Here is a 128,071-nt window from a genome sequence, read left to right as displayed (position 1 = left end):
AAATGTTAACTTTTTTTTTTTTTGCTGTATACGGGCCTCTCACTGCCATGGCCTCTCCTGTTGCGGAGCACAGGCCCCGGATGCACAGGCTCAGCGGCCATGGCTCACGGGCCCAGCTGCTCTGCGGCATGTGGGATCTTCCCGGACCGGGGCACGAACCCGTGTTCCCTGCATCGGCAGGCGGACTCTCAACCACTGCGCCACCGGGGAAGCCCGGAAATGTTAACTTTAATCCATAAGAGCTTAAAACAATTATTTTAATTGAGGTATAGTTCAGACACCATAAAATTCACCATTGTAAAGTATACAATTTAGTGTTTTTTTTAGTACAGTCACAAGGTTGTACAACTGTCACCATTATCTTTTTTTTTTTTTTTTTTTTTTTTTTTTGGTGGTACGCGGGCCTCTCACTGTTGTGGCCTCTCCCGTTGCGGAGCACAGGCTCCGGACGCGCAGGCTCAGCGGCCATGGCTCACGGGCCTAGCCGCTCTGCGGCATGTGGGATCTTCCCGGACTGGGGCACGAACCCGTGTCCCCTGCATCGGCAGGCGGACTCCCAACCACTGCGCCACCAGGGAAGCCCCTGTCACCATTATCTTTTCCGAACATTTTCATCATCCCAAAAAGAAGCCCCGTGCCTGTTAGTAGTCATTCCCCGTTCTCTGGCCTGGCACTGGCAGTTACTCATCTACTTTCTATCTCTGTGGATTTGCCTATCGTGGACATTTCATATAAATGGGAAAGCTCACTTTTGAAAGTCATGCTTAACTGTACAAATGAAGACTTTTATGGCAAAGTAAATTTAACCAAGAAGACAGACAATATTTTGTTTTCCATTGTTTTTAAAAGCCAGCTTAGAAATTTTATGGAGTGTGATATTCAGACTTGATGACAATTGCAGGGGGTCGGAAAGCTCTGTAGTTAGCTGGGACCCTTAGAGAAGTTTCATTTGTATGCAACACTAAACTCTTTTGCCCCAAGTTGTAAAGTTTTGGTTTTCTTTCTTGAAGTTGAGATAAACTCAGTTGTTAGTTGATTTTATATAAATAATTTGTAAATGCTATTTCAGAATTAATAACAAATGATTTTATTATCTCCTTAAGCACATCATTGTTTACCCAGTTGTGTTAGTTTTCTATCACCACCATATGACACATCACCCCAGAACTTAGCCACTTAAAACAGCGCCTATGTATTTTCTCACAGTTTCTGTGGGTCTGGAATCTGGGCGTGGCTGAGCCAAGTCCTCCAGCTCAGGGTCTGTCACGAGGCTGAGGTCAAGGTGTTGGCCGGGTGCCCCCCGGGGGGAGGACCTGCTTCTCAGCTCACTCGTGTGGTTCTGGACAGGAGGCAGTTCCTCGCAGCCTGTTGGACTAAGGGTCTTAGTTTCTCACGGTTGTCCTCAGGCAGCTGTCCTCAACAAAGAAAGCAAGTGAGGAAAGCCAAAGGCAGGTTCCAGCAGGCCAGAAGTCACCATCTTTTATAACTTAATCTTGAAAGTGACATCTCCTCACTTCTGCTGTATTCTCTTTACTAGATGCAAGTCACTAGTTCCTGGCCACACTCAAGGGAGGGGGCGGGGGTTACACCAGGGAGTGAGTAGGACCAGTAGTGGATCCCCAGCACCGTCTCACAAGGCTGCCTGTCTCACGTGTCAGCTGGGAACTGGGTCCTGCACTCCCGTGTCGCTCATTCTCCCAGGCTCGGGCTCCCTTTGCCCCTGATGGATCTGCAAAACTAGGCGGCAGAGGTTAAATAGCCTCTGTTAATGCCGCTGAGTACCTCCACCCAAGGCAGCTGTAGCCTCTCATCTCCACTGCTAGGATTCCTGGTAACTTGTCAAAAGGGAAATGAAACGGAGTGAGGTAAGTGGGTCAGAAACACAACTTCTGGGCTGCCTCCCTCCCATTGCTATGTGTGATGGTATTCACGTTAAGTTCTGTACTCACATTTTGTGTTTTGAGGGTTTGGTTTTGTTTTTTACTCAGTTTTTGTGCCTATAAATAGTGTTGACCTTGGTGAGCTCTTTATTTGACTGGTAACAGTAAGCTCATCTTTTAAATTTGCATCATTATTTGAGTTTAAAATGGAATATGATGAAATAAAGAGTTTAATTTTTATGCTCATCTTATGGACTCTGTCAAATAATCTATCTTCATGCCTCTAGGTAAGTAAAAGTCTTCGCTTTGTCTCACATGGGTGTGTGTGTGTGTAAATATGGGTGTGCCGCTCTTTTGCTACAAATTTCATACGGTGTGTATGGAAATTTGGCTTAGCCCTTGCGCAGCCTTTACTGAGTCACAGATGTTTCTCTCTGTGTGAAGAGGTTCCCCTCCCACGCCCTATTTTCTTCCCATACCCAAAGGCTTGGAAACCTCAGAACCTAGGCTTTGGCTCTTTATCCCGAGGGTTTCTTTCCTCTGGGAGTTTTGGCTGGTTGGTTGGTTGTTGATTTAATACAGAAAAATCCCTTGGAAATTTTTAAGTTCTCAGAATACAGAAAAGTTGCCAATGAAACAGAAAAAAAAGTGTTGGTGAGGATATAGAGAAATTGGAATCCTTGGGAGGTAGGAAGATAAAATGGTGCAGCCTTTATGGAAAAAAAAAGCTAACACTAGAATCACCGTATGATCCATCAATTCCATGTTTGGGTGTGTACCCCAAAGAATGAAAGCAGGGACTTGAAGAGAGATTTGTACAATCTTGCTGGTAGCAGCATTATTCACAACGGCCCAAGTGTCCATCAGTGGATGAATGGGTAAACAAGGTGTGGTCCATACATACAATAGTATCCTGCATGCTATTTAATGGGGGCAGAGCCGCCGCACGCTTAGCACGCGGCAGTTAACGCGAGACCCTGAGTGCGAGACCAGGGTTAGAGGTCCCGCTCAGTCAGCCTCGTTGGGGTCCTCGAGCGGAGAGTATAATGAGAGCTGATGGAGGCCTTCTCCCTGGGGCCCTCCGGCCTTGGGATGGGCGGGTGAGGTGGGGGCCTGAGGACGGGCTGAGGGCTGTGTCCCACAGAGCTCCAGAGCCCTCCCCTCGGCTGCCTGCTGGCTGGGACCAGGCCTTGAAGCAGCAGCGAACCTCTCCCCATCCCTCCCTCGGCAACCTGATGGCGGCGGCAGTCTCCATGGGTCACAGACCATGGAGGCCTCAGCACCTGGAGTATGTGGACATTGCCATTAAGGTAACAGCTTCAGGGAATTCCCTGGTGGTCCAGTGGTTAGGACTTGGCGCTTTCACTGCAGTGGCCCAGGTTGGATCTCTGGTTGGGGAACTGAGATCCCGCAAGCCGCACCAGAAAAAAAAAAAGGTAACAGCTTCAACCAGCTTCAGTCTCTCAGTTCAAGTTTCAAAAATTGGTCCAGCTTAGATCCGTTGTCTCCCGCTAGGAGGTGGCCAGAGGTCAGGGTTCAGTTGCAAGGACACTGCACATCATTACTTCAGGTCCACTTCTGTGGCTGGGGCTATTCTCAAGGGCAATTGTTTGTGACCTGGGACTTCACCTGATGGGTATTTGCTACAACATGTATTCCTATCGATCCTATACAACGGATCCCCTCCAGTTTAAATGAGAAGCCTGAGTCCGGCTGGTCCTGGGCCCCTGGCTCCCTCAGTGATGACGGCTGGGCAGGGTCTGGGGACCTGGTCCCGAGGGCACTACCAGATTTGCCTTCTCAGCCGGGCCTGGGCACTGGCGGGAGGACCCAGACTGGGGTGCTGGACGAACGCTCCCAAGCAGGGTGACCGGCCTGTGCAGGGACCCCCTACTTTTAGCCAGGGCCTGGATCTCAGAGGGTGAAAGTTGAGCCTTGGGACCTTGCCCTTTCTCTTCAGAACAGAGAATAACATTTGTTTTGGTGGAGGGTTACAGGAACCTGTGATCTGACCATGCCCTGGCCTCAGGAACAAAGGATCTGACACCAAGAAGTCTGCAACAACTAACCACGCCCCTCCCTCACCTTTCCTGTAAAAGGGCTTTGCTGAAAGCTTTTTGGGAGTTGGGGTGGTGGTTTTCTTTGTTTGTTTGTTTTTGCCCGCCCCACACGGCTTGCAGCATCTTAGTTCCTTGACCAGGGATCCAACCTGGGCCACCGCAGTGAAAGCGCCGAGTCCTAACCACTGGACTGCCAGGGAACTCCCAAGTTGGGAGTGTTTTAAGGCATGATTCACCCGTCTCCTTTCTCTGCTCCAAACTCCAGCGTTTTGGTATTGTTTGGCCGGACTTGGTTCGATAACACTACAACATGGATGAGCCTTGAGGACATTATGCTAAGTGAAATCAGCCCGTCACAAAAGGACAAATACTGTATGATTTCACTTATGTGAGATCCCTAGAAGAGCCAAACTCATAGAGACAGAAAGTAGAATGGTGGTTGCCAGGGCCTGGGGGGCTGGGGGGAAACAGAGGTATTGTTTAGTGGGAGTAGAGTGTCAGTTTTGGAGGATGAAAGTTCTGGAGATGGTGGTGATGGTCGCACAACAATGTAAACGTACTTAATGCCACTGAACCGTACACTTAAAAATGGTTAAGGTGGTAAATTTTATGGATAAAATTTTCATGTATTTTACCACTTAAAAATAACAATAAAATTTTGTGGCGCTGCATGGTATGTCTCAGGGGACCCCAGGACTTCTCCTAAATTGAAAGATTTGCTAGCAGGAATCAGGGTACTCCCAGCTAGGGTTCACTACAGTGACATGGTGAGGATATACAACCAGGTCATCAGGGACAAAGACCCGGGGGAGTCTAGAGGAATCCAGGTGCAAGGCTACCCTATGCTCCCTCCCTTCCCTGAGGGGTCACCTGGAGCTTCCTCTTCCCCCAGCACTGAAGATGCAGCAGCACGTGTGGGATGTTTCTATCCAGGAAAGCCCACTAAAGACACAGCACCCAAGGGTTTTACAGGGGCTGGTGGCAGGCACCCTCTGCCTGGCATTTACCAAGATTCGAGACTTGCATAGAGAAAGCAGGCAATTATTCAGCACAAACCGCATTTTTTTGCACAGTCTAGACACAGTGAGATACTCTTGCCCGTTAACTGTTGGCTAGAACCGATGATCAACCCTGCCTGCTGTATTTACCCTTTCATGCACAAGGCCAAGGCAGTGTTAAAGGAGCATCTTACAAACAAGGTTAGAATATTTCTTCTGCATCACCAATGACACAGAGAATCCTATAGAGGGAGAGGCCTTGAAGTGAACTAGCCCTGGGTTTATCGTTGTCAGGCTTTTCCTTCAGGGCCACAATCCTTGGAACTGTTCTGGCTTGTTCTTGTGAGCTAGATGTATGTGACTTTCACAGATGGGAATCTCCAGTTTCGCGCATTCTGAGGCTTCCCTGGGGTGCTTTGTATCAGGGAATCTTAGAATTGTTCTCAAGGATGATGGTATTTCCGAAACCCCTGTTGTTAGGTGTGACTCCTGTACCAGTGTCAAAGACCAGGATAGCAAGTGATTCTAGAAACTGTCATTGCTGTTCTTGGAACGAATTTTATGAAATTTTAGGTGAATTAAGTCATCTAAATAGAATATGTGTATATCCTTGTTTTCTCAAATTGAGAGACTAATTGAAAGCAAACATTCTTTACAATATGGCCTAAGTGTCCACTTCTGTTACTTTTTTTAAAAATAAATACTTAATTATTTGGTTGCTCTGGATCTTACTTGTGGCAGGAGGGCTCCTTAGTCGTGGCATGTGAACTCTTTAGTTGTGGCATGCATGTAGGATCTAGTTCCCTGACCAGGGATTGAACCTGGGCCTCCTGCGTGGGGAGCGTGGAGTCTTAACCACTGCGCCACCAGGGAAGTCCCCCACTTCTGTTACTTCTGGTCTTTCAAGAAAATAGAAGTCTTGGGAAGACTGGATCAAATTCCAGCCATATAAGGGGATAAATGTGATACTGTGAGCCTTTGTTTTATAATCAGCAGTGAAATTATTATGAATATGGATTATGGCTATTGATTAGGAGACAGATTTGATAAAGAAAAGCTGGAGAGGGCCTGGAGAAAAGGAAACCCTCCTACACTGTTGGTGGGAGTGTTAATTCGTGCAGCCACTATGGAGAACAGGATGGAGTTTCCTTAAAAAAAACTAAAAATAGAGTTGCTGTATGATCCAGCAATCCCACTCCTGGGCATATATCTGGAGAAAACTTTAATTCGAAAAGATTACATGCACCCCAGTGTTCATAGCCGCACTACTTACTACAGCTAAGACACGGAAGCAACCTAAATGTCCATCAACAGATGACTGGGTAAAGAAGATATGGTATATATACATATAAATACACACACACACACACACACACACACACACACACACACACACAGTGGATTACTACTCAGCCATAAAAAAGAATGAAATAAAGCCATTTGCAGCAACATAGATGGACCTAGAGATTATCATACTAAGTGAAGTAAGTCAGAGAAAGGCAAATACCATATGATATCACTTATATGTGGAATCTAAAATATGACACAAAGGACTTCCCTGGTGGCGCAGTGGTTAAGAATCCGCCTGCCAATGCAGGGGACAAGGGTTCGAGCCCTCGTCTGGGAAGATCCCACATGCCGCGGAGCAGCAAAGCCCGTGTGCCGCAATTCCTGAGCCTATACTCTAGAGCCCACAAGCCACAACTACTGAGCCCACGAGCCACAACTACTGAAGCCCGTGTGCCTAGAGCCCGTGCTCTGCAACAAGAGAAGCCACCGCAATGAGAAGCCCACGCACGACAATAAAGAGTAACCCCCGCTCGCTGCAACTAGAGAAAGCCCGCGTGCAACAACGAAGACCCAACGCAGCCAAAAATAATTAAAAAAAATATATATATATGACACAAGTGAACTTATTTACAAACCAGAAACAGACTCACAGACATAGAAAACAAATTTATGGTTACCAAAGGGGAAAGGGGGTGAGGGAGGGATAAATTAGGAGTTTGGGATTAGCAGATACAAATTACTATATATAAAATAGATAAACATGGGAATTCCCTGGTGGTCCAGTGGTTAGGACTTGGCAGTTTCACTGCAGGGGACCAGGTTCGATCCCTGGCTGGGGAACCAAGATCCTGCAAGCTGCACCAGCCAAAAAAAAAAAAAAGATTAACAACAAGGTCCTACTGTATAGCATAGGGAACTATATGCAATATCTTGTAATAAACCACAATGGAAAAGAATATAAAAAAGAATTATATATGTATAACTGAATCACTTTGCTGTACACCAGAAACTAACATAACATTGTAGGGACTTCCCTTGTGGCGCAGTGGTTAAGAATCCACCTGCCAATGCAGGGGACACGGGTTTGAGCCCTGGTCTGGGAAGATCCCACATGTCTTGGAGCACCCGTGCGCCACAACTACTGAGCCTACGCTTTAGAGCCCGTGAGCTACAACTACTGAGCCCATGTGCCACAACTACTGAAGCCCACGCACCTAGAGCCCGTGCTCTGCAACAAGAGAAGCCACCACAATGAGAAGCCCACGCACCACAATGAAGACTAGACCCTGCTCGCCGCAACTAGAGAAAGCCCGTGCGCAGCAATGAAGACCCAATGCAGCCAAAACTAAATAAATTAAAAAAAAAAAAACAAAAAAATACATTGTAAATCAACTATACTTCAAAAAATTTTAATTAAAAAAAGATAATTAGATTTGAAAAGTTAATGTCTCATTAAAATGTAATGTCTCATTACATAATTAGTCAAAATGTCTTATTAACATAACTACTTTGGCTTGTTTGGTTGGCTTCTTTTGGTTTGGTTTCCAGCAAGTAAAACACAGTTAAACAACTTATAACTCATACTTCTTAAGAAAAGAATTGTCTATATTTTCTTAAGAAATGAAAAAAAATAATAAAAAATTAAAAAAAATTATAAAAAAGAAATAAGGAAATGTCCGTGGAAATAGTCTGACTCTTGAAATTTTGTGTGATTTATTTTTTTGTTTGTTTCTTTAGAAACTTTTTATTTTATTGAATTTTTTAAAAGCAGACTTTTTTTGGCCATGCCACATGGCTTGTGGGATCTTAGTTCCCCAACCAGGGATTGAACCTGAACCCTCAGCAGTGAAAGTGCCTAGTCCTAACCACTGGACCACCAGGGAATTCCCAAGTCTTTCATTTTGTACAGCTCCTCAGACCTCCTTTCTATCTGCTAGATTGGATGCTGCCTGATTCGAATCGATGTTTGCCCAAACGTTTAAAAATTTTAATATGCCTTAGTTTACCTTTTAACAGGATGTACACAGTTTATCCATTCACCAGTTGAAGGACATCTTGGTTGCTTCCGGGTTTTGACAATTATGAATAAAGGTGCTATAAACATCTGTGTGCAAGGTTTTGTGTGGACATAAGTTTCATCTCCCTCGGATAATTACCAAAGAGCACAATTGCTGCATCGTATGGTAAGAGTATGCTTAGTTTTGCAAGAAGCTGCCAAACCATCTTCCACAGCAGCCCTGCCATTTGCCTTCCCGCCAGCAATGAATGAGAGAGCTCCTCTTCTTCACATCCTAGCCAGCATTTGGTGTCGTCAGTGTTCCAGATTCGGGTCATTTTAATAGGTGTGTATTGGTATCTCATTGTTTTAAGTTATGTCAACAAAAAATTAGTCAATCTAAGAAAGAAAATGGAAAATTTTATTTAAGCCAAATTTGAAGATTTTATAAAACCCGGGAAGAGCATCTCAGAAAGCTCTGAGAAAAATTGCCTGTTAGAAGTCAAGGCACAGGTATATGAGTTTTTTGAGACAAGACAGCTGTACATTTAATGACGTATTGTTGACAGTTTACACAATCCAGATCTGAGCGTCATCATGGCGGTGGGTCATGTGGCCTCTTACAAGATAAAGACGGAATGTTATCTTTTAAGGAATTGCCTTGTTGATGCTAGGAGAATGCTGCTCTTTTTTTTTTTTTATCGAGCAGGTATTTCTGCTGCTGGGGGAGGTTTGCTCGATGCCTAATGCAGATACACAATGCAAAGTAGTGGGGAGAGAGGAGGCCCAAGGGCAGAGGAAATTTTTTGTGTTTAAATTTTTCTTGTCTTGCCATAAAATATAAATTTTATTTCACAGTTGCATTTCCTTGATGACATATGATGTGGAGTATCTTTTTATGTGCTTATTTGCCATCTGTATACCTTCATTGGTGAGGTGTCTATTAAATTCCTTATTCTTTTTATATTTTGGATAACAGTCCTTTATCAGATGTACCTTTTGCAAATATTTTCTCCCAGCCCATGGCTTATCTTGTCACTCTCTTGAGTGTGATTTCTTTTTGTTGATCCATAACATACTAAATTTTAATTACTAAGTACATTACGAAGTATATTTTTGTTAATCTGGTAAGCCAAGAAACTACGTTTCACAGTGGCTTTCAAACTTGAGACTATTTTCAACTTTGTGTACAAATGGTCTGAATATGCCATCAGCTCTTCCCTGGTGCATCTGGTTGTGACTGTTGGTTTTCTGAACTGCTATTAAATCTGGAAGGTTTGATGTTTTTATCGCGAGTAGTTCTGCCCTAATTCTGTGTGAACTGAGATGGGTAATTTAAAGGAAAACCTGATTGCCATTTTAGAGACGTCACATCCAAAAGAGGCTCATTTGGGCATTTCTTTTTTGACTTCATTTCAATTCATTGGTCTTCCTTTTTTCTTTTCTTACTTAAAACATTGTCAGATATTCCCAGTTCTTCAGTCTTCTTTGTTTATATTCTAAGCCTGTTTGACTTCTTTTTAAAATTGGTTTCATTCTATTTCACATTTTAAAAGGGATCTTTTGGGATAACTGTCACGTGAACTGAAAAGCAGAGTCTTTGGATGACTCATCTCACAGACACTGGGAGGGAAAAAGCAGATTTTTTTTTTTTTCCCTCTAATTTTGTGTGGTTACAACCATTCAAATAAGAGAGGAGCCAGTAAATCTTTTCAGTCAGTGTGTTGTGCTGGGTAAGGGGACTGTCGGATAAATGCTGCTGACAGAGAGAGCCACGCTGGGGGTCTGGGCTGGGTCTCCTGCAAGTGGGTCTGCTCCTGCAGCTGGTTGCACCTATAACCATGCTGTGTGTGCCCGACTCTGCAGGAAATGATTTGTTTTGTGTCCAGAACTTTATTTATCTTTTAAATTCATTCATTCATTCATTTTTGGCTGCATTGGGTCTTCGTTGCTGCGTGTGGGCTTTCTCTAGTTGCAGCGAGCGGGGGCTACTCTTCATTGTGGTGTGTGGACTTCTCATTGCGGTGGCTTCTCGTTGTGGAGCACGGGCTCTAGGCCGCAGGCTTCAGTAACTGTGGCGTGCGGGCTTCAGTAGTTGTGGCTCGCGGGCTCTAGAGCGCAGGCTCAGTAGTTGTGGCACACGGGCTTAGTTGCTCCGCGGCATGTGGGATCTTCCAGGACCAGGGCTCGAACCTGTGTCCCCTGCATTGGCAGGCAGATTCTTAACCACTGCGCCACCAGGGAAACCCCTGAGCTATTGTTTCATGACTGCTTTTCCTTTATTCCTGCATTTCCTCACTTCCCTAATTAGTAGATGCTTGAATCTGCTCTTTGGAACTCCGGAAAGGCCCAGGAGACTAAAGTCTTTTTCTACAAATAAGAAACGGGGGACACAGAAAGGCCTTTGTACCCAGAAGGGCCCTGCAGGGTCCCGCTCCATTTCACTTTGACTTAGTGTTGACTGAAAAAAAAATGTACAACCTAAAAGTTGAGAATTATGTTTTATTTGGTGGACTTTCTCAGGTCTTAAGCCTGGGATGCAGCCTCTCAGATAGAACTGAGGGATGGTTCTGAAGAGGTCAGGGAGGAGCCAGGATACAGAGGAGTTTTTGCAAAAAAACGCAGGTAGTCAGAACATCAAAAGATTACTGTTAATTAAGAAAACCAGATGTCTCAAGTTAATGAATTTAGCACTTTTCTCTGTCTGGGAAGATGCAAGAGTCTGGGGCTTACTGCAACTTTTCCTTTGATGTGCACCTTAACTATCTGGGCCAGTATCCTGTTTATCTCCATCCTGAGTTCCCCTGAGTTCTCCATCCTGAGTTCCCCTCAGTTCCCCTGTGCCATGGGATGTCTGCCGTGGCTGATGGCTTGATGGCCACGCTCTTTGTCCATTTTTTTTGGCCTGTCCCATAATTTTGCAGGATAAGGTAGATTGTGTTTGGTATACAGTCAGTTTTCCTTCCTGAGAGATCAGCTCTATCATCTTACTCCTTTCTGGATCTGTGTAATCATTGAAACTAGCAAAAAAGTGAAGAGCCCAATACAGGGCATGATTATTATTATTATTTTTTCTATATCTTTATGTATTTATTTTATTTTTTGGCTGTGTTGGGTCTACGTTGCTGCATGCGGGCTTTCTCTAGTTGCAGCGAGCGGGGGCTACTCTTCGTTGCGGTGCGTGGGCTTCTCCTTGCGGTGGTTTCTCTTGTTGTGGAGCACGGGCTGTAGGCGCGCAGGCTTCAGTAGTTGTAGCACGCAGGCTCAGTAGTTGTGGCTCGCGGGCTCTAGAGCGCAGGCTCAGTAGTTGTGATGCATGGACTTAGTTGCTCCGCGGCATGTGGGATCTTCCTGGACCAGGGCTCGAACCCGTGTCCCCTGCATTGGTAGGCAGATTCTTAACCACTGCACCACCAGGGAAGCCCTATATTTCTTATTATATCACAACCAGTATAGATCTGAGCTACATGGTGACCCTTGGGAAGTAGGTAGCAAGTAAATAATTATTGCTCTGTTATGATTCTGAAAATATGAAAACATAATAGATTCAGACAGGCAGCCCTGAGATCTTAAGGTTTGGACATGGAAGGAACCTCAGAGAATACTTAAAACCTAGAACACAGATACAGAATATAATAAAAGTCTTCATCATTTCCAATTAGAGCACACAACCACACCTCTGTGTCCTAAATTTTGGTATAAACTTATCCCACCTCAAACCTGTCTGTCCAAAGCTTAAAAATCACCAAAATCTTCCTCCATGAATTTTCTTGCTTTCCTTCTTGCTTTTCTAGCCACTCTTGTAGCCTTAAGTTTTGTTTTCTCTTTTTAATAAATATCTGGCTAAAAGGCTTTTCTTGGAGTCAACGCGCTGAGGTAATATCCTTAAGAGAGGTAAAAAGTTCAAAAGCTGGCTTATGTGTCCAGTAAGAAATCACTGATTCTGGCAAAGAGAGGGAAGAATTGCCTTAATAATGCCATAAACGCCATAAATGGTCTTTACGAAATTCTCTCCAATTAAACAGCCTTCTCCTCTGTGCTGTGGTCTTTGAATTGGCCAGGTCACTCCTCTGTGGGTAATAGCCAGCTCGCAATGGATTGTTGCTGCTAGTAATCTTTTTTTTTTAAGAAAGAAAATCACACACATAATAACCTGTTTGAAAAAGCCGCTTACTGGGACATCATGATTTGTTTTCTGGCTGCAGAACAATGAATGCGGTGCACAGCTGTCTGTACGCTTCCCCGAATGCTACCGGACTGATTGGCTGCAGTGAAAGAACCTGAGACGTGTTCTATGCATCAGAGCAGAAGGTACTCATACTTAGAATCTCCTGCATTTGTACGTGTATAAATACCATCCCCACCTCAAATGTATGACAGGATGATGGGTATGGTCATGCTCTGCGACGACCAGTGAGAATTATGAGTTTAAATTTAGTGGTGAGCAAGCATAAATAAGGAAATATTGCCTCTTCCAATATTAAATACCTTCCATATTCGTGAAAGTTAACCTCAAAAGGAAGAGAATTAAACTACTCAGGTGAAAATGACAGGAAGACATTGTTCTAGGAAGACACTGAAACTGACTCAAGAAGAAATAGGAAACCTGGAAAGACCTATAACAAATAAAAAATTTAATTAGTAATTTAAAATCTTCCCTCCCCCCACAAACAAATCCAGGCCCAAATGGCTTCACTGGTGAATTTTATCAAATATTTAAAGAAGAAATAATACTTATCCTTCACAAATTCTTTCAGAAAATAGAGAAGGAGAGAAACACTTTCCAACTCATTCCATGAGGCCAGTATGACTCTGATACCAAAGTTAAAGACATCACAGAAAAGAAAACCACAGTCAACATAGAGGCCAAAATATTAGGAAACTGAATCCAGAGAAAACGGACGTATAAAAAGGATGGTACACCGTGACCCAGCAGGATTTATCCCAGGAATGCAAGATCAGTTTTGTCATCCAAAAACTTATGCAGGAGGTTGCAAATAAGAAAAGAGTTTAGGGCTTCCCCGGTGGCGCAGTGGTTGAGAGTCCACCTGCTGATGCAGGGGACACGGGTTCGTGCCCCAGTCCGGGAAGATCCCACATGCCGTGGAGCGGCTGGGCCGTGTGCCACAACTACTGAGCCTGCTCTCTAGAGCCCGCGAGCCACAACTACTGAGCCTGCGTGCTGCAACTACTGAAGCCCATTAGCCTAGAGTCCGTGCTCCGCAACAAGAGAAGCCACCACAATGAGAAGCCCGTGCACTGCAGCAAAGAGTAGCCCCTGCTCACCACAACTAGAGAAAGCCCACACGCAGCAATGAAGGCCCAAAAATAAAATAAATAAATTTATTTAAAAAAAAAAGAATTGCAGTTCGGGAGACACACATTCGGGTAATCCGGAAAGAGTGTTCCAGGGAACAGAAGGAATCAGGGACTTATGAAGACAAAAAGCCATGAAGTTGTTAAAGGTTGCCTGGCGAGAACTGCGATTCACTCTGACCGAGTCAGAAAATATTTGTCCTTAAGGAATCACAAGTTGTTTCAGGGTAGGGGTCTAATTAGTAGATATGCTGTCATGAGTTATTTTAGGGTAAGTGTCCGATAAGTATTTTGAGTTTCTGGCAGGCATTCTGGATGACTCCATCAGGTCAAAGGTTACATTCCATCCAGCCTGAGACGTGCATAAGTCACACTTCCTTAATAGTCTCCAGGCTCCATTTAAGAGTGCTCTCTTAGCAATACCAACTGAATTTTGATTCCCCTTTCACGGTTTAACATCCAAAAATCAATTAATATAATTGTGTCATTTTCCAGCACCAGTTATTCTTCAACACCCACTGGTTGTCCTACAAGTAAATTCAATTCTGACACTAATTACCCAGAGTTAGCCCAGACCCCTTAATTTGAAGCCTGTCTCACAAGACAGCCCTCAGTTCTGTTGCCACAGCCACAAATCTTGGCTCTCCCCAAGGCTCTGGCACTTCTGACTGGCTGACCACAAATTCAGGGGCTCCCACATTCCTCCTTCAGATTTGATAATTCTCTAGAACAGCTCACAGAATCAGAAAAGCACTATACATACTTTAGCAGCTTTATTATAAAGGATGCAACTCAGGAACAGCCGAATGGAAGAGATGCACGGGCAAGGTGGGCTGGGGCACAGAGCTTCCATGTCCCATCTGAATATGCCACTCTCCCAGCACATTGAGGTGTTCACTGCCATGGAAGCTATCTGAACCCTGTTCAAGAGTTTTTATCAAGATTTAGTTATGTAGGACTTCCTTCGTGGTGCAGTGGTTAAGAATCCGCCTGCCAATGCAGGGGACACGGGTTCGAGCCCGGGTCCGGGAAGATCCCACATGCCGCGGAGCAACTAAGCCCGCGAGCCACAACTACTGAGCCCACGTGCCACAACTACTGAAGCCCGCGTGCCTAGAGCCTGTGTGCCACAAGAGAAGCCACTGCAATGAGAAGCCTGCACACAGTGATGAAGAACAGCCCCCGCTCGCCGCAACTAGAAACAGCCTGCGCGCAGCAACGAAGACCCAACGCAGCCAAAAATAAATAAATAAATAAATTTATTAAAAAAAAAAAAGAGTTATGTAAGCGTAGTTGATCAAATCACTGGCATTAGTGAGTGATTCAATGTCCAGTTCCTCACCCCTCCCGGAGCGGGGGCTGAAGTTCTAACTGTCTAATTACATGCTTGGTTCCTCTGGCAACCAGCCCCCATCCTGAAGCTATTTAGGGGCCCCAAGAATCACCTCATTAGCGTAAACTCAGGTAGGGTCCAAAGGGACTCATTAAGAATAAAGACACTCCTAGCGCTCAGGAAATTCCAAGGATTTTAGGAGCTCTGTGCCAGGAATCCAGGACAAAGACCAGGTGTGTGTGTGTGTATATATGTGTGTATATATATATATATATATATTTTTATTATACTGCAGTAATGCATCATATTAATAGAATAAAGGACAAAGCTACATGATCACTCACGTCACAGAAAAAGCCCCTGACAAAATCCAACACCATTCATGATTGAAAACAAACAGCATTCCCTGGTGGTCCAGTGGTTAGGACTCTCTGCTTTCACTGCAGGGGCCTCGGGTTCGATCCCTGGTCGGGGAACTAAGATCCCGCAAGCCAAGTGGTAAGGCAAAAAAAAAAAGAAAAAATAAACAAACAAAAATATAAACACCTCTCATTAAAGTAGGAACAGAGAACTTCTTCAACGTAACAGGAGCATCTATGGAAAAGCCCACAGCTAACGTGCTTAGTGGTGAAAAAATGAATGTTCTTTCCCTCAGATCAGGAGCAAAAGAAAGGCAAAACGTACACTTTCGCCACTTCTGTAGTAAGACAAAAAAAAAAAAGTCATCCAGATTGATAAAAAATAAAACTGTCAATCACAGATGACATGATCTTGTATGTAAATAATCCCAAGAATATACACACACAAACCTACTAGAACTAACAGGTTAAGCAAAGTGGCAAGACACAAGCTCAACATACAGAAATCAATTGTATTTCTATATACTAGTACTGAGCAATCTGCAAATAAAATTAATACAATTCCATTCACAATAGCATCAAAAGGAATAAAATAGTAATAGATTTAACCAAAAAATGCAATTTTTGTTTGCTGGAAAGTACAAAGCGTTGCTGAGAGAAATTAAAGTTCTAAATAAATGGAGGGAAGTTCCATGGTCATGGACTGGAAGACTCAGTATTGTCAAGGTGGCAATTCTCACCTCATTGATTATAAAATCAATGCAATCTCTAACAAAATCCCAGCTGGATTTTTTTTGTGTGTGGGGACAGGTTGACTTTAAAATCTATAGGGAGGGCTTCCCTGGTGGCGCAGTGGTTGAGAGTCCGCCTGCCAATGCAGGGGACACGGGTTCGTACCCCAGTCCGGGAAGATCCCACATGCCGTGGAGCGGCTGGGCCCGTGAGCCATGGCCGCTGAGCCTGCGCGTCCGGAGCCTGTGCTCTGCAACGGGAGAGGCCACAGAGGCCCGCGTACCGAAAAAAAAAAAAAAAAAAGGAGGTCCTGGTAAGGAATATGGAACTAATAAGCTACCACCAACCAGAAGGATTCGGGAAAGGTCAAAAGGAGAGAGGAGTTGCCAGTCCGTATGTCCTGCCAACCTCCCAGAATCCTCACTGGAATCCATCTTGGCTGAGTGATGCACGTGCCACCAGGAAGGACCCTGAGTCAGACTATGGGCCAAGCAAGATGATTGGCCAGAGACAACCCGGAAACTAACTTCATTACCATAAAACCCGAGACTGCGAGCCACGTGGCAGAGCAGTTCTCCTGGGTTCCCTTACCCTCCTGCTCTCCGCCCAGGCGCCCCTTCCCAATAAAGTCTCTTGCTTTGTCAGCACGTGTGTCTCCTCGCACAATTCATTTCCGAGTGTTAGACAAGAACCCACTCTCGGGCCCTGGAAGGGGTCCCCCTTCCTGCAACACTTGGATTAACTAGAATTCTCCAAACTGAATTAAGAGCATATGGCATCTTTTTTCTTTGATCCAGTCTAAGAGAATTTAGTTAGTGCATCGGAGCAGCTTGTGCAAGCATTGCTTTATCGGGACATAGGGAATGTGTCCCATTGTGCAGCCTGGGTTTATTGAAGTTCCAGTAGTGTTTGGGATATTTATTACCAGGTGAGGAGAGTGGGTTAGGAAGATCTCAGAAGCCTCTAGGAGGGAGTAAATTGTTTAAATATCCCATGTGCCTCTGAAATTGAAGCACAGGTCTGAGATGCTAAGTGGGTAAAGTGGGCCTGTGGGTCCCAGCTCTTGCTGACTCCATCTCATTTGTCTCTCTCTCCAATATTATGCTCCTCCGTACAGATTTCTCACCACTTGTCTCTCTGTGTTACTGGAAACGTCATGGTATCCACAGTAAAGCCAATTTAAACGCAGTAGAGTCTGCAAGCATTAACACTTATGCTCGAAAACGGAGAAAATGATAGAGCCTGCTGCAGGAAGGTCTCATCGCACTGTTCACCAGTGCCACCGGGGGTGAAGAGATTAAAAATGGCCTGGAGGGCGGCAGAGTGACTTTCATTCCATGCAAAGAAAAACGAGATTAAAAATATTTCAACGTGGGCTTCCGTGGTGGCGCAGTGGTTGAGCCTGCCGATGCAGGGGACACGGGTTCGTGCCCCGGTCTGGGAAGATCCCACATGCCGCGGAGCGGCTGGGCCCGTGAGCCATGGCCGCTGATCCTGCGCGTCCGGAGCCTGTGCTCCGCAACGGGAGAGGCCACAACAGTGAGAGGCCCGCGTACCGCAAAAAAAAAAAAAAAAAAAAAAAAAAAAAAATTCAAGTCAATAAAGTACCTTCAAGTGCCTGCAGTGGACAAATAAACCAGAGTCACAGGTGTTGGGAAAAATCACAGAATGGAACAGGGTCTGTGCAACGTGGAGGACTTCAGTGACCGGCCATTTGTGAGGTGGGAGTCATAGGGATTCACTGTCTTCCGGTTGGGGGAGGAGGGAGTGCCTCGGAGTCGCTGGGGGCCTCGGCCCTGTGTGTCCCTGTCACCATGGTTTCCAGTCTCCTGGGTGATCTGAAAGCATGTCTTTTTTATTCTGCCTATTTCCCTCTCTTGTGGCCCAGCTTGCTCTCGACCTTACCCTTTTTTAGATTTCTAGAGTGGGTTTCTTAGCCCTGACCCCCCCCCACTTTTTTTTTTTTCTGGTACGCGGGCCTCTCAGTGTTGTGGCCTCTCCCGCTGCGGAGCACAGGCTCTGGACACGCAGACTCAGCGTCCATGGCTCACGGGCCCAGCCGCTCCGCGGCATGTGGGATCCTCCCGGACCGGGGCACGAACCCGCATCCCCTGCATCGGCAGGCGGACTCTCAATCACTGCGCCACCAGGGAAGCCCGCCCTGACCCCTTTGACATTTGGGCCCTGTCATTTCTCTCGTGGGGTGTCCTGTGCATGACACAATGTTGAGCTTCCGTGGCCTCTACCCCCTGGATGCCCGCAGCACTCCCCTCCACCAGTTGTGACAACCAAAAATATCTCCAGGACTTCCCTGGCGGTCCAGTGGTTAAGACTCCGAGCTTCCACTGCAGGGGGTGAAGGTTCGATCCCTGGTCAGGGAACTAAGATCCCCCATGCCATCCTGTGCGGGGCAGCCAAAACAAACAACAAAAAAAATCTCCAAACATTGCCACATGTCCCCGAGGGGGCAGAATCGTCCCCACTCACTCCTGTAGAGAATCTCTATTCTAGGAGGTGGCAACACTTAGCTGAGTCTGAAGACTTCTGAGGCATTGAAAGGGACTGCCTTCTCAGAATGGGTCAAATCGCCCTCTTGGAGTAAAATCAGCGCCATATAAATGACCACTTAATGGTGTGGTTGATGCGGTAGACAGAATAATGGCCGCTCAAAGACGTCCCCATCCTAATCCCCCGAATCTGTGAAAATGTCACCTCGCACAGCAAAAGGGATTCTGCAGCTGTAATGAAGTTAAGGATCTTGAGAGGGGAGATATTCCCCGATGCTCTGTGTAGCTCCCGTGTAATCACAGGGTCCTTGTGAGCGGGAGGCAGGAGGGTCAGAGACAGGGAAGGAGAGGTGATGTCAGAAGCAGAGGTGGGAAAGAGATTAAAGACGCTGGCCTTGAAGGTGCAGGAAGGGGCCATGAGCCAACACATGCCTCTAGAAACTGGAAAAGGCAAGGAAATGGACTCTCCCCAGAGCCTCCAGGAGGAACCAGCCCCGTTACTGACACGGGTCCTTGGACTCTTTAATCAATAGAAACTGATAAGAAACCTGACAAGGAATTCAGGCAAAGCTTTACTGGGACTTGTGCAGCCCCGAGAGAGTGAAAACAAGTAACAGGTGCCCTTGCGTGCTCAGCGGGTGGGGGTGAGCTGCTCCCTTAAATGGGGGGAGGGCAGGAGTGGATCGGTGGGTCGGGCTGGAGGGGGGCTTAGGTGGCCTGCCCACCCCCTTGGTGGTGCCGTGTGCAGGGGTCATGCACAGGATCCTGCTTTTGCTCCCGGCACCTCAGAAATGGCGGTGGGTTTGTGGCCTTTTTGTATCTTTTTTTTTTTAAATAAATAAATTAATTTATTTATTTATTTTTATTTTTGGCTGCGTTGGGTCTTCGTTGCTGCGCGCGGGCTTTCTCTAGTTGCGGCGAGCGGGGGCTACTCTTTATTGTGGTGCGTAGGCTTCTCATTACAGTGGCCTCTGCTGTTACGGAGCACAGGCTGTAGGTGCTTGGGCCTCAGCAGCCGTGGCACGCGGGCTCAGCAGCTGTGGCTCGTGGGCTGAGAGCGCAGGCTCAGTAGTTGTGGCGCACGGGTCCAGTCGCTCCGCAGCATGTGGGATCTTCCCGGAACAGGGCCCAAACCCTCGTCCCCTGCATTGGCAGGCTGACTCCCAACCACTGCGCCACCAGGGAAGTCCCAACCTTTTTGTATCTTATTGTTCCTAATTGCCTCAACTGCACATGCACCGCAGTTGTTTTTAGCCCCTTGTCGTTTCTTTGTATTCTGTTGTTGTGGAGACGTTTGTTCAGGTGTAAGCAATGCAGCAAAGGGTCTCGGGTCCCAGCCTGTCTCAGCCCTGTTGACACGCAATGAGACCCGTTTCGGAATTCTGACCTCCAGGGCTGTAAAATAATAAATGTATGGTGTTTGAAGGGACTAAGAAATGAGCGCAGTGGCATTGGTTGTTCTTCCTCAGTTAGACAAGGCTCCAGAGAGGGGGAGCAGTGCCTGGTTTCCTGCACTCCCACAGGACAGTGCTGTTTGCTGGCGAGGGGAAGTTGGAAGCAGTGTCTGCCATAAACTTTGCGATGAGGTTAAGTCCTCCTCTTTCCTGCGGGGGCTCACGGGAACTGATGGCCTGGGCATTGAGGCAACCTCTAACCCATCAGCTGGGATGATTGCCTGCTGGAAGTCAAGCTGGGAAGTAGTGCAGACCCGGCCTGGACCCGGGAAGTCCGTCTTGAACCCTCATCTCTCCGTGGCACCTCAGTCACGCACATCCATCAGCCAGCGTCCCACTGGGAGCCCCGCGGACCTCTCTTCTTGAGAGTTAGCACCCAGGGGGTGTCTGTGAAATGCAGATTGAACAGTGCAAATTTGGGGGTCTTTTTCCCATTTACCGTGGGAGTCGGGTTGTGCAAAAACTGACTGATTTCATAAATTCATTGTTTCATTTAGAAATTTTTTAAAAGGTTTTTTAATAGACCTAATTTTGTAGAGCAGTTTTAGTTGACAGCAAAATTGAGTGGAAAGTACAGAGATTTCCCATATACCCTCTGCCTCTTCATACGTACAACCTTCCTCACTGTCAGCATCCCCACCAAAGTGGGACATTTGTTACAATTAACGAACCGACGCTGACATGTCATTATCCCCCAAAGTCCACGGTTTACAGCAGGGCTCACTCTTGGTGGTGTACCTCCTGTGGATTTGGACAAATGTACCGTGGCATGTGTCCACCACTACAGTAACACACAGAGCAGTTTTGCGGTTTTCCTTTTTTCTTTTTTTTTTTGGTTTGTTTTCTTTGCGGTACGCGGGCCTGTCACTGCTGTGGCCTCTCCCGTTGCGGAGCACAGGCTCCGGACGCGCAGGCTCAGCGGCCACGGCTCACGGGCCCAGCCGCTCTGCGGCATGTGGGATCCTCCCGGACCGGGGCACGAACCCGTGTCCCCTGCATCGGCAGGCGGACTCCCAACCACTGCTCCACCAGGGAAGCCCCGGTTTTCCTTTTAATGCAGATTGCAGACCATGGGAAATACTTTGCGTGTCAGGGTCAGCTTGCTCGGTAGATACTCGGTGTAATTCCCCTGTAGCTTCACCCGGCACTTATAACTTTGGCCAGTTATCTGTTAAACGTATATTGTTTGTTATGAGGAAGAGCAGGTGAGAGGGTGCAGCCAGGTCAGTGTAAAATCCTCCCAACTGCATGGAGAATGTTTAAGTCATGCTCACTTAGTGAGATACATTCAGCAAGTACCAAGCACCCAGTACCATACATTAGGGAGCAAAAGCCACAGAGCTTGGTCCTCCTAGAGTTGCCAGCCTACACAGGGTTGTTTAGGGAGCTTGGCAAATCTGTTAACTACAGATGAGGAATAAGACAGGATTTGCCCAGATAATACAACAGAACTTTCTTAGGAAAGGATGGAGTTGGCGTGTAGGTCCTAGCAGGCCCTCCAACAAGCCAGTCCAGGCAAAGCTTCAGATGCCAGACCACGGGGTGAATGACCCCTCCCGAACTTCCTTCTGTCCTCCTGGGATTTTTGCTCACTCCTATGGGTGGATGAGGAAGTTGACAAATGAGAAACCCAGGTTCTGGTCCCTGCTGTGGGTCTTTAGGCTGGCCATGGGCTCCCTCAAATTGAGTTCGCTTATCTGAAAAGAAAGGTTTGGACATGACGGCCTCTGGGATTTCTATTAGCCAGGACAGACTGATTCTCACGTGGATGGGGGCCCTGCTAGACCAGGTCCACCTCTGTTCGTTTCCATGTCCTGGTCGGTCAAATACCACCAATCCTTAGCTAGAGCTTCAGATGAGTTCCAAATGCTTGGGCAGAAGTTTCAGCCACGGCCCTGTGGCCCTCTAGTCCTGCACTGCTTGTCAGATCAAGAAGTTCCAGCTGGAATGCACCTCTTTCTAGCCAGGGGGTGAGTAGGAATTACTGTGCTGGTTTTGGAGTCTTGCAGGAAAGAAACGTCCAAGAAATCGGGCTCTGTCCTCTTGCGCCCTGCAGAGGGCGTCCTGCTCTTGCGGTTGGCCTGCATGCATCCTGTAGGTCGTTGCCTCATTTTCGTGTGGCTGAGGCCCAGGGCTGGGATGGAAGAGGAATGGAACTGACATAGTAACATCCGATGCAATTTAAACCTGGACTCGGCCCCTCAAACGAAACTTCTGCTGCACTGTTCTGACTTCCACACTTGTGCCTTTCTCCTCTGGCTGACGTGGAGACGTCTGTCCTTGTCCCGTGGCCTACATTCTCACGGTCCTATTTAAACCCCCGAGTTCATAAATTGTCCCTATCTTTCATTTCCTCTTTGAAAGACACTGAGAACTCAATTTGTGGAAAATGAGGTCCACTCCTCCTGGACCTTGTACGTTATGTTTTTAGGCAAAACCACTTTACAGATATTACTCTTTTGAAAGTGGTTTTGCCTAAAAACATAACTTACAAGGCCCAGGAGGACTGATTCATTTGGTTCCCGTTGCCCTTTACTTAAGAAGAAAACACAAACAGGAAAACTGTGAAGTAACAGTTAAAACCAATGTATAAATTCATTTCTAACCAAGCTCTAGAATTCCTGGAAAGTACTCTGCGCTTCCACTGCAGGGGGCATGGGTTCGATCCCTGGTGGGGGAACTAAGATCCTGCATGCCATGTGACATGGCCCAAAAAAAAAAGAAAGTACCGTAGAATATATATATATATATTATATATATATATTTTATATATATATATAGCCTTAGAGCCATTTAATACCGCTGCAGGTTGCCATGAGGAGGGTAGGGGCCGAATGGTGGCACAGAGGAGGGGCCCTAACCCGTTGTCACGGGACTTCCTTACTGCGGAGCAATTACAGCTGTGGGGGAGAGGAGGGCGGACGCAGTGCCGTTTCCCATCCCTCTGTGCTCTCTGTGGTCCCCTGTGTCTTCCTCCGTGAGCACAGTATGGAACTCTTAGGCTGGCTCCAGGGGTCATATGTCCCTCCCTCCCACATCCAGGGGACACCTGTCATAGCGTCCCTCAACACTTGCTGTCAGAAACACACAGCTGCTGTCTAACATCTGCTGCCCTTACCGGGACTTAGATGAATTTCCCTGTTTTTTTGTTCAGGATGAGCTAGTTACCCTTCCGTAGTGGGTTAAATAGTGTCCCCACCAAAAGATATACCTGTCCATATCCTAAGCCCTGGGGGCTGTGAATGTGACCTTACTTGGAAATAGAGTCTTTGCAGATGTGATTAAGGTGAGGATCTCGAGATCTTCCTGGATTTGGGATGGGCACTGAATCTGATGGCTGGTGTCCTGATAAGAGAAAGGAGAGGCGGAATGGAGGCTCACAGAAGGAAAGGTGATGGGAAGACGGAGGCGGAGACTGGAGTGTTAACAGCTGCAAACCAAGGACACCAAGGAGTGCAAGAAACTCCCAGAAACTAGGAGACAGGCCTGGGAGAGCTCCTCCCTCAGAGGCTCCGAAGGAACCAACTCTGCCAATACCTTCATTTCAGACTTCCAGCCTCCAGAACTGGGAGAGAAGAAATTTCTGTCGTTTTAAACCCTGCGGTTTAGGGTAACTCATTACGGCGGCCCCAGGAGATCAATACACCTCCTCCCCAAGCCCTGACCATTTCAACAAGGGTGTGTGACGGCTGCCTCTTATTTTTTAATTAATTAACTAATTAATTAATGAGGTTGTGCTGGGTCTTTAGTTGTGGCAGGCGGGCTCCTTAGTTGCGGCTGCCTCTCATTTTTGATTCTCGGTTAAACCATCCCGTGTTTTTGAATAATTTACATTTCAGGACTTCTCTTCTGGGCCCCTCTGCCTTGGGCCGTGGTAAACCTCATGGGTACAGTCTCCTCCCCGACTTCAGCCAGCTTTCCCACCAGGTTTGCTCTGCTGACCACCAGTGGGGCCGACTGGGTGCCTTTTCTCTCACCTTCACTTGGGCGGGCTGCTTATGCACTGAGGCCCAGTGACATGTCATTAGCTGAAAAGAGTCTCAGAAGGCTAATGATGTTTTCTCCTGCTTTGTCCTCTCTTCTCTGTTGATTTCCTGAAAATAGACTACCTATTTTAAAAATTTTATTTATTTATTTATTTATTTATTTTTTTTGCGGTACGCGGGCCTCTCACTGTTGTGGCCTCTCCCGTTGCGGAGCACAGGCTCCAGACGCGCAGGCTCAGCGGCCATGGCTCACGGGCCCAGCCGCTCCGCGGCATGTGGGATCCTCCCGGACCGGGGCACGAACCCGTGTCCCCTGCATCGGCAGGGGGACTCCCAACCACTGAGCCACCAGGGAAGCCCTATTTTATTTATTTTTATTTTGGGCTGCATTGGGTCTTCGTTGCTGCACGTGGGCTTTCTCTAGTTGCGGCAAGTGGGGGCTGCTCTTTGTTGCGGTGTGTGGGCTCCTCATTGCGGTGGCTTCTCTTGTTGCGGAGCATGGGCTCTAGGCGCGTAGGCTTCAGTAGTTGTGGCACGTGGGTTCAGTAGTTGTGGCTCGCGAGCTTTAGAACGCAGGCTCAGTAGTTGTGGCACATGGGCTTAGTTGCTCCGTGGCATGTGGGATCTTCCTGAACCAGGGCTCGAATCCGTGTGCCCTGCATTGGCAGGCGGATTCTTGACCACTGCGCCACCAGGGAAGTCCCTGTGAGTCTGTTTCTTTTTTGTTATATTCACTAGTTTGTTGTATTTTTAGATTCCATATATAAATGAGATCATACAGTATTTGTGTTTCTCTGTCTGACTTATTTCACTTACCATAATATCCTCCAAGTCCATCCACGTTGTTGCAAATGGCAACATTTCATTCCCCTTTGTGGCTGAGTCGTATTCCATTGTGTGTAGGTATAAGACGACACAAGTTTATCTGCTCACTGCTCTGGAAGACAGACATCAAAATCAAGGTGTCAGCAGAGCATGCTCCCTCCGGAGCCTCTAGGGAAAGGTCCTTCCTCACCTCCTCCAGCTTCTGGAGGCTCCAGGTGCTTCTTGGCTTGTGGCCACATCACTCAATCTCTGCCTCCCAAATCTCCCTCTGCCTTTCTCTCTCTCTTTCTCTCTCTTTTTTTTTTTTTTTTGGCTGCACTGCAGGCTAGTGGGACCTTAGTTCCCTGACCAGGGATTGAACCCACACCCTTGGCAGTGAAAGCGCGGAGTCCTAACCGCTGCACCACCAGGGAATTCCCCTGCCTTTCCCTTATAAGGACAGGTGTCATTGGATTTAAGCCCAACCTGATAATTCAGGATAATCTTATCATGAGACCCCTGGTTTAATGACATCTGCATAGAGTCTTTTTCCAAATAAGGTCACTCACACAGGATCCGGGAAGTGGACAAATATTTTGGGGGGGCCACCGTTCGGAGAGTGAGTGTGCTTTGGGGTGCAGCTGCAGCTGTGTTTCTGAGCTGTCCTTCCCCCCCAGGACTCTCTGAAAGGTGGACTGTCTGACGGCCTCTGTCTCACATCTTCAGGCTCTCCCTCCACCCCCAGCACATTTTCCTCACCTTGTAAACCACTCCCAGTCTTGAACACAAAACAAACTGAAGACCCTTCTTCTTAAGACCACTGTCCCTGGAACTCCATTCATCCCATTTTTCCTCCGCTCCCGGATGGCCCATAAAGACAGTCCATGTTCCAGGTCTCACACCGTGGGCCTCCCTCTGGGCTCTGCACATTCTGAATCTGGGCCTGCCTCCGGAGGGGCTCCTGTGACCATGACCGTGGCTGCTGGATGGAGCCCGTGGGATCCTCCATCTCTTTACCACGTTTCCTGGGTTGGAGCCTTACCCTCCCGCTGGCTCTGTAACAGCTCCCAGCTGGGGACACGTGGGCCAGCCAGGGGTCTGTGCCAGTGGAGAGTGGGTCTCAGCTCAACCCCTCACTAGCTGCCTGTTGAATTTGAGCGAGGCACCTCTGCTCTGGGCCTTGGGGGCTCAGCTGGCCGTGGAGGCCATCGGATGGTGGAGGTTGAACAGGACCAGTTGGCAGGCGCGCTGTGACTTCCGCGGCTATAGGGGCTCCTCCAGGGGAAGGTGATGAGGGCTTCCCTTCTCTCCCAACTCTGCTCCGAGGGTGAGACAACGGGGTGGGGGATGAGGCCCAGGGTCTCTGAAGCCCTGGGACGTCTTGCTCAGCGCAGCCTCGTCCTTTCAGTACGGCTGAGGTTTCTTCCTGGGAATCTCCGTCAGCAACTGGAAGGGCCCGGCTGGCAAGCGCTGGGGAACGAGGCTCCACACCTGCTGTCTCCTGGCTGGAGAAAGGGTGCAGCTCTGCCGATGAAATTCTACGTGGATTAATTAAAATGGGGGAAAGCATTTCATCGTTGGATCTTGTTACGGAGGTACCAGAGCCTCTGTTTTGGTGGTGGTGGTGGGGAACGTGCTCCAAGCCTAGGTTTTTTTTTGTTTTTTTTGGCCAGGCTGCGCGGCTTTCGGGATCTTACTTCCCTGCCAGGGATCGAACCCGGGCCCCGGGCATTGGAAGCTCAGAGTCCTAACCACTGGACCACCAGGGAAGTCCCAGCCTGGGGGTTTATGGTAGGGGAGAAGCTGGTTGCCTGCCTCACTAGAGGTGTGGTGTTAATCCTTAACGCCAGAAGGGCAGTGCCTTCATGGGGGAAGTCTGCAGGGGAAGCTTTAGAAAGATCCCCCCATGCACAGTGGGCAGCCTCACATTCCTTTCTTTTTTTTTTCCAAAGACGGCAGTCCTCCAGGGCAGCTTCCCCCAGAGAGGGCAAGAAAGGAGCAGGCAAGACAGAAGCCACAGAATTTGTGTAACCTAAAGTTGGACATCCCATCGCTTTTGTGTTTTCTACTTGTTAGAAGCAGGTCCTTCGGTCCAGCCCACGCTCCAGCAAAGAAGATTCCACAGGGACACAGAGGTGAGGATCATGGGGCCATCGTGGGAGCTGCCTACCAGTTCACAGCCTATGGGAACGAATATGTGTCAGGGGAGTGTGACTTTGGTTCCGTGGGAGCTATTAACACCCACAGATTTATAGGTCAGGAGCATGCTCTTCCTGGCTATCTGGAAGAGAGAGACCCACTCGGTGGCCCATTAATTTATTTGACTTTATCATATTGTACACTTTGCAAACCACTTTGCTTCTGTCTGTGATAGAAGTTAAAATCCAGTTAAAATCCGCAAATTACAGATGTGTATAAGAGCAGGTAGCTGCACGTATAAGAAAATGCCAGGGACTTCCCTGGTGGTCCAGTGGTTAAGACTCTGAGCTCACAACGCAAGGGGCCCGGGTTCAATCCCTATTCGGGGAACTAGATCCCACATGCTGCAACTAAGACCCGGTGCGGCCAAATAAATAAGTAAATAAATATTAAAGAAAAGAAAAAGAAAATGCCAGCTCTCAAATGTCAGCATGAAAAGTTGTTTGTCAACAGTTGTAGGTTTGCAGATTGGGGCTCTGCCTGAAAAATGGGCAGGGGGAGACTCCATCCTCTAGGGGAGCTCGGCCAGACCCACGTTGATGCTGCCACCGGATCGTGCTTACCCTGGAGAAATCAAGGTCCTAGACAGTGGTTTCTCTCCATTGCCACTTGTGGTGGAAATGACTCGGCAAGGCTCAGCTCTGGCTAGAGGGGACCACCCCACCGAATGGGCCAGGCCAGCTCCTTAGGCCACTGGGCAGAGAACTGGGGGAGGGTGAGCAGGAATCAGGACACTCTCTTCCTTTCCTGAACAAGGACATATTTTAAAGCAGCTTAGAATCCTAGGAAATTACAGGGCACGTGGTCCCATTCCGTTCAACTAAAGGGGGCCCTGGAATGACTACTTTTGATCGGGAACTTCGGCCAGGTCCTACTTCTGCTTTTTTATCTCTTCCTCCTCCCAAGATCTACTGCCCTTTGTGGGGAGCCCCGCTCCGCCTGGCTCTTCCGGGCGTGTGATGTATTAGCAAGTGCATGGATGTGGGACAGGACAGACCCTTCAGGACCCTGGCCTCACGACTTCCCAGCTGTCAGACCTCAGTTTTCCCGTCTATAAAGTGGGGATAATACCACCTACTTCGTAAGGTGGTATGAGGATTAAATCATCTATGCAAGAGGTTGGCAGAATTACAGACGTATCACAGTCACGTGAGGCATTGGGCGTCTCCTCTCTCCTCCCGTCCCCCACGACAAAACAAGAAAACCAGAGCTTTTCTTCTGACATGGAATGCTGACTGTTTATGTGGGCTTGCTGTGGAGGGGCATTCCTTTTGTGCGGCGAGTGTGGGGAGTGGAAGAATGTGTATGTGTTGGCGAGGTTGGGAGGGTAGCTCACAGAGATGGAAAGGACAGAGTGCTGCTCTGATTCGCATTTCATTCCAGGAGTGTCTCCTCGTAAGTGATGATGCTATAGGGATGCAGGGCATTGAGGAAGCCCCCTCCCTGCTGGCGGCCCCAAGCAGCCTCCCTGGTCCCTTGTGGGGGGACAGTGGCGAAGGAGCCTTACAGAGTGTTACGGACTGAACATCCCTGTCCCCAAACTCACAGGTTGAAGCTGCAGTCCCCAGTGTGATGATAATGGGAGAGGGGGGCCTTTGGGAGGTAATTAGGGTTAGATGACGTCACGTAGATGGAGTCCTCATGATGGGATTGGTGCTCTTACAGGCAGAGACATCAGAGCTCGCTCTCTCCACCATGTGAAGACACAGCAAGAAGGCGGCTGTCTACAAGCCAGGAAGGGAGCTCTCACCAGACCCCGACCATGCTGGCACCCTGATCTTGGACTTCCAGCCTCCAGGTCTGTGAGAATATAAATTTCTGTTCTTTTTTTTTTTTTTTTTTGCAGTACGCGGGCCTCTCACTGTTGTGGCCTCTCCCGTTGCGGAGCACAGGCTCCGGACGCGCAGGCTCAGCGGCCATGGCTCACGGGCCCAGCCGCTCCGCGGCGTGTGGGATCTTCCCGGACCGGGGCACGAACCCGTGTCCCCTGCATCGGCAGGCGGACTCTCAACCACTGCGCCACCAGGGAAGCCCTAAATTTCTGTTCTTTAAGCCCCCACGTCTATGGCGTTTTGTTATGGCAGCTGACGAGAGAGCCTTCCAAACTGCCCCTCTGGAAGCTTCTGCCTTGCCCGGTGGCAGCTCAGTGTAGTTACAGGATGTCATCTGTTGGAGGCTGGGACCCTTGGATGGATGAGAATGCATCCTTCTTAGCAGGAGGTTGCTTGTCATTCAGCAGAGGTCAGGGGTGAAGGACAGTATCTGATTGGGTCTAGTCCCTCACCTTTGGTGGCGTCTCATGATTGAGAGAAAGGCGCAAAGGTCGATTCTGAGCCAGGGCAAGGCTGAATAGCAGTCTTTGGGCAGCGATTGGACTATGTTCTTCCAACGGCCACCTGCAAGTTCTGTTCCTGCAGAGAACTTGAGAGCCCCTTGAGGGCTCAGTCAGGGAGGACAGCCACCCATCTTGGATGGAAGAGAAGTCCTCCCCAGCCTGGGGGGCTGCCCTCATCACTGATCCCTGTGGATTCAGCAAAGACCCCCAGAGAGTGGTCTCTCTGTCCAGCCCCTGTCATCCAGGGCCTCAGCCTGCTGAGCCCTGGGGGACATCGCTCCCCACCTCTACACGGCCACATCAGCTCTGCACCTCCCCCAGAGATGTTCCCTTTGTTGCTAAATTTATTTTTGCCTTGTCTGTGCCCAATTATGCTTATTTTCTTCCACCGCTTGCCTCTGAGCAGGGGCGGAGAAGGGAACGAAAAAGGGAAACTGATTTGCTCTCATTGTGTACACCGAATGCACATTTTCTTTGTGAGATTTAAACGTCTGGGAGTCTGAGCTTTGAAAGTTTGTCTTAAATGGTCTAATTGCTTGGTCTCAATCCTGGCTTGGCGTCTTGCATTTGGCACTTCCTGGATTTGAATCTGGAGAGACAGTGGGGGGGCGAGGCCGGGGGGTTGCCTAACTGATGGATATTTTTAGCACATCAAAGTTTGCTTTTCTGGGTCAATTCTATCCTGTCTCATCACCACCTTCCAATCTTGTCACTTCCCATTGCCTCTAGGACCTGGTACGAGGCCACCCCCGTGCTGCTGAATTAGCTACAGGATCAATGACACAAGCCTGACAGCGTCCCCAGAGAACCCAGGGGCGCCACCCAGCCCTGTGCCCAGGGAAGGGGGTGCACGTTTATCGAGCTCCTGTTTGTACCAGAGACTAGGGACCAGGGGCTTCATTTAAGTCACCCATTCTCAAAGTGGGGTCCTCACAAAGCTCCAGGAATTTTTCTTTGCACAAGCTGACCAAATGCAGAAACAGACATGAGAATCCAGCTGCCTTCGGGTACGCCAGACCTTAAAGAGGTCTGCACTATTGTAAAACGATGCCTTTCTTTGCGCAGAAATTGTGTTGTTTTGGAAACTGGAGTTTTTTTCATTAAAAAATGTTATTTATGCTAACATGTCATTGCTTTTTTTTTCTTGACCACGCTGCACGGTTTGCAGGATCCTAGTTCCCTGACCAGGGATTGAACGCAGGTCCCCTGCAGTGAAAGCAGAGTCCCAACCACTGGACCACCAGGGAATTCCCTATTATTGCCTTTTTTTTGGTTGCCCCTCCTCACATGCGGGGATCTTAGTTCCCTGACCAGGGATTGAACCTGCAGCCCCTGCATTGGAAACACGGAGTCTTTTTTTTTTTTTTTTAATAAATTTATTTATTTATTTTTTTGGCTGTGTTGGGTCTTTGTTGCTATGCGTGGGCTTTCTCTAACTGGGGTAAGCGGGGGCTACTCTTCATTGCGGTGTGCGGGCTTCTCATTGCGGTGGCTTCTCTTGTTGCAGAGCACGGGCTCTAGGCGTGCAGGCTTCAGTAGTTGTGGCACATGGGCTCAGTAGTTGTGGCTCGCAGGCGTGGGCTAAGTAGTTGCAGCTCGTGGGCTCTAGAGCACAGGCTCAGTAGTTGTGGCGCACGGGCTTAGTTACTCTGCGGGATGTGGGATCTTCTTGGACCAGGGCTGGAACCCGTATGCCGTGCATTTCAGGCGGATTCTTAACCACTGAGACACCAGGGAAGCCCCTGGAAGCACGGAGTCTTAACCACTGGACTACCAGGAAAGTCCCCACCCTATTGCTATTTTTTAAGTGAGTTGATAGATTAAAATTGAGATTTCTCAGTTTTAATGTCTAATATTATAAATATTGATCAACCATGCATGTAAACAAAAGTTCTCTGGGATTTTCAGTAATTTTTAAGAGGGTAAAGGAATTCTGGGACTAAAAAATTGGAAACCACTGACGTAAGTAGCATCATTTAATTCTCCAACCACTCTTAAGGGAAGCAGTGTTATCCCCATTTCACAGATGGAGAAGTTAAGCCTCTGACAAGTTATTTACCCAAGGTTTCACAGTAAAGTGGCTGAATTAGGATTGGAAGAAAATACTTCATTTAAAACAATAGTTAATACATACTAACCGAAAAAAAAAACTGGAAGATAAAAAAATTTAACCCATCATAAGTCTGCCGTTCAATATTTTGGAATATTTCCTTTGTCCCCAAACTTTTTTAAAAAAATAAATTTATTTATTTTTTTAAAATTCATTTTTGGCTGCATTGGGTCTTCATTGTGGTGTGCGGGCTTTCTCTAGTTGCAGCTAGTGGGGGGCCACTTTTTGTTGACGTGTGCAGGCTTCTCATTGCAATGGCTTCTCTTGTTGCGGAGCACGGTCTCTAGGCGTGTGGGCTTCAGTAGTTGTGGCTCACGGGCTCTAGAGCGCAGGCTCAGTAGTTGTGGCGCATGGGCTTAGTTGCTCCGCGGCATGTGGGATCTTCCCGGACCAGGGATCGAACCCGTGTCCCCTGCATTGGCAGGCGAATTCTTAATCACTGCGCCACTGGGGAAGCCCCTGTCCCCAAACTTAATTTACATAATTTGGATCGTTACCATCAGTGCAGGATTTGAACCCAGAGGTGGGTCATAGCGACGAGCTGAGATTGTGTCTCTTGGAGGCAGTGGCGGGCAGCTGCTCTGAGGAGGTGGCTTCTGCCTTTGTTTCCTCCTGTTTTGAGAGTGTCTAGGGAATTCCCTGGCGGTCCAGTGCTTAGGACTCAGTGCTTTCACTGTTGAGGGCCTGGGTTCAATCCCTGGTCGGGGAACTAAGATTCCCACAAGCTGTGCAGCAAGGCCAAAAAAAAAAAATAAAATAAAAAAATAAATAGAGTGTCCAGGAATAGGTCCTGTAGACTGTATGTTACAGACTGAATTGTGTCCCTTCAACCCCAGAGCCTCAGGCTCTGTGTGACTGTGTTTGGAGACAGGGCCTTTAGGAGGTGATTAAGTTAAAACGAGGCCATTAGGATGGGCCCAGATCCAGTGTGACTGTGCCCTCACAGGAAGAGGAAGTGTGGACACGGAGAGACGCCAGGGATGTGTGTGCTCGGGGGAGACCCTGTGAGGACCAGCAAGAAGGCAGCATGTGTAGCCAAGGAGAGAGGCCTCAGGAGAGACCAGACACCTGACACCTCGACCTTGGACTTTCAGCCTCCAGAACTGTGAGGAAACCCATTTCTGTTGTTTCAGCCCACCGTCTGCGGTACTTTGTTGTGGCAGCCTGAGCAAACTAACACACGGTGTCTTATTCTCTCTTTGGGAACAGGAGCACGAGTGGGGTGGGGCCTTCAGACGACCCAGGCTGTTTCCCACGAGGGGGATCTGCAGGGTGAGGGGAATGAACCCACGAGAAGCAGCAGAGACTGGGCCTGTGAGCCCCTCCCAGGCCCGGCATCCTGGGGCCCCGCTTGGCCTGCCTCAGGCTGGGGCCGCCACCTTCACCCCAAGCTCACGGGGTGGGGAAGCAGCTCAGACCCTTCCTGGCACAGACGTCTGCTTCCGTGGATCGGACCCTGCGGAAAGGACCCCGCTGGCCCGGACCCACCGAAGAAGAGCTCAGGCCTGGCCTTGGAGGTGGGCCAGCGCCAGTGAAACCTGTACCGAGAAGAAGCAGCAAGACAGCAAAGTGCCGCTCAGCACACCATCCAGGGAGTCAGCCCAGAGGTGGGACAGGGCGCCCCCTCCCCTTGCTGACTCCCGGCCTGCGCTCTGTCCTCTGGGCTCCACGTCTCAGGGACACCCTGGAGAAGGTGCAGCCAGGCAGCTCCGTGAGTGGCCGCCGAGCATTACCAGTGGTGCCCAGGCCTGAAAGCCCCGTCCCTCCTCCTTAATGAGGACATGGACCTGAGCATCCTTCCCGCCTCCTGGTATCACCCTTGAGCTTGTTGCCAAATCTGGCTCCCTGTGCACCTATGCCGAATAACAATACGGAGACAGAGAATTGGAAGATAAGAAATAGAGAGGCTTTTTATTTTCTTTGCCAGGCAAAGGGAAGACACGGTAGGCTAACACCTCAAGAACTGTGCCCCCTCCTTGGGGAACTGGAGAAGATTTTATATGTGGGGCTCGCAGTCTGGGGCATGTGATAAAGGATCAAAAGTAGTGAAGGTCTTGCATTTCTTTTCTTCTGTAAATTCATGGCCAAAGCTGGCATCAGGTGGCTCATCAACCGGGTCTGGTGTTCCTGAAGTTATCGGCCTGTGACCTTCTTTCTGAAACGATGAGTGCCACAAGGGAGTGTAGGGGGAGAGAGGTGCCAGGTGCAAAGGGTAATTTGTATGGAGTCAGAGAGCAATCAGCTTTGTGAAGGACAAGTCTAGCTACAAGTGTTTCTTAGTAGTAACAACTAAAGAATAACCAAGATTGCTTAACTCTTTCAGGCCTGTTTATGCTGTTTCCTCAGCCTATTCATCGTTTCCTTATTTTTCCTGGTTATCAGGAGAGGAAAAAACCTCATTTCTTTTTTTTTTTTTTGCGTTGGGTTTTTGTTGCTGCGTGCAGCCTATCTCTAGTTGCGGTGAGCAGGGTCTACTTTTTGTTGCGGTGCGCGGGCTTCTCATTGCGGTGGCTTCTCGTTGTGGAGCACGGGCTCTAGGCATGCGGGTTTCAGTAGCTGTGGCACACGGGCTTAGTTGCTCCGCAGCATGTGGGATTTTCCTGGACCAGGGCTTGAACCCATGTCCCCTGCATTGGCAGGGGGATTCTTAACCACTGCGCCACCAGGGAAGTCCCCATATAGTTTTTCTTTATCCTTCATCTGTCGATAGACACTTAGGTTGTTTCCATACCTTGGCTATTGCAAATAAGGCTGCAAGGGACATGGAAGTACAGATAATTCCTCAAGACAGTGACTTCGTTTCCTTCATGTATATACCCAAAAGTGGAATTGCTGGATCATATGGTAATCACATGGAAATTTTTAGTTTTTTAAGGAACCTCCATACTGTTTCCCATAGTGGCTGCACCTGCTTACATTCCCACCAACAGTGCACAAAAACTCTCTTTCTCCACATCCTCACCAACACTATCTCTTGCCTTTTTTTTTTTTTGTGGTACGCAGGCCTCTCACTGTTGTGGCCTCTCCCATTGCGGAGCACAGGCTCCGGACGCGCAGGCTCAGCAGCCATGGCTCACGGGCCCAGCCGCTCCGCGGCACGTGGGATCTTCCCGGACCGGGGCACGAACCCATGTCCCCTGCATTAGCAGGCGGACTCTCAACCACTGCGCCACCAGGGAAGCCCTCTCTTGCCTTTGTGATGCTAGACATTCTAACAGGTGTGAGGTGATATCTCATTGTGGTTTTGTTTTTCATTTCCCTGATGATTAGTGATGTTGAGCTTCTTTTCATGTACCTCTTGGCCATTTGTATGTCTTCTTTGGGAAAATGTCTATTTAGGTCCTTTGCCCATTTTTAAATTGGGTTATTTGGGGTTGTTTTTTTTTTGCTATTTTTAAAAATATTTATTTATTTATTTAGGCTGTGCCGGGTCTTAGTTGCAGCACACAGCATCTTAGTTGCAGCATGTTGGATCTAGTTCCCTGACAAGAGACCGAACCCTGGCCCCCTGCATTGCGAGTGCAGAGTTTTAGCCACTGGACCACCAGGGAAGTCCCTTTTTTAGCTATTAAGTTGTATGCATTTCTTGGTTTTTTTTGGTTATTAACTCCTTATTGGATACAGGGTTTGTAAACATGTTCTCCCAACTCATAGGTTGCCTTTTCATGCTATTTTAAAAAATATTTATTGATTTATTTGATGGTTGATGGTTTCCTTTGCTGCGTAGAAGCTTTCCTTTTTCTTTACGTAGAAGCTTTTTAGATTAATGTCACCCCACTGTTCACTTTCTCTTCCATCCCTTTTGCAGCATGCCATTTCTACAAGGTTGTCAGAGTATCAATCAGTGTCCGGTCAGGGCAGGAGCAGCCAAGCTTGGCTCCTGTTTCCTTGAATGTGGCTGTCCTGAGTCATCTGTTCTGTGATGAGAGAAACAGGAGGAGCGCTGGTGTGGAGCTGATGGATGGCTTCCAACACCCTCAGGCCAAGGCGCTTGCTGGGACTCTGAGTCATACTGTTGCCACTGCTCTGCTCCCTGTGTCCCAGTCATGCCTGCCGGCCACTCTCATTGTTGGAGACCTTCTGAAGGTCACTGCCAAATCCTGATGCCCTAACTGCATTGTGGGTCAAGGTGAGAAGCGAGGTGAGTCTTCCCCTTGGACAGTGCACGGCCCAGTAGACCCCCTCAGGAGGAATCATGGGTGCCTAAATGTATTACGGGGAGGAAGGATGGGGGATGGATGTGGAAACAAGTCACCAGGAAGACCTCCCTTGGGACAGATTGGAATCTACAGCCCTGGAAAAGGGTGTGACATGAGCTGGGAAGGCCTGGAGAGGGTGGGTGTGGTCAGAGCCCCAAGGCCTGGAGCTGCCCAGTTTACTACAGGCAAGGAGCAGGATTTCTGCCCTGGGCCCCCCCCTATCCTAACCATTCTGGGTGGCCCATCACCAGCAGACTTTGGTCGTGCCTGTCTCCTGGGATGTTGGGCAGTTCTCTGAGGGTTTGACTCCCTGCAACGCCTATCCGGGATCCCATTCAGCACTGCAACCCTCACCCAGGCCAGCCCCTTCCCGTCTTCCATGACTGTTATGCTGAAGGGGTTCTAAGTTTTCAGATTACTTGTAGCCAAGGTAACCCATCAATATAGCACAAACTGATTCCTGTTTTGAATGGAGACAGTTTTCATTGGATTTCCACTTAGTCCCCGTCTTTCTCTTTGGTTCCCCTGTGTCTGGGGTTCCCGAGGCTGCTGCCACATTTGGTGATTCACTAGGACTCACAGGTCTCAGCATAGAGTTGTACCTACGACTAAGGTATATTACAGCGAAAGGACACACAGTAGGATCACCAAGGGAAAAAGATGCAGGCGGAGTCAGGAGAAATCTGTCTAGGACAAAACTGAAAAATGTCACCATCTGAGTTCGTTGAGCTCCCCCCTTTCCACCTGAGGGCAAGTCTAAGATTGGGCGGGCCACACCTGTGGGACAGGTGCCGACAGGTGGGACTGAGTACAGCTCAGGAGCAGGGCAGGATACTCTGAGACATCTGAAACATCTCAACGTGTTCCTGGAAAGTCACACAAAATACCTCTGACTTCCATGAAGTGAGAGAGTGGGACCAGGAGGGGGCGCACTTCTAGCCCCCCATCTCCCCACACCCCTCCACCCTCACCCTCTACAACCCACCCCACCCCGGCCCCCCAGCCGCCCTGGGCAGAAGCAAGAAGGAACAGGCTGAGGAGATGGGGCCCCGTGGAGAGGTGGAGGCCTGGCCTCACAGGGGGTGGGAGGAAGTGTGTGCTCTCTGGGGTCCTGTGAGAGATTTCATGCAGGGGTGACAAGTCCCTTTTTCCCCAGTGTCACCTCACTGGGCCACAGCTTTCTCGGATATTCCAAAGAAGACTTAATTCATTATCATCTTAAAGATGGATTTATTAAAAAAAAAAAAGCCCTCGGAGAACTGCTGGGATTTGGGATGACTGATGGCTTTATTAGCTTGCCTCAATTTTATATTTATGGAATTAAACCAGCAGCCAAGGGGCACTTAATTAAGATTCTTTCTCATCAGTTGGAGAAGAAAAGATGGTGGGGAGACAGGGCTTGTGACCCATATTCTAGGAGAAAAGTTTTAAGTACTTGCAATAACACGCTGGAGACCTTCGGTAGGGGGGCTTGGTGGGTCACAGGCCGGGAACAAGGGCTGTCTTCACGCTGGGAACCCAGGGGCCTGGTCCTGGTCCTTCACTTCTTAAGCATTTGCCAGTCAGAGCAGCATTTATTTGGTGTCTGGTCCACAGCGCCCTCTGTGCTGTGTCTGCAGATATACAAGAGCACAGAGCAACCAGGGAGCTCGGGCTTGGAGACAGAATCTGGGTTCCAATCTCGGTTCTCCCCCTTACTAACTGTGTACTTGTGGGCAAGTTATTTCATTTATTAAAAATCGAGATATAATTCGCATAAAATTCACCCCTTTTGAGTGTACAATTCAGTGGTTTAGTATATTCATAAGACTGTGCAAATATCACCACTATCCAGTCTTACATATTTTCATCACCCCAGAAAGAAACCCCCTACCCATAAGCAGCCACTCCCATTCCCCTCCCCCAAGCCCATAGTAATCAGTAATCTACTTTCCATCTCTATAGATTTGCCTGTTCTGTACTTTTCTGATGAATGGGATAATACAATATGTGACTGGCTTGTTTTACTTAGCATAATGTTCTCAAGGTCCATCCATGTTGTAGTGTGTCAGAACTTCCTTCCTTTTCAAGGCTGAATAACGTTCCATTGTATGGATGGACCACATTTTATTTTTTCCTTCTTCTGTTAGTGGACATGTGGGATGCTTCCGCCTTTTGGCAGTTGTGAATAACACTGCTCTTGAGACCCTGCTTTCAATTCTTTGGGGTATATACCCAGAGGTGGAATTGCTGGATCATATGGTGATTCTATTTTAATTTTTTGAGGATCATTCCTTCTTAAGGCTGAATTGATAGCATTCCATCATACAGACACACGACAGTTCATGCATTCATCCATCAGTGAGCAGCCTGGGTTTTTTACACTCTTTGGCTATTCTGAATCATGCTGCTGTGGACGTTTGTGTACTGGCTTGTGTGTGGCTGTGTGCTCTCGTTTCTCTTGGGAACTGACCTAGGAATGAAATTACTCCATCCTTTGAGTCTCAGTGTTTGTTCGTGAAATAGTAGCTGCGACCTTGCGGGCTTAGTGTAAATTGATGAGACGCGTACCTGGTGCAAGGTGGGTGCTCAAGAAATGGAAGCTAATAATAACAATGATTTTATCTTTCTCTGTGCCTGAATCTAGTCCTTGAGGAGCTTATAATTTAGTAGGAAAATAAGACAGACAAAAATCAGCACTTACTAGGTATCAGGCCCCGTGAGAAGTCCTTAGGTGCAATCCTCACTCTTTATTTATTTACTTAACCATTTAAAAAATTGAAGTATAGATAACTTACACTGTTGTGTTCATTTCAAGGTTATGGCAAAGATTCAGTTATACATACACACATACTGGGCTGGCCAAAAGTTCATTCGGGTTTTCAGTAGGATCATATATATATATTCTTTTTCAGATTCTTTTCTGTTATAGGTTATTACAAGATATTCGGTATATTTCCCTGTGCTATACAGGGAAATATAGTAATCCTTACTTTATCCTTACTTTAATACTTACTTAATCCTTACTTTAAATAAGTAAATCCTTACTTTAGAGATGAGGAAACCGAGGCTCTGACAGTAATTTGCCCAATTAAGGCAGGGATGCGGTGGCAGGATTGGAGCACAGGCCCCTGTAACTCCAGACTCCTGCAGTGAGTGAGGCAGTGGCTTGTAGGATCTTAGTTCCCCAACCAGGGATCGAACCCGGGCCACTGAAGGGAAAGAGCTGAGTCCTAACCACTGGACCACCAGGGACTTCCCAGAATGAGGCAGCTTCGATCTGGGCAGACACTGCTGCCCTTCAGGTGCACAGGTGAGCATGCAGGGCAGGGGCCAGGCCATGCCCTGGGGGCTATGTGTATATACACCCCAAAAAGCCAGGAATAGCACAGGGAGGCTGACCTTGGGGGTGATACTCAGAGTGAATGGGGATTTGCACAAAGGAAACAGATTTGGTGACAGTGGAAAGCAGGGAAGGTTTGGGGCAGTAACTCTTTGGACGGCGTGGGAGTGAATACTTCATGGGGGGGGCTTGCGGAGTAGAAGTGGGGTGCAGAAGGGAAAGTGAGAAATGGCCCCAGCTGACGACAGGTCAGGCTGGGCTTAGAAACTGGGCTGCTTAGAACCAGCCCTTCGACTTTTCCCTGCCCAAACTTCTCTACTGGATGTAGCTTGTGTCAGATACTGTCCAGGACATTTGGGGCACATTGGTAAACAAGAGATAAAAATCCTTCTCCTAGCTGGGGGAGTGCATCTTCACCCGCCCTCATCTGCCTCCTCCTCAAACCTCTCAAGGGACCTAGAAGGGATCACGGCTCTCCACAACAAGCTGGGGCGTGGGAAGCAGAGGCAGAGTGGGATTGATGAAGGGGGAAGGGACCGCTTTCCACACCTGCCGGGTGTTGGGAGGTCCTTGCCTCTCAGTAGGGGACGGTCCCACATGGGGTTGGATGCCAGGAGATCTTGCTAAAAAGGGACAGATTCCAAGGTGGTCTGAGACACAGCCCAGCGAAACTTGAAATCCTGCATCACCCTTGCCTGAATGGAAACCAGAGAGGGGAGCCTTTGGGCAGTTGCTCTTTTGAGATGATCCAGGGGTATTCGGGGAGAAGAAGGGGGAAACCGAGGCAGCTGGTGGCTTCCCGTGTCCACCAGCAGCTCTTGGAGGGAGGGAGCTTTCCTCCTGGGGGCTGAACTCTTTGGAGGATGCCTGCTCATGCCTGCCCCCCAGGACCCCTGGACCAGAGTTTTGAACACAATGAGTGACATAGGTTCTGAGGTCTGCTGGGCTTGAGATTGGAGGCTGGATCTGCAGTGACCCCTTGAGCAAGATACTTCACCTCTCCGAACCTCTGTTTCCTCATCTGTGAAGTGGAGATATGAGCTTGTGTGTGGGGAGCATCAGCCTTTGCAGTGCCTGGCAGTGGTGGCTCTAAAAGACGGTATGTCAGCTTTCTATTACTGCTGTAACAAGTAACCACACACGTAGTGACTTAAAACCACACAAATGTACCAATCATTTTGCTGTTCTGGAGATCAGGAGTCCAAAATGCATCTCATGGGGCTAAAGTCAAGGTGACAGCAGGGCTGTTTTCTTCCTGGAGGCTCTGGGGAGAATCAGCTTCCGGAGCCCACCTGCATTCCTTGGCTTGTGGCCTCTTTCTCCATCTTCAAAGTCAGAGGTGGCCGGTCGAGTCTTTTTCACGCTGCTTCCCTCTTCCGTATTTAAGGACTTTTGTGATTACATTAGGCCAACCCAGATAATCCAGGATGATCTCCCTATTTTAAGGTCAGCAGATTTACAACCTTAATTCCACTTGCAGCCTTACTCTCCTTTTGCAACGTTACGTAACATATTCACAGATTATGGGGATTGGAACATGGTCGTCTTTGGGAGACCACGATTCTGCTCACCCCAGATGGCTGCTCCCGTACTCCTGCAGTGACCTGTGATGCAACTGGGGAAACTGTCCAGAAAGAAAGGGGTCTTTTAAAAAAAATTTTGGTTATTATAATTTTTGGGGCGTGCCACGTGGCATGCAGGATCTTAGTTCCCTGACCAGGGATCGAACCCGTGCCCCCTGCCTTGGGAGCACGGAGTCTTAATCACTGGACCACCAGGGGAGTCCTGGGGGTCATGTTTTTCAAGATGCCCTGCTAAAGAAAATTTAAATAAAATAGCCATATAGCTGTGGTGACATACTTAGAATCCCTGAGTCATTTCTGGGCACCTGGTAGGTGCTCAATAACATGTTAAATGAAGAGCTTGCCCTTGTCTCCGGCGCTGGGATGGGGTCCACTTGGGAGGGTCCCCTGTCTAGTCTGTCCTGGGCTTCCCTGCCCGTCCACACACACGCACAGACACAGACACAGACACAGCCGCTAACTTCCCTGTTGAACAGGGAAGTACGATGGCTGTGTTCCCTGCTCTCACAAGCTGTGCGGCAGAATGGCCTTCTGTCATAAATAAAAATAAACCCCAGACACTGCTTTTCAATCGGAAGATTAGGCTAAATGTGAAACAGAAAGCATGAAAGATGAATTGGAGCGGTAGCTCTCCCGCTTCTCAGCTGCCAGGCCCGGCTCTAGGCTGCGTGCGGCTCTTGTTCCCGCCCAGAGAGGCGGCTGATGATTTGCGCGCAGTGTCAGTGAACGCTGTTATGACATTATTAATGCTCTGCTCTCCGGCAAAGGACAATGGCCTGTTGCCTCTTAATGTGCTGTCTGCTGCGGCGGTCGGAGCACATTAAATGGGGATTTCAAACACCGTAAACCACATGTTTCTTTCTCTCCTCTTCCCACCCCAGGCCGCTGTGAGCTCCAGAAGCAACCTTGAAGCCTTGGGCAGGTGGGTGTGTAGTCAAAGCTGTGATGCCCCAGGAGACTCCAGGGGGGCCCTCAAGGGGGCAGGGAGGTCCCCAGGGAGCCCCTAGAACCACTAGGAGTCTTGACCTTCCTGGGGGCAGCACTGTGTCTTTGCTGCGGCGAGGGGGACCTGGCCTCAGGGAAGCTGGACTTGCTGGGTGGGCAGGGCTGGTGGGCTCCCTGCTCTGCCCTTGGGTGACATCTGCAGGAGGACCCAGATGGCAGACCTCCAATGGATTTTATCGGTCTTGCACAATGTTCTAAAAATATTGAGTCTGCATTTTAAAATTGTGTGACCACACGTGAGAAGCCCAGGTTTCTGACTCCCTTGAAATAACTGGGTCCAGAGTCACACAAAGCAATGGCGGCACGTCCCCTCAGGGACCTCCAGTCTTTGGCGTTCTCTGATCACTCCAGCCCCTTTCTACCAGGTCCCTGAAGTAGGTTGAACAGTGCCCGCCCCCCCCCCCCCCCCCATTCATGTCCATCTGGAACCTGAGAACATAACCTTATTTGGAAACAAAGTCTTTGCGGATGTAATTAGTTAAGATGAGGTCATTCGGGATTAGTGTGAACCCGAATCCAATGACTGGGGTCCTTATAAGAAGAGGAGAGGACACAGAGAGACACACACAGAGAAGCTCACACGGAGACAGGGGCAGAGACCGGAGAGATGCAGTTATAGGCCGAGGATGCCAAGGAGTGCTGGGCCCCGCCTGAAGCCAGCAGAGGAGCACGTGACAGTCTCCCTCAGGGCTTCTAGAAGGAACTGACTCTACCAGCACCTTGATTTAGGACTTCTGGCTTCCAGAACTGTGAGAGAATAAATTTCTTTTTCTTTTTTTGCCATACTGCACAGCATACCAGATCTTAGCTCCCCAACCAGTGATTGATCCCAGGCCCCCTGCAGTGGAAGCACCGAGTCCTAACCACTGGACCGCCGGGAAGTCCCGATAATACATTTCTATGGTTTGAAGCCCCCCAGTCTGTGGCCGCTTGTTACAGCATACCTAGGAGACTAATATAACTCCCCTCCCTTCTTCTTCTTTTTTTTTTTTTATGCGGTATGCGGGCCTCTCACTGTTGTGCCTCTCCCGTTGCGGAGCACAGGCTCTGGACGCGCAGGCTCAGCGGCCATGGCTCGCGGGCCCAGCCGCTCCGCGGCATGTGGGATCTTCCCGGACCGGGGCACGAACCCGCGTCCCCTGCATCGTCAGGCGGACTCTCAACCACTGCGCCACCAGGGAAGCCCACCCCTCCCTTCTTTGCATGGCCCACCATCTAGGTATTTTGAGTACGACACCCCCGAACAGTAGTACATCACCCACTTTCCCCCAATTCCTTCCCTGGAGTCCTGCTCCCCTTTCGGACAGAGACCCTCCCCTGCCTGGCCAGGGCCTCTTGCTGGTGCTGAGCTCCTCCTGACCCCTCTAGCCAGACCATCGGGTCATGCAGAGGGCAGCGGGAGAGAGCCAGGAAGTGCCACGGTTAGAGCACCCGGACCGATGCAGGGTCTGCACCTGACCCCCCACGTTGGGCTAGCTTGTGGTTCTGTTCATAGCCTCAAAAGAGTAAAACAGTAGAAAGGGGAGGGTTTTGGAATCTGGTGTGAGCCGGCATCCTGGGTCCTTGGATGTGCCCCCCAGCAGAAGTGTCCCCTACTCTCCTCTCATTTGTTTCGGGTCACTCTGCTGCTTATCTGAAGGCTGTGGGTATGCATCTAGAACGTGGGTGTTTCTCCAATGGTTCTCCACCCTGGCCAGCTATGTGGGCATAACCTGTGGCATTAAAAAACAAATGTGACATTGTAAAGCAATTATACTCCAATAAAGATGTTAAAAAACAAAACGAAACAAAACCACCCCCCCCAAAAAAAACCCCCAAATGTGCTGGGAATTCCCTGGCGGTCCAGTGGTTAGGACTCTGTGCTTTCACTGCCGAGGGCCCGGGTTCAATCCCTGGTCGGGGAACTAAGATTCTATAAGCCGTACAACATGGCCAAAAAAAAATGCCCAGGGCCCATCTTAGGTACCGAATCAAAATAAGGACTGCATTCTGCAGGTGATTCTGCTGTGAGTCAGGGCTGAGAACCACTGGCCTATAAGCCAGGGTCTTAGTTTGGGTTCCCCAGAAATAGATTCTGAGACAAGCGTTCAAGTGCCAGTAGTTTATTTGGGAGGTGGCCTCAGGAACATGGATGGAGGAGTGGGGGATGAGGCAGGGAAGGAAGGAAGCCAACATGGGGTACATGACCGAGCCGGTTACCGCTGTGGGCAGAGGGAGCTCAGGGAACTCTGGGAACCGAGCAGCCCACCTGAGGGAGAGGGAGCCCTTGAGGGCTGCTTCCAGGGCATGAAGTCCCTGATACTTCTATCTTGCCCCTGCATGTTCGAGCATATTCTCACAGCCAGGAAAAAAGCCTCAGGCAGCGTTACATGTATCCTCCGTGGTCTGTCTTCTGGCATGTAGAGCTGGATGCCCGGTGGGTAGGACGAGGCGCCGGCAGCAGCTGCTACAGGTAGACAATAACAAGAAAAGTATAACCACCTGCTGCGAGGGCTCCGAGGTGCTCGGCAATTCACGACTGGCAATTCACAAGTTTTCCCCTAATGTCTGCAGCACAGCGGAGAGCAAGCAGGGCCACGTACACTGAATTTCGCCACAGACAAGAGGCCGACAAAGGGGAAATGGGCTCCGAAAGGAAGAGGCAGCAGGGTGGTCTGGTTCAGCGTCTTTCGCTGTCTGCCCCAAGCCTCCCTGCCTGGCTCGAGCCTGCAATGGGGTACCCTCTCCCACCTTCTGAAATCTGGCTTCCGGCCGAGAGGAGAACACCTCCCCAGATGAGCCACACCTTGGGGGGGACCCCCATCTTCTCCCCTCCCTTTTGGCCTAAATGCCAACCAGGAGCAAATGTGACCCCCTGAACTTACGGGAGAGGTGCACACAATGGGAAGGGGCATTTCATGCCCGAGTGTAGATGGGGCTTTTGCCCTGACATCCGGGGCTTCAGTTATTGCCTGAGTGTGTAGCAGATGTAGGTGCCCAGGGACAAGTGGGACCCCAGGAAAGACCACCCCCCCCACCCTCAGAGATCTCCTTGGCCAGCCTGCCGTGATGCCCAAATTTCGCGTCACCATTTGTCACTCTTCGGCACAAAGGCCTGGTCAGCGTGTCCTTGTTCAATGTAAATTGGCTACCTAGCAGGGGTTAACATATTAATCTGCCAACACCCATTCATCATTGGTTTTCATATCAGCGGAGAGCAAGGCGATGAGGTAATGGAACGTGGGACAGGTGAATTTTGATGAGGAACGAGCAGGAAAAACTGAACAAGAGTCACAGCTGGTGAGAAATGGCTCAGAAGGGGCTGGGAATTGGGCTAGGCGGGCAGCAAAGGGGCTGGGGGCCGGGGGCCTTGTTGGACCAGGCAGGGACTGGATGGACCAGAATAAAGGTTTTGTCTTGTGGAAAGACCCTCAGGGTCATCCATGTCATTTTACATGTGGCCTGAGGCCTTGGGCTCTTCCCAGCCTGGGTCTTCCGTCTGTGCCTGGCCAAGCTGGTCTGGCAAGTGCCCTTCCTGACTGACCAGCATCTTCAGCTCCAGGCCTGGCTCTGGGAGCTGCCGTGCCTCGGGTGCTCACAGGGGCTGCTGACCCCTCTCTGCGGTGGCAAACACCTCTCCAGAGTCAAGAAGTGGAGGGAGGGTGGGGGGGGGGTGAAGGGGGGCTGTGCACGCTTTACAGAGTTGGAAGGTGCATTAGTGAACCTCGGGTCACTCTCATTTCATAGCAGACAGACCGAGGCCCGGGAGTCCCCCTGACTCTCAGGCATCACCCACTGGTCAATGGAGGGTCTGAAACTAGAACCCAGACCCACAGGGCGCGCCATTGCTTCTGGGATCAGTGGAAGAGCCTCAGTGTCACAGGCCGAGTTTGAAATCAGAAAGCAAAGGGGAGCTGCTGCAGTTTCTGTTCAGAGAGGGCCAGAGGATGGGCGAAGTTTGCAAAGCGAAATCACTGTGGGTGTGAAGGGGCCATTGCAGAAGCCCATTGTGGCGGCAGAGGCAGCGGCGGCGACCGGAGGGAGGGCCCTGGCACCGCGCGGAAGCGGGGATCGCCTCCCAGCGCCGACCTCCTCTGTGCTCTGCAGGAGCCGAAGCAGGCCTCGGCCCTCAGAGCTGGTGGCACCCGGGATGCTTCCGAAATCCAGCCCGCCGCCCGCCCCCCGCCCCCCGCGCCCCGCCCCGGGCCGGGAGAACGCACTGCTGGGCCGCAGCCATGAGGTGGCGCCAGCGCGCCGAGGAAGCGCGGCGGCCGCTCCTGGGCCGCCCCAGCCGCTGCTCGGCCGCCTCCTCCAAGGAAACAATGCGGCGCCTCCGGGCGTAACGCAGCGCGGGGCCGGACGCCGGGCACCCGAGCGCGGGCAGACGAACGAGCGGGAGGCAGGGCGGGCGCGGGGCGCCCTTGCCCGGAGCCATGGGCGCAGCGCGGCGCAGGGCCCGGGAGCGGCGCGGCCCGGAGGCGCGAGGGGCCGGGGCGCGGGCCCGGGGCCGCCTGTAGCCGGCACCGAGGGCGCGGGCCCGGGGATGAGGGCGACCGCGGCGGGGAGCCCGTCTGCGCGCCGCGGCGCCGTCCCGCCCAGAGAGCGAGCCCGAGCAGGCAGACGCGTGGCCGGCGGTCTGGGGGCGCGCCGCCTCCCGGCCCCCAGAATGTGAAGCGGGGAGGGCAGAGACGCAGAGACGGCCCGGCCGGGCGCCCTCGCCGCCCTCCGGCAGCCGCGCCGCGCTCCCCTTCCCCTGCCCGCCGAGGCCGCGCCGACCCCGCGGGCCACGGCCCGGGCAGCGAAGCCGCTGAGCCCCCGCGTCGCTCGGACCCGGCTTCGGCCCGCAGCGGGTTCGTGGCCCGGACGTGGTAGGAGCAGGGCCCGGGACGGTGCGTCCGGCCTCGCCCGCGGCTCCTCGCCCAGACAAGTTTGAACAATGATCACAGTCAACCCTGATGGGAAGATAATGGTCAGAAGATGCCTGGTCACCCTGAGACCCTTTCGGTAAAGTTGTTTCCCGGTTGGCGTGGGAAGGTCTTTTTCTCCAAGGGGGCGTGGGTTGGGGTGGGCGAGGTCAGCCCCTGCGAGTGTCTGTCCCAAGGCTGCCTGTCCCGTTAGCAGAGGGGGCGGTTTGTGCTTCGGCCCTCGGTGGTGGCTAGTGGGGCTGGGAAAGGGATGGAGCTGGGGTTCCGATTCGGGTAGGGAGGGTGTGTAACTCTGGGACGGGCACCGAGTTTGGTCTAGGTTGGAGAGGATTCGGGGTGTGAAGGTGGGAATGGGGGCAGAAGTCACCGATGTTGTGGTCCTGGACCCTGGAAGTCGCCCCAGCCAGGGTGCCCCTTCCCTGCCCCTCCGGTCCTTCCCCACCTCGCGGACGGCCCAACCCCCGCGGCAAAGTTAGCGCTCTGGGCGGGGCGGTACCCCCACCTGGCGGGCCAGTGGAGCCCTGAGTCGGCCCCCTCACCCCCCTGCCTGTCCCACCCCCTCTGACCCCGCCTTCTGCGCGCACTCCTCTCCGCGGGGTGCGGGCCTCTGTCCAACGGGAGGGTCCCCGAGATTGCGGCAAGGACCCCCTCTGATGGGAATTCGATCCCCGATCGCGGGCCTTGGAGAGGCTGGGGCAGGGGCGGCGCTGTGGGGCGGAAGGGCGACGAGAGCGTGGAGGCGGGATGGAAGCGGAGACCGACCCCCCCCACCCCAACCTCGGCGGTCAAGGCCAGGCAGGGCTACGGCCGTCTGGGTCTGCCTGGGTTCTGCTAGTCCCACCCCAGGGGCCCCCAGAGCCCGGCGGTTCCGGGGCAGCTCCCGCTCCTCCCAAGCGCCATCGGAGCCGGGCCTGCAGCCGGGGCTGGGGAGGGGCGCTAAGCGATGGGTGCCCAGCGGAGTCAGGATGCCACCTCGCCCAGGGGCTGAGCCGCGGAGGGCGCCGAGGGGGCGGCGGCGCCCGGGGCGGGGGGCGGGGGTGGGCCGCACTCGGGATGCGGCCACAGGTGGGGTCCGGGCGCGGGAGGGAGCCCGCGAAGGCAGGAGCTGTACGGGCTCTGCCCGAAGTTTGGGGGGCGGGAGGGGCCAGATCTGAGGCCCTCCCCTCCAGACCTGAGGCGGAGACCCGGCCCCTCCCATGCCCCCCGCTGGTTTTCCTTCTAATGGGAAGACCGTGGCTCACGTGGCTCCCGCCCCGCCATTGCCTCCAGCTATTGGATCCTCCGGCGTAGGGTGCAGAGTTGAGGAGACAACCTTCAGGACGGCAGGGGTCAAGCTGGACCACCAATGTCCAGAGGATTCGGGACGACCGTAGAGCTGGGGGTCCCCAGAATAGAGCCTTGGGCAGGTGATTGGGTGTGTCAGGAGCCCCCACGCCCTAAAGTTCCCATGGGAAGCAGGTGGGAAGCTAGCATCTCTGGAAAGGACCTTGTTCCTCCGGGGAAATCCTCAAATCCCTAGCCAACGCAGACCCTCCTCAGCCCTGTCTCTCCCACCCAGTGTTGGCCCCTCCCTCCAGGCCGTGGGAAGCCCAGCCTCTGACCCCAGTTTGGCTGGACATTTCCCGGCACAATAGGAGGTAGCGGCTGGCGCCAGCACCACGGACAGCGCCAGCTCCCTAGCGCTTCTTCCCTTTGGGTCCTGCCCCTGTGGCTCTTTCAGGCTCTTTTCTGAAAGCAGGATGCAGAGGTGGGGTTGCATAGGTTCCCCTCCCCACCCCCAGGTTATGTAACTTCCTCTCAGGGTATCCCTAGGCTTCCCACAGAGACCCACAGCCACCAGTGAAGTCTTCAAGTCACATTCAGATGCGGGGTGTGTGGGGGGGGGTTTACGACCTCCAACGTATCAGCCCTACTTGTTAATCCTCAAGGGCAGCTGGGAGCCCTATTCCCAATGGTTTTCGCAGAGCCTCCGGCAGGGTCCTTATTCTATAATTGCTTCTGGAATGTTGCTTGAATGGATACATGGGTGGACAAAACCATTTTAACTTGAATCTACTGTAAATAGCCCCAGGATTGGGTCTGGCAGAGAGACAGATGCAGATGAGGTGTTTTGGGGCTTCAGGTTCTGGGCTAAAGGCCTAGATACCTTTCTCACAGCAGGTTTTTGGACGCTGGCAGCTCAGGTCCCCAGCTCTAAATACAAGTACCCCATAGCTGGGGAAGGAGAGAGGGAGTGGGGGGCGAGAAACTTGGAGAGACCCATCCTCGTCCTCAGACTGGGGGGACAAACCGCTGATTTCCCCCAGGATCTTCCTGGATGTGTGACCACCCTCCCCCTACACGGCCCTTCTGGCTGCTACCCTGAGACCAGCCTGACTTCATCTTGGGGATCCCAGGGCTAGAGTCCCACCCCCAGGCTTGGTAGAATTCAGTGAGGGGTCCCTGGGAGGTGCGGGAGCAGTGTTCCTTGTGCCATCTGCTGGGGGAAGCTCCCAGTGCCATATCTGCTTTTGGGTTCTGCCCCCCCCCCACCCGCTCTGACTTAATCTCTAACAGCTTCCTTTAAGTATGGGTTGGGAATTTTGTTGTGCTTTTATTTTCTGCTACAATTATGTGTTTTCTTTAATGAATCAAATTTTAATTAAATACTGCTCTGCCAGTTTCAAATAATGAAGATTAAAATGCATAAACAAGTCTTGCATAGAGATACAAACAAATGTGGGGTTTGAGGATGGAGGTGGAGGTGGGAAGGCTGGAGGTCTCCGGCATGATTTGCGGGGCCCCCCATGGTGAGCCTGGCTCCACCAGAGATGGGGTTCCTCACCCTGACCTGGGGGGGCTCCCCTTTCAGCTCTGCCAGTTGATCAAGTCCTCGGGTAGATTCAAAATCCCAGAACAGCCTCCACCTCTGCTTCCCTAAGGCTGTGCTGGCCCAGAATCTAGTATGGAAGCAGCAGGAGCCTGGGGCCAGACTTGAGGGTGGGTTCCCTGCTGTCCCCCTGGGGATACCTTAGTTCTTGGCACTTGGGATGTAATCAAAAACTATGTGTTGAAGTATAGACAGTCGTGTTTTGGCCAACTCCCCTGACCACTGAGACGGCACACACTTGTATGACACCCCGTGCACAGGTGTTGGCTTACTCTGAGCCGTGGTGTAATCTGCCGTGTGCCTGCCTGGTGAAGATGTGGATAGGGGGAGTCTGGACACAGAAGGCAGCCACAGGACCCTGCCCTTCTAGATCTTACCATCTGGTAGTGATGGGAGCCCTTCCCCACCCCCTGCCCTGAACATGACAAGGATGTGTTCGAGCTGGTTGCTGCAGCAGGCCTGTGTACACAAGTGCTGATCAGGGCCCAGGTGATTGATGGGCTCCAGGTGGGTTTTGTCTGGACCAATTACTTGCCCTCTGGCTGGCATCAGGTCCTGCTGTTTCCATCTATACCAGTTGTTCTCAAACTTGAGCGTGTATCAGGGTTACCTGGAGAGCTTATTAGAATGCATTGCTTATCCCACCCCCAGAGTGTGTGATTCCGTAAGCCTGGGACTAGGGCCCAAGAATGAGCATTTCTGATATGTCCAAGGTGATGCTGATGCAGCTGGTCTGGGGACCACACGTTGAGGACCTCTGCTGTCAATGAGCCAGCTTCCGTCTGGAGACTAGAACCTGCCCAACCTTATACCTTAAGGATGCCTCACTGTCCTGCATGGTTTTGCATGTGGCCACTTCCTTGTAGTCCAGCTCTCTTTATCCTGTGTGATGGGAGACCTACTGGTCTGGGAGCTCAACCCCCTGGTCTTTTATTCCTCCATCCATCCATCACTCATTCATTCGTAGGGAGCCCTTACAGGGTAGGGGTGCATGTGCTGACCTAACCCTGACCTGCCCTATTGTCTCCGCAGGCTTTTTGTCCTGGGCATTGGCTTCTTCTCACTCTGCTTCCTGATGACGTCTCTGGGAGGCCAGTTCTCAGCCCGGCGCCCGGGGGACTCCCCCTTCACTGTCCGCACAGAAGGTATGTTGGTGGGGAAAGGGGTGCAGGGGTTGGGGGGTCAGAGGAGAGGGAAGCCTTTGAGCCTAACGCTGCAAGAGGCTTTCTGGGGCTCTGTCTTGGGCGTCTGGCCACCTCGTTGGTGGGTGTGTGAATGGTGGGGGCCTTGCACCCTGCTTTGGCTCTTGTCCTGGCTGTGGTAATCAGGCTTCTGCTGGTCTAGCCTCTCAGGCCAGGAGGGGCCTTTGAGCCAGGGTCTCCCAGGCATTAGAAGAGGCTGCCTGTGTTGCTTCTCTAGTGGGGTGGTTTGAGGTTTCTGGATATGACTCCTGTCTCTCTGAGATACACATATTCTGTACCTTCGGCCCAGGCACAGGGGAGAGGGCAGGACTGCCGTGGGCTCACGTGTCTTATCTCCAAGCTCTCTGGTCCTTCATTCTTGCCCACGTGATGCTTACAAGGCAGTGGAATGGAGGTTCAGAGCATGGGCTGTGGGGACCAGATGGACCTTGTTCGTACCCTGGTTCATCATTTACTAGCTGTGTGCCATTGGCCACATCACTTAACTCACCTTCAGAGAAGGAAAGCAGTGACCGTTTTCAGGGGTTGGATTACATGGGCTCACGTGGCATGGGGGTGTGATAGGGTGGTGGCCTGGGAGACCTCCTTCTGAAGGTGAGTCCCGCTCCCCCCTCATCCTGCTCAAGGAAGAATGGAGAACAGTTCAGAGCTGCTCAGTGTGTCATGGGGGCTCTCCCAGTAACCGTGGGAAGGAGACACATAGTGGGGAAACTGGGGCAAAGGGGGTTTCTGGAACTGTTCAGGGGGCTGCTTTGTGGGCTCTCCCCTGCCCCTCTGGGAAAGTCCCCCCAGGCCTCATCCGGCTCCCCTCTTCCCAGCAACGGATAAACCCTCCAGTAGGATGGGTTGTGATCTAGGGTCGGTGCCCCGAGGGGCACTTACTCTGCCATCTGGTGTCTCCTTAGATTCATGCCTTTGGTTTAACACGCACTTCTTTAAATTTGCAACAGCTCCCAGCAGGAATTTCACATTTATTAGACATTCTAGCCTGAATGTAAACGAATCTATCCCCTCTCTGACCCACAGAGATCCCTCGGTCTCTCGGAGCCTCCGTTTTCTCCTCTGGTAAACGGGGCTAACATTACCCTCTTCCCCGGGATTGTCATGAGGGGGTGTGAAGATAACATATGTGAAGGGTCCCGAGCAGCTTCTGGCAAACACTGTGAGCTCTGTAAACATTTACTGGATGTGGTGAGTCTGAGACGGGGGGGCATTGCCGGAAAGAATGTTTAGGGAAAAGAGGACCAAGGAGATACTGAGGTCTCTACGTGGGAGACTCCTGAGGATGTGGGGGGGGGGGCTGTGGAGGTGCACTTGAGGGGTAGCTTGGGGAGGTGGAGAGTAGGGGAAGGGGTATAGGGAGCGATGCTCAGGCTACGTGGGTGCCGTCCCTAGCAAGGGGGTGTGTCTGTCTGGGTGGGCTGCTGCAGGGGGCTTGGGCAAGCTGACCTTCAGCAAGGTCAGGACCCCAGCAGGTGGGAGTCAGGGACTGGGGGAGGAGGGATGTATGGCTGGGCTCTGGTTCTTCTGTTCATCTGCCTGGGGTGGGGGATGGGGGTCCCATCCTGGCAGGGGGTGGGCCCAGTGCCCAGAGGACTGGGGGCTTGTGGGCGTCCTGCCGTGCTCTGCACTGTGCAGTTTTGCCTGGCAGAGGGAGAAAGGGTCCAACTCCAATCTAGATGTTGTGTCTAAGGGGTGGGCAGAGCCATAGAGGGCAGAGGACTTGCCCAGGGTCATGCAGTTAGACTAGAGGCGTGTGTGTGTGTGTGTGTGTGTGTGTGTGTGTGTGTGTGTGTGTACATGGGCACGCGTACACGTGGTTAAGCTTCCTATCGGGGTACAGTATCCAGAAACGGAACCCATGCATGCACCAGCAACCTGGATCAAGAAACGGAGTGTGATCCAACCCCAGAAATGCCCTCAGGCCTCCTTCCACTCGCTCCTTCCCCAAGGACTCCAGGACCCTGACTTCTCATAGCACAGAGGAGTGTTGCCTGGTTCTCTGCCTTTATGAGAATGGAACCATATGGCAGGTGTTCCATCGCGTGCCCCCCGTCTCTCGATAGCACGTTTGTGAGATCCGTCCGTCTCGTGTGCGGTTGCAGACGTTTGTTTTCACTGCTGCACAGCGTCCGTTGTGTGGACACATCACAACATATTTATCCACTCTACCCCGGGGCGGACGTCGGGCTGTTTCCAATTTGGGGCGTTTGTGCTGCTGTGAACATTCCAGCACACGTCTGTGGTGGACACATATGGCCATTTCTGTTGGGTGCACCTGGGGGTGGAGTTGCCGGGTCTCCCGTGTGTTGTGACATTAGTTCTCAGACCAAGTGTTTTCAAGTCTTTTCACACCTCCCAGGCCCCTGTGCTGGAAGCTTCGTGCCTGGAATATGGAAGTAAAGGCCGTGAGGAGGAACTAGACAGGGAGGGAACCCTCTGAGAACCCCTGGGAACTGACCCCAATTCGGTTCACATCCCAGGTCCCATTTTCCCCTCAATTTTTTTCATGCCCTTGGATTAAGTGGATTTGCTTGGACAGACCCAAAACAGAGACTTGGAAAAGCCCTAAGTTGACTTTGTGGGCTTAGAATCCTGGTCCTGTAAGAGATGACCCCCCAAATGAGAACCCCACCCCGGACCTGGGGTGGCCCTGCAGACAACCTAGGAGTGCCAGCACTTCTACCCAGGAGCCGCCCAGGGAAGGATGGGGTTGGAAGTGGGGGGCGGTTGGGAAGGGGTCTGGGGAGCGATACTGGAGGTCACAGTGGGGGTTGGATGTTGGATAATGTTTGTTCTGGGGGTCTGTGAAGCCCCAAGGCAGAAGCAGAAGGAAACCCACTAAGGGTTAGAAAAACGATTTAGAAAGAAAAATCCTCCATTGGTCAATAAAACTGTCTGAGCACAAATAGGGAGATAACCTCTCCTCTCCTTGCCTGTCAAGCCTGCGAAGATGTGGACATGGCTGGGGGGGGAGGGGCAGGGTGAAGGGTTTTCTCTAAAAAGCGGAGCGCCTGCCACAGCCTCTTGCGGACTGTGGTCTCCCTGGGGAGGCTCTGGTTTCCCCTGTGGGCCAGTTCCTATTTCGTGATAAAGTTCTCTAGTTTGGGGATAAAAATGTGACAGACATCTCATTCTGTACTCTGCACACTCATCTTAAGATTCAGGGGAGCAGTAGCCTGAGCAGAGAATCATAACTGGAAGGAGGGCTAAGCCTAATTCCCTCGTGCCGCAGTTGGGCCCAGCTTGGGCCTTGGGGGAGGATTTTTGTTTTTTATATGCTCCCTCTGCAGTCCTCCCTCCCCACCCCAGTCCCTCCTCCTTGCCTCCTGCCTCTGCTTTCCTGCTCTTGTCCTAAGAGGAACTTGCTTCGCTCCTAACGAGAGGGGACTTGAACTTATGTCTGACGCCTCCCTCCTGGGGTCGCCGCAGATCCCGCAGAGCCTGTGTGGCGGTTCCTGGCTCTCTGTCCTGTCTTGAAGTAGAGGTCAGAGGCCGTCTCCGGGGAGAGGGCTGCAGGCCACAGGTCCTTGCTTCAGCTGCTTGTGTCCGCCCTGAGGTTCCCCCGTGGACTGGCCCTGCCAGGCGTCCCGGACCCTGGCCAGCCTTGGAACCTGGGGAATATCAGAGACGTAGTTCCTTGCTCTGGCTCTGGCCCTGGATCTCGGTGCTAATGGGGCTTCTATTCTCAGAGGCTGGCAGTGGAGGGGTGAGCCAGGGCCTGCCCTCGTCTCCCACGCTGCCCAGAGCTCCCGTGGCCTCAGCTGGTTTCCGCGTTGGCCCTGTGCAGAGACAAGTGTGCACACTCCTTCAGCTGTGCAAACACCAACTCACAGCCCCCTCTCAAGTGCCTGGGAGGTCTCTTCTGTCTGGCAAGGTGGGGGCTCCTTCAGTTTCCAGGAACCAGTGGGAACGGGTGGCGGGTGGGGACAAGAAAGGGGACAAGGGCAGAGAGGAGAGAGAAACACAGAGCATGTCTGGGGAGGGGATGGGGCCTCGGCGGGTGATAAAGCACCCCTGTCGATACATGTGAGGACCATTTGTCTCAGCATCCCAGCTTTCCTTATTTATATGGAAATATGGAGGGAACCTGTGTGACTTCTGCGATGTGTCACTGGGGCCTCACATTAAATACGTTTCAGTTTAGCCGCCGCTGAGAGCGGTGAGGTGACTCAGGGCAGGCACGTCGGGAACCCGCTCTGCTGATAGCCCTGGCCGGCGGTGGCATCCAGGGGGCACGTCATGTGGCCGAGCGGCTGGACTGGCTGTGTGTGGCCTGCTTCCCTCCCGGGACCCACCCCCTGCCTCGTCCAGGGCAGAAAACGTGCCTAGTGTCCTGGAGCTCCTCAGGAAGTGACGGGGGTGGGGGGTTGGTGGGGGGCTGTCTCCTGAGGTCTCAGGAGCTCCTGGAGTCCTGTACCATCTGCAGACAATGGGAGTGGCCCCCCAACCCCAGGTCCTGGGAGGGTGTCTTCGTCCAGTCTGATGGAGGTGGCCTTACAGACCCATGTGAGATCTGTCTCCTTAGCCCCAGCCTATAAGCCCTCTGGTCTTCTGGGGTCCCTCTTTCTGTTGACTTTTTTTTTTTCTTTTTGGCCGCACCATGTGGCATGCGGGATCTTAATTCCACGACCAGAGATCAAACCCACGCCCCCTGCAGTGGAAGCTCAGAGTCCTAACCACTGGACCGCCAGGGAATTCCCTCTGTTGACACTCTTAAATAATTGGCTTCGTCCCTTGTATGAAGGGCACTCCAGAACCCCCAGATATCTCCAAATACTCTAGGGGGCTTATGTTTCCCTGGTCACCTCTTGCTCTGATTCCCTGCTTCTACTGAATTATCCTACTGGATGTCTCCCCTCCTGCCTCCTCTGTGTCCCCTACACTGACCTAGTGGGAAGGACACACCTTCCTCCCTAAACCCTCCACAGGGGTGGGGGGATTTGGGGTGGGGTTCGGACCACTGCTCAGCACAGCAAACAGATGACAATTCTCTTTTATCCCTGCCTTTCGCAGCCCCCCCTCCCACGCTTCCCCACGGGTCATCCCTATAGCAGCGGAGCTTCCCCCATCCTGCTTAGCCCCTCTGGGTCGTTGTCCTGCCCCCTGCCCATGTCCTCAGGCCTTGTCCTCTCTCCTGGTCTCCTAGGCTGGGCTGGGAAACTCCAGTCTTCCTGGCTGAATACGCAGCATCATTTAGGTTTCTCTCTGTCTCATTGCTCCCGGCATCTAGATGAAGCTCTGGCCCACCCAGGGCTTTAGCAAAACAAAACAGAGCTCTCTCGCTAAGGAGATTCTGATGGCTTTCAGAGGAACACTTCTTTCCTTTTCTATTACCCTGATCTCTGGGGGCAATTAGGGGAAGAGCAGAAACAAGGGTCCCAGGCTGTAGACCGTGGTGGGGGGTGGGGATGGACGCTGAGGCCCAGAGAAGGACAGTGACATGCCCCTTCCCCCATCTAGTTGGGGCAGAGCAGGTCTGGAGTCAAGGCTTCCTGGGCCACAGTGCTACCCCCAGGCTCTGTCTGGCTCTTGGGGCCGCTGTAGCTCTAGGCCAGATCTTGCAGTTATTGGCTCCATCAGCTATTTTGAAGTTTTTGAAATGAGATGGGGTTGGGAGTTGGGGTGGGGTATGGTTGTCAGTGAGATCTTGGGAGGGGCACAGACAGTGAGCTCAGAGGGGAAAAGGAAGCTTGGGATGAGCCCGGAGAGAGGGCAGCCGTGTGACAGGGCAGGTGCCAGGCCTGAGGCATTGTGGGAACGCAGCGCCACCCCAGGAGCAGTGATGTGCCTCAGCACTGCTGGAGTGCTGTTTCAGGTTCCAGCTGCCGCCCAGGCTCTGTGGTCCAGTTGGGCCTGAGTGCATGGCTGGGGGGCCTCTCAGGCTCTGGCCTGAGAATGTTCCCAGCCATGGCCTCGCTCTCCGTTTTTCATCCCACTCCTTTGGGGAAGGGGCCACCCCAGCCTGAGCTATGAGCGATCAGGGCAGCCCGGTGAGGCCGGCCAGGCTGTGCACTGCACAACTCCAGGACATCCATCAGGTGGCCCACAACATGAGCGGCTCCCCTGGGGCTGTGCAAAGTGCTGTCAGGACAAATCATCTGCTGGGCTCGGATTTCTCTAGCTGAAATGAAGGGAACTCCCTTCTTGTTTTACTCTGTGCTCCAAGCACTGGTTGAAAGCAAGGTATTGCGTTTGAATGATGGGCTTTGGGGGTTGTCCTCAAGATGAGAGTGATTTGAAAGAGTCATCTGTTGTCCCCAGCTCTGTGGAGTTGAAAGAGAGAAGGAGCTATTTATATCTTGCCTTTTGATTGACTAACCGATTGAGGCCAAGTGAGTCGGGAGGGGCCGAGTGGTGGGAGAGACCTCAGTTTTGCTTCATTTAACACTATGGTGAAATTTCCTGATCCCAACTGAAAAATCCATCCAGTTTTCTGAGGGGAAAGTGGGAAGACCATTACCTCTTTCAGCTACTCGGGTGGGAGGGGTTGGAGACAGTTTCTTTCCTTCCTTCCTTCTGAAGCCCAGTTTCTCCAGTGCCCAACCCCACCCTGTGTCTGTCCTCCGCTTCCTCTGCTCTCCCCCCCCTTGGCCCCCAGCCCCCCATTCATGCCCATCCTTTTCTTCGGAGCCAGGGATCCAGGCTCTCTGAGGAACCTGCAACTCCTCCCTGCTCTGGATTTGATGCTTGGCTGGGTCCCGCCGTCGAGCTCCCCATGGCCTCCCATCTGACCTCAGGTGGGCTCAGCTGGCAGGGGACCCAGCCAGGAGGTGACTTGGTGTGAGAAAGCGGTGGCAGTCACTGGAACGGGCCTGGTGCCAGGGGATATGGGGACAAGCAAAGCAGAAATGTCACAAGCAGCCCTGGTGACGTGCAGCCTCTCTAGGCCCCCCTCCTTGGCTCAGTCCCAAGCATGGAGCGGAGGAGACCGGCCCCCTCCTGCCCACCTCCCCACGTCTCCCCCCGTCTCTGCCTCTGGTCCTCAGTGGCCAGCCGTGGTCTCTCCCGCCCCGCTCCTGGCACCTTGACATTGAGTTGCAGACAGGGCCTGGTGTTACTGCCTTGGGTTTGGGACACTGAGGCTGAGAGCAGTATGACGACTCCCTTGGCCATATGGCCATGCAGGGGGTGCTGGCAGAGGCAGGTGAGAGGCCAGGTGTCCACCATAGCCCCTCTGAGTCCGCTGGGCCCTGACCCTTTCCTTTCCTGAGAAGCAGATGCTGTTGGTGCCCACGTCCTCAGCCCTCACGATTCCTGTCACACGCTGGAGACGGCTCTGCCACCCCACGGCAGGTGGAAAGTACCAGAACATGGCCGTCCTTGGGAGCAGCCCTTAAGCGGTGACTGGCGGGAGGTGGTGTGCACATGCCTGGCCCCCTCGCCCCCCGGGGGAGAACTCTGAGGCCGGTTCTACACCTGCTGGTTTCCCCAGGTTGATGACATGCCCTCTCTGGGCTGCCTCCTCGTCCCTGGGTCACCTCCCCACTTCCCTTCACCTCTCAAATAACGACTTGCCCTCAAACCCTTGTCTCAGGGTCTGATTCTGGGGAGCCCCACCCAAGGCAGCCCCTGACACCCTCGCCCCTCCAGCAGCCTGGGGAGTCCCGGGGAGCATCTGCGTCCCCATGGTTTCAGCTCATTAATTAAGAGGGACTCAGAGCTTGGCCCCTGGGGTTTGCAGGCAGCCCGGGTGGGGATTGCAGCGTCTGGAACCGAGCACCTACGGATGGTTTGGAGGCGCTGCTTAAAACCTTCACAAAATTTAATTAAAAAGGAAGGCAAGGGCTGCTCTCCCACACGGTCATGATGCTAATGATCGGGAGTGATTAGTAAGGAAACTGTGGAAAGTCTCGGGCCGGTTAATGGAATCTTGGTTGAAGCACCTCGTTTTCATTTAATTTTATTCTTCACACGGTATCCCGGCCCCTCAACCCTGGAGTTGATCTCTGGGAACCCAAAGACCGGGTTGAGAGGACAAATTCACAGTGGTTTTTCTAGGGTGGTGTCTGGGGGAGTGGGTGGGGACGGGAGGTGGCTGGGGCCCTGAACCCCTTGAACACGGGCTCACAGCCTGTGCATCTGAGCCACGTGAAGAGCAAGCAGAATGCAGGGTCCTGGGCCCCATGCCCTAGAGATCTGCATTGGCAGATCTAGACAGCGAGGGCCCGGGAATCTGGACTTCAGCAGCCTGGCCGGGAGATTCAGGTGCGGGTAGATGGCTGACCACACTTTTAGAAACCCTGGTTTACAGCTGTCTGGAACTTGCTGTTAGGGGGTTTTGGGGTTCCTGTCCCACTACTGGGCCTTCCCTGTCTTCTCACAGACCTGAGATTATGTCTAAAGCCAGATTTTGCTGGTGGCAAAAACTGAGGCCCAGAGAGGTTAAAAGGTCATCCCAATGTCACACAGCTGGTAGGGAGCAGGGTGGGCCCAGGCCTCTCTGGATTCCTGTCCTGCAGGGGTAGGGGGTGGGGCAGGCTCACTCTCCTGGCCCCTCCCCTTCCCGAGATGGGGAGTGGGGCTGGGGTCTGAGCCACCCCGCCAGACACCAGGTGGTCTCTGGTGGCCTCCGGGCTGCTTGGGCTGTGCCTGACTGCACCCACACTCTTCCTGCAGTGATGGGTGGGCCGGAGTCCCGCGGTGTCCTCCGCAAGATGAGTGACCTGTTGGAGCTGATGCTGAGGCGCATGGACACGCTGGCCAGACTGGAGAACAGCAGTGAGCTACACCGGGCTGCTGGCGACAGGCGATTCCCTGTGGACAGGTGAGGGGCCCGGGAGGGAGAGAGGCACCCCAGTTGTGGCACATGGGCTTAGTTGCTCCGCGGCATGTGAGATCTTCCCAGGCCAGGGCTCGAACCCATGTCCCCTGCGTTGGCAGGCAGATTCTTAACCACTGCACCACCAGGGAAGCCCCGACATGGGCCATCTTTGCAAGCAGGATTTCCTGGTTTATTCATTCTAAATATTATCCCCACTGAGGCCAGAATGTGCAAAGTTCCCCAAGGTTTTGTGCTGCAGCCCCACGTGCCTCTGTGTAGCCCCAGGAACCCAGGTGGTGCATTTAAGTGTCGGGTTCTCCTGAATCCCAGAGAATGAGGGGACGTGAGGTCAGGGCCGTCCCAGCTGGGAGTCCTGGGCCCCAGACTTGGATGTGGAGGGAGGAGGCTTGGACCCCACCCATCTCAGGGAGGCACTCTGCACCTGACCTTTTAGGTGTTGAGGTTCTTGATGAGATGGAATTGCTCAGCGTGTCCTAACTGCTGAAAAATTCGTTTGAAACCCACACTTTTACACAATTTGGGAAAAGCTATACTTCGGCCGGTGTGATTTGCTGAAAGTGTTCTACTGCTGAAAATTATGTTTGAAATCCACACTTTTAGACAGTTTGTGGGAAAGCTATGCCTCAGCCAATGCGTGTGATGTAAAAGCCAAAGTTCCAGGCATTTCTGAAGTTCGTTGTTGGGCAAAATCAAAGCAAGTGGTGGTGGTGAGTCCTGGTCATTGAGGGGCCCTGGCTGGGTGGAGCCTGGAGCACAGCCCATCTCTTCGGTCTAGTGGGGGGATCCTTTGCCCCATAGGCTGCCTGGGCTGGACTACTGGCCGTGGGTCCCGACCCCAACAGGCCTTGCTGATTGAATGTTCTGGGTGCCCAGTCAGGTCAGCCGATGGCAGCATCCCCGTCCTCATAAGGGGCGCCATGTACTGAAAGCTCACTTTATTGAGTTACCGCCATGATCCTGCCAATCCCACAGCCACCTATGGGGGGCTTCAATCCCCGTTGCATAGAGGAGGCATCTGAGGCACAGAGATGTTCATGAACCTGCTCAAAGTTGCACAGCAGCTGAGGCGCTGGGGCCCCGGTCAGATGGCCCCAGGGCCCCACCTTTCTAACCGGTGTGCTCTTGGTGGCCGTTCGCTACGTAGGGGTTCGTTTCTATCCCTTTGCAAGACTTTTCATATCAATTAATTCACAGCTCAGGGCAAAAAAGTCCTTTGTTAGACCTGTGCTCTGATTTTTTTGTTTTGGAAAATGTAGGCACTAAAATTACAGTCCTGGAGCCTGGGATGAAATGCAGTTGTGGGTGTGAGGAGCCCACCTCAGCGCCTGGCTCCGGGTGGGAGCTCTCCACCCGCGGGAAGTCGGGGCCCCTGGGTGGGCTGTGCGGCTGTGTGCTGGGTCCCCGGTTAAATGCTCTCACCCTCCAGGGACTGAGCATCTGACAGAAGAAACTAAAGGGATCTGTCTGCTCGTGAAATACGTCCTGGCACTTACTAAGCGCCAGGCACTGCTCCCAGTGCTGGGGACACAGTGATGGGCCTTGTGCTCATTCCTGCGGGGAAGACAGACAGTAACCGAGAAAAAGAAAGAAATGAGATAAAGTCAGATACTGAGCCGTGTTCTAAGGATGAGGCAGTGGGTGACTGGGAAAGGGGCTATTCAAACAGGGCGGTCTGGCAAGGCCCTTGGGAATCGATGATATTTGAGCTCAATTCTGCATGATGGGAAGGAGCCAGCCACGTGAGGAGCTGGGGGGCAGAGAATTTGAGGTAGAGAGAGCAGCAAGTGCAAAGGCCCTGGGGTAGGAGCAAGCTTGGTGTGTTGGAGGAAAGGAACCAGTGTGAAGGCCACCCTGGCGGAGCGTGGTGGGGTCTGGGAGGGGTCAGCTGTGGTAAGTAGCATTGGGACACTATTCTTAGAGCTGTGGGTTAGTGGGGTGGGAAGAGGGGAAGCAGAGGGGCCAGTGGCAGAGACAGGAGACGGAGGCAAACCTGCTGGGCTCCCATGGACCCCCCCGGAGGCGTGAGACTGCTTCTTCTCCACGTGCACAGGGCGATTCTCTCCCATGCTGCTGTGTCCCCTCTGATTCAGCCCCTCGCCCCCCTCTCATCCTTTCCACTTTCCCGGCTGCCCCCAGCTGTGCTCCCACCTGTCTGGGCTGCGGATCCAGCCTCTGTCCACAGGTCTGTTCATCAGGGTGAGGGCAGCGGGTCCAGGTCTCCTCCTTGGCAGGCCTGACTCCTGAATGTGCTTCTGCCAGCACATTCAGTGTCTCTGGTTTCTTCCAGTCCTGGCCTTGCCTCCCTCCCATGCTCTGCCCTTCATCTCCACCCCCTCCAGCTCCATCCCCAGGAAATAGCAACAATCTACCATGACCAGCAGAGCCCATCAAACCCCAAGGGCAGAGCCATAAATTTCAGGGACACTGTTGCTTCTGGTTTCGGGGCGAGAAGCAGTGGGTGTGTCCAGGGCACGCGGGGGCTGCTTGCCCCCACTCCCCCTGTGCACAAACACCGCAGCCCCCTCCGCACCTTATCCCCCTCCGGCTGTCAACATGGAGCTGGCGGGCGAGAACCCTGCAGACGCGAACCCTGCTGTGTTTCTAGCAAACTCTTCAGTGACCTGCACTTGGATTTCTCACTTTACAATTATCTGTGGCTTAAAAAAGAACAACCTCCACTGCCCTCCTTCTGCCCTTTGGAAGCTTCTGGGCTGTGCCTCCCACTTACGGCTGGTTTATCCTCAGGGAAGACAAATTTGCCTTTTTTAGCCTAGGAAAACAAAATTTGGGATTATTTGCAGACTTGTTGCAAATGGCATCATATTATGTATCCTAAAACCAAATAGTAGTGATCTCTGAATTTTCCATAAGGCTTCTCTGCAGTGGCAAATAAGGCCGGGGTTTGAGGCTGTCTGCGTTCAAGCCGGTCCGTATTTGTTGAGTGCCTACTGTGTGCGGGGTCTGGGCTGGAGCGTCAGGGATGAGTGGAGAAGACCCAGGAGACAGAAGTCAGAGAGCTCTGTCCTCAAAGAGTGTCCAAGCCTCTTAGGGAGAGGGAGCCCGCACCCTGTCCCTGTGCAGAGGAGACAGCAGGAAGGAAGATACATCAAAATTCTTGTCTGTGGGTAAGGAGTTGAGGTTTTTTTCCCAATTTTTTTAAAGCTTTATTTAAAAACTCAAAAACGCTCCTAGACATTCCTGGCCATCTCTGTACTGGCAGGTCCAGGTGCCGGGGAACATAGCTTCCCTGGGGTTCTGTGTGTGAGGGTGGGGAGATGCTACCTGTTAAGATGACTTCAGACTCAATTTTAAAAGATATGCCTCACTTTTCTCAGGCCCTGTGCTGGGCCCAGCCCCTGGATTTGCCCCTTCCTAACAGGACAGATCTGGGAGCGTGTCTGGCTCCTGGGCTGGGGAGAGGCCAGACTGGTGGATGTCGGGGGTAGTTGGCGGGTGGGTGAGAAGGTCACTCCAGGGCAGACACCTATCAAATGTGCCAGAAGTGTGAATGGTTAAACATCCCTAATAAAGACAGAGGTTCTCAGCATCCAATTATATGCCATTTGTAAGACAGGCCTAAAAACAAATGACTCAGACATTAAGAATAAAAAGAAATGTATCCAGGACACACAAAGGGAAAGAAAGTTTAGATGGCAGTGTTTATAGCAAACAAAGCAGAATTTGAGGCAAAAGAACATTCAACAGGACAAAGACTTCAGCCTAATAATAAAAATCCCACCCTTAAGAAATGGTTTAATTATCAAACTGACAAGTATGTTTTAATTATAAGACTTTTATCCTTGAGGGTACAGCCAAATAGACACATGTACTTTGAAGGTACTTAAAAGCACTACTATTAAGAAGACACTAGGAAAAGGGCCACTACAGTAGGGGATATCTGTGATGGAATAAAATGTAACCACTAAAAAATATGTTTTAAAAGAGATTTACTGACCGGCAATGTATTTATTCATACAGTCTAAGTAAAAGAGGCAAGATACAAGGCGTATGTAGCAGGATCTCAATGTGTCTTAAATAGAATAAACATATGAGATGTTAAAAAGGAAAATCCTCCAGGGGAAGTCTGGGCCCTGGGTTGTGTGTGGGGCCTCTATCCCCCGTAGTCCGGCTTTGCCCCGCCCATGGGGTACCACTCCCTTCCCCAAGTGATGAAACCACACGCACGCGGTCCAGCTCCAGCTCTCTTCCTATCAATAGTGGGAAGACATCTACCTATCCATCTAACAGGTGTACACGTACGTGTATATATATTTCTTGGCGCAGGAGAGAAGGAGGGTCTTACTTGGGGAGGGGCAGGCAGGTCCTTAGTCATCCCTTGGGGGCACTCACAGCATCAGGACCTCTGATGGGAATGAGGCAGGGGCTGAAGCAGAGGAGGAGAGCAGTAAAAATGCAGGGAAGGCTGGACACCAGGCTGGGGGTTTCCTGTGTCCCGTGTGGTGTGCGTGAGAGGTAGACAGATAGACAGACAGACAGACAAACCCAGAAAGTACACACCTCCTGTCTGTGGTGCTTGTGTTTCTGGCTGTAGTGTTTGTCTACAGCACGTCTTGGTACGTGTGTCTGCGGGCCCCTGTGAGCTCGAGTCTGTGTTTTAAAAGGAAAGCGATCAGTTTCATAGTGAAATAACAACTCGAGCAAGCATGCTGGCTGGGTGCGCAGAAATCAATATCTCATTAATTGAATGCAACCCTCATAGATCACGGGAGGAACTCGAGAGATTAACCCTCCTCCCCGTGGCTTCCTGGAGAGTTGGCGCTCAGGGCCAGGGGACTGAGGGCTGGAATCAGCGATGGCCTCGTGGGGCTGGGAGGAGGGGGCTGAGCCTCAAGGGGGCCTGGCCTGTTGGGAGGTGATGCCTGGAGCTGGTGTCCTGGGGGGAGCCAGAGTTCCCGGCTTGGCTCTGACCCCTGACACCTGGCCCTGGGTGGTGGAGGGAGCAGGGTGTCCTGAGGCCGGTGGGTGGCCTGTGGTGTTGGTTGCTTCTTCAGGGGACCCTGGGCCAGTGCTCAGAGGCTGGCTGCACCTTGGAGGCCGGCTGGCTCTAGGAAGCCACTTACGCCTGAGCAGGAGGGGCTGGTGGCCCATCTGTCATTGCGAGTGAGGAATGCTCAGATAGGTGTTTGAGGATTTAGAGAACCATGAACGCTTCGAATACCCCAGGGAGGCTCCCTGGGGCTGAGGAGCGGGGTGGGCGGGTGACCAGGGGCCTGTCTTGGCCTTCTTTTACTTTCCAAGTAAGAATTGATCATTTTGGTGGAACGCCTGGTACTTAGTATGTGTGCACAGGGGCCCAGGGCTCACAGTCCGAGCATGTTTAGTTATTTTGCAAATACAGTGGGAGGGAGCAGGGCTGGTCCAGAGCACCAGTGTCTGAGTCTCGCCTGCAGTGCAACGTTGGGAAATCGTTTTACCTTCTCTGGGCCAGTTTCAGAGCTAACTGAAGTAGCAGTAATAATGATTAATGATGAGAATAGTAAAAGCGGCTACCCCCTACTGGGTACATATTATGAACTTTGACCTTGGCCAGCGGCCCAATGAAGAAGATCCTATTCAGGTCTACATTTGACAGATCTGAGGGAACTGGGCTCAGACAGGAAAAGGACTGGCCCAGGTCTCAGGGCTGGAGGGGGCCGAGCCTGCCTGCCTTGTCTGCACTGCCCCTTGGTGCTGAGAGCCGGGCAACCACGTGACTATCACATTGGTGGGGGAGGGGTGCGAGGTGGAATCTTCACCAGGCTGAGAGGATGGCTGGACCCTTAGGGCTGGCGTGATAATGCAGAATGTCCCCAGCTTTTCTGCCCCGGCCTGGCACCTACAGGTTATAGGTTGGGGCCAGAGAACCTCACTCCTCTTGCTGGGGTGCTTGTGGGGCCCCTCCCACACTGGTTCAGGAAGAACCTTTTGCTACTGGAGGAAGTGCAAGGCCTGGGCCAAACCTGCCTCAGCCTGGAGCCCAGGCACCTACAGAGTCCCGGGCCTGGAGGGGGACAGCGCAAGGCTGAGCCCCTGGGCAAACTTGGGTGGGACCGGGGGGGACACAGTTTAACCAATAGCAAAATAATATTTTATGACTGCATTGGCAGAAAGATGAATATAGTAACATTACATATTAAAACCTTTTCTTTGACCTGCAATTGTTTCCCGATGTTTAAAGAAATGGAAACACTTTCGTGGACCCCTAAAAGCACTATGGGCCCTGGTACTGAACTGCCTGGGCCTGATGGGGAAGCCAGCCCCGCCACCACCCTGACCCCATGGTGACAACACTGTTAGCTGCAGGCAGCTGCACACCGTCTCCCCAATCCATCCCCCCTTTTTCTTTTCCACGGAAGCATTTCCCAAGTCATAGATGTGCTGCGGGACATCTTCTTTGATTGTCATTTTAAAAAAAGCTTCCCAGGGAGAGAAGCCTAATCCTATATTATTTGAAAACAGAAAGTGCTGTGCAAATGCTAAGTCCAGTATAATAATAGTGACGCCAAGTAATTCTGTTTTGAACAAGTTGAACTTGTTAAATCAGACAGATGCCATCTGCACTGTTTTAAAGCCAGGGCTGGTGATACGTTTTATGCAAAAAATGCTTATCAGATGAAAATTGCTGAATCTCCCCAAAAGTAAATTGCTTTGCTCCGTAGTTAGACTTATGAGACTTCCTCTCAGGGATGGGCTGACCACTATAGGTAGGGAGTAAAAGAAAAGCATCTCAAGCATTTTTTGAGCATTTACTGTATGCTGAGCACCTGACAGTCAGCCTCATGTTTAATCCTTGCAGTTAATCACTCTGTGAGGTAGTTGAGATTATTCAGATTTTATATGAGCTAACCCTCATATACAGGGTTATAAATCAAAGGGGTTCAGAGAGGTTAGATAACTTGCCCAAGGTCACACAGCTCTCCAGTGGAACCAGGACTTGAATCCAAGACCTCAGACTCTGGGGCCCTTTCTTGGTCCAATAAGTCTCCGAATAATGTGGAGAGTCATGGACCTAGAAGTGTGAGGAGTCAAGGGCTCCCCCGCCCCCCGTGGCTCTTCATCTCCCATGAAAGGAGCAGCAAGATGGAGGCTGGACTTCTGCAAGAGGAGGATGGGTGGGAGATAAGATGTTCCTGACAGCAGGGTGGCAGGAGAACCTGGGCTCTTTTTCTGTAGTGGATTAAAAGCCGTTTTCCCTCAATTCTGCAGATGGTGATTGTGTTTCGTTTCCTAGGGCTAGTAGGGCCTCACTCCTTCTGAAGTCTCCAGGGGAGGATCCTTCCTTGCCTCTTCCAGCTTCTGGTGGCTTCACGTGTCCCTGGCTTGTAGACACATCACTCCAGTCTCTGCTTCCATCGTCACATGGCTTCCTTCTCCCTGGGTGTCTCCACACGGCCTTCTTATAAGGGCACCAGTAACTGAACTTAGGGCCACCCTCCTCCAGTGTGACCTCATCTTAACTAATTACCTCTGCAGTGACCCTATTTCCAAATAAGGTCACATCCTGAGGCTCCAGGTAGATGTGAATTTTGGGGGGACACTATTCAACCCAGCACAGTGATGGAGCTCTGGGCATGTGGCCCGTGTGGGGCAGTACCAGGATCCACTTATGAAAGCAAATCCCTGTTCTTGAAGGCGCACGACTCTTTTGGGGGTTTTAAACCAGCCACTCATAGCCACCCCCAGGCATGGTGGTGCCCAGAGAGGTGGATGGAGCAGAGCCTGGACGGAGAGGTGACTTCAGGAAGGCTTGAAGTGAGGTGGGATCCCTTCCAAAGTTTCCAGGGACCTGGCAGGACCCCCACTGGTCCCACACAGGGGTAACTTGTGCCCTAAGGTCTCTGGTTAGAAGCTGGAGGGCACCCAGTCCGTCTCCACCTGGGAGCCCCTCCTGTTGGGCCTCAGCTGCCCGTGCTCTGGGCCAGCCCTGACCCAGCAGCTGTCAGGTCTGGCCTTCTGCCCTGTGGCCGCCTCCCTCCATCACCAAAATGCTCCTTCCAGGCAGTGCACTGTCCATCCTGTCCCTGGAGGTCAGTGGGGAAAGCATTCCACGACCCTCATTCAGAATTTATTTCAGAGCCCAATGGACACCAAGGTCATCACAGTCATCACGTTCCTTCTCTGCTGTAGCCCAGGCATTGTCAATGGGTGCGTATCACCCCCTGAAGGGTGAAAATTGGCTCTTGTAATTTTCGCTACTACGATGGTTTGTGGCCCTCCACAGGCTATAGTGTGTAAACAGATCTGCAGAATACCGTGGAGTTGACATTTCAAGGGGGGAGGGTGAGAAGGGGAAACAATGTCTAAAAAGGCTCCTTAAGGGGGTGATAATGAGAAAAGGTTGGGAAACAATGGTCCAGCCCAAATCCCTTCTGCTGCAGCTCCAACCCCACCTGCACAATAATGATGGCTAACACAGGCAGGGCTGCTTTCAGGCAGGCATTGCTGTCCTGTGTGCCTTACTCCTTTCCTCACTGAGTCCCCCCAGTGCTATGAGGGAGGGGCCGCTATCTCCTCCATTTTATTTGATTTTTTATTTATTTTAAAATTTTTATTTATTTTTAATTTTGGCCGTGTGCACAGCTTGCAGGATCTTAGTTCCCTGACCAGAGATCGAACCCGGGCCCCCTTCAGTGAAAGTGCAGAGTCCTAACCACTGGACCACCAGGGAAGTTCCTTTCTCCTCCATTTTAAAAGATGAGAGCCGGAGGCACAGAGAGGCTAAGTGACTTGCCCAGGGTCACACAGCTCATAAGAGGCAGAGCTTCAGCTCATCTCCTTGTGTGTCACTGTAAATTGGAGATGAACTGACTGTTCTCTTCCCTATAGCATTCCTTGACAATCTGAAGACCAAGGAGAAATATTGCTACTTCCTGCCTGAGGACTTTCTTGAGCAAAAGAAACATCCTCTTATATGTCTTTGCTCATTCTTATTTGTAATTTCATAGAAGGTTGTTGAAGGTTGAATTGTATCTTCCAAAGGGATACGTTGACCTTCTAACCCCCGGTACCTATGAATATGATCTTATTTGGAAATGGGGTCTTGGCAGATGTAATCAAATTAAGAGGAGGTCGTACTGGATCAGGGTAGGCCCTGATCCAATGACTGGTGTCCCTATAAGGAGAGGAAATTCGGATACACACAGAAGAAGGCCAAGTGAAGACAGTGAAAACAGAGGCGGAGGAGACTGGGGTAATGTGTCTACTAGCCCAGGAACGCGGAGGACCGCTGGTCCCAGCCAGAAGCTGGGACAGATGCTCCCTCAGGGCCTCCGGGAGGAACCAACCCTGTCGACAGCTTGATTTCAGACTTCTGGCCTCCAGAAGTGTGAGAGAAGACGTTTGTGTTGCTTTAAGCCCCCCCAGTACATGGTCATTTGTTACAGCAGGAAGTGAATAAAAGGCAATGCCATTTTCCATTATAGTTTGGAGAGAGTGGACTGGACTGTGTGTGCACATGTGTGTGTGTGTGTGTGTACATGTGTATATGTGTGTGGACGGCTCGTCTGTCACCCCCTTCCTGTCACCTCTGCCTTGTGTCCCCACCCCCACCTCCGTGTCTCCCATACCAGTTGCCTTTCTCTGTGGATGGGGCCACGCCCTTCCTCGCCTTACAGAAGGTAGAGGTAGGGGGGGCGGGGGGCGGCCCGAGGGGCCAGGTGGCCAAGGAGGGGCACCACTCTGCCTCCTCTGGTGAGAGATGGGGTTTACAGACCCCAGAGGAGCCCAGGTTGGAAAAATCCTCCTTCGTATAATTCTCATTATGTGTGGCAATAAAGACCTTACAACAAAGTCCTTGTAAAGGGATAAATGGAGCTTAAACGGGGCCTGCGGAGCCAGAGGAGGTGGGGAAAATCAAAGGAATTGGAATTATCGTCTTCAGAAAAAGTGAGCAGCTTCTTGGAGAAGGGCCTCCAGAGCCTTCCTTGCTCCGAGACCCACGTGCCAGCCAAGCGGGATCTGTCTCAATAGAAGTTTCGGCAATGAGATAAATACTGCATCTGATGTCTAATAAACTTCTCTGAGAGGGGAGTAGTAATCAACACCAGGAAATAAATTCTCCAAAAATAAAGGCAGCACGAGTATTGATGAGGTGGAGGGCCATGATGTTTATGGCAGTAAACTCATTTAAGATCCTGGGAAGAATTCATTCTTGGGAACCCAACAGTAATTTACTAGAGGTTTAATAGTTGGCAAGTCCCCAGGCTGCTCTGGGTGGAATTTACTTTGGCAAGATACAATTCCTCTGGGAGAAAATAGAGAAAACAGACTCAGGGCAGCCGGCTGTGCTCAGGAAAAGGGCCTCCACCACCTGGAGATCCCTAGACAGATCTCGTCCAGGCTCTTGAATGGAATTCCTCTGCCCATGTCAGCCTCAGGCACTGCCCTTCACACGTGTGCAGACACGCCTGGCACCGGCAGATGTGGGCTTTCCCAGATGAATGCCACGTGGGTCCGTTGATGGTTAGCGAGCCCCTCCAGCCCGGGCTGGGGCAGCAGCGGCTCCATTTCCTGGCCTGACTTTACCCATCGCTACCTTTCCGTTTGGGGCAGGGCGGTGTCTGGGTGCCGGGGGCCCTGCAGTCCTGCTGCCTTTGCTGGCAGGCTGAGGCCTGCCCTGCCCGGGAAGGAGATCGCGGCAGGCTCACCCTGGCTTCTCCCACTTAGGCTACCCCCCGGGGCCGGCCTCATGGAGCGGATCCAGGCCATAGCCCAGAACGTCTCGGACATCGCCGTGAAGGTGGACCAGATCCTGCGCCACAGCCTGCTCCTGCACGGCAAGGGTGGGGGCCGGGGGCACCCCTCTACTCCCAGGAGGCCAGAGTACAGGGTGGGACGTCCGGGGTGGGGCCCTGATTTCTCCCCACGGCAGCTGCCCAGGCTCCCGGGGGCCCTGTGTCTGGCTCTCAGCGGGGTGCCTCAGGGTTCACCCCACCGTCCCTGGGCGGCCCCTTCCATTCCTCTTGATGTGGGGGCATCAGGCTGGGAGGCCCTACCTCTGCCCCCGTCAAAAAGTCAGGAGTACATTTGGGTGGATGCCCGAGGTCTGCCCGTCCAGAAAGCTGGTTCGTAGCCATTCAGACCAGCTCCGCACTGGTTCTGAACCCCCTCAGGAGGGTGGGAGCATTGGAAGAGGGGGAACCCCAGGCACAGGGACCCCCTGGCGGTGGCCTTTCAGGGGAGAAAACTCAGGCCAAGGGCAGAGTGGGCTCCTGCACTGCCCCACCCCAGACCAGCCCACCTGCCTCACGCTTTCTCTACCGCGCTCCTCGTTGGACCCAGGTCCTCAGCAAGGTGACCTTCTCTCCCTGCAGTGTCTGAAGGCCGGCGGGACCAGTGTGAGGCACCCAGCGACCCCAAGTTCCCTGACTGCTCAGGGAAGGTAGAGGTGAGGCCTGGGCCTGGGGCTGGGGATGACCGGGGGCGCCTCCTCCGCGGGGGCCATACCCCAGATTAGCTCTGCGGTTCTGCTCCTGGCAGGGATATCCCCCATCAAGGGCCTCTCTGCCTGACCTCTGGACTCAGAACCTGGCACTAGCTGGCAGAGGCCCGCCTCAGGGAAACCACTTCTCTGCTTGGGCCATCTGCCTGGGGCACCAACCCAAATGTGCCAGGATGGCTCACGTTGCAGGGTTTTCAGTACTTTCTTACAGCAGGCGAACTATTGAGTATACGTATGGTACCACCAGCAGCCTGATTCCCAACAAATTCAGACACGATGTGGACCTCATTCTCTCTCCCCCTCCCTCCCGGCCCAGCTGACCAGCTGGAGGGAGAGACCCTCTCCCTGTCCCCGCCTCCAGGGTCCCACCTCTGGCTGCATGAAGTCTGTCCATCCGGGGAGCCAGTCCACAGGCATAAAAGCCAGCCCCCTCACTGGTGCTGAAATCCCTAAGAGCGTGGGGTGTTGGCACTGCAGACCCCTTCCTTGGGGACCAGGTGGGGGTCACTGTGGATGAGTCCTGCCCTGGCCGCAGCCCTGGCCCCCCTCAGAGGCTGCTCCCTGACCTTGGCTTCAGCTGAACCCTGCTCTTGGTTACGGGCGGAGGACAAAGGAAGAGGGACCAGCCAGGCCCTGAGCTGCTGCACCTCCACTGTTGCCCCTGGAACCTTGGCCGCATGTGTCCTGGACTGGCCTCATTCCCCCAGGGCCCTTCTCTTTCTGGGCCTGGGCGATGGTGGTCCTGTCTGGCCTTCCCTGAGGCTCTCAGCAGCCAGGACACAGGGCTGGGTCCTAGGGCCCCGGTCTAGTCTCTCTTCTCTGCTTCTAGCCTTGCTGCGTCTTTAGGGTGGGCCCCGGAGACCCTGTCCTGGGGGACCTCGGGGTCCCCAGGGACATGCATGCAGGGGCTCACCGAGGGTGCGCACGGGGCTGGCGCTGGCTCCTTGGCCCAGGCTGGCCCTCTCCACAGTGGATGCGTGCCCGCTGGACCTCTGACCCCTGCTACGCCTTCTTCGGGGTGGACGGCACCGAGTGCTCCTTCCTCGTCTACCTCAGTGAGGTCGAGTGGTTCTGTCCCCCGCTGCCCTGGAGGAACCGGACGGCCACCCAGAGAGCCCGCAAGCCCCTCCCCAAAGTCCAGGTAGGTGTGGGAGGTGAGTGGCCGGCACGGGGCTGCCAGCCAGCTCTGCCAGGTGGGTGGGCTGCTCCCAGCTCGCCAGCCTGCGGGTGCCCGTCCCGACTTCTGCAGGATGCTGCAAGCCGAGGCTGCTTAAGGGGCAGGCTGGGGCCCTGGAGGTGCCCCCTTAATGGACTGGAATAATGGTAATAATAGCTGTCACTCATCGAGGACTTCCTGTGTGCCACTTTATTTGTCCTTATGCAATCGCATTTAATAGATGACGGATCTGAGGTCTGGAGAGCTGAGTTAACTTCTTCAAGGCATATAGTTACTCTGGCTCCACTGAAGGGCGGCCTGGCTTCCCTGCCCTTGGAGCCCCGGCTCCGACCACTACCTACTGCTTCCTTGTCGCGGCTGGGATCCTGGGAACTGTCATAGCTGACCCGCTCACGAAGGGCTCGGGACGGGTGGCTGATTGGAGCTGGGCTGGGACAGACCAATGTGGCTGGGGAGTGAGTGTTGGGGGGAGGAGAGCTGGGCTCCCTGACTGTGGGGACTGGTGGGCCTCTCAGAAAAAGTGGGAGGGACTTCCCTGGCGGTCCAGTGGTTAAGACTCCGCGCTTCCAATGCAGGGGGTGTGGATTTGATCCCTGGTCAGGGAACTAAGATCCCATAGGCTGGGCGGTCGCAGCCAAAAAATAAAAACAGAAAACAAGAAAACGGAAAAAGGTGGAGAAGCTAGAACAGGCCCAGCCTCACGGGGAAGGTGCCAGCCCCTGTGCCCAGGGCAGTGGGTAATGGCGGTGTCGTGGCTGCTGGGTGGAGGATTAGAGAACTGAGGTCTGGACCCTCCTCCAGGCAGTTTTCCGGAGCAATCTATCCCACCTCCTGGAGCTGATGGGCAGCGGGAAGGAGTCTCTAATCTTCATGAAGAAACGTACCAAGCGGCTCACGGCCCAGTGGGCACTGGCTGCCCAGCGCCTGGCGCAGAAGCTGGGGGGCGCCCGGCGGGACCAGAAGCAGGTACCTTATCCTCTATGTGCATTGAAGGAGCTGAGCTCAGAGAGCTTAGGAAGGGAGCTCAGGGCCTCAGGCTGCCAAGTAGACACGGGGTCTACCCTTACAAAAGTTTGATTGCATTTGTTGGAATTTGAGCCGCGGGCAGGGGGAGGCAGAGTCTGGATAGATGCATGCGGTAGCCCTGGCCCTTTTCATGTTTGGGGCGGAGTGACACCCCCTCCGCCTTAGGAGTCCTGCAGTCTGTAGACATCTTGTTTTTGTCAGGCAGAAGAGTCATGGCATTTGCCTGGAATGTTGGGAATAATGTAGCCTGTTTGGGGGAAGTTCCTTGGTTCATTGGTTCGTCCATCTGTCTGTCCATCCATCCATCCATGCAATAAATATTTACCTGACTCTCTCATCACCCTGTTTATTTCTTTCAGAGTCCTTATCATTTCATGAAATTATCTCTTGTCTGTGTTTACTGTTGTCTACCTCTTCCATCTGGAATGTAAGCGCCCAGAGGGCAGGATGTGACTGTCTTGTTCACCTGTGTCTCCAGCGAGGTCACTCTGCCCCTTGGCCCCTCCGCTGTGCTCTGGTGCCAGAAAGCGCCCTTCCAGGCACAGCCTGGACACAGTGTCTTCCGCTGGCCGGGTCCCCCTGGGGCGGCAGGGCTGAGGGCTGCTGCTTCTCTGTGCTGATCCTTTGTGCCCTCCCCCCCCCAACAACCAGGTCCTTGTCCACATTGGCTTCCTGACGGAGGAGTCTGGGGATGTGTTCAGCCCGCGGGTGCTGAAGGGCGGGCCGCTGGGGGAGATGGTGCAGTGGGCAGACATCCTGGCTGCTCTCTACGTCCTGGGCCATGGCCTCCGGGTCACGGTGTCCCTGAAGGAGCTGCAGAGGTGAGTGCCGGGGAAGCGGAGGGGAGGAAGGGGAGTCCCTCGTCGCCCGGGAGCTTGTCGGATGGAGACATTCCTAATTCCCTCCTCCGGCTGCTCAGTCTGCCTCCTGCCCTTCCGTCCTCATCGCTGATGCCTAGTCATTTTGGGGACTGCACCAAGCGAGTGTATTTGCGTAGTGCTGTTCAAACAGGGTCCTGGTCTCCATCTCGGGGCTACTGTTTGTGCTCAGGGACTGACCACTACTGGCTTGTGGAGTTGAGCCATGTCGCGCAGATGGGGTCCCCTCTGCCTGCTGTCCTGGTGGACTTGGTACAGCCTCAGGGGGCCTCTTCTGGAACGGGGCTCCTTCCTGGGCCTGTTCTGGGGGTTGGGGGCCAGGAAGACCTGGAGGGTGGTGAGGTGGGCCGGCGATGCCTACCCCTTCCAGTGCTTGCCTTTCCAGGGTCCCTCTGGTATTGTTGGAGGTGGGAGACTAGTGGTTAGAGTGGGTAGGATTGTGTGTGTGTGTGTGTGTGTGTGTGTGTGTGTGTGTGTGTGTGTGTGTGTGTGATGAGGTTTATTTTAACCACTGTATCTGTGGGATGTAGAAATACGTAAGATTTTTCTTCTTTTATTTAATAATATTTATTATATGATATTTGATACATACAAAAATATATGTACCGTATGTCATGAAGTACAAGAATGGAGTGATCGCCCGTGGTTCTGCCACCCACCTTTAGAATGAGAATGTTACCAGGGCTCTCATGTTCGCCTGGGACTCCTCTTGCCCATCCCTCTGTCCTGCCCGCCACCCCCCACCCCCACCCCCGCCCCGGCCCTGGAGGAAACCTGGAACTTGGATTTTGTGTTTATCATTCTTTTGCTTTTTATTATTTATATATTTATTTATTTTGGCTGGCCGTGCGGCATGTGGGATCTTAGTTCCCTGACCAGGGATCAAACCCCTGCCCCTTGCAGTGGCAGCTCAGAGTCCTAACACCTGGACTGCCAGGGAAGTCCCTCTTTTGCTTTTTTTAAAAAAAATTAGTTGTTTTTTTTCAAATTCATGTATCAATAAATAATATATTGTTTAGTTTTATTTTCTTTTTCTTTTCTTTTTTTTTTTGCGGTACGCGGGCCTCTCACTGTTGTGGCCTCTCCTGCTGCAGAGCACAGGCTCTGGACGCGCAGGCTCAGCGGCCATGGCTCACGGGCCCAGCCGCTCCGCGGCATGTGGGATCTTCCCGGACCGGGACAGGAACCCGTGTCCCCTGCATCGGCAGGCGGACTCTCAACCACTGTGCCACCAGGGAAGCCCTTATTTTCATTTGGTTTGAGCTCTGTAAAAATGACATCTGCTGTCTGTAGCCTCCAAGACTTGTTTTCTCCACCTATTATTAGGTTTTAAAGATTTCTCCACATTGCTGCCTGTAGCCCTATTTCATTCATGTTCAGTGCTGTATGATATTCCATTGTGCGAATGTACTATAATTATTTATCACTTTTTCCTGTCTGTGGACATTTTCCCCTGTTTTTACGAGTTATTATTTTTTTAAATTTTATTTACTTTTTTGGCTGCATTGGGTCTTCCGTTGTGTGGTCTTTCTCTAGTTGTGGCGAGCGGGGGCTACTCTTCATTGTGGTGTGTGGGCTTCTCACTATGGTGGCTTCTCTTGTTGCGGAGCACAGGCTCTAGGCATGTGGGCTTCAGTAGCTGCAGCCCACGGGCTCAGTAGTTGCAGCATGCGGGCTCTAGAGCACAGGCTCAGTAGTTGTGGCGCACGGACTTAGTTGCTCCGCTTCATGTGGGATCTTCCCAGACCAGGGATCGAACCCGTGTCCTCTGCATTGGCAGGCGGATTCTTAACCACTGCACCCCCAGGGGAGTCCTTTCCAAGTTATTTTGAATGATGCTGTGGTGGACATTTTGTACATGTCACCTGGTGTCCTTGGATCAGAGTTTCTCTTGGGTATAGACTGAGTTTTTTCTTTGGTATAGACTTTGGTGCACAGTTGCTGGGACTTAGGGTGTCTGAAAATTCAGCTTGACAAGAAAATGCCAACTGTTTTCCTAAGTGACTGTACCAGTCCAGTCCTAGCGTGTGTAGGTTCCCAGTGGGATACATTCTTACCTGCATTTAGTGTTATCGGACTTTCTCGTTAGGGGTGTGGAGTAGTGTTGTAGTATCTTGTTATGGTCTTAACTTGTATCCCTGACAGCTGATGAGGCTGAGCAGTTGGTTATATTTTTGGCCCTCCTTGTTTCCTCTTGATGAAATGCCACTTCACGTCATTTGCTCACTTTTCTGCCGTGTTTGTCTTTTCCATATTGAGTTGGAGGAGTTCTTTATATATTATGGGTATAAATCCTGTGTATAGGATATGTGTTTTAAAATCCTCGAAGGCTAATTTGTGGCTTGTCTTTGTAATTGCTTTATGGTCTTTTGTTTTGTTTTGTTTTAAGGAACAGAAGGTCTTAATTTTAATGTAATCAAAGTTATCAAATATTTCCTTTACGGCTTGGGATTTTGTGCTTGGTGAATGTCTGTTCCTTTCACTGGCATTGGGATAAGATTGTCTTCACTTTGTGCCAGGGCATAACTAAGGAAGGCCTCTGAGTTGTTCGCCTGCAAATGAACTTTTCTCCATCAGCCCATCAACTTACTCTCAGGTGGTTTTCAAGCTAGAATGTGATTCCGCTCCAGAGCCCTCCCACCAGCCGGATGGTCTGTTGGTTCTAGAAGTCTTTCTCTTTTTCTGATTGGCATTTTGTCCCGACCACGAGTGCTGGTGCTGTATAGCGTGGAAGTGTTGGAGAGAGGAGGATGCTGATGGGGACAGAGCCATCGACACTCCTAGGTCGACAGGGCCCAGGGGGCGCTGGTCTCGGGCAGCTAATCAGCCTCTGCAGTTCTCCCCTGAGGCTTAAAGTCTGCCAGTGACTCAGGTAGAACTTCTTGTGACCTCAGTCGGAGAGAGCGTAGGGGGAGAGGGAGGCTGAGACTGGGGTGTGCTTTGAAGGTTTACATCCCCATGGCTTGAAATTCACCCCTCTGGAGTCATCCTTTTAAGTTGATGCGCTTGTCTCCAGTAGGCCTAGTAAAGATGGTAAGTGTCTTCAGAGGGGAACGGAACATGTAAGTGTGCATGTGGAAGAGGGTCCGCTTTGAAGGGGGAGAAGGCGACAGGGACCGACGAAGGGGCTGCATGGTTGTGGCAGCGTTGTGAGGCCCATCCCAGGTCGGCGGTGGGGAGGGGGCAGCAGGTTCTGGGGAAAGAGGTGCCGCCTTGAAACGGCACCTCTGCCCCATCTGTTTGAATGTCACCAGAGTGGGAAGGAACTAGGCCGGGAGCTGTCCCCATATGCCGGTGCTGAACCGTCAAACTAGCTACCCGGTGCCGGGAGAGGGAACCGGCACATCCCTGTGGCATTTCGTCGTCAGACAAGCTGTTGCCACTGTGCGGGCCATTTCAGAGCGGTGTGCCCTCTCGCTGCCCACCAGAGCGCACTGCTGCTCGCTGAGCTGTGCCCGGCCCTGCTCCCCCCGATCCGAGGGCTCAGGAGATGTGTCTACACTGTGTGTGGAGCAGAGCACTGCAGAGGCAGCTAACATTTGCAAATAATGAAAAGAGGCATCTCTCCCTGGCCTCAAAGCTTCCTACGGGGAAACTCAGATGGGGTGGGGTGGGGGCATGGGGAGGGAGGAGAAAAGGGACCCGAGGTGTGGGACACCAAAGAGGTCTTAGGCCACTTAGGATGGCACTGCCAGTGCCGTGGGAAGCCAGACCTGCCTCAGGCAGAACAGCAGGCAAGGGTCGGGGGACCCTTGTCCCCTGGGTCACCAGAGACCCCAAGATGCAGTGGGAAGAATCCTGGGGGTGGGGACTGTTCAGAGCCCTCATCCCAGACTCTGCCACATACAAGTCCTCTGTCAGTGTGAAGCATCCTTCTGTCAACACCACGGACCCAGCTCCACCTCAAGGGTTAGATGAACTCACGTTTATCAAACAGCGCTGAGCTGGATTCCTCCCTTCTGACCGTGCATCTTCTGGGGCCAGAGAGGTGAGAACTTCCTTCCTTTACTGCTCCCTCAGGGAATGGGAAGGCTCCCGTGCATTTGGACAGCCCAACATCACACTTAGAGAACCGTCCTTCTGTCCTTCCGTGAGAGAGAGCAGGTTATGGCAAGTCTCCCTAAGAGGCAGGAATTTAACTCAGCTGTTCTGCTTCTCAGCCCGTGCTGGGGTGTCTCCTCTTGCAACCTGGACCCTGAGTCTTTACCTGCCCAGAGCACTTCCTCTTCCTCTGGCCACCCTGGCCCGGCTGGAGCTGAGCCTATGGTCAGTGAGGTTGCTTTTGCCCATCACAGGGCCCGAGCGGTGAAGATGGGGGTCACTGCACTTGGGAGGCCCTGAAAGTGAGGCCCTGGTGAAAAGTGCCAGAGTCTGAAATATGCCCCTGCTGCCATTTCTTTCACTCCACACATGCACCCACGTGCGTGCGTGCACGCCCCTGTACACAACCACACATGCACACCCCTGTATGTGCACACCCCACGCATGCACACCCCTGCACACCCCTGCACATGGGCGCACGCCTCCACACACATGCAAACACACACCCTTGCACATGGACACGCACATACCCCGTGCATGACATGCAGCCCATGGCACACACATGCACACACGCACACCCCCAATGCACACACGCACACACCCCACAGAGAATCCATATCTTTCCACCAGTGTGTCACTTCCCGCCAAGCCTGTACGGGTCTGAAATTCCCAGAAGCAGGGGATCTAGGGAGAGGTCGCCCCACCTCCGCTTGGCAGTGTGTTAAAGGGGCAGAGGCCCAAGGCTGTGCCCAGACAGCTCTGCCCTTGGCTCCCTGTGGGGTGTAGGTACAAGCAAAGACTCTTGCCCAGACAGGGCAGAACTGTGTAAACAGCTCAGTCACCTCAGGAAACAGCCTCAGGAAGACTCTTTCTAAATCTGTTAGCAGGTACAATTTAAAACAACTAAACGAATAAAAATTGAAAAAAAGAAAACCACCTTCCGCAGGAGACAGCACGCTTGTATCTATAAAATTAGCCACGCCCGCTGTGCTGGAATTCGTTTCAGGTGCGATTCTTAACCCTGGCTGTAGCCAAGCTGCCTTAGAAATACACCGACCTTTGGACCCACTCTTGGCGTCTCTGATTTAAGTGATCTGGGCTGGCGCCGGGTATCAAGTCTTCAAAGCTCCCCCAGGCAATGTACGATCTAATGAGCAGTGACGGTTGGGAAGTAGGAAAGTTGAGGCTGTGGCTTTTCAATGCCCCCCCGCCCCGCCCCAAGTCTGGGTAGCAGGATAGCTGTGGGGTTAGGACATTGCAGAATGTGTGCATGGTCCCGAGAAGTAGGATTAGGGCCTGGGGTAAGGGCTCAGCGCCTTAAAGATGTGTGGCTTCCTCCCGAGCCTGCATTTGCACACTCAGAAGCACCAATGTTGCCCTTGGTTGCAGGGTCGGGGTCAAGTGGAGGGGCAGGCCAGGCAGGTACTCCTTGGAGGTGGCCCAGGTAGCGGGGCCTCTCGCAGCCCACCCAGGACATCCGTGCGAACCTCTGCCCTGGAGTGTACTTCATGCCACGCCCTTTCCTGGTGACAGCTGTCGGCTGGGGCTATGAGCTCCTCAAACTGATTCTTTGCTGGGACCACCCGGACGCTGCGTACATGCAGGCCTTTCCTTGAGTGGAGATTAAAATACAGATGTGATTTAGTTTGCTAAAGTTGCCATAACAAAGTACCACAGACTGGGGGGGTTTAAACAACAGAAGTGTATTGTCTCCTAGTTCTGGAGGCCGGAAGTCCGAGATCAAGGTGTTGGCAGGGTTGCTTGGTTCTGAGGGGGTGAAGGAGGACCTGTCTCAGGCCTCTCCCATAGCTTCTGGCGGTTGTTGGCGATCTTTGGTGTTGGTTGGCCTGTGGAAGCATCACCTCCATCTTCGCCTTTATCTGCACATGGCATTCTCTCTGTGTATGTGTCTGGGTCCAATTTTCCCCTTCTTATAAGGACACCAGTCATATCAGATCAGGACCTACACTAATGACCTTATTTCAACTTGGTCACCTCTGTAAAGGCTCTACCTCCAAATAAGGTCACATTCTGGGGTTTTGGGGGTGTGGCGAGGGGTGCACAGTGCAACCCATAACAAGACGGTGACCATTTGAACCTAGAAAGGGTTTGTGGGCAGAGATACCAATGAATACAGGCATGGCACTGCCGTGGGTTCTGCGGGAGGCGGGATCATCTGCGGACCCCACCTCCCAGCCTTGTGGAGCTGTTGCATGCAGGTGGCACCAGGGTAACGTGAAAACAGGTCAACGGGATGTGAAGGTAATCCGAATTCTGAGAGTCGCAGCTTGGGTCCTGCCATAGAGCGTCTCCCTGGGCTGGCAAAATGCCCCTCGTGGGGAAGACCGCAGGACCAAGATGCCGCCTGTACATTTGTGCAGTTTATTCACAGGTGTTCATGGCAGATGTCTTGGCCACTGACTCAACGACGAGGCCGGACGGATGAGCCGCTTTTCTCTGCTCCTCGTGTTTTGGTGTTTTAATTAACCGACTCACTGGAGTGATGTTTGGGGCAATGCACAGAACCCACATCTGGCTTTGCTGCTGCTAGTTGTTTCCGGGGTGAGAGCGGTGGCGTGCAGGGACAATGGGCCCTGATCAGACTGCAGCTTGGGCATGTCAGACAGTCCCGCCCGTGCCTTGCGCGTGAGACGGGAGGAGAGATGAAGCCAGAGCTCCCGTCAGCTGCATCTGAGACATCCTCGTGGATGCCCGGATCCACGGTGGGCATTTTAAAGTGAAGCCTTTCCCTTCCTGCCTGCCCAGAATTGGCTGTGCTCACCCATTTTATCTGCGTAATTTCAAGCATCATTAATAGTACATTGGCATGAGGAAAAATTACCAAGCTCTTCCTCCCTCCATGAGTGAAATTGGGTTTAGTAGAAAATTAGTTGACTTAACTGGAAAATAATGAAAGTTTGAGAGGAGAATGTTTAAATAAGGAGGACGAGGATGGGAAGCTCGGCTGTGTAGCCCCGGCCCCTGTGGAAATCGGTCTCCTGGCATTTTTGTTTGTTCAGTGTTTGTTCAAGGGAAATACTGGGGAGGGTCCCCGGAGAATGACAGAGGCTGGGACCACATCCTGTCCCTCGTGCTCAGCCCAGCTTGACCAAGCTGCAGCCAGTAAACCCTCTGAGGAGCCAGTCCAGGCAGGCCTCAGGGTTTGAACCCATTCAGATCTGTCTGTGACTGGCTCAAACTGGCCTGAACTAGCCAGCTTAAGGCAGCCACTGGGGGGATGGTGCTACCATTCTCTGGAGTGGGGGGAGGGGAGAGAAGAGAAGAGCACTGATTTTGGGGGGCACATGGGGAAGACCTTGAATCTGGGTTTAGACACGTCGAATTAGAGGTGCCCACGTGGAGGCAGCTGAGTGATGGGCTGCGGGGGCTCAGAATGGAGACAGCATCTCGGAGGCCGCTGGTAACTGAACACACGCGTGAATAAAATTGCCAAGTGATAGGGGAAGAGGCCTGAGAGCAAAGCCTTAAGAAACAGCAACACTGAAAGGCTTCTTGGGGAGAGAGGTGCTGGCAGAGGGACTGAGAAGGAGTGGGCACCCATGGAGAAGATGCTTCTAGAAGGAGGGTGTGGCCAATGATGTCACATGCTCACAAAAACTAAGAAGGAGACTGCAAAATGTCCCCGGCATTTGGTCACCTGGACGTCATTGTCAACCCTAGAAAGAGCCATTTTGGTTGAGTTGTGGGGACAGAAGCCAGAAATTTGTGGGTTGTGGAATGAGGGGGCTGCTGAGGAAACCAGCAGCGAGTTAGCTTCTTCTCCAAGGAGTTGAGCTGTGAGCGGGAGGAGAGAGAAAGAGAAGTGCGGGGACAGTGGAGTCGTAGATGGTGTGTGAGTTTCTTGGGGCTGCTGAAACAAAGTACCACAAACTGGGGGATTATTGTCTTCCAGTTCTGGAGGCCAGAAGTCCGAAATCAAGGTGTCGGCAGGGTTGGTTCCTCCTGAGGCTGGTGGAAGACTGTTCCATGCCTCTTCTAGATGCTGGGAGCCTCAAGCTTTCCTCAGCTTCTAGATGTCTGTCTTCTCCCAGTGTCTTCACACCATCTTCCTTCTATCGTGTCTGTCTCTGTGTCCAATTTCCCCTTCTTGTGAGGGCACTAATGACCTCACCTTAACTTGACCATCTGCAAAGACCATTTCCAAATGAGTCACATCCCAGATACTGGGGCTAGGACTTCAACATCTTTTGGGGAGAATACAATTCAACCCATAACAGGGTTTTGCATGTTTATTTTTCAAGATGGGAGAGTTGTAAGCATGTTTAAATGCTGGTGTGAAGGAGGAGGAGAAGGAGGAGTTGAAGCCACAGGAGGGAAGATAGTATCATGCATGGTGGCCCAAGAGGATGGCCCCCAGGAGGAAGAAGAGGCAGGATGTGGTGGGGGCACCGAGATGGGGCTACAGGGATGGAGGCAGGGGTTGCATCGTGCCCACTGATGCTTTTTATTTTATCTTTGTTGTAGGAGGGATGAACATCTGCTGGGAGTGAGGTGGAGGGGGTGGGAGGTGTGAGGAGAGTGGACGAGACCAGAACACCCTGAAGGCCGCCCCGGATTTGTGCTGTGTTAGCCCTTAACAAAGAGATTTCAACCAAATATGGCAAAATCTTATGACTTGACAAGGCTGGGAAGTGGGAGCACAGATACTCATTATATCATTGTATTATTTTCTATAACTTTCTGGATGCTCAAAATATTTTGTTGTTCAATCCGAACGGGGGGGAAGAGCTGCATCCAGCATCTGCTTGGCGCTTAGCAGACCCTGGACACAGTGGTTCTTTCTCCCCCACCTATTCCCAGAGGAGGCGTGAGAGGCAAATGACTAATTTACACTAAAACACTGCATCCCCTCTCCCTTCTGGTTTGTTTGTTTATTTGCTTTTTTGGCTGTGCCACGTGGCTTGCAGGATCTTAGTTCCCAGACCAGGGATCGAACCCATGCCTCCTGCAATGGAAGCGTGAAGTCCTAACCACTGGACCGCCAGGGAATTCCCGCCTCTCCCTTCTTTTGCCTTCTTCCTCCTTGGGTTCCAAGGAGCCTCACTGGTCCCTGCCTTTCATCCTTCCCCGGGATCCAGGAGGGATGATTCCCTGCACCTCCCCCTCCACGCTGCTCTGAGCCACAAAGAGTGGGAGTCTGTCTCTTGCAAATCAAGGCCCCTAAGCCTTGACCTTGGCCCGAAAGTGTGACCTCACGGATGTAGTGGCCGAGGCGCCTTTTCCAGCTCCGGCCTGGTCCACACTGGGGCTGGGAGGTTGTAAAGGAAGAGTGATTTAAAAGAAATCACAGGCCCTCAGGAAAGGTCCACGCAACCCAAGTGGGGTGGGGAGAACTTGGGGGGAGTCAGAGAAGAAATGAAGAGGAGGGGTGGCTTCTGAAGGCTTTTGAAGGAAGTTGCTAAGGAGGTGGGATTCCTTCCGGGGGGCGGCGGGAGGGAGGCATCAGTACATCTTCAAATCTGAGGAGCCATGTGTTCTTGTAAACAGAGGTGGGGTCCTGAGCAAGGGGAGGTCTTGTCCCATGGCGGCTGGAGAGGTGGAAGGCGGACAGTGGGATGAACTTCCTGGAGACTGAAGTACCCCCCACAGGAGGGATAAAACTCCACTGTCTGGGCTCAGAGCAGGGGCAGGGCCGGCCTGGGACTCTTTTCATTCCTAATGAAGCTGGCAGAAGCATAGGATGGTACGAATAACCCCTAGCACTCCTTCTGACTTCCCCGAAATCATAAAAGGGCCCCTGGGCAAGAGAGGATTTATCTTGGGAGCCAGACTGTTCTGGAACGGACCCAGATTACCCTACGGTTCGTGGCGGCACTCCAGGGCTGTGTCTTTTCTTTAACCTGAGTCCCCCACGGGGCTTGTTCCAGTGGGACTGAGAGCAGAGTCTCACCCATCTTTGTTTCCTCCATGGGTTGGTTCCTCACAAAGGTTTGTGGAACTGGATAGAACAGCGAGGGCCCCTAGGACCTGAGAATCCCCAGAAGAACTGAAAACCAACATCCCAGTGGCAGGCCCCACCCCAGAGCGAAGAGGTGGCACCTCTGGGACCGACCTGGCCATCAAGAGCCGACACGGGCTTCAGTGACCCTCACCTGCACCCGGGCCTGAGAGCCACCTTCACTGAAATCCTGGCTTGGACGAGAGAAGCCTTGATTCACGCGCAGCGTTCACGTGCATTGTTACATAAATGGGGGAAGGAGGCAGGGGACAGCCAGAGGGACGTGTTCCCTGCCCGGCGGCCCCCAGCGAGCTGGAAGAATGAGTCTGTCATTTCACCCGGCTCTCCTGGGAGCAGCAGCCATATTTTTAGCCCTGAGTTTGCTTACGAGGAGGGAACGCTGGGGAAGAAAGTGTCGGCTTTGGACCACAGGCCCAGTGCGGGCCGCCCAGTGCCGGCCGCCCAGTTCCATTTCCGAATCCTCCTGCCTGTGTTTCCTTTGGGCTTTGGCCAAGGAGTGGCTTTTCCTTTGAACTCCCTTTTCCTCTGAGCCCTGACTCCACTGGGGACCTGACCGTTCTCTTTAGCTGTGATCCCTGACCCTCCGAGGGCCCTGGGACACCTGCCTTTTCAGGAGACGGAAGCTGCGGGTGAGCCCATCGTGAGGGCTTCGCAAGGCTGCTTTCGTTGGCTCAGGAAGGTCAGCTCAGGCTGGGCAAGAGAAGAAAACCCTGCAGGAGAATTTAATTCCTTCCTTGTTAGTGATCCTAACCTACCTGCTAAAGCAGCTCGTTAGAAGGCCAGTTAACTTTCTGGGTTTATTTCTCTGTGGTCCTCACGCTCTGGGGAAGGGGCGGCAGCCGCTCTAACAATGGCCGTGAGAGAGAGACGGGGTCAATGCCTTAGTGCTCAAGGGGTGGGCACCGGACGGGGTCAGAGGGCTAGCAGGCCCCAGAGGAGACAAGGGTCCTGGGCTGCCCAGGTGGGGTGCTCCCAGTAATGAGATGGAACCAGGGAAGCTGAAGTTCCCCACGGGCACTTAGCGCCTGGAGGCAAAGATCTTTGAGGCTTTGTAGGATTCTTTTTAATTAGGTCCATCCCACACAGAGAAGACAGAGAGGGAGAGAGAATAGTTTGTTCCAGAATTTGAGCACTACCTGGAGAGATTATTTCTAGCCACAGACCAAAGGCACAGGGAGAAATAAAACTGGAGAATTTTTAGCCTAGAAGGAGCCGTGGAGGTTTGTCCATGTGTCATGGAATGGGAGCGGAGGTGGACACCAGAGCGATTCCGTGTCTGCGCGAGGTCACCCAGCGAGCTCATGCTGCAGCTTTGCGCCCAGGGCTGCTCTTCACCGTGTGGAACTCAGCATTTTGATTCCTAGCTGAGGTTCGTTTTTGTTTTCTTTTGGGCGTAGATTATATTTTTTTCTCTGCCTTGTCCCATTTGCTCATTCACCTTCTGATCTTTTAGCAAAGAGTAACAGTCACCCTGCTTTGGCTCTTTGCTGAGCCCCTACATCGTGGGGGGCCCTGGAGAAATGGGGACACGGGTGCCTTTGGGAGACAGAGTGCTGGGCGTGTACTTGTGCGTCTGGGCACGGAACCGTGAGTGTGGACAGTTTGGTTTTGGCTCTTAAAAAAAAATCGTAGTAAAGTACGTACAACGTAAAATTTACCATCTTAACCGTGTGCGGTTCAGTGACGTTAGGTTCGTTCACAGGGTTGTACAGCCATCCCCACCATCCATCTCGAGCCTTTTCCCCTCCCCAGACTGAAACGGTCCCCATTAAACCCTAAGTCCCCACCCCCCACTGCCCCTGACAGGTTGGCTTTCAAGGGTGGATTAATCTGGGTTGGGCACTGGGACCAGACGACCAGGTGACCTGCAGAAAGGCTCTTTTTCCCTAGATCACTCCTTCCCCCAGCCCCTTCATCTGTATTTAGACTCCCACTCAGGTGGCCTGGGGACATTTGGAAATTCATTCCAACCACCCAATTTGGCAATTCCACGGAAACTTCCCAAGCATTGTGGGTGGTAGTGGGCGGGCAGGGGAGGCTAAGTGGGTGCATCTGAAGCCCCTTTGTGCTGCTTGACCCCCTGTCACCAGGGCCATGGGGGTGGGGAGGCTCTGTGAGCCCCTCCCGACACAGTCCTGGGCTAAGAGTCGGAAGAGAAGTGAACTTGACATTGGAATTAGGAAAATGTCTGGACAGGGGCCTTTTGAGGAGTCAGCACGGAAGGTGGAATTGTACAGCTGAGCCTCCCTGGGCACCTTTGTCTGAAGGTTGTCAAGAGACAGCATTTTTCAATTCATGTCACTGCTCCAACCAACCACTTAGAGTAAAATTGCCCATAAAAGTGAACTTAAATTACAAGTGATAAAACCACAGCCCCCTCTCCCCTCGGCTGACCCCCTGTGCTGTCCTCGGGACGAGCTAAGATTCCTTGTGACAAGAGTAGTGAGGAAGCTTCAGACACATTTCCAGTGAAGTCACCGTGAATTGAAAATCTTTGTTTTCTAGGGCTGGGGGGACTGTGGGTCTCTTTGTTAACTCCTCCTGGGAAGAGGACCTGCCGTCTCTGGACCAATTTGTCTCTCCTCCTCTTCTTCCTGCTGTGATGTCCTTTTGGGACCCGTGGGGCCACTTGTGTCCAGTCCAGGCCAGGAGGCTACTCAGCTAATAACCCTCGGCGACGCCCATCAGCCCTGGGCCCCTCTCACTCACCCACCCCCTCTCTCCTAACATGCTTTTCTTGACCATATTTTCAACCTTTAAACCAGTTCTTCCAGGGGTGGGGGGATGGCGGGTTCCCATGGTTCATTACCTTGTGAATTCGTTCATGAACACAACAGTACTTATTGGGTCAGATCCTGTCCCAGCTCTGGGCTTTCAAAGATAACCTGGCCCTGCCCTGGAGGGGCCCTGGTTGTGAGCAGGTGACTCAGGGCAGTGCAGAGGGATGGTGGGGAGGGGAGTGGGATGCTGGGGCAGGGGGATCGAGGGAGAAGGGCGTCTCACTCTGACCAGAGGTCCAAGGAGGGCTTCCTGGAGGAGGAGGCAAGGTTTGAGTCCAGGAACAGGAGGTGAGAAGTCTCTGGAAAGGATCGGATGGAGCCAGGGATGACTGACCAGGTTGACATCATGGAAAGATCTCTCTAGAAAAGAGTCAGGCAAGAGAGGAGGGAGGCAGAATGGAGAGGAAATTATCTCAAGATTCCAGCTGAAAAATGACCGTGACCTTAAGTGAGGCGTGTGTGTGTTGGGTGTGGGGATGGGGTAAGGAGTTGCCGGATTTGGAAATTCAGAAGGTGAACCTGATGACTAAAGTAATAATAATCAACGGAACCTTCACTCTCCTTGCCCCACTCGATCCTACCAGGAGCCCCGTGAGGTAGGCTTTTTTTTTTTTTTTTTTTTGCGGTACATGGGCCTCTCACTGCTGTGGCCTCTCCTGTTGCGGAGCACAGGCTCCGGACACGCAGGCTCAGCGGCCATGGCTCATGGGCCCAGCCGCTCCGCGGCACGCGGGATCCCCCCGGTCCGGGGCACAAACCCGCGTCCCCTGCCTCGGCAGGCGGACTCTCAACCACTGCGCCACCAGGGAAGCCCAAGGTAGGCATTTCTATTTGTCTTTTGCTGATGAGAAAAATGAAATCCCTAGAGGCTAGTGGCCCCTCCAAAGTTAGCAACAAAACTGGGACTGGGGCCCAATCTCTGCTGGCAGCCCGGGGCTCCAATTTCAGGATGTCACTGTGGTCCAGTGACCCACCATTGTGCTGTCTGATGCCCGGTGGCCCTGGGGAGGAAGGAGAGCTCAGTGGGTGGGAGTGTGGGCGCTGGAGCCCACTGCCTGGGCTCCAATCCCAGCTCCACGCCTTCCTGGCTGTATGATCCTGGGTAAATGACTAAACCTCTCTGTTTCCTAATCTGTAAAGAGGGGAGCAGGATGGGAATGGGTCTGATCTCATAGGGTAGCTGCCCAGATGAAAGGAATTGAAGAATCGATGAGTTGAAAGCACGTAGAATGGTGCCTGTGTTCAAAATGGTAGCCATGAAGGTGAGGAAGACGACACAGGCTCTAGGAAGTCAGTGTGGGGTCATTTTCCCAGGAGAGGGCTGTGACTTGCTTATCTGGCCTCTCAGTGGCCCTGGTGTCTGGGTCTGGGGCCAGGGGTGGGGTCAGGGTTGAGGCAACCAGAGGAAGCGCCCATGACTCTGTTGGCACCACCCATGGCCACAGAGGGACAACATGTTGCCTGGTAACCAGCCAGAAAGGCAGTGTGGGAAAATCAAGCATGTGACTGGTGCAGGTAGCAGCAACTAGACCCACCTACGGTTTGTATTTTCAGAATCGTCTTAATTTTCCCAGACCCAGATTCCATGAGGGAGGAGCAGCCACCCGCTTCCTCACTTCTGCAAGAGGAATCATCACCTTGTCTTTCTATTTTTGGTTCTCAATTGAGTGGAGGAAGTGGGGAGGGGGACCAGGGTCTGTCCTAAACCCGGAGCTTCTGTAGCCCAGGGCAGAAATGATGCTCCGTCTGACTGGAGGGCTTTGGGCTGTGGGAGGCAGCCACACTGGAAAGAAAACAGGGATCCTACAGAGGAGAATGTAAAGCCTGCTCACCACTTAAAAATACCACCAAATAGTGCATGAAGTCTCCAGGCTGTGGGAACTGTTTCCTGTGATGGCCCCAGACCCCTGGGGTCCTGGGCTTATTCCCCTTTGCTTTCTGAGTAATTCAGCAGAAAAGCTGAATAAGCACGTCCTGCCTGAGAAGCCCTGGGTTTGAGAATCCTGTGTGGCCGTCTGGTTGGAAAGAGGGGCTCGTTGGAGGGTTGGACGGGTGGAGACAGGGGTGGGGGGGTGCTTGGCCATTTTTAAGTTTATAGATAAGAAACGGGGAGAAAATGGTTATAAGATTTTTGCACTCCTCTCTCCCCACTTAGCAGCAAAGGTTCTACCACTGGGGGAGCCAGCGTGGGGGAGCTGCGTGAGGCTGGGTGCGCTGGCGGGGGGAGGGCATGCCCTTCTCTGCCGGCCACAGACCAACCCCTGATGCCTTGATCCCCGTCACCCGAAGCTCCCCGTGACATCTTTCCATCATGGCCTTGTCATCAGGTTATCATCAACATCGCTGAAAAGGCCGCGTTAGGGCAGTTTGCTCAGCGGACGGTGTTTACCGAGCCTCTGTGGGTGTCTTGCTGAATGTGCGCTCGATAGTGCAGAGGCGTCCAGGTGCTACTTTCCCACATGGCTTGAATTGTCTCAAGGAGCTGGAGAGGCGACCCAGGGAACTGATGATAACTGTGGCCTTTTGCCATGTGGATCCCTGAAGGGGCTCACTGGGAGGTCTCACGGATGCCTTCCAACATCTGGACCACGAATCCGAGGGAGGCGGGAATGGGGGAGGTGGGCAGCTGCTGGGGGGCTTCCCTGGGGGCCGACACTACTCTCTGCCTGGCTCAGCCGCTCAGTACAGACTGACTGAGTCATTCATCTGAAAGCCGCATCATCTCTGCAGCGGGTGTGTAGTCAGGCTTAGCAAAGGCTCCCGGATGGTGGGCAGGGACATCCAGGACAAAGTTCACGCTGGCACTGTGGGGGCCAGGCAGGGGGCTTTGAGCCCGTCTCCAGGGAGGTGGACTGGGCAGATGGGAGGCCGTGTCCTTCAGGCTCCAGTGAGATGCTCCAAAGTCTCCACCTGGGTCACCAGTGGCAGCCCTGTTCCCGTATGAAAGCCTGCGAGTAAGTGACCCAGCAGGCAGGGTCTGCCTGTGGGGCAGGGCTAGGCATCTCCGTGGGCCAGGAGCCAGTCAGCAGCACGGGGCACAGGTTTGGGGACCCTTCAGCCGCTAACAGATGCTGAAGCTGCGCTGGGGACCTCGGCAGGTGTTGATGGCACCTTGTGAACATTGGGTGCAGGTGCCCCCTCTGGGTGGACACAGCCCTGCAGGGATCAAGTTTGTGCAAATTAACAGAAGGTGCTCTTTCCTTCTGGCAGGTAGCCCAGGCCAGGAACAGTCTTGGCAAGCTAGCCGGGGCTGGATCTCAGTCCCATTTGCCCCTCGTTGGAGTCTCTTGTGCAGTGAAAAACCTATACAACCGTACATGGCTGCCCTGTTTGCTTCCTCTCCAAGAGTTCGCCAGGATTCATGCACTGACCTCACTTTCCTTTACAGTGTTCTCCCCGCCACTTATTCTGGGCTATAGGAACAAGGGTGGGCTCCAGGTTCCCCCAAGGCAAGCCTGTTTGGGAAGAGGGCTTTTTGCTGTCTGTGGGTCCCTCTCGGGGCTCAGACTCTGAAGGGTTCTTCTCTCAGTAACTTAGGGGTGCCGCCAGGCCGGGGGAACTGCCCGCTCACCATGCCCCTGCCTTTCGACCTCATCTACACCGACTACCACGGCCTGCAGCAGATGAAGCAGCACATGGGACTCTCCTTCAAGAAGTACCGGTGAGAGGGCAGCGGGACTGTGGTGATGGCCCATGGCAGCCCCCTGGGTCTGGCTGCCGGCTGGTCCCCAAGGTGGGGGATTGCACTTTCCCAGGTTCCGCGGTGGAGAGAAGGCTCCCCTCCCCCACTGCCTTCCTTCTCTGACAGCTCTGCCTCCTGACTAAGGCTGACTCAGATGACAATTAATAAACCACAGCCAGGCGATCCAGGCCCCTGCGCTGCTGGACAGGCTGGGGGGCAGGGTCAGAGCTGATCCAGATGGAGGGGGCAGAGGAATTGCAGGGAGTGGTGGAGGGGAACAAGGCAGGTAACGGGGCGTGACCTCTGTGGGTGGGGACCCAGCAGCCCCCCACCCCGACTCCCTCCTCCACCCCACCCCCTCCAGGGCAGGAGGAAGGCCGATGCCATAGCTCTGTCTCTCTGCAGCCAGCCGGGTACGGGGTTTAATTTAGCACAGAGAGCCCTGCTGTTTATTACGTTTGCTCTAGTCTCATTGACTATCCCACATGATTTTATTAGGGGAAAAAAACGTGACAGGCAGCATTATTGTTTTTATTATTAATGCATGTTCTCCGTGCACTGGGGGCCTCTTCCTGCCATTCCCGCCTCTTCCGGGGCAGGAGTGCCGACCTCAGCAGTCTGGACAATTCTGGGTCACCGGCAAGGACTCTGGGTGAGGGAACTCCTTGTAGGGGCGTCTGAGTCTCAGCGGTTTTCTTCAGGTGCCCACTCCGGGGTGGCCCAGATGGAGGGAGAGTTTCTGGGCTTTGGCCCATTGACAGCAGCCTCAATGGGCCAAAGGGTGGGACAGAACCTCCTCCGGCTGGGAGGCCCACCTGAAGTGGCCACACTTGCAGGAGACTTTGAGGCACGATGGGCATGATGGGCCCGTGGCAGTGGCTGGTCCCTCTGAGACCCTGATCTTCTGCATCTCAGCCTAGATAACCCCGGCACATCCTGCGGGTGTCAGGCTCCTGGGCAGAGGGACTGTGGACCCCCTGCCCAGGAAAGTAGAAATCGTACAAGTGACCCCTGGGGCAGTGGGGAGGGATCCCATTCCAGGCTGGGCCTCCCCTTCTAGGCTCCCTTGGGGCAGCTGTAAAAACTGACAGTTTCTGAGTTAGTGGTCCCTGGTTCAGGTGTATCATTGAGACCCTGAGACAGTTATCCCCATTTCACCAATGGGGAAGCTGACCCAGAGAGGTTAAGGCACTTGCCTGTGGTCACACAGCCAGCTAGTGTCTGAGCCCAAGCCCTGACCACACATCACACTATCCTGACCAGCCACCTTTGGGTTACAGAGCCCACGGCTGGCACAATCCTAGCCCAGGGAGACACAGGGAGGTTGGTGACCCTGGTTCCTGATCCCGGGGGGGTGGACAGGTGCCGCATCCGGGTCATCGACACCTTTGGGACGGAACCTGCATACAACCACGAGGAGTACGCCACCCTGCACGGCTACCGGACAAACTGGGGCTACTGGAACCTCAACCCTAAGCAGTTCATGACCATGTTCCGTGAGTGTCCGGCTCTGGGAGGCGGTGGGGGCCTCTCCGAGGTGGCCCGGGAGGAGGCAGGCCCCATTCCTTCCTCTCCTTCCTTTTGGGGCCTGTGCGGGGAGGCGGGGAACACACCCCCTTGGCGTGTCCCCTTGGACGGGAAAGCCTTGTTCCCCTCTCTGCAAATGTGTGAGCCACAGAGGAAGCCTCTGGGCTGTGTAGGGAGGGGGCAGCCTGGGTGCCGGGCGGGGGGGAAGCATGGTGACCTTTCCAACACCCAGAGGACGCAGCCTTTGTCCTCCTGGAGCACACGTTGCTGTCTTGCTCTCGAGAGCGGCTCAGCAGAGGGTTCCAGAACAAAGAGGGTTCCATGGCCTTTGAGAAAGAGAGACATTCCAACGTGGAGGGAGACTTAAGTGAGTGGCGAGGGGGCAGCAGAGGGAGGCTTTCTAAGCAGAGGGAACAGACGTAGTGAAGATGGATATGGAAAGAACGGAAGGTTCTGGAAATGCAAATGCTCCGGGAGGCTCCAGCGTTGGGGATAATGGGAAGTAAGGCTGGGGGGTGGGGTGGCTGGGGCCCCTGTGGGTGACGGACTTCGGGCAAGGGATGCCATTCAAGCTGAGCTTTCGTGATTTTTTAAAAAAATTATTTATTTATTTTTGGCTGCTTTGGGTCTTCGTTGCTGCGCGCGGGCTTTTCTCGAGTTGCGGTGAGCGGGGACTACTCTCGTGTGCGGGCTTCTCATTGCGGTGGCTTTTCTTGTTGTGGAGCACGGGCTCTAGGCGCGTGGGCTTCAGTAGTTGTGGCTTGCGGGCTCTAGAGTGCAGGCTCAGTAGTTGTGGCGCACGGGCTTAGTTGCTTTGCGGCATGTGGGATCTTCCCAGACCAGGGCTCGAACCCGTGTGCCCTGCATTGGCAGGCGGATTCTTAACCACTGGGCCACCAGGGAAGCCCGCTTTCGTGATTTTTAATGAGACTTTAAAATATATACGCACTGACCTCCCCTCTTACATGCAGCGCGCTGAAAATAATTTAACCTTTTCTTGACAACTCGGGGCCAATGCTCTATCTCTCTGGCGTGGGGCCTGCCCTGCGGGGCCGGCAGAGGTGTGCGGAGCCACGTCCCCTGCTGAGTGGCCCCTTCTCCTGTCGCTGTTTGGTGTGGCGCCTTTTCTCCTACTTGGGAGACTGTCAGCTGTCACTTTTGATCGTCGTCAAGCTATCTGCATCCAGCAGCATCTTGGATGTCTAATTGGCGGCTCTTTGAAGGCTGTGGGTCAGAAAGCCGGATAAGCGCCCTCGTTAGGATTGTCTCTAAATTAAGAGTGAGCTTGGTTCCAAGCAGGGTCCCGAGGAACTTGCTCGTAAGTAAAGTAGCTGATCTCTGCTGAGCCTGGCAAATGAATGCCTCCCTTTTGGGTGCTTAGGGACTCCTTTTGTATTACTCTGCAGGTTCTAGGCTGTATTAGAGGCAGACAAGATTTCTGAATAATACAGGAGTAATGGCTTGATTGGATCCCAGAAGGTTGGGAAGGTGGGACGTTTCCTTGGAGCCCAGATGAGGAAACTGAGGCCCAGAAAGGTGGAATGTCCTGTCTGAGGTCACATGGCTCTGTGGGGACCAGACTCCCTCCCCATAGCCCATTGCAAGGTTGTATGAGGCTTCTCCAAGAGAAGAGTGACTGTCCTAACAGGTCATCTGGTGGCATTGTGCTCCCAGCAGAGTGATTGAAGTGGGATGGGTCCTGAGGAGATTTCTGGAGGGAAAGGAAGTGGGGGTGGGTAGTGGTGGTGATGCTGTAGGCTGTGGAAACAGCATATGTCATAGCAGAGCAGAAAAAATACCATTGAGGATCTGGGAGCAGAGGGGTGGGGTCTTTTAGCAAAGATTCCAGAATTTACATTGGATATGGTAATTCGAGGTTCATTGTAGGTTCTTGAGCTAGGGAATATCATGGAGAAATTTTTTTTTTTTTTTTTTTTTTTGGTCACGCCGGGCAGTTTGCGGGATTTTAGTTCCATGACCAGAGATTGAACCCAGGCCCTTGGCAGTGAAAGCACGGAGTCCTAACCACTGGACCTCCAGGGAATTCCACCCCCCAAATTTTTTGAGATACATTATTCTGGCAGACTGCAGATGGCCAAAGGGACAGTGGTAGAGGACGGGGAAGCAGGAGATGGGTTAAGGGCCCTCTGTGATAATCTACACTGAGAAAATGAGGACTTGCCCTGGGGTAAAACCCACTGGATCTAGAGTTCCAAAGCTGGCAAACTCCTACTCATCCTCCAAAACCCCATGTCAAATGTCTCTTCTTTTTACTGTCACTTTCACTGATCACCTTATCTATTCCAGGCAGAATGTTTTTATAACTCTTCAACTTAATTCTGTTAAAGCATATATTGAAATAGAGTTATTTGCTTATACATTTATTTCCACTGATAGATTATGTATGAATCACTCAAAAAGGAGCCACTGACTGATTTATCTTTATTTCCCTGGAGCCTATCAAGGTCCTCAGAAAAATGTTAATTGACTGAATCAATTAAAGAAAGAGAGAACAAAAAACAGACTTGCCTGTCTTAATGATATACCAAGTCCAGGAAGGAATTCATGAGCAGACCTCTTTCCCCATCTATTGATAGCTGGTTGATTTCCCCAAAGAGCTAACTGCCTTTGCTCTTTGCTCTGGCTGCCTCTCCCTGCCTTGCCCTGTCCCCAGGAGCTCTTTGCTTAATGGTCCCTGATATTTCAGTTGGTTGCAATACTTCGTTGTCCCACGCCCACTAGTTTAGCTAATTGTTCTAAACCTGTCCCTTCTGGTGGAGTTGGTGGAATGAGATTTTCTTCATCTCTGAGAATAGGGAGGAAATGGCAAACGGGAGAGAGACCTGGGTGCAGCCCCAGCTAGAGCCAGAGGGTAGGGACAGAGGCCAGGGTGGGGCTGGGCAGGCAAACTGGGTCAGGGAGGGTCTGGTCTGCCCTCCTGGGGCCTCTCCCTGGCCTGGCAGAGCCTCCTGAGACAGGAGAGCTGCCTGAGCTCTGACCATCACAGAAACAATTCCAGGCCTCCAGGGCCCCCCTTATGCCTCTGAAGCCCTAGAGGAGAGATCATTTAGTTCTGCAGCCCGTCCTTATAGTGGTCGGATTTTCAGACTCAAGAACCCGTGAGCTTTCTGGGGCACTTCGGCAGAAAACCACCACCTCTTCTATGGTACACCAGATACTGATTATAAACTTTGTGGGTATGGAGAGGGGTGGGTAGACATATTGTGTTAAACCTACACATTTGATTAAAGTATGCATCCCAATTTCAGAACTGCTAAAATGTGAAAAAACGTGCATCTGAAATGAAGAAACAGGGTATTTGGCATCGGGGCTGTTCTGGGAAATCAAGGGTGTTTGGCTGTTACCAACCTACTCCCCGCAGCCTCTCCCACCTGGGAAGGTAGAGTAGGTTTAATTGGGTTCCATAAGCACTCTATTCAAGGTCCTCTACGTGGAACGGAGGGATCATGTGACTTGCAAATGGCTGGCACTTGTGCCTACACCTCTACCCTGCCCCGGCAGACAGGGCTAATCAGTGACATTCCTGCAGCGTGGCCAAGGAATTGGAGCCCTAGCTGAAACGCATTCCTTGCCCCTGCTGTGCTCGGTTCTGGGAGGTGAGGCAGGGTGCGATCCGCGCTTTGCCGGAGACCTAACCACAGTGGATGGGGCCACAAGGGAGGGCACGTGGACCCCAGAGAAGGCTTCTGGGAAGAGAGGAGGCGATGTGTGAGTGGGGCCCTGAAGGGGAATAGGATTTTCTCATCCTGGAAAAGGGTGGTGGGCGCTCCAGGCAGAGGGAAGGGCAGGGCAGGAGCTGGCAGGTGTGAAAGGGAAGATGTCCGTGCATTTGTGAGCCAGCCGGCCGGGCGCTCCCGTGTGCCGGGGACACAGACAGCTTTTGCTGTCGTGGGGCTTAGATTCTGATGATAATACACAACCAAGTCAATATATACTATCACATCTGGTCAGTGAGTGCTGGGACAAAAAATAAAGCAGGGAAAGGAGACAGTGGGATTGGGGTCAGGAGAGACCTCTCAGCAGCGCCTTGTGAGCAACGGGCTGCGTGGAGAGAGGGCTGGGTAGGTGGTGAGAGATGCCATGGAAGGGGGCCAGGGCACTGATGCTCTCCCCGCCCCAAACAGGACCCCTTCCCTCCCAGCCCCCTTCCCCATCCTTGCCAAACAGGGAGCCCTCTGATGGGGCTGGGCCGGGTAGACCCAGGGTGTGCCCTTGGCTGCCTGGTAACCCTCTTCCTGACCTCGTGGTCTGGCCGCAGCTCACACCCCGGACAACTCCTTCATGGGCTTCGTGTCCGAGGAGCTCAACGAGACGGAGAAGCAGCTCATCAAAGGCGGCAAGGCCAGCAACATGGCCGTGGTGTACGGCAAGGAGGCGAGTATCTGGAAGGTGAGCCCCGCTGAACGCAAGCACCAGCCCTCGGCCCCCAGGGGCTCCCAGCCCCAGGATTCGGCTCCCATCTGCCGCCCCCGGCACCGGACGACGGTGGGAAACAGCCCCACCAATGGGTCAGAAAAGAGGCCTCGAACTGCCTTTGGAAGTACCACCCGGGGACTCATGCCTCACCCCTCTCCCTGCTCCCACGCTTTGCAACAAATTCAAATGGCTTAACCTTCCACCCTCCCTCAGATGGATCAACAGACACTCTCACCCCGCAAAGGGGGTTTAGGCTAGACGTGGGGATTCTGTGGGATGGGAGGCCGTGGAGGAGCAGGAGAGGCCTAGGAACTGGAACCCCGTCTTCAGGGCGGGGTCCCACAAGAAGCACCACCAGCATGGGAGGGTACCCACTCACCCCGCCACTGACTTGTCCTCTCTCCTCTTTTCTCTCTGCCCCCCTGGCAACGAGGCAGCTCCAGGTATGCCACGTGTTCCCTTCGCCTCCCGCCCCCCTCTACTCTATAGGGTCTCCCCTGGGGGTGCTCCCGAGGCGGGCTCCCCGGGGTTTGTGGCTCCTGTGGATGGACCAGACCAAGGTGGGAGGAGGGTGACGGGGACAGCGGGGTCTCAGGGTCTTCCCGGGGCCCTCTGAGGGGAGGCAGGCCCTGGAGGTCAGGGTCCAGCTCCGCGTGGCGCGGGGCAGCTCCTAGGATGGGCCATTGACCTAAGGCAGGCGGCATGAGGCTACAGGTTAATAATAAAGATGCCGATCGTGGGGAACGTTGAGCAGCCCCCGTACCCCATGTCAAGCCTGTCACGTGACCATCTTAGTTACTGATTCTCATGCTGTGTTGATTAGGATTAAGTCCAGCCGTCACAGAAAAGCCCTGAATAATAGTGATGGAGGCAAGATGCAAGTATGTCTTCTTTTCTGTTGACAAACTCTGGAGGTGTCAGTCCTGGCCTGACCCCTGGGGCTCTTCTTCCCTGGTTGACCCGCCCTGTTTAGTTCCCACCCTGGTCTTGCCTCATCATTTAAGATGACCACAGACAGTGCACGGTCATTACATCTGCCCTCCAGCTGGGGGGTGGGGGGAGAGGAAGAGGAGGAAGGAGGAGGGGTGGGGGAAGGTCAGGTTTAGGGACGTCGCCTGACCGTTACGCGCATCTCTTCCCCATATGGCCCTGTGGCTAGGTCTCCGTCCCGTGGCCATGCCTGGTCTCGGGATGCTGGAAGTGGCTGTGCCCCCGGCAACCAGGTGCCCAGCTCAGCCCTGGAGTTCCGTGACTGAGGAAGGGGGAGGAAAGCGATATTATGGTTCATCTCATGGTCTGTGCCACAACAACCCTATGAGGCCACAGCCGTGGCTAATACTGGTCCATCCAGAGCTTACTGTTGCCAGGTGCTTGCATATATTTTCTCACTTGGCCATCGACTACGAGGTTAGAGTGACAAGCTAGTTAAGTGGTGGGGCTGGGATTTGAAGCCACATCTAACTCTAAGAGCCAGAACACTTAACTCCGACTTTACGTAGCCTCCCCGTTATGACGCCTTGGATAGAGGCAGAGAGACGCTCTGGATTAAGCTGGACTATGGGTCCAAGCCCGGGCTGAGACATCAGTGCCCACTGCCAGGTGTGGGGAGAGGGGCGAGGACTCATCCTCATTTGAGGCCAAACAAGCTGGCTGCCAGGATGCCCGGGGTGCTGGGAGCGAGCACAGACGGTGTCTGCTTGGACCAGAAAATACTGTTAAGAAACTGCTCCAAGAGAATGAGAGGTTATGAGGCCTGGGAAGAGAACAGTTTTCTCTCTAGCTCAGGAGCCTCTGGGTTAGCCAGGAGCAACGCTGTGCAGCAAGAGACCTCAAAGCAGCTGCTTCCAAAAAAAGACATCTCTGCTCTGGTCTTTGTGACCCAGGGAAGGCAGAGGTGGCCGGCTGAAGAAAGGAATGACAGCAGTATCCTGGGACAAGTGCCATCTAGAGTTCAGGGGACCAGGTGGTGAGAAGCGGAGGAGGGAGGAGGGTATGAGGTCGTGACATCCTTAGGGGAGCGGCAGCCGGGGTCAGGAAGAGGGCTTTGGAGGAGGCTTGTCTTATCCTGGGTCCCCAGAGCTGGAGGCTAAGGCTTAGATGCTGCTGTTTTGGGAGAGCCTGTCCCAGGGAGCAGGACTGAGGGATGGGAGAGAGGCTGCTCGTCCGGATGCAGGGCAAACCCAGCCTTGCTGTTGGAGGAAACATTCCAGACCTCAGAAGTGCTTCTGGGGGAGCTAAGGTGGACTTTTCAAACTGCAGCTTAGCTCTGGTTGTTTTCCTCCTCTGGTTTACTGAGGTATAATTGACAAAGAGAAATTGTATGTATTTAACGTGTACAACATGATGGCTTGATAAACATTTATATTGTGAAATAGCCACAATTAACACAATTAACACAATGAACACAATGTGTTAATTAGCCACAGTCAAGCTAATTAACACATCCACCACCTCAGTTATCATGTGTGTGTGGTGAGAACATTTAAGATGGACTGCCTTAGCAAATTTCAAGTATACAATATAGGTTTATTAACTATAATCACCATGCTGGACATTAACTCCCTAAATTTATTTATCTTAAAACTGAAAGTATGTCTCCTTTGACTCATATGTCCCCATCCCCCCCCACCCAGCCCTTGACACACACCATTCTACTGTTTCTATGAGTTTGACTCTTTTCAATTCTGCATATTAGTGAGATCATGCAGTATTTGTCTTTTTTTAACTCAGAGAGCCTTGATTAGCCTTTAAAATGAAGCAGAATAACTTAGAAACAATAGAATAAAAGGATATCAGAGGACTTTATATGTATTAAGAGTAATTATTGTTTTGTAAAACTTTAAGTTTTCATACATAAATACACACACGTGTATGATTAGGTGAAAAAAAGTTGCTCAACAGTGCATGTAACGTGAACCTATTTGTGCATGTATGTGTGTGGTGTTTTTTTTGTTTTTTTTTTTTTGCGGTACGCGGGCCTCTCACTGCTGTGGCCTCTCCCGTTGCGGAGCACAGGCTCCGGACACGCAGGCTCAGTGGTCATGGCTCACGGGCCCAGCCGCTCCGCTGGGATCTTCCCTGACCGGGGCACGAACCCGTGTTCCCCCGCATCGGCAGGCAGACTCTCAACCACTGCGCCACCAGGGAAGCCCGTATGTGTGTGTTTTAAAGGAAATGTACACCTGCTTATAATGCATAAAAGATCTGAGGAAGGCACACAAGAAACTGTTAATAATAGCTGCTCTGGTAATGGGATCAGGAAGTTGAATGGGGGCTTTGGAGACATTTTCTAAACACTTTATGTCCTTGATTTGATTCTTTTCTAGGGCCATAATTCAGTTTTATAATAAGTAATCCTTTTACATTTTTGGTGTGATTACTGATGTGATTTGGCTCTGAATCTACCATTTTATTAGTTGGTTTCTTTTTTTTTTTTTTACCTGTTCTATGTTCCTTTTCCGTTCATTTCTTATCCTTTTACATTGATATATTTTAAAAAATCCACCTCCCTTTAGCTAATTGTACTCTCATATTCTTTTGGTCCCGATCTTCTTAATATTTTTATACCCTAAAGGTTATAACACGCACCTTTGACTTATCAAAGTCTAAGCCAATACTTTTACGTTTCATTGGGTTATAAAAGAACTTTAAAATGTTTTATTTCTATCCGGCCCCAACTTATATGTTTCATGGTATTTTAATACTCTCCAAATATTTTATATCCCACCATATATTATTATCATTGTTGTTGTTATTGCTGCTGTTGTTTTGCCAAGTCAATATTCATTTACGTTTACCCACATTTACCCTTTGTATTGTTCTCTGTTCCTTCTGACATCTCTGAGATTCCATCTGGAATCATTGTCCGTCTCCAGAAGAAACCAACTTAGTCTGGGACTGCTGTTTTTGATTTTCTAAGAATGTCTCGGAGGATATATTCATTATGTACAAATTCTAGCTTGTCCTCTGCCTTCTGTCATTTCTGTTGAGAAGTCAGTGTAGGTCTGATTGTTCCTTTAAAGGTAATTTCTTTTTTGTGTTTTCCTTTGCCTGGTTTGAAGGCTTCCGTTTGGTTTTCAGAAGTTTTACTATGAAAAGCCTGTATGGTTTTTTGCTTGTTTGTTTGTTTTGTTTTGTTTTTATCCTACATGGAGTTTGTAGATCTCTTTGGATCTGTGGTTTGACCTTTCACTAATTTTAGGAAATTCTCAGCTACTCTCTCTTTAAATGTTGCTTCTGCCCCAATCTCTCTCCTGTACTTCTGGGACTCCATTTACACAGACATTAAATCTTCATTATAAACCCTTGTCTCCAGCATTCTTTTCTGCAGTTTCCATCCTTTAGTTTCTCTATGCTTCATTCTGGATGTTTTCTTTTGTTCTTTCAGTAAGTGAAGTTTCTCTTCAGCTGTGTTTAATCTGCTGTTAAATCCATCCATTTAGTCTTTAGTTTCTGCCACTGTGGGGTTTTTTTTTCCATTTGGTTTCAAATTTTATCTTCTATTTCCTAGACTATATTCAGCATATTTATCTTAAAGTCTGTGCCTGGTAACTCCAGCATATAGATCTCCTATGAATCTGTTTTTATTGTCGTGTCTCTTGGGTGTTGATCATATAGTCTTGTCTCTTTATGTACGTGATTTTTTTTAAAAAAATCAAGGTATTTAAATTTTTAAATCTATTTTAATAGCTTTATTGGGGAAAATTGACATGCAATACACTAAACTTGTTTAAAGTGTGTAATTTTATGGCTTCTGGCTTACGTGAAACCATCACCACAATCATGAGAGAGAATACAGTGCTAACTAATATTACTAAACACAAGTTTAGTAATATTTTTCTTTTCCTCTCTCCACCACCCCTGAAATTCCCTTCTTCCCTTTGGCATCTCTTCCTCCCATCTCTCCTCTCCTCATCTCCAGGCAACCAGTGGTCTGCTTTCTGTCGCTATGGATTAGTTCTCATCTTCTATTGATATAATTTTATATAAATGGAATCATATGGTATATATTCATTTTTGTCTGGATTTTCTCTCTGAGTATAATTATTTTGAGATTCCTTCATCCTGTTGCATGTAACGATAGTTCATTCCTTTTTATTGCTGAGTAGTATTCCATTGCGTGGATGGACTACACTTTATCCATTTACCTGTTAGTGGACATTTGGGTTGTTTCCAGTATTTGGCTATTACAAATAAAGCTGTTATGAACATTCGCATACATATCTTTGTACACACATATGCTTTCATTCCTTGTGGGTAAATACCTAGGAGTGGAATGGCTGGGTCATATTGTAGAACTGTGTTTAACGTTTTAAGAAAAGTGGTTTTGCCATTTTACAATCCTGCCAGCAATGTATGAGAGTTCCAATTCCTTTACAAATTCATCAATACTTGGCATGGTCAGTCTTTCTAATTTTAGCCATTTTAACAGGTGTGCGGTATTATCTTATTGTGGGTTTAATTTGTAATTCTCTAATGACTAAGGATGTTGACTATGTTTCTCTGTGCTTATTTGTCTTCCGTTCATCTTTTTTGGTGAAATACCTTCAAAAAGGTTGCCCATTTAAAAGATTGGGTTGTTTATTTTCTTATTATTGAGTGGTTAGAGTTCTTTACATATTCTGGATATAGGTTCTTTAACAAATAGATGCTTTGCAAAAATTTTCTCCCAGGCTGTGGCTTGTCTTTCTCTTAACAGCATCTTTCAAAGAGCAAAAGTTTTTAATTTTAATGAAGTCCAGTGTTTTCTTTTACGGATTGTGCTTTTGGTGTATCCAGGAAATCTTTGTCTAACCCCAGGTCACAAAGATTTTTCTCCTATGAGTTTTATAGTTTTAGGTTCACATTTAAGTCTGTGATCCAGTTTGAATTAACTTTTATATATGATATGAAGTATGGGTTGAAGTCCTTTTTTCCCTTCCCTTTCCTTTTTTTTTTTTTTGCATATAGAGTGATCCATGACTGTATGTTGAAAAGATTATCCTTCCTCTACTGAAATGTCTTTGCATCTTTGCCAGGATTCAATTGACCCTACATGTGTAGGTCTATTTCTGGACTCTCTGTTCTGTTCTGTTGATCTGTCTCTCTCGATGCCAATATGACACTGTCTTGATTCCTGTAACTCTACAATAAGTCTTGAAATCAGGTAATATAACTCTGCCCAATTTCTTCTTCTTTTTCAAAGTCATTTTGTCTCTTCTAGGTCCTTGCATTTCCAAATGAGTTTTAGAATTAGCTTGTCAATTCCTATTTTAAAAAGCCTGCTGGGATTTTGATTGGGATTTTACTGGTTCCCTTTTCTTTTTGAGGAAAGCTACCTCTAGGTAGTTCTGGAAAATGAATATGAAAAACTGTAGAAATAATTTGAGGTCAAGGATGATACTCTCTTCTTTCAGAGAGGATTTACTTTTATCCTTGGATTACAGCTGGGGCCCTAGCAGTCCCAGGTCACCTCAACCAATGATAGTGATTGAGACAATTTTAAAAGGATTCAGCCCCTGCCAGAGCTGCTCTAGTTCTGGTCCCTCCTTTCTTCCAGGCTGTAACTCCTCAGAGTTCCAGCCCAAAGTGTGGATTTCCATCAGGGCTCCCCATCTTTGGCAGGCCCCAAACTCTGACTTTTGTCTTCCAGGTCTGCTTAGCTGCCTAGATGCTGCCCCTGGAATCAGCAGGTGCCCCCAGGAGGAAAACCAACCCCAACGCTGGCCTCAGCAATCTCTTTTCCTCCTTCTCCCTGGTCTTGGCCTTGTCATTCTTCATTCTTTGTTAGATTTTCCAGGGCCTTCATAGATGTATTTTACATTTTCCCGTTTTTCCTGGTCATTCTCAGAGGCAGGGCTGATCTGCATTACCCAAAGTGGAAGGCCTCCTTGTGAAAAATGTATACAGTTTGAGTTTCAAAATGTTAATTGTTAACAATTATTCTGACGTCCATTGATAATATTCTACAAGAGCTGTGGTTAATAAAGTGAACCTGGGCTGGAGCTCATGGTGGTCTGATCTCACGCTGGCCGGCGGGACGTGGGGAACCATGAGTTCTTTTCCTCTGACCCATTGGCCTGTTGGGAACTAATCCTCCCTGAAGAGAGCCCCACGCCCCACCCTTCTCCGTGATCTCGAAGCTAATTCCCCTCCCTCTCTTCTGCGAGCCTCAGAAAACCTCTAAAAAATAGAACCCAGCAGCCGATCCCACGCTTGTTCCCGTCGAGGTCCTACACCGACCACAGCTCGCTCCCAGCTCAGGGCCCTGGCCGTAGCGTCAGATGGGTGCCCGGACGCTGAGAGGTTACGTATTCACCTATGCTCCGTGCCTCCTCAGAGGTCCTTGGAGGTCATCAGGGATTCAGGGGAGGCCATGTAGCTCCAGCTGGATACAATTAAATGTTGGTCTCTATGGGAGACCTTTGGAAAGAAAACAGGTCGGTGGCTAAAAATAGTCTGGAGGCCTCTGGTCTAATCCAACCTCCGTAACTCATAGATAAAGAAATTGAGGACCAGAGAGGGCAGGGGCCTCCTCAGGGTCACACAGCTGGTTAGGGGCCGACCTGAGACTGGCCCCATGTTTTCCGACTTCCTGACCGGGGGTGTCTCTTCAGCTGGCTCTGCCGTCTGAGGTTGGAGCAAGGCTCCCATCCCCTCCATCTCCTCTTCCAGGGGAAGGAGAAGTTCCTGAGCATCCTGAACAAGTACATGGAGATCCACGGCACCGTGTACTACGAGAGCCAGCGGCCCCCCGAAGTCCCGGCCTTCGTGAAGAACCACGGCCTCTTGCCGCAGCCTGAGTTCCAGCAGCTGCTGCGCAAGGCCAAAGTGAGCCCCACCCCGTCCTCCGTCCTCACCCCAGCCCGGCCATAGATGTCCAGGAGGTGCCCATACGTGCCTGCCATGCCTGCCACCATCACTTGTGGCCCCCTCTACGTGTGGACGTGCCCAGCACACTCTGCTGCCCTGAGCCCCGTGTCTGGGCCTCTTAGGGGCTGGTCAGAGCTGGGGGCAGAGATGGGGATGGTCATCAGGCAGGGGAGGCCCCACAGTGAAACGGATCTGAGTGGGGCTCAGTGATGGTGAAGAGGAGTTGGGCTGCCCACCTGCCCCCCCGCCCCAACACCAGTCCAGCCCAGCTGACTCCTGGACCTGGCTTTCAGAGCCACTGAGAGGGTGGAAGGGCAGGCTGGGGGCAAAGGGACGGGGCGCAGCCTGGCTGGAGTTCCATCGGGCCAGTAGTTCTGACGAACTGCTTCTGGAATTCCCTGAGCTGTGTCCCTGAAGCGTGATCCTGCTGTTGGGCCCTGAAGTGTCAGCGAAGGCTGGAGAGTCTCTAGCCAGCTGCCAGGTCCTCTCCTGTTCTCACCATAACTTATTTCTTCAGGCCTCATATGTGTGTGTGTGTGTGTGTGTGTGTGTGTGTGTGTGTGTGTGTGTGTGTGTGTGTGTGTGTGTGTGTGTCAGGGTGGAGAGAGGGTATCTTTGTGCAGTGAGCAACCTGAACAACCCTACATGGCAACCCCAGATTCAGAATCACTTATTGATCACCTTCCAGGGGCCAACCCTATGAGCACTCCTAGTACAAGTCAGGTACTGAATGAATGTTTTTTGGGTGAATGAGTAAAGGTCCTTTGAGGTCAGCTGTAGGAGTGGCCTGAAGCCTTCTAAGCTTGGGAACCCTTGTTCTTTTCCCCTCCAGAATCATAGCCTTTAGAGCAGGAGGAGGCCATTGATATGACCTAACTAGACGTCCTGATTTCACAATGGCTGAGGCACACAGCTGCTCTGGGCTCTCTGCTGCCCCAGCTGCCTCCTGTGAAAGTCCCAACCCCAGCCTCGCTCCCAGCTTCCTGGGGCTCCTGGGCTGTGACACCCAACCTTCCCTGACCATCGTGCCACCTCGGTTCTGCAGCTCTTCATAGGGTTTGGCTTCCCCTATGAGGGCCCTGCCCCGCTGGAGGCCATCGCCAACGGCTGTGTCTTCCTGCAGTCCCGCTTCAGCCCGCCCCACAGCTCGCTCAACCATGAGTTCTTCCGGGGCAAACCCACCTCCAGAGAGGTGAGTGGGAAGGGCCTGGTCCCACATCGGGAGGGTCCGAGATGGGACCCCTGCAGTTCCTGGAAGGGGGAGACTGAGACATGGGGTGAAGGGAGAGATGGGACAGATGGGTGGGGGGCTTTTGCTCTTCACGCAGCCCAGCTTGGCAGGCAGAGGGAGAAGCCTCCCATCTCTGTGCCCTGGCTAGGTGTTCTCCCAGCATCCCTACGCAGAGAGCTTCATTGGCAAGCCCCACGTGTGGACTGTCGACTACAACAACTCAGAGGAGCTCGAAGCAGCCATCAAGACCATCGTGAGAACCCAGGTGAGGCTCGGATCCAGTCAGGCCACCAATATTCCTAAACTTTGCGTCTTTGCTATAATTAGAAGAAGATGCTCCTCTTGGTGAATTCAGACTTGCAGGCCTGGGCTGGCAACTTGGATGCGTGTGTGTTTGTTGAGGGAGTGGGGGGCAAACCTGCCTCTGTGCTGTGAGCAACCCGCACAACTGTACAGGGCAGCCCTGGATCCAGAATCATTTATCGCGTGTCTCTGGGGGCCGGGTCCTGTGAGCACTCCTGGCACAGGTTAAGTGCTGAGGAATTGTTTTCGGGATGAAAGCGTGAAGGTTCTTTGAACTCTGCTGTCTCTGTGGTCTTTCAGCAGCACATCTCAGACTATAACGTGATCACCTGGGGGTCTTGTTAAAGCGCAGGTTTGGAGTCAGCAGGTTGGGTGGGGCTGAAGCCCTGCATTTCAAACCAGGTCTGGGTGGTGCCGCCTTTGCATAGCAAGTGGGTAGAGCGTTCTGCGTTTCCTCCAGCAAGTAAGTGTTGGTGGGTGTGGGCGGAGGGCGAGGAGGGGCTCGTGCAGCTCCTCTCCCCGGTGGGCACCTCTGTGGCTTCTGATGGCTCCCTGTGCGTGTGCGCTCTCGCGGTCCCTTCATTTTGAGAAGCGGGCAGACTGTGTGAGCACATGGGGGAGGGGCAGCCCTGCTCTCCGTGATCCCTCTGGACCCATTTCTTGCTGTAGCTCGGACACCAGGCTGAGCAAAAAACCCCACTCCTGTCAGGTCCCCTTCTCTGCCCATCACCAAGGTCACCGAGCGTGCCCTCCCTGGCGGGGGGCTGGGGGTAGTTGTGCTGCTCTGGGCGGACCTGTGGCAGAATCAGAGAGCATTAGGCTGCTGGGGCAGGGGCCACCGCAAGGGAGAGCCCTGCCCGGGAGGACGCACAGCTGTCTGGGGAGCTGGGGACACTGCCGGGCTTTGGGCAGAGGCCAGCGCGCATCGATGCCCCATACGGTCTTAAGGGCTTAACTTCGGGTCCAGAGCCCTGCTTGGTTGTCCTGACCGTGAGGCAGGGCTGCGTATTTTTTTAAATTTTCTTTTGGCCGTGCCATACAACTTGCAGGATCTTAGTTTCCTGATCAGGGATTGAATCCAGGCCCTGGCAGTGAAAGTGCCAAGTCCTAACCACTGGACTGCCAGGTTTTTTTTTTTTTTTTTTTTTGCGGTACGCGGGCCTCTCACTGCTGTGGCCTCTCCCGCTGCGGAGCACAGGCTCCGGACACGCAGGCTCAGCAGCCATGGCTCACGGGCCCAGCCGCTCCGCGGCATGTGGGATCTTCCCGGACCAGGGCACGGACCCGTGTCCCCCGCATTGGCAGGCGGACTCTCAACCACTGCGCCACCAGGGAAGCCCTTTTTTTTAAAATTTTACTTATTTATTTATTTGGTTGCACCAGGTCTTAGTTGCGGCAGGCGGGGTCCTTAGTTGAGGCTCGCCGACTCCTTAGTTGTGGCATGCGAACTCTTAGTTGAGGCATGTGGGACCTAGTTCCCTGACCAGGGACTGAGCCCGGGCCCCCTGCACTGGGAGCTCAGAGTCTTAACCACTGCGCCACCAGGGAAGTCCCTGCATTGTTTTTTCTTTTTAACACCCTCCTGCATCCCGTGGATCAGTCCCTCCCATTCGGCACTCTCGGTCTTAGCCCACCCTCTCAGCAAATGACCCCAGAAAATCCATGCCCACCCTGCCCACCCCCTTCTTCTACCCACCCCACTCTCGTCCTTCCCTCCTGTCTGGGTGTGAGTGTTTCTCTAGTGAAAGTACCAAGGAAACTGCTGTGTCACAGCCTAGGTGCATCTCTGGTCGTGGCAGATGTGGCCAGGTTGACCCGCGAAGTGGCTGAACCCCTGGACCTCCACCAGTGGTGCAGGGAGAGCCCTCCGCCCCCTCTTAAGCAACCGCTTAAACAAATCCTCCTCTGCTGGAAGTTCCTCCAGGTCCTGGACTGAGGTTGGGCTCTTCCCAGAGCTGACCCCAGGCAACGATTTGAGCACAAGTAGTTTATCTGGGGGGTGATTCCAGGAAGGAAGGTCCTGGAGTGCCGGTGAGTCAGGGTGTGTCATCAAGAAGGTTACCCCTGCCTCCAGCCACCTGGTGCTCAGTGCCGGCGGGGACCTCCGAGAGGTGGGGTACTCGCATCCCGGATTGTCCTGAGAAATGAGGAAACCGGGGTGTTTTTCCCACAGCTGCATCCACTGCTGGCTGAGACTGAACCGGGAGGGCAGGTGTCAGCTCTCAACACTGGACTGAGCAAGCTAGAGAAAGCCGCCCACCCCCCGACAGGCGGTGGGGGAGGGCGCTGTGAGAACCTGCCCTGCAGGGGACCCCCGTCCTGCACTCTGTCCCTGCTCCCTCTCTGCACCCCTTGCAAAAGCAACCCTCTGGGACTTCCACCCTAGGGGAGCAGGGGCGGGGTGGGAAGGGGACCAGGAAGGCTTTTGTCCACCCCCAGGCCTCAGGTCGGGCTCCACCTTCAAGGTCCCTGGTGACTGAGTGAGCGAGATCCCAGCCCTGTGGAGAGCCATGTTCCCAGCCGCAGACCTAAACGGGGGTGTATGTTGGGGGGCGTCTGTGCGTGTGAGCATGCTCATCTATTCACGCGTTATTTCTGGCTGGACACACAAGAAATTGATAACAGTGCCTGCCCTGGGGAAGGGGCTGGGCATCTGGGGTCAGAGGAGAACTTGCTTTGCCTTGTTTTCTCTTGATTTTTTAAAACATGAACATCTGTTTAATTGTTAGTTAATTAAAAATCAGGGCTTCCCTGGTGGCGCAGTGGTTGGGAGTCCGGCTGCCAGTGCAGGGGATGCGGGTTCGTGCTGCGGAGCGGCTGCGCCCGTGAGCCATGGCCGCTGAGCCTGCGCGTCCGGAGCCTGTGCTCCGCAGTGGGAGGGGCCACGACAGTGAGAGGCCCGCTTACCGCAAAAAAAAAAAAAAAAAAAAAAAAAAATCAATAACAAAAGGGTCCAGGAACCAAGGTACTGCAAATTCGTCAGGCTGACTTGCAGCTGGACCGCAGACCAGCCCGTGGCCCCCCTGCCTTTAGCCATCCCACCCCCACCCTGACTCTTGGGCAGTTAATCCTTTACCCAAGAATTGCCTGAGAGGTGTTTAAAATGCAGATTCCTGGGCCTATCCCCAGCTTCTGATTTAAAAGGACCGGTGCAGCCTTGGAGTTTGCGGGTTTTTTAAATTTTTTATTGAAATCTTGCTGGTTTGCTCCCGCCCCCTTCCCCCCTCATCATCACAGGCCAGCAATCCTGGCAGGACCAGCACCTGCCGTTCTGTCCAGACGGATCACCGTCCACACCTGTAATTAGACCTAATGGGGGTAATTTCCAGGCAGGCTGGCTCCTCCGGTGGGAGATTCACGGCAGGCGGGACGTGGCTGCTGCGAATGGTCCCCTCCCTCGCACGGGTGGAGGGGGGCTTAGATTCACCACGTGACGGGCTTCAAACCACCCCGGGGGATGAGTCGGTGGCTGCTGCTAGGAGCAGGCAGGGTGATGTTTGGAGGGGAAATCTCTTCTCTGGTGGGTTTATTTATAACCAGGACTTGAAGTCTTGGATCCGAGGCGACTGGGGATCCCCTGGGGCAGCAGCTGGCGGCCGGGGCCTCCGTGGCCATCAGCTGGGGTTGGGATTGGCTGTGTGGAGCTCAGGGCTGGAAAGGCTGTGCTGGTTGATGGGCTGTGAAGTGGTGGCTGGATGTGGACCTGGGGATTCTCTGGGATCCCGGATCTGCCCCAGGATTAAGGACACCGACTCACAGGGCAGGTGAAGTCAGAACCGCGGCGCGGTCAGAGGGGTGGAGCCTGGTCCCGAGAATCAGTCCTGGTGGTAGCTGCTGCTTCCCTGAGACCCTCCTCAGCTTGAAGTCGGGGATGTCCCCTGGGCCAGAGGGCCCATGATGGGCCTCCAGCCCTTCGAGGTGGGGTCTACAGGAGGCAGGACCCAGCGCAGCCTGACTGGGTTCTGACACACCCATCTCTGATGCGGAGAAAGGACTTGGGCAGACCAGCAACATTTCACTACCTGGGCTGAAACTGCCTGATTTCTGGAGCTGCTGGCAGGGAAACGGCATCATCAGGAGGCGGCTGGGCTGGGTATGGTGCCAACACACATGGTGGGGAGTGGGGGGTGGGGCCAAAGGCTAAAAGAGACCTTCCTCTGAGTCTGAGACGAACATCTCCCAGGTCACCGCGATCTCGCCTCCCGCCCACCTGGCCGACAGTCTCCTCCAAGGAGGCTGTGTGTGCTGGGCCACCGAGGGTTGCTGTAAACGGGGAGGGGGTGACCAGGTAAGAAGACTGGAGAGGAGGTGGGGGTACCCGCGCTGGGGAGGCGGCCTCATCACCCCTTCCGTTCCCCTTGCTCCTTGCGCCCCAGCTACCAAATCCACCTGGTCCCATCGGCCCCAGCGTGCGCTGTTCTGGAACTCTGATATTTAGACTGGCGGTATGTGGCCTCCCTTTGGGGGCACCTAGTTCGTTTAGCTCCCGGGTGCCTGGTCCGGGCAGGAAGGTTTACAAATGTCATCTCATTCCATCAGGCTGGGAGATGCCCTGTGTTGCTTTGCGTGAAACTTCCACATGTTGGGCAGAACACAGGCAGAGCTGGGGATGCTTTTTCATTCCATGACTAGTTCCTCAGGGACTCCTGTGTACCAGGCATCGTGCCAGGCACCAGGGATTTAATGGTGAACAGGTTATCGTCCCACAGCCCATGGGGCTTATGACCTGAGGGAGACAAGGGATAAATCAGAGATGATGACACAGGCACTAATTCTCTACTGGGAAAGTCTGGAGTGTGTGCAAAGGAAAGTGGTCCTTTAACAGGAGGGGGGGAGTGGAGGTCTGGGTCTGCTTCCTGGAGGAGGTGACGTCTAAGAGGGGAGGGTGCATCCGGTGGTTGGCTGGGGAAGAGCAGGCATCACGGCCGAGGAGGGGATGGAATGCCGAGCTTTAGGGAAAGAGGAGAAGCTCAGCGGAAGTGGGAGGGGGTCAGGGAGGGATGAGCTGTCGTGAGGCCCCCGAGGGCCACTGAAGGGTGCACCGGGGAGCGGGGCATCTGCATGGATAGGGTAGTCGGCTCCCTGGGTGCAGGCCGTGAGAGCCCCCAGATCTGGCTGCTCCCAGGGCCGAGCAGCCAGGTCTGGGGAGGCCCAGGGCTTCTCCTGCCCCATGTGTCTGCCTGTCTCTCGCACAGGTGGACCCCTACCTGCCCTACGAGTACACGTGTGAGGGGATGCTGGAGCGGGTCCATGCCTACATCCAGCACCAGGTAGGTGGGTCCCCCACTCTCTGTCTCCAGGGGCCGAGCTGGCTTCAGTGTCTGAGGCCCCACCTCTGCCCAGGGTGCAGCGTGCTTTAACCTCCAGGTCCTTCTCCAATCTGTTTGCTTCCGCGCGGGGGTTGGAGATGGGCGGGGCCGAGCAGTACTGCTCAGAGACCAGGCCTGGGACACCCCTGCCCTGGGCCCCCAGCTCGAGTCTCAACCCCCATATCACAGCACAGAAATGCAAAGACTCATTTTTCATTTTTATTACACAGTTGTTTAGAAGTTTAGTGAGTGAGTGGGGAGTAGGGAAGACCCTCCCCCTGCACCCCCTACCCAAAGGATGAGTTGGGAGTGAGGTATTCCATTTTCCCTCTTGACAATGCTTTCCTCTGGGCAGGACTTCTGTGCGGCCCCAGGCCCTGCCCCCGCAGGGGCCCGAGCCCCGGAGAGCCCCTTCATCCTGGCCCCCAACGCCACTCACCTCAAGTGGGCCCGCAACGCCAGCTTGGCCCCCGGGGCCTGGCCCCCAGCGCACTCCCTCCGGGCCTGGCTGGCCGCCGCTGGGAGGGCCTGCACGGACGCCTGCCTGGACCACGGGCTGATCTGCGAGCCCTCCTTCTTCCCCTTCCTCAACAGCCAGGACGCCTTCCAGACGTGAGTGAGCCCCGGCCTGACCCGGCCCAGCTGACCTCACCTGTAGCTCCTTTGCTCCCGTGGCCGCCTTGCCCCCGGCCCTGCCAGCAGTGGGGGCATGCGGTGCTTTCCAGTGAGTCAGGAAGGATCCAGAAGGGACCCTCCGGGCAGGTATCCACAGCACAGCTGCCCACTCTTGGCAAAGCCTCTGCCCCAAACCACCAGGGGAAGCTCCCTGCTCAGTCCCTGACCTCCTCATCCCTCCCTCAGCCCCTGCCCAGCCTGTCTGGGCACCTTCTAGGTCCAGGCCACAGAAGCTGCCCCAGGTTCCCCCTGATGGGTGAGCCTGGGCCCCCCGCCCTCCTGCCCACTCTCCTCTCTCACAGCAGGGGTGAGAAGGAGCTGCAGCCCAGCGTTTGTCCTGGCGCCTCCTAGAGACGTCTCCCTGGGTCTGGAATGGGATGGGCCAGGGAGAGGGAGTGGGCAGTGCCAGGCTGGGGCAGCCCCCGCCCCGCACGCTGAGTGACCACCTCCGTTGGTGCCCACCCAGGCTGCAGGTGCCCTGTGATGGCACTGAGTCGGAGATGAACCACCTGTACCCGGCCTTTGCCCAGCCAGGCCAGGAGTGCTTCCTGCAGAAGGAGCCTCTGCTCTTCAGCTGCGCTGGCTCCAGCAGCAAGTACCGCCGGCTCTGCCCCTGCCGAGACTTCCGCAAGGGCCAGGTGGCCTTGTGCCAGGACTGTCTGTGAGGGCACCCACCCGGCTGGCCCTCCCTGCCGCAGGAGAAAGCACCAGCAGATTCTGAGCTCCAGCGACCCGCCCTACCCACGCCCCCCCCCCCCACGCCCGCAGGCCGGAGCCTCCTTTCTTGGCCGGGACATGGGCCGAGCCGATAGGTGCGCAGGTCTGGGGAGGGAGGCAAGTCTGCCGAGTGCCTGGTGCCCGCCCTAGGCAGGCTCCTTGCTCTCACCCCAAGGGCTCGTGGCAGCGTTGTGGCCAAGCAGCTGGGGGTTGGTCAGAGGGTCCCACTGGCCCAGGAGCAGATGGTCGGAGGCCCCTTGCTTTGTGCAAGACCAGATCTGGACCAGGTGGAGTGAGGGCCTTTGTCCTTCTTGGGCCCAAGGATGGGGCCTCTGGGCATACGATAGAGGAAGCGGGGTGATGCTTGTCCAGTGGCCCACTGGAGGGTCCACAGAGTGGGGAGTGATGTGTGAGGGGTCAGCCTTGTCCCTGTGGAGTTGTTTGGGGTGTGGACAGAAAGGGCCAGGCTGGGGGACCCTGTTCATGCCTCCTCAGCCCCCCCACCCCTCCTGTTTTCCCAGATTCCCCTCCTTTCCACACTTGGGCACCACAGTTAGGGTTGCAGGGACCACTTAGACCCTGGGTTGAATTGTCTCCCTCTTGCTTATTCCAACTTTCTTCACTTTGGGCATTTCCTGAAACCTATCCCAGCATGACTGCGATTCCAGACCATGGATTTGTTTCCAAAGCCTCAGTCCCCACCCCAGCCTCTGAGAACAGGCTCTAGAATCTACCCTGCCCCCACCTCCTAAGCATCTTTGTAGACTTGGGATGAAGCTTCAGCCCCATGGCACACGTGGCCCAGTTCCTGGATGCCCAGGCCTGCTACCCCCACGTAGCCACCCCTGCCCCATCAATGCTGTGTCCGTGTCCCTAACCTCCAGCTTCCTCCAGCCTCCAACCGCCTCTGGATCCAGCCGTCCATCCGTGTGGCATGCCTTCCCCTTCACCTGAGGAAACAGATCGGGCTGTCAGAAACACTGCCACCCCAAACCCGTTTTTAATCCCACTCCCTTCCAGGCAACCTGCCCCACCCACCTAGGCCTGCCCCTCCTCCCTTCCAGGGAGGCAGCCGCAGGGCCTGGCATCCAGAGGGCGGGGCCTGAAGGTGGATACCTCCCATCAGAGAGCCCTCTCGGCCTGGGCAGCTCCTGTGGTCACAGAAACTCAACAGTCACCAAGGACCTGACCTGTCGGGGGAAAGCAATAGAGATACTCTTTTCTCTCTTTTTTTTTTTTAAAGATTTCTTGAAATAATAAATATTTTATTGGGATGTGAGGTGCAGAGGAGGAGCTGTGCTATTTCTCATCTTTTCCTGGGATGCCCAGGCCTGGAGGAGTGAGGCGGTGTGAACACCCTGGGTGCAGGGGGGGGGGGTGAATATCTGGGGCCCCCGGGCCCCTCCTCCACATTGTCACTCCATCTACAAAGTTGGCGCTGTCAGGCTGCCTAAAGGAAGTCCCTGCGCGCGCCAGAAGTCCATGGCCCCTCCCACCACTCCAGCACTGTGACTCCAGGGACCCCGCTTGACCAGCAGGGCTGGATCCAGTTCTGTTCACCTGGGGCTGGCCTCTGCTGGCTGTGGTTGCTGTGAGGTCAGAGAACATAAATGCATTTTGATGAGAGCCTGAGCCAGGTCGTGATAAGAAGACTAACTAGGGGAGGGAGATCAAGATGGCAGAGTAGGGACTTCCCTGGTGGCGCAGTGGTTAAGAATCCGCCTGCCAATGCAGGGGACACGGGTTTGAGCCCTGGTCTGGGAAGATCCCACATGCCGCGGAGCAACTAAGCCCGTGCGCCACAGCTACTGAGCTTGTGCTCTAAAGCCCGTGAGCCACGACTACTGAGCCCGCGCACCTAGAGCCCATGCTCTGCAACAAGGGAAGTCACCGCAAAGAGAAGCCCGCGCACCGCAACGAAGAGTAGCCCCCGCTTGCCACAACTAGAGAAAGCCCACGCGCAGCAACGAAGACCCAGTGCAGCCAAAAATTAAAAAAAAAAAAAAAAAAAAGATGGAGTAGAAGGACACAGAGCTCACCTCCCCCCACAAACATCAAAAATACATCTATAGGGCTTCCCTGGTGGCGCAGTGGTTGAGAGTCCGCCTGCAGGTGCAGGGGACGCGGGTTCGTGCCCCGGCCCGGGAAGATCCCACATGCTGCGGAGCGGCTGGGCCCGTGAGCCACGGCTGCTGAGCCTGCGCATCCGGAGCCTGTGCTACGGAAGAAGCCACAACAGTGAGAGGCCCGCGTACTGCAACAACAACAACAAAAAATACATCTATAGGGTTTCCCTGGTGGCGCAGTGGCTGAGAATCTGCCTGCCAATGCAGGGGACACGGGTTCGAGCCCTGGTCTGGGAAGATCCCACATGCCGCTGAGCAACTAGGCCCGTGAGCCACAACTACTGAGCCTGCGCGTCTGGAGCCTGTGCTCTGCAACAAGAGAGGCCGCGACAGTGAGAGGCCCGCGCACCGCGATGAAGAGTGGCCCCCTCTCGCCGCAACTAGAGAAAGCCCTCGCACAGAAACGAAGACCCAACACAGCCAAAAATAAATAAATTAAAAAAAAATACATCTATAGGTGGAAGAGTTCTCCCAGAAAGCCAACTGAAAGCTGGCAGAAGATCTTTCACAACCAAAGCTGTAAGAAAGATCTCTTTGTAACCAGGTAGGACAGAAGAAAAAAAACAAAGCAGGATGGAAACTGGGCCCCTGGGAGGGAGCTCTGAAAGAGGAAAGGTTCCCTCATCTTGGGAGCCCTCTTTACCATTTGGGAGCCCCGCTGGGGCAGACAGGGAGCTGGAGTGGCCTGGACTTTGCTCGGTAGGTGTGTGTGGGTGCTGACTTGCTGCCAGGCAGGGTAGAGAGAGACCAGCACCGGCAGCGGCCACGTCTCCACACTTCTCAGCCCAAAACATGCTACTGCTAGTATGCACAGTGGCTGGGGCTTCAGCAGACAGACCCAGGGAGAAGACTTGATTTAGCTGTGTGGAAACAGCCCAAAGGGCCTGGAGTACGGTCTGGGCACCATTGTTAACACGTGCAACACGGGGCGCGAGTCTGCCATATAAGACCCCTGCTGTCAGCATGCTCAGGTGGGGCGTGGCTACAGTGGCCATGGGCTCTGTGAGTGCATACACTGCGGGGGCAGGGCTGACAGCTGAGCCAACATCAGCACTCCCTCAGCAGGGGCAGGTCCAGCAGCAGCTGACTTTGTTGATAGGCACACTGAGTGTCAGGCAGCATCACAGAATTGCATGTCCCCAGTGGGCAACCCCTGGGGAGGAATACACAAGGGTTCTTTTCCCAGAGGACGTGCTCCAGTCCCACCTACCTCACACTGCAGCTTAGAGCCAGATCTGGGAGCTTCTACTCCAACAGCTGGGGAGCAGACCCTGCCCCCAACATAGCTGTGACAACCACAGAGCAAAGAAGAGGACCCACCCAACATCCAGTGCAGGCTCTGGTCACCACAACACCAAACATGCCCCCTATCAAAGGGACAACAGCCAGCACACCCTGAGGAAAGATGTGGCAGACATCCATACCCAAAACAGCCCTCACACCAAAAATATTGGACTCACACAGTCTATACCGGGTCACTCCCACGTAAAAGCAGCCCTTTGAGACCACAGTAGAAAACTGTTTCTCCTAAATTCAGAGACAGAGAATTTAAGTAAAATGAAAAAGTGGAAGAACTACTCCCAATTAAAAGAACAAGAGAAATCCCCTGAAAAAACAATGAAACAGACCTCTTCAGTTGACCAGACCCCAAATTCCAAAAGGAGGTAATAAAAATGTTAAAGGAGTGAAGAAAGATTGATAGAAATATAGATCACTGTAACAAGGGACTAGAAACTATAAAGAGGAACCAGTCAAAATTAGACAACTCAATTGCCAAGATAAAAACTGAGCTAAAGGCAATGAATAGCAGACTAAGTAATGCAGAAGAACAAATAAGTGACCTGGAAGATAGAATAATGGAAATCACCCAATCAGAAGAGCAGATGGAAAGATAAATTAAAAAAAAAATGAAGGCGATATACGAGATCTATGGAATAATATAAAATGTGCCAACCTACACATAATAGGGGTTCCAGAAGGAGAAGAAAAGGGGATTTAAAATGTATTTGAAGAACTTACGGCTGAAAACGTCCCAAACCTAGAGAAAGAAACAGTTATCCAGGTACAGGAAGCACAGAGGGTCCCAAACAGATGAACCCAAACAGACCCACACCAAGACATGTCATAATTAAAATGGTAAAAGTTAAAGATAGGATTCTAAAGGCAGCAAGAGAAAAAGTGTCAGTTACAAACGAACCCTCATAAGGCTATCAGCTGATTTCTCTACAGAAACTTTGCAGGCCAGCAGGGATAATATATTCAAAGTACTGAAAAGGAAAAATCTGCAACCTAGGATACTCTACCCAGCAAGATTATCATTTAGAATAGAAGGAGACACTAAGAATTTCTCAGACAAGCAAAAACTAAAAGCATACAGCAATACTAAACCTAACCTAAAAGAAATATTGAAAGACCTTCTCTAAATAGAAAAGAAGAATCAATAGGAAAGGGAAAAACACAATAGGAAAGGCAAATATATCAAAGGACTGAAGATCACTTAAATAAGCCAATACATAGATTAAAAAATAATCAAAATATTTTTGTAAAAGTGATTATAACTATAATTAATAGCAAAGGATAAACATGTGGATGTAAAATAGGACATCAAAATTACAAAATGTGGGGGAGAGAAGTAAAAAAAATGTAGATCTTGTAGAATGTATTTGAACTAATACGACTATAAGTCTACAGCAAGCATATATAGTTATGGGTTAACATACTTGAAAACCAGGGTAACCACGGACCAAAATCATACAATAGAATCACAAAAAACCAAAAAGAAAGGAACTCAAGCACAATACAAAAGAAAACCATCAGAACACTAAAGGAAAAACAAAAGAAGAACAAAGAAGAACTGCAAAGTCAAATGGAAAACCAGGTTTAAAATGGCAATAAATACACACTTATCAATAATTACTTTAAATATCAATGGACTAAATGCTCTGATCAAAAGACATGGAATGGCAGATTGAATAAAAAAACAAGAACCTACAATATGCTGCCTACAAGAGATTCACTTTAGGGTGAAAGATGTAGACAGAAAGTGAGGGGATGGAAAAAGATACTTCATGCAAATGGAAATGACAAGAAAACAGGGATAACAATAATCATATCAGATAAAATAGACTTTAAAATGAAGTCCGTAAAGAAAGGCAAAGAAGGACACTATTTAACGATAAAGGGATCAATACAAGAAGAGGATATTGCACTCGTTAACATAGGCAGCCAATATAGGAGCACCTAAATATATGAAACAAATACTAACAGACATAAAGGGAGAAATTTACAGGAATACAACAATATTGGGAGACCTTAATACCCCACTGACATTAATGGATATATCTTCCAGACAGAAAATCAATAAGGCAACAGAGGTCCTAAATGACACAATACAACAGTTGGACTTAATTGATATCTACAGGACACTCTATATTAAAAAAAAATACACATTTTTTTCAAGTGCACATGGAACATTCTCTAGGATAGACCACAAAGTAGGCTAAAAAATAAGCCGCAACAAATTTAAGAGTATAGAAATTATTTCAAGCATCTTTTCTGACCACAGCACTATGATTATAGGCCAATATCTTTGATGAATATAGATGCAAACAAAACTCAACAAAATATTAGCAAACCAATCCAACAGTATATAAAAAGGATCATACACCATGATCAAGTTGGATTCATTCCAGAGTCACCAGGATGATTCAACGTATGCAAATCAATGTGATATGCCCCATCAACAAAATACACAAACCACATTATCTCAATAGAGGCAGAAAAAGCATTTGATAAAATTCAACATCCATTCATGATAAAAACTCTTATCAAAGTGGGTATAGAGGGAACATACCTCAACATAATAAAAGCCATTAATGACAAACCCACAGCCAACATAATACTCAACAGTGAAAAGCTGAAAGCCTTCCCACTAAATTCTGGAACAAGACAAGGATGCCCACACTCACCACTTTTATTCAACATAATATCCAAAGTCCTAGCCTCAGCAATCAGACAAGAAAAAGAAATAAAACATATCCAGATTGGAAGGGAAGAGGTAAAATTTTCATTATATGCAGATGGCATGATATACTCTATATAGAAAACCCTAAAGACTCTACACAAAAACTATTAGACCTAATAAATGAATTCAGCAAGGTAGCAGGATACAAGATTAATATATAGAAATCTGTTGCATTTCTTTTATCTTAAACATTTATTTATTTATTTGGCTGCATTGGGTCTTCGTTGCAGCATGCGGGATCTTCATTGCAGCATGCGGGATCTTCATTGCAGCACTCGTTGCAGCACACAGGCTCTTTGCTGTGGTGCACGGGCTTCTCTCTAGTTGTGGTGTGCAGGTTTTCTCTTCTCTAGTTGTGGCGCGGCCTCCAGAGCACACAGGCTCTGTAGTTTGTGGCACACGTCTCTAGTTGAGACACACGAGCTCAGTAGTTGTGGCACATGGGCTTAGTTGCCCTGTGGCATGTGGGATATTAGTTCCCTGACCAGGGATCAAATCCACATCTCCTACATTGGAAGGCAGATTATTTTTTTAAATTAATTAACTTATTTTATATTTTGGCTGCACTGTTAGTTGTGGCACGAGGGATCTTTCATTGCAGTGCGTGGGCTCTTCATTGCGACATGCGGGCTTCTCTCTAGTTGTGGCATGTGGGCTTCTCTCTAGTGGCACACGGGCTCCAGGGCACATGGGCTCTGTAGTCGTGGCGTGCAGGCTCCAGAGTGCATGGGCTCTGTAGTTTGCAGCATGTGGGCTCTCTAGTTGAGGCACATGAGCCCAGTAGTCATGGCCTGCGGGCTTAGTTGCCCCACAGCATGTGGGATCTTAGTTCCCTGACTAGGGATGAAACCCGCATCCCCTGCATTAGAAGGCGGATTCTTTACCACTGGACCACCAGGGAAGTCCCAGTTGCATTTCTTTACACTAAAAATGAAATATGAGAAACTTAAAAAAAAAATCCCATTTAAAATCACATAAAAAAGAAAAAAAAGTACCCAGGAATAAAGCTAACCAAGGAGGTGAAAGATCTATGTGCTGAGAACTATAAAACATTGATACAGGAAATTGAAGATGATTCAAAGAAATGGAATGTTAGCCCACGCTCTTGGATTGGAAGAATTAATATTGTTAAAATGGCCTTACTACCCAAAGCAATCTACAGATTCAATGCGATCCTATCAAATCACCCATGACATTTTTCAAAGAACTAGAACAAATAATCCTAAAATTTGTACAGAACCACAAAAGACCCAAAGCTGCTGAGCAGTCCTGAGGAAGAACAAAGCTGGAGACATAACCCTCCCAGATTTCAGACAATACTACAAAGCTACAGTAATCAAAATAGCATGGTATTGGCATCAAAACAGACATATGGATCAATGGAACAGAATAGAGAGCCCAGAAATAAACTCACACACCTACAGTCAATCTTCGACAAAGGAGGAAAAACTATACCATGGAGAAAAGATAGTCTCTTCGGCAAATGGTGTTGGGAAAGCCGACAGCCTCATGTAAATCAATGAAGTTAGAAGACTCCCTCACACCATACACAAACTGAAAATGGTTTGACCTAAATATAATACATGATACCATAAAAGTCCTAGAAGAGAAAATAGCAAAACATTCTGACATAAATCGTAGCAGTATTTCTTAGATCAGTTTCCCAAGTCAAAATAAATAAAAGCAAAAATAAACAAATGGGACCTAATCAAACTTAAAAGATTTTGCACAGCAAAGGAAACCATAAACAAAGTGAAAAAACCTATGGACTGGGAGAAAAAATTTGCAAACAAGGCAACCGACATGGGGAGAACAAATTTGCAAACAATGCAACCGACAGGGAGTTAATTTCCAAAATATACAAACAGCTCATACAACTCTATATCAAAGAAACAACCCAGTCAAAAAATGGGTAGTAGACCTACATAGACATTTCTGCAAAGTAGACATACAGATGGCCGACAGGCACATGAAAAGATGCTCAACATTGCTAATTATTAGAGAAATGCAAATTAAAACTACAATGAGGTACCAGCTCATACCAGTCAGAATGGCCATCATCAAAAAGTCTACAAATAATAAATGCTGGAGAGGGTGTGGAGAGAAGGGAACCCTCCTACACTGCTGGTGAGAATGTAAATTGGTGCAGCCACTGTGGAAAACAGTATGGAGGTTCCTTAAAAAAGTAAAAATAGAGTTTCCATATGATCCAGCAATCCCACTCTGGGCATATATCCAGAAAAGATGAAAACTCTAATTCGAAATGATACGTGCACCGCAATGTTCATAGCAGCATTATTTACAATAGCCAAGATATGGGAACAACCCAAGTACCCATCGACAGACAATTGGCTTAAGAAGAGGTATATTGGAATAATACCTTGCCATTTGGAGCAACATGGATGGACGTAGAAATTATCATACTGAGTGAGGTAAGTCAGACAGACAAATATTATATCACTTATATGTGGAATCTAAAAAATAACAAATGAATTTATTTACAAAACAGAAACAGACTCACAGACGTAGAAAACGAACTTATGGTTACCAAGGGGAAAGGTGGAGGAGGGAAAATGAGGAGTATGGGATTAACAGATACACACCACTATACATAAAATAGATAAGCAATAAGGATTTACTGTGTAGCACAGAGAATTATATTTAATATCTGTAATAACCTATAATGGAAAAGAATCTGAAAAATATGTATACATATATATAACTGAATCACTTTTCTGCACACCTGAAACTAATATTGTCAATCAACTATACTTCAATTAAAAAAAAAGACATATTTCCTGAGCATTTACTGTACTTCAGACACCATGCTGAGAGTTTGATACACCACGATTTGTCATTTTATGTGCTTAGCCATCCTACCAGGTAGGTACTATTCTATCCCCATTTTACAGTTGAGAAAACTGAGGCACAAAGTTTAAGTAACTTGCCCAAGGTCACACAGCTTCTAAGCAGTGAGACAGGATTTGCTATAAAGTGAGGATCAAATGACCCAATAGAGGGACAGCCCAGCATGGTGCCCAAGCCACAGTATACGTTCATGGTTTTACATAATCCTGTTTGAGACGCTCCCCTAGCCAGGGGTTCTCAACGGGGGCAGTTAGCTCCCCAGAGGACAACTGGCACGATCTGGAGATGTTTGACTGTCATGATAGGGGCAGGGGAGTAGCCTACTTCTGGCACTCAGTGGGTAGAGGCCAGGGATGTGGGTCAACCTCCCCACAGTGCACAGGACGGCCGGCACCAACATGAACTATCTGGCCCAAAGCATCAGCAGTGCCGAGGGGGAGAAACCCTGTTCTAGGCCAGCTGTTCTCAAACTTTGGCGGACATCAAATCACCTGAGTCTGAGCTTATTAAAACCCAGGCTGCTCTCACCCCCAGAGTTTCTGATTCAGTCGGTCTGGGGTGGGCGCTGGGAATTTGAGTTCTTACCAAGGCAGCGCTGCTGCTGCGGGGCAAAGCCCCACACGTTGCACACCAGTGGTCTAGATCAAGTGGGTACCAGTAGCTAGTTTACTTATTTTTAATAGAATTTTAGTTTGCAACTCCCTGATGACATAGGATGTGGAGCATCTTTTCATATGCCCACTGGACAGCTGTGTATCTTCTTGGTGAGAAGCTGTGTATCTTCAGGTCTTTTGCCCATTTTTTAATCGACTTGTTTGCTTTCTTATTGTTGAGTTTTGAGGCTTTTTGTATAGGAGACTACATTTGAATTCTCTTAAAATGTTAATGAGGTGGATGAGCGGGTGGGGGGCCGGTGAAGCTGGAGGGGCAGGCAAGAGAAAAGTCAGGCGCTGGGAAAAAACTGCAGCCCGGATACAAGACCAGATGCTGGTGCCAGGAGGCCCTTCCTCCCTAAAACTGAAGCTGACCACCCCCTGCTTCACCCCAACCACTGCTGAAATAGGCATGGACCGGCCTCATCCCCACCCTGCAAGGCGACTCCATTCTCTCCACTTACAGGTGAGGAAGCAGGTGTGATGAGGCCCCGCCCTAGCCTTTGCAGTCACCTGGGGAGCGTTAGCCAACCCATGTCCAAGGCTGCACGCAGGCTAATTAAACTGAAATCTCTGGGCGGGGGCCAGGCAACAGAATTTAAAAAACCAACAACAAAAAAACAACACTCCGGGGTTTCTAATGTGCGTCCAGCGTGAACCACCGGTTTCCCCGTCATGCCTGGATGGCTCCTCCCTGCTCCCTCACCTCCCGGCTTTGGTCTCACAGACTGTGATCAGGTTGAGGGCGCTGGAGGAGGCCTCCTTTGAAGGCTTAGCCCCCCCAGTCCCCACCTGCAGCCCTCAGGCCAAAAGCAGCTCCTCCCTACAGCCCAGGGCTCGGGAGGCTGCCAAGCCTGGGAATGAAGAGGGAAGAGGCTGCGTCCAGCCTGGGCCTGGAGCCAAGAGCACACACAGGCTCCAAGACAGAATCCTGAGATCAAGGGCCAGAGAGAGAGCGCAGGGAGGCTGCTGACCAGCTTTGCTTGCCCAGAACCAGGGAGGGGGAGGGCTGCCGAGGGGCAGGGTTTCCTCTAGTCTCTGCAGAGCGCTGAAAGGCATTCCCAACTCCAGTTTCTTCTCCCGGTCACCAAGGACCCTCTTAGCCGGGGCTGGGCCTGGCAGATATGCCTCCCCCATGTCCTGGCACCGCAGCTGCAGCCCCTCCCTTTAGCTGACTCAAAGTCCCCTGAAACCCCATGTGTTCCTCCTGCCATGTCTGGGGGAATGAGCCCAGGTCAGGGGTGAGGTCTCAAGAAAAAAGGCCCACCCACGCCCCCTGCGTTGGGAGCACAGAGTCTTAACCACTGGACTGCCAGGGAAGTCCCGGTGGCCCACGGCGTCACGCTGGTTCCTCCAGTATCTTATCCTAGTAACCTTTAAAGTGGTCACAACATTTCCTTAATTGGGGGGGTCTTTTCAGGACGGTGCTAGGGAGAGGTTCCCCCTGTTCCCCGTGGCCTCTGCTTGTGCAGCCCTGCCCCCAGCTCGGAAGGGAAGACAGGTGTGGAAGCCCCTGTTCCAGCTCTTACAAGAGCTGAGTCAGGCCCGAGCTGGCATCCAGGCACCCAACCTGCTGCCGTGGGGCTCACCTTATTTTGCCCTTTTTTTTCTCCTGTGTGAAACGAGGAAAATGATCCCAGCACACACGGGGGTTGAAGATGAAACAAGGCCAGGTAGGTACGAGCCGGGTTGCGATGTGTGGGATGAGGCGGGTGTTGAGCAAGTGGGCTGTGAAGGCCCAGAGCCGCCTCCAGGTGCTTCCAGGTAAGAGGGGCTGACCACCCCTTCCTGGCAGGTGAGACCAGTAAGGCTTGCGGGAAATGCTGCTCCCAGCCTGCTGCTGCACCAGATATTCTGAACCCCCAACCTGGAGGGCCTTCTTCTAGCCACAGCTGCTGGGGGTGGGGGATGGCTGTCCTTGGGTAGAACGAGATGCAAGGTGTCGTGATTGAATTGAGCACCGCTCCCCATCCCCCCCCAAGCTGTGTTGAAGTCCTAACCCCAGTGCCTGTGAATGTGACTTATTTGGAAAGAGTCTGCATAGGCGTAGTTAAGACGAGGTCATACTGGATTAGGATGGGCCCTGAGTCCTTATAACAGAGGGAAATTTGGACACACACATACACAGGGGAGAAGGCGATTTGGAGACGGAGCAGAGATTAGAGCGATGTAGCTACAAACCAAGGAACGCCAAGGACTGCCTGCGACACCAGAAGCTGGAAGAGGCGAGGGAAGATTCTTCCCTTGAGGCTTCAGCGCGAAGGCGGCCCTGCCAACACCTTGATCTCAGACTTCTAACCCCCAGAACTATGAGAGAATATGTTTCTGTTGTTAAAGCCATGCAGTTTGTGATAACTGATTACAGCAGCCACAGGAAACGAATACAGACGGGGGTCAGATTTCTGCTGCTTTTAAAGATAATAGCAGGAGAGAGGTAACCAGACTGAGTGCCCTCAGTCATGAGCCCAGTGGCCCCCCGGCCAGGCTGTCGGCCCCAGCACACAGCCCAGTCCATCTTTTCTCATAAAAGCATGGTGCTGGCTCAATAAAAGCCCCCAAAGGAAAAACAACGCTTGTGCCCAGGGCTCTAGGCAGGCTGTGGACCATGCCCGTTCTCCTCGCCGCCAAAACCCCCAAATACAGGCTCTCAGGGCACCTGGGAGGAGCATCCGGGCACTTCCAGCAGGAGGGGGGCGGTCCCTCCAGCCTGACTTCCCAGGTTGGCTCTGTTCAATCAGCCTTAGATCATCTCCCCCTGACTCTGCTAAATATAGCCCAGCCTCGACTTCTGCATATATTTGAATACTGGGCTCCAGAGACGCGTGATTCTGGAGAAACGGCGCAGCTGAATCCCCTGAGTTGGGTAATTCAACTCTCAGCTACCTCCTCTGTCCCTGGCTTCCCAGGCTTGACCATCGGCCACCTCTTCCTATCAAGACCCTTTCGGGGGCGTCTTCTCCAGCGGGGATCCCCAGGGCTTGGGTGGGGTTGGCCATTTGGCTTTTGGAGTTTCAGGCTGGGGGCTAGGTCATGTGAGGGCATCTTGGACCCATGTGAGATATCCCTGGACACTTGATACCCTTTCCCTAGCCCCCCCCCGGTCCCCCAGAACCCCTCTCTGTCCACCCCATTCTGGGGTCCTAAGAAGGTGGGGATGGAGGGGTGGGTAGAGATTGTGAATTCCCAGCCTGGTCTAAAGCTGGCATCCTCATTTCCCGTCACTCATTCATCCAGCCAACACTGGCCCAGCACAGGTGCTTGTTGCAGCGTTTGGCCCAGAAGATACAAAGTCTCCCATCTATAGTGCCCGTGTTTTGGGCACCAGCATCCGGGGCCTGGGGGAATGGGACTCACCGGGCTTCCTGAATCTGCTGACGCTTGGTTTTCATCCATTCTGGAAAGTGCTCAGCCAGCATCTCCTCGTATTTCGCCTCTTCCACGAAAACAGAACAGCCTCCTCGTCTCCCTGCACTGGGACAGGTATTTTCCGCTCTACCCTTTCACTGAAGCTGCGGTCCTTAAGAGGTTGCTTTTCCCCACCTCAATCCCCAGGCCCCGTCTCCCGCCTCCAGGGAGAGGCTGACATCCAAGCCCCTTTGGTGCAGGGTTTGGAATCGCGTCTTAGCCTCATAGGCTTAAAGGCCAGGCTCATACACTGACCACCTGGTAGTTTTCATCTCCAGCTTCATTTGGGCCACACCTACCCCACGGAGGGGGCGGGGTCCCTCCTCCAGCAAGCTCAGCTGAGCCTTCACCTAGACGTTGCTCTTAAAGAAAACTTTCCAGTTACCTAGGCTGAAATAGGACTAAGTTGGTAACCTTCCTAAGGGCGTTTACATTTAAAGAATGGCTTTTCTCATGAGACAGAACAAAGAACTTGGCCCTTGGAATCAGACAGCCCTAGGCTCAAACCCCATTGACCCTCATCGCTATGGCAACCTGGGCAGCCTGCTTCTCTGAGTTTTAGGCTCATCTAGTTAACTGCAGACAATACATATCGGTATTAGTTTCCTATGGCTGCTCTAACAGATGACCACACACTTAGTGGCATAAAGCAATACAAATGTATTAGTTTACAGTTCTGGAGGTCAAAGTCCGAGATGGGTCTCATAGCTAAAATCAAGGTGTCAGCAAAGCTGTGTTCCTCCTAGAGGCTCTGGGGAAGAATCTGTGTCCTTGCCTTTTCCTCCTTCTAGAGGCTGCCCACATTCCTTGCTTTGTGGCCCCATTACATGGCTGGCCAGGTCTGTCACATCTCATCACTTGGACACCGACCCTCCTGCCCGCTCTTGTGATTCCACGGTGCCCTTGTGGATTATCCAGGACAATCTCCCTATTTCCAAGTCAGCTGATGAACAACTTTAATTCCATCTGCACCCTTAATTCTTCCCTGTTTTCTCCCTTGCCATGTGTATTAGTCAGGGTTCTCCAGAGAAACAGATGTGTATGTATGTGTATATACAGGATATGTACATATATAGGGAGAGACTTATTTTAAGAAATTGGCTCATATGATTATGGAGCTGGGATAGTACAAAATCTGAAGAGTGGACCATCTGGCTGGAGACCCAGGGAAGAGCTGACGCTGCAGTTCATGTCTGAAGGCAGAATTTTCTCTTAGGGGAGCTCAGTCTTTTGTTCCATTCAGGCCTTCAACTGATTGAATAAGGCCCTCCCACATTAGGGAGGGCAATCTGCTTTACTCAAAGTCCAGCTATTTAAATGATAAGCTCATCCAAAAATAACGTTTGACCGCATCTGGGCACTGTGGCCCCGTGAAGTTGACACATAAAACTAATCAACACATGATGTAACATAACATATTCATAGGTTCTGGGGATTAGAACATGGACATCTTTGTGTAGGTGGAGGGCATTATTCTGGTGACCACCACTACCCCTGTATTAGGGTTCTCCAGAGAAACAGAACCAACAGGAGATTATCTATCTATCTATCTATATGTAAAATGGAGGCTGGCAACTCTCACCACCTTCATCTGGCAAGCTGGAGACCCAGGGGGGCTAACAGTGTAATTCCAGTCTGAGTCCAAAGCCTAAGGATCTGGTGAGCCAAGAGAGTATGTTCCAGTCCAAAAATCAGAGGCTCAAGACCCAGAAGAACCAGTGTTTCAGTTTGAGTCCAAAGGCAGGAAAAAAAATCGGTTTCCCAGCTCAAGACAGTCAGGCCTTACTCAGGGAAGCATCAGTCTTTTTGTCCTATTCTGGTCCTCAACTGATTAGACAAGGCCCATCCACTCTGGGGAGGGCAATCTGTTTTATTCAGTCTACTCACTCAAAAGTTAATGTCATCCAAAACACCCTCAAAGACACACCCAGGTTAATGTTTGACCAAATATCTGGGTACACATGGCCTAGTCAAGCTGGCACATGAAATTAACTAACCATGACACCTTCTTGCAGGGAAGTTTTGAATACCATCACACATGCTGTGGTGCTGGGGCTGGCTCCCACTAACGTGCAGAAACGGTTGTTAAATTTTCAGGAATTTTACAAGCCAACTGTTAACTTGTTGGTGTCTTGAAACTGGCCGTGGTGGGAGTGTTTACACCTTGGAAATTGGCATGTGCTGCAGATCAGGGCTTTGAAGGTTTGCATTTTGTTTTCAGAAAGTAGGTTTATCCCATGTGTAAGGTGCCTCAGTCATCATTCGGTAAGTGGTGATTCTCTTCTCTTTCCTGCTCTGCTGAAGACAAAAGTCCTCACTACCCCATGGAGGGGATCTCCAGAGGCGAGGTGTCTCCCGGGTGGAAGGGGTGTTTTCGCCAGTACAGCACTCTCCCTCTCCCCTGCCTTCTTTCCTCCCAGAGTTTGGAGCTCCCAGCTCTGGCTCTGGCGCCACTCAGGCTGCTCCCTTGCCCACCCTGGGCCCAGGCGAGCCTGATGGAGCCGATGGGGCAGCTGCTCAGAGCCCCACTCATCCGAGGGTTTGACAGCTGACATGTGGCTGTGGGCTGAGCAGGGTCCTGCCTCCGCCTTGCCACTGCTCAATAATGAATAATAATTAACAGAGAAACTGTTTATTGAGAGCCATTTACCACAAAAGCCTCAGGGGACGTTGCAGTCAAACATAATTAAAAGTGGCATCTTTTAAACTTTGA

The 128,071-nt window shown here is 51.9% G+C and overlaps 1 protein-coding gene and 1 long non-coding RNA gene across 2 annotated transcripts; both read left to right on the top strand.

Moving 5' to 3' along the window:
* The first annotated feature begins 26,318 nt into the window (after positions 1-26,318).
* LOC141277309 (uncharacterized) lies at positions 26,319-43,181 on the top strand. The gene is made up of 5 exons (XR_012328456.1): positions 26,319-26,850; positions 28,580-28,712; positions 32,306-32,464; positions 32,569-39,979; positions 41,345-43,181. It is a non-coding gene; the product is annotated as an uncharacterized lncRNA (long non-coding RNA).
* Positions 43,182-45,931: 2,750 nt separating this feature from the next.
* On the top strand, positions 45,932-113,556 carry MGAT5B (alpha-1,6-mannosylglycoprotein 6-beta-N-acetylglucosaminyltransferase B). Its single transcript, XM_033847391.2, has 17 exons — positions 45,932-46,451; positions 50,274-50,386; positions 59,063-59,210; positions 69,894-70,009; positions 70,541-70,614; positions 71,639-71,809; positions 72,647-72,811; positions 73,523-73,692; positions 90,080-90,211; positions 91,595-91,728; positions 96,039-96,169; positions 103,850-104,005; positions 105,093-105,239; positions 105,427-105,543; positions 110,777-110,851; positions 111,246-111,502; positions 112,032-113,556. Exons 1-17 carry the CDS (start codon positions 46,384-46,386, stop codon positions 112,228-112,230), a joined length of 2,373 nt encoding a protein of 790 aa, XP_033703282.1. The 5' UTR covers positions 45,932-46,383; the 3' UTR covers positions 112,231-113,556.
* The last annotated feature ends 14,515 nt before the right edge of the window (positions 113,557-128,071 follow it).

Source organism: Tursiops truncatus, chromosome 20 (assembly GCF_011762595.2).
Source record: "Tursiops truncatus isolate mTurTru1 chromosome 20, mTurTru1.mat.Y, whole genome shotgun sequence".
NCBI classification, from domain to species: domain Eukaryota; kingdom Metazoa; phylum Chordata; class Mammalia; order Artiodactyla; family Delphinidae; genus Tursiops; species Tursiops truncatus.
The sequence above is the reverse complement of the archived record's forward strand: the minus strand, read 5'-3'. Positions and strand labels throughout refer to the sequence as shown.

Excerpts from the sequence above, each read along its gene's own strand:
- MGAT5B (XM_033847391.2), top strand. The coding sequence starts at position 46,384 with ATGATCACAGTCAACCCTGATGGGAAGATAATGGTCAGAAGATGCCTG. Across the intron at positions 70,010-70,540 it reads CCTGCTCCTGCACGGCAAGG|TGTCTGAAGGCCGGCGGGAC; the intron begins GTGGGGGCCGGG and ends CTCTCCCTGCAG. Across the intron at positions 70,615-71,638 it reads ACTGCTCAGGGAAGGTAGAG|TGGATGCGTGCCCGCTGGAC; the intron begins GTGAGGCCTGGG and ends CCCTCTCCACAG.